General features: G+C 42.1%; 11 protein-coding genes across 17 annotated transcripts; 6 read left to right on the top strand and 5 right to left on the bottom strand.

Annotated features, from left to right (window-relative positions):
• Positions 1–544: 544 nt before the first annotated feature.
• Positions 545–9491, top strand: ccn5 (cellular communication network factor 5). The gene is made up of 5 exons (XM_030119787.1): positions 545–703; positions 2224–2440; positions 3589–3837; positions 5670–5911; positions 7487–9491. Exons 1-5 carry the CDS (start codon positions 641–643, stop codon positions 7772–7774), a joined length of 1059 nt encoding a protein of 352 aa, XP_029975647.1. The 5' UTR covers positions 545–640; the 3' UTR covers positions 7775–9491.
• Positions 9492–9675: 184 nt separating this feature from the next.
• Positions 9676–12021, top strand: LOC115408116 (P2Y purinoceptor 1-like). Its single transcript, XM_030118705.1, has one exon. The coding sequence runs from the start codon at positions 9784–9786 to the stop codon at positions 10774–10776; it is 993 nt and encodes a 330-aa protein (XP_029974565.1). The 5' UTR covers positions 9676–9783; the 3' UTR covers positions 10777–12021.
• A 15163-nt stretch (positions 12022–27184) lies between these two features.
• On the bottom strand, positions 27185–28650 carry LOC115408360 (P2Y purinoceptor 1-like). The gene has a single exon (XM_030119073.1). It carries the CDS (start codon positions 28481–28483, stop codon positions 27530–27532), a length of 954 nt encoding a protein of 317 aa, XP_029974933.1. The 5' UTR covers positions 28484–28650; the 3' UTR covers positions 27185–27529.
• A 3394-nt stretch (positions 28651–32044) lies between these two features.
• Positions 32045–39698, bottom strand: LOC115408790 (UDP-glucuronosyltransferase 2B23-like). 3 transcript variants are annotated; one of them, XM_030119714.1, is made up of 3 exons: positions 39666–39698; positions 38315–38466; positions 32045–34397 (listed from the first exon to the last, which is right to left on the bottom strand). In XM_030119714.1, the coding sequence occupies exon 3, from the start codon at positions 34393–34395 to the stop codon at positions 32797–32799; it is 1599 nt and encodes a 532-aa protein (XP_029975574.1). In that variant the 5' UTR covers positions 34396–34397; positions 38315–38466; positions 39666–39698; the 3' UTR covers positions 32045–32796. The 3 variants fall into 3 exon arrangements, with proteins under 3 accessions (XP_029975574.1, XP_029975576.1, XP_029975575.1); XM_030119716.1 differs by lacking the exon at positions 38315–38466 and having other exon boundaries at positions 39666–39675; XM_030119715.1 differs by lacking the exons at positions 38315–38466; positions 39666–39698 and adding an exon at positions 36741–36831.
• Positions 39699–47035: 7337 nt separating this feature from the next.
• Positions 47036–55568, bottom strand: LOC115408057 (UDP-glucuronosyltransferase 2B23-like). Of its 3 annotated transcripts, XM_030118643.1 has the most exons (3): positions 55536–55568; positions 53259–53410; positions 47036–49388 (listed from the first exon to the last, which is right to left on the bottom strand). In XM_030118643.1, exon 3 carries the CDS (start codon positions 49384–49386, stop codon positions 47788–47790), a length of 1599 nt encoding a protein of 532 aa, XP_029974503.1. In that variant the 5' UTR covers positions 49387–49388; positions 53259–53410; positions 55536–55568; the 3' UTR covers positions 47036–47787. The 3 variants fall into 3 exon arrangements, with proteins under 3 accessions (XP_029974503.1, XP_029974505.1, XP_029974504.1); XM_030118645.1 differs by lacking the exon at positions 53259–53410 and having other exon boundaries at positions 55536–55545; XM_030118644.1 differs by lacking the exons at positions 53259–53410; positions 55536–55568 and adding an exon at positions 51730–51820.
• A 9735-nt stretch (positions 55569–65303) lies between these two features.
• Positions 65304–76344, top strand: pfkfb1 (6-phosphofructo-2-kinase/fructose-2,6-biphosphatase 1). 2 transcript variants are annotated; one of them, XM_030118273.1, is made up of 14 exons: positions 65304–65399; positions 71233–71358; positions 71462–71558; positions 72468–72534; positions 72685–72759; positions 73109–73165; positions 73257–73378; positions 73473–73680; positions 73878–74024; positions 74426–74530; positions 74696–74825; positions 74910–74972; positions 75059–75123; positions 75758–76344. In XM_030118273.1, the coding sequence occupies exons 1-14, from the start codon at positions 65348–65350 to the stop codon at positions 75815–75817; spliced, it is 1374 nt and encodes a 457-aa protein (XP_029974133.1). In that variant the 5' UTR covers positions 65304–65347; the 3' UTR covers positions 75818–76344. The 2 variants fall into 2 exon arrangements, with proteins under 2 accessions (XP_029974133.1, XP_029974132.1); XM_030118272.1 differs by lacking the exon at positions 65304–65399 and adding an exon at positions 70046–70206.
• Positions 76345–77600: 1256 nt separating this feature from the next.
• Positions 77601–96043, top strand: itih6 (inter-alpha-trypsin inhibitor heavy chain family member 6). Its single transcript, XM_030117890.1, has 17 exons — positions 77601–77763; positions 78438–78473; positions 79558–79712; positions 87307–87417; positions 87557–87804; positions 88888–89057; positions 89143–89259; positions 89334–89505; positions 89754–91325; positions 91403–91435; positions 92056–92073; positions 92195–92242; positions 92340–92369; positions 92464–92559; positions 92653–92766; positions 92843–93226; positions 94457–96043. Exons 1-17 carry the CDS (start codon positions 77659–77661, stop codon positions 94717–94719), a joined length of 3672 nt encoding a protein of 1223 aa, XP_029973750.1. The 5' UTR covers positions 77601–77658; the 3' UTR covers positions 94720–96043.
• A 2426-nt stretch (positions 96044–98469) lies between these two features.
• gdi1 (GDP dissociation inhibitor 1) lies at positions 98470–105413 on the bottom strand. 2 transcript variants are annotated; one of them, XM_030117888.1, is made up of 11 exons: positions 105127–105413; positions 103646–103753; positions 103354–103459; positions 102769–102897; positions 102461–102659; positions 101845–101976; positions 101640–101739; positions 100946–101117; positions 100223–100367; positions 99466–99520; positions 98470–98664 (listed from the first exon to the last, which is right to left on the bottom strand). In XM_030117888.1, exons 1-11 carry the CDS (start codon positions 105169–105171, stop codon positions 98512–98514), a joined length of 1344 nt encoding a protein of 447 aa, XP_029973748.1. In that variant the 5' UTR covers positions 105172–105413; the 3' UTR covers positions 98470–98511. The 2 variants fall into 2 exon arrangements, with proteins under 2 accessions (XP_029973748.1, XP_029973746.1); XM_030117886.1 differs by having other exon boundaries at positions 102769–102903; positions 103360–103459.
• A 3082-nt stretch (positions 105414–108495) lies between these two features.
• On the top strand, positions 108496–113871 carry atp6ap1b (ATPase H+ transporting accessory protein 1b). Its single transcript, XM_030117885.1, has 10 exons — positions 108496–108640; positions 110488–110608; positions 110953–111027; positions 111128–111321; positions 111427–111464; positions 111822–111907; positions 112000–112235; positions 112346–112381; positions 112734–112971; positions 113069–113871. The coding sequence occupies exons 1-10, from the start codon at positions 108519–108521 to the stop codon at positions 113279–113281; spliced, it is 1359 nt and encodes a 452-aa protein (XP_029973745.1). The 5' UTR covers positions 108496–108518; the 3' UTR covers positions 113282–113871.
• A 732-nt stretch (positions 113872–114603) lies between these two features.
• On the top strand, positions 114604–116004 carry LOC115407525 (protein pitchfork). Its single transcript, XM_030117891.1, has 5 exons — positions 114604–114832; positions 114917–115015; positions 115152–115276; positions 115354–115471; positions 115820–116004. The coding sequence occupies exons 1-5, from the start codon at positions 114683–114685 to the stop codon at positions 115883–115885; spliced, it is 558 nt and encodes a 185-aa protein (XP_029973751.1). The 5' UTR covers positions 114604–114682; the 3' UTR covers positions 115886–116004.
• Positions 115710–120087, bottom strand: taf8 (TAF8 RNA polymerase II, TATA box binding protein (TBP)-associated factor). The gene is made up of 8 exons (XM_030117889.1): positions 119931–120087; positions 118985–119138; positions 118616–118714; positions 118462–118524; positions 118254–118378; positions 117753–117900; positions 117537–117676; positions 115710–116406 (listed from the first exon to the last, which is right to left on the bottom strand). Exons 1-8 carry the CDS (start codon positions 119976–119978, stop codon positions 116266–116268), a joined length of 918 nt encoding a protein of 305 aa, XP_029973749.1. The 5' UTR covers positions 119979–120087; the 3' UTR covers positions 115710–116265.
• Between the last annotated feature and the right edge of the window lie 1809 nt (positions 120088–121896).

Here is a 121896-nt window from a genome sequence, read left to right as displayed (position 1 = left end):
AAGGAAAGAGAGGGATTTACTTTCTAGTATTTTTAAGGTTTTGCAATAAAACATTGAACAGTGGAACGATCCACTCTGTGTCCATCACCCCTCGGACGTGAAGCAGCTATATCCGACCGACCAGCAGCTTGTGAAAACATCAGCTGGATAAAATCTCTTCTACTTAAATCAGAGTTGTCACCACAGAGGTTCTGGAAGTTATTTGACTTGCAGACAACACAGCTAATGTATTTTTCTCTCCTTAGCTCACATTAAGCTGTGGAACTTGGAACGCCACAAGACTAGAACCAGAGGGAGGAGAGGAAAAGAGCTGGGGGTGGAGGAGGGTGTGTGTGTGTGTGTGTGTGTGTGTGTGTGTGTGTGTGTGTGTGTGTGTGTGTGTGTGTGTGTGTGTGTGTGTGTGTGTGTGTGTGTGTGTGAGTGTGTGTGTTTTTGGAAGTGGAAATGGGCAGCAGGGAGGAGGAATGTGAAACATTTCTAATGCCGGTCCAGTGACTGTTTACACGGTAGTCAGCCCGTGACATCAGAGTCCAGACTTTATAAATGTCAGCAGGCACAAGAATGAGCAGTGAGCAAACAGCTGCACTGGTCGCACCACACCGTCACACAGGTCAGGGAGACGGCGGCAACACAGGCACCCATGGACGGACTGCTGAGTGGCTGTGTGATCGCCTTGGCCGTACTGCTGAACGTGGCTCCACAGGTGAGGCCAGATGTTTCCTATTTACCTCGGAATTTAATAGTTGTTGTTTTGTCTGTGAAACAGTTGAGGTAAGTTTATCTTTGATTTTATGAGCCACTTTTGTGAGGGAAGAGACTATAGAACCAAAGTTCATTCATTCATTCATTCATTGCATTCGTTCTCACCATACCAGTGTTCCTGGAGGAAAAAAAAAAGAGAATGGACATTTTAGCTCATGGTGAGGTTGTAAATATGATTTCATATTACTTTTGCAAGGCAAAATAACATTTGAGAAAAGCAACATAATGATTATTATTATAGCTATTTTAATGATGAATTGAACCATATCAGTGACTGCAGCGACACTATACTGTGGCCGTTATCATCTATTCTCCCAAAAAACTAAACAAAATCCAAGTAAAATAAACAAATCAATAATAATTTCATTAAAAGTAAAGCAAGTAATCAAGAATTTTTTCGAAATTCTTTTCTCTTATTCTTTTAATATCAGATCGTTTTCCTTGATGATTTAAAGTTGATGCTAATGTTTAAAAAAAGATGTGTAATGTCTCAGCTGTGTGTCATAAAACTAGAGTCTGCTGACTTTGTTAAGAAGCACTAACAAGATTCTTTGAGACTTGGCTTCTCTCCATCTCTCCTCCTGTGTTTTGGCTCCATCAGGTAATGGGAAACAGTGATTTGGACGGTGTTGGATTGTAATGCAGCCTCCTTGACATTCACGTGCATGCTCATAATTATAGGATTTGTTTTCCGAGCCTCTCCCAGAGTTTTGTCTCTTCAGTTAAATGCAGAAGTCACAGAGGAACAACAGGGTGAAAGCATGCATCTCTTGGAAAAAATGATAATGACCGTGTTCCACTGTTTCATTTGAGGAAAATGTGTAATAAAATGCATCTCTGGATCAAGCAGTTGTTTTCAGCTGGTGGTCTGGGGGTTATACTTCAACATGTAATTTCTTTTAAGCTGGAATATTTGATTTAACAAAAAAAAAAAAAAAAAAAAAAAAAAAAAAACGGTCAAAAAGTGCATTTTGTACATGGAAAACACAATGTACTGTATGTAATGTAATGTAATGTAAACAATTCACCAACAAATAACTTAAATATGCTAGTCATTTCCTCATGTTAAGGCAGCAAATCTTTGGGACTTTAACTGAGAACTGCTGAGGGTCTTAAAGTCTCTCAGAAAATTATGAGGTTGGCAAAATTAGATTTGTACATGTTAAAAACAAGCTGAAACTCAGACACAAAGAGCTGCCCAGTGGTCTTTAGAATGTTTCTGCTCTGTTGTGTTCATGAGGATGGACGTGTCTGGCTGTGTTTGGCTTCACTGTAATGAGAGAAGAGCGGCTTCAGAGTATTTTGGAGGAAATCTGTTGAGGTTTTGTATGAAAGGTGGTTGGGAACCACTGGGGTCAGTATGTATATAGATCAAGTCCTCAAAGTCTGTAGTCTTGATTGTGAGAAAACTTCCTGTTTCTTGCTGCCCAGTAATGGCGTGGAACGTCTTCTTTCCTCCAGGTGCTGTGCCAGCCGTGTGACAGGCCATGCCACTGCCCCGCTCCGCCCCCCCAGTGCTCCGCAGGCGTCCCCCTGGTGCTGGACGGCTGCCGCTGTTGCCAGGTGTGCGCTCGGCAGCGGGGCGAGTCGTGCACGGAGATGCTTCCCTGTGATGCCCAGAAAGGACTGCAGTGCGACTACAGCGCCAGCTTCCCTGGAGACCCCGGGGAGTGTGTCAGTGAGTGTAAACAAACGCCCCACCCCACCCCACCCCACCCCACCCCACCCAGGGATGAAACACATCTTCTTACCCAGTTCGCATGACTGCGACACACATAGACAGCTTAATGTCTCCTCGGCTGAGTGGGGCGGCCTGTCGGGTGGCGGTCAGCTGCCAGAAGTCCCAGTCCTTTCAACTTTTATTTCCAGGGCTGCTGTTGACACGTTTCCTGTAATGACCGCCCTTTCAGCATGATAGATTGCAGAGACAACACTCATAGATTGAAAAACAACCAGTTTCCCAGGAGAGAGGCCTGCTTTCCCATATAGCTGCGTAACCATTAGCAGGCACAGCGACGCCTGTGTCCTCACACTTCCCTCATTTGACTCCCCCCATGCACACACCCTCACCCCCACCCCGTCCCCTTTAATCCTGCCACTTCCTGGGTAACTTTCCCACATTAATCTGAAGAAACAAGTGAGCAATGTTGTCCAAGCGACCAATACACCAAAATGTGGCTGAAATACTGCATCCAGTTTGAACCACTTGACTATTTTTAACAGCAGTACTTTGATTTAATTTGATTCAGTTAAAGCAACATAATAGCAGTTTACGGTGTTTCCCTTCTTGCAGCCACTAGCTGATTATAGTTATTTCTTTAAAGAGCAGAGAAATTAGCGGAGATTCAGTAATTCATTTAAATACAAGGTAGCTCATAGCTGGAAGAGATATTAAACTTATCAAAATAACTTATATTTAACTCTGTATGGCTTCAAATGAGATACAGGTTTCTGATCACTAGAATGCCACAACTTTTACAGGACACGACTGTCAAAAAACATCAAGCGAATTATGAGAGCAATGTTCCGCTGCTGTGATTCATGAGTTGAACAACAGAAGTACTTCCACGACCACTTGGACTGTGTTTACAGTGTGGCGTCTTAATCTATGCTGAAAGCATGAGTCAGGAACACCACCGGGTTGCAATATAATTGAGTAAATTTCAGAAAACAGCACTGTAGTATGACCTTGATTGAAGTATTCTGTAAATGTCATCCAACAGCAAATAAGTTTGCACTTGCTCAAAGACGTTTTTAACAAAAAATAGTTTAAGTAATGTCTCATGCAGCACTGCAGTAAAGACAAGTTCTGCTCTTCTCTCACAGGTCAGGAGGATCTGGGCTGCGAGGTCAACGGCATCACCTACCAGGAGGGCCAGTCCTTTCAGCCCTCCTGCGACACGTACTGCCGCTGCAGAGGTGGAGGGGTGAGCTGCGTGCCCGCCTGTCCCCTCAACATCCGTTTTCCCTCTCCCGACTGTCCCAAGCCACAGCTGGTCCGGCTGCCGGGGAAGTGCTGCCGGGAGTGGGTGTGCGAAAACCTTGACAATACCGTCATCAAGGATGCCATTACAGGTAAACCTGTAACTTTGATATTTCAAAGGTTTCTGACCCACGGATGCTGTAGAATGTAACAAGGACTTGTGTGACTATGCCCTGATGAGCGTACACCCATCATGATTAAAATACCAAGCCATTATAGTCAAATACAGCTCATTTGTCTGATGTAACAGGCTTGTTTATTTTATGAATAATCACACAAATTGAATCCCTGACGGTGAAAAGCCTCTGAAGGAATTTTCCCCCTGTCAGTCAAAGCAGTGCTGGAGGTTCTGCTTTGTTTCCAGGCGTTAGTCTAACACGAGACGTCGACCGGCTGCGACTTCTCATGTGGTGAAAACTCCAAGAAACTAAATACTTCCCCAAATGTTCCCTCCACATCCACCCTGACATCAGAGCTGGATACTTACAACATTTTTCAATGTCTGGCTGCTCGAGCCAGATGTATTTCCATGTAAAGTATGAATGGATTTCCGAGCTTCGGTCGCTCATTGATGATTAGTCCATATGTAACATCACCCTCTGTTCATTTTTATAAGCTTTGTCAGTGGTGGTCATGTCTGGAAGTTTTTACTGGAGCATTTTTGTATTAAACTGGGGTGTGTCTGGCCAAAGGAAAACTCCCAAAGTCCAAATACAAGCCACGTTTTTTTGAGACTGTGTTTCTTAGTTTCATAACAGCAACCACATCTGTGTGACAATTAAACAAATGAAGCGGTGTAGGGATTACGACGTTACTCTATTAAAGGAGGAGCCAGTGCGTGTGCATGAGACGGGTTTGTTCGGGAAATGAAGCCAGTCGAAAAACATCTGGAAGTTCAAATAGAGTCAAGCCACTTCATGAGAGCAGCAAGGGAACATTTTGTTCTTGAACTGGAATTCTGCGCTGTCATGCCCGAACTTCAGCTGATTATTAAGACTTCGACATGTCGGCTGTGTGGGAGGACACGTCGCTGAAACAATCCAGAGGATCAAGGTTGTAGCTATTTGTGACCACAAGAGACCTTAGAAAGCCTACGAAGAAGCTGAATGACTCCAGAGAGATGTTATTGTTCTAAGAAGAAAGAATTGTACAATCTAGAAATGCACAATATATTCAAAAATGACTTCTACAGTGCTGCCGGGCACATACAATGACAGTGTATTAACCTAAAATTATTGTATTTCCCCTAGTTTCAGAGCAAAAACAACAATATCCCTAAAATATTCACATTTCACTGCACTTTCTACAAACAACATTGTTTAAGAGAAAAAAAATGTGCAATTATAAATTCTTTGCTGCTTTGTTTTCCTTTCAACTAATGTGGAAAAAGTCCAGAAGCACAGGATTTCTGCAGACTCTATTTCTGTTTCACGAGCAATACGGTAGCTAGCTAAGTATCACTCCACAATACGGCGGCAGCTGCTGTCTTGCTTGGTATTTTTACAATTTACAAAGTTCAACTGTAAAAAAATCAGTTGTTGGGTTTTTCCTCTATATCTTAATCTATTTATTTTCATGTGGATTGCCATCAAATGGCTATGCTAATTGGTATTCTATTAAAAATATAAATTGAACTAAATCCGGATATATTGCACTTGACTGTAAAGTTGAAAAGATTTGCATAGACACAATCAGCTAAGTAGGAAATGCAAGTTAAAATGCCGTTGTGTTAGCAATAAGATGTCTTCTTGGCTGCCAGCATCATTGGCTTCTGTTGTTCAGCTCTGGGCCTCAGATAGTGCGACCCTCTGTGGACAGAGCAGGAACTGCATTTTTTCAAGTCATCAATTTTTGAGATTTTCTCGATTTTACAATTTGAATATTTTCTGATATTCTTGTTTCGTTTGCTCTACTTCCCCTTCAGCCATGAGACCAGACCGGCTGTGGCCGACCCTGCCGAGGGGTCACCCTCTGAGGCCGCCGGTCCCACCCGCCGCCCCCTGCACGGAGCAGAGCACCCAGTGGAGCGCCTGCTCCCAGAGCTGCGGCGCCGGGGTCTCCACCAGGGTCTCCAACCAGAACCCGGCCTGCAAGCTGCAGATGGAGACTCGACTTTGCAAAGTGCGGCCCTGCCACGCTGTTCAGCCCACGCCCAGGAAGCCCCTGGTGAGTCCTATCAGCTCAATCCAGAGGTGTGAAGGAACAACTGTACCTCTGTCGCTTATTATAAAAGTGGCGTTTGACTTTACCTCGACGTCCCCTCACGATCGCCCCACAGCTTTGATATAGTCAAACCATTTTCACAGTTTCATGTTAGCCTGAAGTGAAACTGAGCAGTTCAGCTCATGCCGAGAAACGGTCTTGGGGAAAAAAACCACAAAGCAGATGTGAGAACAGATAAAACCACAAGAGCAGAAAAAAACTTTCACTACTGCAAACTAATCCTAGAGGCAGAGCTGCTGGTAGAGTAAATTCAGATTGCTACAGTTCAATAAAAATAACTTAATACCAAGATTTTAATTTTAGAATATCACACTTGCTTCTGGTTTTAAAAGTCCAGTTTAATTTGCAATTACTGGTTTATTCTACACAAAGTAGTCGAGGTGTTTTAGCATTGGACTCCATTCAGAGGTCTCCAATTAAGCTTTAATTAACCCTAAACATACCCTTTATCTTCATTTCAACCTTTATTTTTGTTGCCTAACCATAATCATATGCTATAAAAATCTTTCCCAAACTAAATCTTAGTGGTCACAAGCATCTTAAAAAGAGAATTCATGTTTGTTGGGTTTGTTTTTAGTACAGCAAAGCTTTTTGACAATAACCTTCACCATTGGAAAGCTGGGTTATTTCTGTTTAGTACAAAAGAAAGCATTTGTAGGGTGAATATTATGAAAAATATTTAATGGAAACAACTCATACACTCAGCTCTGCTGCTGGTGTGTCTAATGCATGTTGAGGAATGAAGATAAAGTGTCTTTGTTCTTCAAATGATAAAATGTTTGCAATACAGAATTAATTATTTCACAAAAACATAAAAAAGGAAACATGGGTATAACTTTTCAAGGTATCGTTGCATGTGTGTCGTGTTACTGTCCCATCAGATTTAACATGAATTCAGTGTTAGTCACTGTTTACATTTTGTGTAACCTCACGTGTTCACCCTTTTTGTGAATGCAATACCTCAAAGAAACCTTCAGAATTTCAGGATGAAATATTAACCTGAACATTTGGCCTGGATACCTGTCCAGAGTGTATGAAGATGTGTATCCTGGTTGTTTTAATTTATTTAGTAGGCTGTACAAGTGAGTTTATGTTGTGTTTTATTTAAAATATCTGCTGAAATATCAGCATGTTTATCAGTGAGCATGTTTTCACAAACTCACTCGATGCTTTGATGCTGGTGCGTCTCCAGCAGCAGTAATGTGGCTTTCTGATGCTGCTGCAGTGATTTGTTTTATAAGATACTCTCAGAAAAACTGTGATTGAACCGTGTGGAAGATTCGTCCCACTGGTTAGACGAGGTTCATTGGAGGATTTTTATAGGATTTTGGTATATTTTTAGTATTTGACATTACTGACATAATTATTCGTCCTCCCTGACTCTTGGAAAGAACAATCAGAATATGGTCGACTCATGCAGACAAGTATATCCCATCCCCTGATTAAATAATCATATTGATTTTTGACTTTAGATCTTTAATCACTCTTGTGTTCTTGCCTCTACATGACGTTTCCCAGAGGGGACAGCAGGGCCAGTGCCAGGCCAGTTACACGTCACCCGGGCCCATCCGACTGGTGCACCAGGGCTGCTACAGCACTCGGGCCTACCGCCTGGTGTACTGCGGACAGTGCACCGACTCCCGGTGCTGCACGCCCTATCAGACCACCACCGCTGAGGTGACCTTCCGCTGCCACACCGGCAGACTGCTGCAGCGGCCGGTGATGATGATCCACTCGTGTGTCTGTCACAACAACTGCCCCTACGCACCGTTCACCAACCCCGCCCTGTGGGGGTTCAGACCCTGACCTCAGACCCTGACCACCGACTCAGTGAGACGCTCCAGCCAACTGACCGGATACGGAGAGAAACCTCACGCATCAACAAGAGGATTCATACAAAAGCATGGCAAACTGTGACTGTGCTGGGATGAGCGCTGATCTTCACAAACTCTGACAGACCGTCTGCACTTATGTAGAACTCATTCATACAGCAGCGAGAGAGACTACTGGAAACCAAGAACTGTTTGAGTCTTTTTTTGGGGGGGGCATATTTCGGCCTCAAAATATGGCAGAGGTATGTATCCAAATACAAAGTGGTTAACCTATTATTCTCCCACCTTTTACTGCTCTAGCTGCTGCCACTATCAGTAAAAGGCCCTGATAAACATGGGGAGGTATTCTACCCTTGATAATGGCCAGTTGTTCAGGCCCCAAGGGCACGAAGCACAAAGCAACCCAAAACCATGATGCTCCCTCCACCATACTTTGTCCTCTGAATGGTATTTTTTGTTTTTTGGGTGATGGTTTTTGGGGATATTACCTTAAACACATTGAGTTTGTATTTATAGAGACCAAACCAGGCAATGCAGAAAATGAAGAAATTCAAAGGTTGACATTCTGCTCTTGCTACTGAATTTCTGCCACTGTACTTCTGCTGCTTGGAGAGTATTATCCTCCCAGTTGTTCCATCCAAGAGTAATCATTGCTTTATTTTCAGTACTTAGCAGATTTTACCTCAAATGACAAAAAAGGAGATCAGTGGAGACAGAAATGTCAATGAAAGACCAAAAGTGAAACTATTTTGCACTTATTCGGCTTCTTTAGTTTTTCTTTTCTCCTTCGATTCACCACAAAAAACTTTTTTGTGTGGAGACGCCCTGTGAGTCAACAGTGACAGTTTTCTTTAAATAACTCTATTTTGTTACCTAAAAAAGAAAGATTAACCTCTAGTTTTCATTTGCATTGGGCTGTATGCCTTGAATTAAAAAAAAAAACATTAATATACTCATTTCATTTTTTGTATTTGAACAGTTTGCATAAAACAGAATTTAACCTCAGATTATCACCTGCTGATTGATAAAAAGTGTTAAAGCCTTATTTATGATCAGTATTTATGTCTTTTGGAGCAAAGTTAAGTAGTTATCTCTCTCTTTTTTTAAATGTTCTTTATAAATCTTTGAAATTTGAAATTTTATTGAAAGGATAGCCCCTTGTGATGGACCATTTCCACTGGGTTCTTAAACTCATTTAAAAATCAAACACATACAAAGATACCCCATCTTGTCCTACCACTCTTACATACGGGATTAAAAGTGGAAAACTGCAACCAAAAACCTGTTGCAGACACAGACAGTGTGATGATCAGTAAATAAAGAATCATTTTAGGAAGCAGAGAAAATTAACAATCCTCACTGATGGACATTTAAAAACTAAATCCAATTTCTTTCATTCTTCCTGGGATAAAATGACTCCAACGTTCGTGTTGATAGATGTCTGTTCTGAAAATTTTAACTTGTACAGTTTTGTATGTGTGTTTAATTATGGATAAAATTGCACTTATGCATTTGTCACATTGTAAATAATTTGAAGCGGTTGTGAAAACATGTTTGTATCGTATGTCCTGCAATTGTACGTCAGATGAAATGAACTTTTCTTAATTTCTCTGTTCAGATTTTATATTTGTCTTGTACATATTTGCTCTACAGTTTACTTCATCGTTCATAAAAAAACAGTTTGAAATACACGTCTCACTCTTGTTAATAAGCAATGAATGATCTCTCATCGCTGGTCTGGTATTATCAATGAATCAAAATTAAATTAAGATTAAATTTCACACTATAGGACTGTACATTGACATTTAAAAAAAAAAAGCCATACAAGTATGATTTGAACTCACTCTACTATTTCCTGGAAACTCAGCTGCAGTTTGTAAAACTGACAACAGGAAGCCGTCAAGACACGTGCTACAGTCTGATCATCAGAGACACCCAGGGCGCTCGGCACTTGGAGGATCACTACCTGAAATCAAGAGCAACATGAATAACACCACGTGTATCGATGATCGCTTTCCAGGAAAATTCCTGCCTGCTGTCTATATCTCTGTGCTTATAGTCGGACTCTTCGCGAATGGAATGGGAATGAAGTCTTTGCTTCACAACTGGCAGAAAGTTGGAGATGTCAAAATCTTCATGCTCAACCTCGGACTTGCAGACGTTCTGTATTTGCTCACTCTCCCGTTTCTGATCGTGTACCACTTCAACGACAGCAAATGGATCTTCGGAGAAATCTTCTGCAAGGTTACAAGATTCGGCTTCAACCTGAATTTCTACGGCAGCATTGGATTCCTCACCTGTATCAGCATGTACCGGTACCTGGCCATCGTCCATCCCCTGAGGGTGATGGGGAGAATAACTGTAACCCATTCGGTGCTGGTCTCGCTGGTGGTCTGGCTGTTGGTGAGTGCTCAAAGCGTTCCAGACATGTTCTTTATGAAAACATCCAGAAGCAACACTAATAAGTGTTTTGAGACCACCACCAACGAATATGTGGAAGATTACCTCAACTACAGACTTGGATGGACGCTCACTGGCTTCTGTCTCCCCTTCCTCATAACGGTGGGCTGCTACGGACACGCCATCGCTGTTCTCTTCTCTAAAGACACCCTTGACAAGGTGCTGAAGCAAAGATGCTTGAAATTGTTGTTCGTCTTGATTATTCTCTTCTCTGTTTGCTACATCCCCTTCCATGTGTTGAAGAACCTCAACCTCTGGTCAAGAGTTCTCACCAAACAGAAGATGTGTCCTCAGTGGTCCAACGGAGTCTACATTGCTCATCAAATCAGCCGCGGCCTTGCATGTCTGAACAGTGCTCTCAACCCTTTGGTTTATCTTCACATAAATGAGGATATTTCTTCACAGCTCAGAGAACTGCTGCAGCGAATCCATCTCAAGTTCTCACGAAAACCCACAGCAAACCCTCAAGCAATCGCTGAAAAATACACTCAGACGCTCGGCATGTCTGTGGTTTAAACTCCTTGGATGAATTAAAGTTTGAAACGGTTACCAGGACAAATGAACAATTCAAGAAAATCATGTTCATGATTGTGTTAAAGACTTTCTGTTCACCTCATCAAATGTATTTTGCTTTTCTAAACTGTAAAACTTCTCCAGCAGGCTGTTCATCACTTCTAATGAGGTTCAACTGGTGTAAATTTGCAATGTGTGAATGAGATTCAGTCCAAAGACATGCATATGCATGTGAGGTCAATGGGTGACCTTAAATTTCCCCTGGGTGCATGAGTGCACGAGAAGTGTGGGGGACATGGGAGTCATGTCTGTCTCCTCTGCCCTCCTCACTTTTTCCTTGTTACAATCCATTATTAACGTTCCGTGATGTGTTTTTTCCGAGCCGTCACAAAACGCATCATGAGCTCACAGGTGTGGGTGACTGACTGGAGATGAGCTGAAACCAGACAGGAAGAAGCAAAAGACAAAGTGTGTGTTTTTTTTCACCCCCAAAACAAATCGTGTAAGGTGAGAAATGCTGTTATGCAGATAATGTTCACTAGTCACAGTAATACACGCCAGTATACCATGTTAAGCTAGTTAACTACGATACTAATGTTTTTACCAGTATTACATCCTTTTCTTTATGCTACAGATGAACCCAGTCCTCTTTCATGTCTGTGCGGAACTTGTGCTCACTAAAGCTTTCCACATGGGTAAACTCTTTACTGCCACAATAGAGAGAGAGAGCAGAGTCAGGGAGGAGGCAAACAAGGGACTTCTTTATTCCTACGATTAGAGGATTTGGTTGATATTGACCGACCACAAATACATATGTATATTTCATTCAGTTGTTCATTTCCGTATCTTGACCTCACACAAACATTATCATCAAAGTTATTTATCTGTAGAGATATCAACAACAAAGAGACTGTGTTTCTTTTTAAAACATAACTTATTCTATTTTGGTTATATTATTGCTTCTGCTTAGTTCTTAACAAAACCTAGGACTGATGTTAGTATTTGGTGAGATAATTATTCAAGAGATTAGTTCAAAAGCAAAAACTGACATGAATTTTTAAAGATGTAATTTATATTTTGACATTTTTGTTTATTTCCGGAGATTATTTGACCGCTGCATTGTTTATGTCCTTAAAGCAACAGGTAGAAGTCATGCCATTTTTTCTTAATGTTGATTAGTTTTGCTCATATGGGCTGTCAGAGTTGAGTAAATTGTTAATGTTGTGTCACTTTGTATGTTCATGCCATTAAATTGAATTATGTGACTTTTTGTCATGTTACTGTGTCACTTCCTCTCTGTACTCAGTAATAATTTGTGCATAATATTATTGTTTTACTGAACATTTCATGTTCATTGTTGTCATTTGACTCTCACACCTACTAGTCCGCTAGAGTGGTTCGGTTCGGACATAAATTATTCATAAATGTTGCAGCTGTCAACTAGTTCGGTTCGCATTCACACCAGTTGTTTTTGCAGATGAACTATCCACTATGACCCTCCTGCCCCTTGGTGGCGCTGTTCACATAATAGTGTGTTTTGCGTGGTGGACGTGAACCCTGATTGGCCACATGTGTGACGTGACGCGCCACACGGCTTGCTACGGAAGCCTCCACCGACCAAAAAGCCTTCTCCACAACAGAGCGGACAGGACCGAGGCTGGTCAACGTTCACACCAGCAGCGGACTGCGCCGAGACCGCACCGAGACCGCCTCCTCGAGGAGGTCTCGGTGCGGTTCTTTGTCCCGGACCAAAACTAACTGGTCTACTTTCACACCAGCGCGTACGAACCGAACCTGCAGGAGTTGGGGACGCTAGTCCGCTTCAAGCGGACCAAATGCTGTAGGTCTGAAAGCACCCTTAAAGGTCTAATACACGATTTTCTCGAAAAGACGAAGCCCCACGTCTGTTACTCACTTTTTGAACAACGCGCATGCTCCAGACCATCCGCCCGGCTCTCCTGCTTCTCCCAGGAAACGCGAAGTGTACGAGCGCGATCTCCTCTTCTCCGGCGTGCACGGCTCTGTTTACAGTTTCTGCGATCCGCCTCGCTCATAAATAAAGCTTTTTTTCCGAAACAGTTACAGTTTCATTATGTCGGTAAGTACTAGCTCAGAAGCTCACCGGCTACATAAACACTCTGAATGCGCATGCGCAAAAGGGAGAAGCTGATTGGGCGCAAGCACGTAGAACCGCCTTACGAAAGCAGCTCGTCAGAATGATTGACAAACAGACCCACCAATTATTTAGGTGATCCACCCGGAAATCAAAATGTTGTATTACACCTTTAATGATCTGTCTTCTTATGTAGATCATCCAGGGTCATTTGGCAACTTAATCAGAGATTTCCAGCTAAACTTTAGAATTTGTTAGCATATAGTTTAAAGAACTAAAGTCGCTCTGCTGTTGCTGTACTGTGACTGTAAGTGATTATTTGGTTGTTTGGCCACTAAGGAAAGGTTCAATTGAATGCAAGAGGATGACAAATTGCTGAATAGACCTCTGAAAGATTTGCCCCCCTCACTTCTGAGATGATGGTTCTGCCCCTGCCTGGCTGTGAATGCATAAGCCTAAAAATACTGTAAATACATATCAGACAATGTATCAGTGGTTTCCAGAAATGCTTTCTGGAAACCACTGAAACCAGTCATTGACACAACCACATGCATTACAGTAATACAGCATTTTAATGAAGTGTGTAAATGTAACACCTGCTTGGAGTTTTTTTTTTTTTTCAATTTGTGCACAGATACTGCAGCAATTCAAAACTGGCTGACACCTTCAAAGTCGCTGAATACAGGAATGAATAACCAAACAAATAAGTACATGTATTAAAAAACAAGTTCAGTTTCCAAGTGATTATATCACGCTGATCTAAACGCATTGGTTGATTCTCAGTCTAATGGTTGTTCTCTCCAAAACATTTCAGCATCATTTCATTATATTAGTCATCACCTGCAAAATCATCTGTTTAACTGTCAAAATTGGTCAAAAACACACTTCAATATCATGGATCTGTTTACATGAGGGTGAGGAGGACAGTCAGGAGGGTGAGAATCAGGGGGGCCAGTGAAGAAGTGAGCTGTGAAACTCCAGCTTCATTTACAGCACTGTGGGCTACATACAATTGTCCTTTTTGTTTGTTTGTTTTTTGTTTCTTTGTGTTCATATCATAGTATATTGAACTGAACTCTGATGGATGGAAGTTACTTGTGTGTGACTAAAAATGATAACAGTTTCCTTGAACGCATGAGAGCAGTATGTGAATCAAAAATTGAAGGTTCACCTTACTGTAAAATGCTTTTTTTCCTTCATTTTCTTATACAATATGTATTCTGTTAGCTAAACAACCCAAAGAAGATTTAAAAAAAAAAAAACTATCACAGGAACTCTTGTGAATGAAAGATGGGCTGAAACAGAAAGATAGATGAGGAATATTCTAATGTTTCTCTGCCTTGAAGACAAAACATCTAAGCATTTTGACTGTCAGTGCTCACACAATGCCAAAAAGGCAAAGCATTTTGAGGGCACTGACCATTTGTTTGAGAAAGAAATGTAGTTTTACCACCTGAGTGAACTGTTTAGGAAGACATCTGAGCTTTGACATCATGTGGTTCTGCTGAGCCGTCCAGGTTGTTTTTGACAAGAGAACAGAGAGAATTGAGCACGTCCGGTCTGTTTTGAGAAATAGGCCAAAGTTGCTGAGAACGATCTTTGCATTTTGGTGGCACTGACTGTTTATGATATGGGAAAGAAATGTAGCTTTAAAACATGACCAAACAGTTTTGGGAGAGTGATAAGCTTTCAAAATGAAAACAGTTGGGTTAGAAAATAACCCAATTTTAACCCAACTGCTGGTTCAGGAAAGGACGAACCCCTTTTTTGGGTTATTTTAACCCAACAGGTTGGGTTCTTTTTTGCAACCCAATTCTTGGGTTGAATTATTTAACCCAAAAGTTAGGTTATGCCAACTACAATGTTGGGTTATTCCTAACCCAGGTGCCAGGCCTCGCCCTGACGGCAACAGACCATAGCTTGGCCAGGGGCACCCCCTCCAGGGCGACCCATGGCATGGACAGCGCCCTGGTGGAGTGGCAATGCACACCCTCGGGCAGAGGCCGCCCTGTGGCCTGATAGGAACGGCAAACAGTGTCCACAACCCAGTGGGACAGGCACTACCTGGAAGAGCAGAGCCCCAACTAGGACCATAGACAACAGGCTGGTCAGATGTCCGCACATCTGCCGCAGCAGCCATGCAGCTTCTCAGAGCTCTAACTGGACACAAGAGCTCTTGCCGGCGCGCCGCCCACCCCGTCCGGGTACCACCGGAGGCATGCTGAGCGAATAGACAGTGCGCGTAGTTCCCCCACACGCTACGTCGTGGCAACGGTCAGCATAAACGCCTTCTACGTAACACCTACTGCAGCTCTGCCTGCTGTCAGAGGTTCGAAGGAAGGCTGACACAAGCTCTCCAGCACCAGATGTAGATCCGAGGCGGGTGCCCGCGGGCTTCGGGGGGGTGAACCTCAGCCCCCCTGAGGAAAGCCCACACCAGAGTGTGGTCCCCAATCGCGCCGCCTGCACCGATGCATGGCGGGCTGGTCCACCACTACATACATCCCCGAGTCGGGCCCCTCAGTCGCCAGGCGCAAGACAGAGACGACGAGGACGGGGGTGTCCTTCCCAGCCACCGCGCTGAGACAGCAGAACCCTCCTTTTTTTTTTTTTTTTTAAAAAACAAAAAAAACAAAAAAAAAAACAGCAGAACCCTCCTGCTGAGAAGGCGCCATGGTCTGCCGCGGAACAACCGGCGGAGCAGAGGAAACCAAACCCACGCCGGCCAGTAGGGTGCCACCAGCAGCAGTGTGTGTACCAGTAGCAGCGGTGGAGCGAGGGCAGGTGGCGGGAGCGCTTGTTTTGTTCGCCAACACCGTCAGCGGCGGGCGGTGCGGCATTAATTCACTTCCGCATTGGCAGAAGCGCTCGTTTCCATACCCGCGCATTCCAAGCGGGCAGTGTTGAAGAAACCAGTTTATTAAAAATAATCGTTGCCTACCTGTTGTGTTGTTTGGAATGCGCCTTGAATGCGCGGGTGTGGAAACAAGCGCTCCTGTCAATGCGGAAGTGAATTAACACCGCACCGCCCACGGCTGGCAGTGTGGGTGGACAAAACAAGCTCTCTCACCACATGCGCCCCGCACCACAGGCCGCTACTGGTGTGTACCCCTCTGAAGCACTGTGATGGGCGTCGACCAAGGAGAGGGGCCGGCAGGAACGTCCACCGAAGGACTTGTGGCCAAGAGTGCACGAGCGCCCTGTGCCCAGAGGCTCGCGGCTCTCCGAAGGTCAGGTGAAAAAGGCCACCTCCTCAGCAACCCCCAGCGCACATCTCCCCCATGGAGGCACCACTCCCCTGGTGGAGGATTCCAACAGGAGAGGGAGTCCATCAGCGCGTTGAGGCCCCTGCAAGCACACAACCTGCAGGCCAGCCAGACAGGACGCCAACCGTCCACAACGCCACTGAGAGGCCTGCCATCACCAGACGGGCCTGCCCCCGAAGCCTGGCCCATGCTACGCCCAGTAGGGGAATGGACCCCCCAGCGGGGACCGCAGCCACCTTCCTAAGCCGGCCTTGTACCACCACAAACAGGGTCTGTACAAGCCTGAAAGAAGGCAAAGCATGGCCGCCACCAGCTAGAGGCTCCGGGTCGACACCAAGAGTGCGGCCCGGTAGGACAAGACGGGGCCAGGGAGATAAGCTGTGGGAAGGGGGCGCATGCCACATGCACAGCCGATGCCACATCACCACATCAGCAAGGTAGCGGAGCCACATCCTGGAGAGGGAGCGGCCTCATGGCGGCCCCACTGCCCTCCGTCTCACAAGACAGCACCTGCTGGGAATGAGGCAGGGGAGGATACAGCCGAACCGACACCCACAGTGTCGGTCAGAGGGCCAGGAGTCAAGGTCAGTGCAATACGCTGAAGAAGGGGGCATACGCTGCCTACACAGCCGGCGCATGATGGCAAGGCCAACAGGGGGTAGCTGCACTACACTCAGGGGAGGGAACGGTGGCACAGCAGTGCCCCATCCCTCCAGCCCCCTCGCCAGAGGCGCCCTGCTCCAAAGCAGGCACCAATAAGTCGGAAGAACACAACAGTGCTTCCACTGGCAGTGCCCAACCAACCCTCATCGCGTAGCGACCGCCACCGTGGGGTCCAACAGCAGGGGAAGCAGCACATGCGGCCATAACCCAGAGCTAGCCAATGCCAGTCCTACCGCAATCAGCAAAGATCATGCCGACAAGCCAAGCAAGGCGCGCATGAATAGAGCTCCGTCCAGGAGGGCGAACGGCTGCTCAGCAGCCCCCTCCTCCATCAGCCCCTCCCACCAGCGCGGGGGTTCAGTGCAAATCACCGGGCTAGCAGCTCAGAGAGCCAACCCGGGCGGAGTGCTTAGCAGACTCCTGCACCGTCCGCCCGCCTCGCGGTGCCACCCGCCGGCAGAGGTGTCAAGAAAGTACTTTCCCATGCCATGTTTTTGTTGTGCCCAGTCAGTTAACAAAGGGCTGGGCTGATTTGAATCATCTGCAACAAACAGTTCTAGGCCCAGGTGATCACAATCAGCCCAGCTCTTCGAGAACTGACTGGGTACATGGAAAACATGGCATGGGAAAGTACTTTCTTCACAACTCTGCCCGCCGGAACGGTGGGTGCACGCAACAAGTCGGTACAACGGCAGTGCGACAAGCTGGGGGAGGGGCGGACGCTGCCCACACAGCGGACGCCGTGTGATCAAGCCCATGAAAGCCAGCTGAGGCCATACGTGGGAGAGGGGACAGCTGCGCAGCGGCACCTCCCCAGGCAACATCACTGTGAGAGCCATCCATCGCCAAACATGCGGCTCTCCCACCCCATGTCACAGCCTACACGGATGGTTGAGGGAAGGGGGCACACGCCACCTGCACAACCAAACCAGACACCATCCACGACCAGCAGAGAGAGTGGCCACCAGGTGGCTGCCCTCTCGCCTCCTGCCTGACCGCAGTGCCACGCGCACACAGCCGGTCAGAATAATAGCAGCGCAGAAGCTGAGGGAAGGGGGCGTATGCCGCCTGCACAGCAACTGCAGCCGAGCCCGTCGGAGGACCCGGCGCCCGGAGTAGGAGATGCTAGCGCGGTAAGCCGAGGGAAGGGGGCATATGCCGCCTGCACGGCAAACGCAAAGTGTAAGCTAGCAGCCGGGCAGCACCACAATGGAAAAAACCAGTCAACCAGGGACACCTGCTCCTCACTGCTCCGCAGTGGTGCCATCAGTTAGAGTATCAGGTGCCCGGGACGGTGGGGAAAGGACGTATACGCAGCCTGCACAGCAAACCAAGTGCGCGTGGGGGGAAAACGATCACCTCGCTGCTCCCGCGGGAGCGGCTCCACACACTGAGCAACAGGTGTGGGGAAAAGGACAGGGCGGCAGGCCAGAACGCCGGCCGCACAGCAACGCCCGCTACTTAGCCCCAAGAACAGAAAGCTATGCTGGGTGAGAACGCCAGCGGTGTCCCTGACCCCCAAGTAACACCGACCACGCTGCAACGGCCGCGGTCGTCATGTAAACAAGCCTGGGGAGAGCAGGCGCCCCCCCCCCATCACTCACCATGAGGAATACTAGATTCAGCAACCTTACCGTCTGCCGGAGGTATGAATGAATCTCTCACCACAGGCGACGCACAGCGCCGCCGAGTCAGGTGAACGGGACCGCAACACATCACAGCCTTTGGAGGGCACTTAAGGCCTCAGTATACTCCCCCGTCGCCGCCACGGCGTTCCTACGCCGGCAACCCTACGCCGCTACTGAACATATCTTGCTCCTGCGTCAAGGGAACACCCTCCTCTGCCAAGCCGCTAGCAGTCACAACAACAATGCGGCTTCCGTAGCTCCGGCTTTACCTAGACATAGATCTATAGACATAGATTTCTAGACGTACGTATCTAGACACGAGTGCATTTACCGAATATATATCTGCATATATGACATATCTGGTGACATTGGGCTGTGGTGGAGGAGAGGCTGAGCAGACCGTGATGAAATATTGGTGAAACTAATGAGCTTTTGGACGATTAAAGCCGTTTTCGGAGCGGCTATACACGTAGCCCCGTCTGCTAACAGTGCTAACACTGCTAACAGTATAGGGATGTGCGCCGCTCAATTTTGGATCTCAATTTCTCCCAAAGCACTGTTCGGATCAGAAAAGCATTTCGGGTGAGTTCTACTTTATTCTATAAACAACGCGAAAGCGGACCAATCACAGCCCTCGACGTTCACGTCACCACGCGTCGAAACGACGCAAAGTCACAATTTTCGGGAGGCGCACGTCAAGCCCCGACGTAGCCCGACGTAGCCCGTCGTAGGGCTACGACGTCTACGTCGTAGGAACGACGTAGCGGCGACGGGGAAGTATACTGAGGCCTTTAGGCAGCTCCGACCTCGAAGGTCACAAGGCTCCAAGCGACGGTGCATCATGATGCCATACAGGCTCATCCCTTCAGGTGCACCCGAACTGAACGCGAGAAGAAAATTAGGAGACGATTGTGGGTGGAGCCCTGAACTTATGCAGTTCCTGGGTCACCCAGGGGTCACGAGTGACGATTGTTGCTATACATACTCGAACTACGCACGCGCGAAGGAAACATTCCAGTGCTTTAAGCACCGCCTCTGGCGGTCAGTAGGGATGAAATAGAACATGGCAACAGCACAGAACAACAATAAACAAACACACCCACAACAAAAGGAACTGCAGACAAACCCAAACACACACACAAACTGGCCCGAAACAGCCCAAAACTCAGTCCCGTTTCCCAGGGTCCTTTGCGGCGGAACACAGCCTGCAGGGCAGCGACTCTCTAGCGCCCCTCGCAACCCCCGTGATGCCACAATAATACACTTATGTGCTCTGGCAAAAACAGGTCAAAGGGAGATGATAGAAACTCAAGTTAAATCTGATACTTTTTAAAGAAGTTACCAAAAACTGGAACTCCTTTTAAGTGCCTTATGCAACACAGGTCATCGTGGAGGCCTTTCTACGCTCTACCTCTCCCAAATCCCTCATTTTTCCTTCACCTTTTAATGCCCCTTTCTTGTTGTATCCCTCTCACCACATCTTATTCTAGCTCTTCCCTTGTTGATGGTGCCAGATATGTGTCTACGCTCGGTGGGCCGTCTCAGAATCAGAAATACTTTAGTGGTCCCAGAGGGGAAATTGTTGATTGCATGCAGCAAAGAGCAAAGAAATGGGGAAGAAGCACAGCTGGACTGATGTTGAAGTTAAGGAACTCTACAAGTTCCTTGGGCTCCATACATGCACATCGCTGGTGTCACTGCTGAGTATTGCACATTTCTTGAAACAGAACAGTATTACATCCGTGCCATTTCCAGCTACAGTGATGGCGAGAGACTGTTTCAAGGCTTTTTTCTTTTTGTTTTTTACCTCTTATGTTACATTTGCACTATTTGGAACTCTGGGAACAGTTATTTGAGACTTTGGGTATGCAAAGCACTGGTGTAACTCTCTGCATAATTTTCCACTTATTTTTTTTCAAAGAGTTGCAGCTGACAAGGTAAAAAACGGATATAAATATACATGCTTTTTATTGAAAATATTTGTATGAGTATTACTTTATTTCAGTTTTACATTTATATGTTCCTATTTGCAATCTATATATACCTTTTCAAGTTCCAGAACAGTTGGAATAAATAGTAGATTTTTTTCAAATCAAATTTAATGATTTCTGTGTATTTTTGGGCCCAGTGTGTTAATGAAGTAGGTTAAAATGAAAAAATAGTTATCAGATCATATAGATGAGGTTGTGGTGAAAAAAAACATACCAAGCAACATTTTTTTATGTGGTATAAAGGCAAAATCAAAAGTATTCAAAAACGGCCAAAATAGGCTCAGACTCCAGAGGGTTATTATTACCACCAACATTGCTGTGTATGGTCATAGTAGTCACATACAGCAGTATTTAGTACCTCTTTAAAAGGTAAAGGACCCATTTCATGTCCATAAGATGTGTGATTATAAATAATGTTAATGAGATTACTCCATAATATACCCCCCATCAAGTAAAAAATAGCTTTTTAATTAAAAAAAAAAAAAAGAAAACAAGTCCCTAACCCAAAAATGAGTTATACTCTGAAAAAACAACCTAAAAATGGTACATAACCTTGAAAACCCAGAAATTGGGTTAAAATAATAGCCCTATAACCCAGAAAATGGGTTTTTCTTTATAGAAATAACCTAAAAATTTAACTCAACACGAGCAACACATAAATTGGGTTACCAAAATAACTCAACATTTTTTTGTGTGTTTGCAAGTAAACTATGGTGTTGTGCTGAACTGTTAGACCGTTTTACCAAATTACCTTAGTGTTTTAAAAATGTAGTTTTTGTTTGAAGAAATGAGCCAAACCAATGGAGAAAAACTGTTACATGAAACATTTGCTGACAGACGAGTTTTTTCCCTTGATGGGCTGATCATAAAGAAAAGTGAGAAGTAAAAAAGATTGCAAACAATCCTTGGAGGAATCTAATCAATCAATGTGCCTGTTTTTACTGTATCTGTTTCTCAGACACGTTGTACAGACATTTGTAGGTCATAGTTATGCTTGTGAAAAGAGCAAAATCATTCAGTTTCAACCTCTAGAGACCATCACATCAAACATGAATGTTGACCTATAGAGCCAGAAGAAGCCAGAAATGGTATAAATACAACAGCCTTTACAGTTCATTCTGTCCATATCAATGACAAGAAATGTCAAGTTTAATTGGTATATTGGACTAAAAGTTCTGAAACTATGTTTTACGTGGGCCTCTGTAAAAAGATGCGTCAAACTGATCTTTGACCAATGAGGTCGTCTGCAATTTGAAAACCCCTAAAATGTTGATAACTGTTATAATATGCAAGAAGTGTAGGTGTAAGTTAGTATATGTCAAATAGAGAAGTATGTGTTGAAACTGAGAACAGACAATGGAAATAATGCTGAAGCCATAGCCTTTCACCAGTAATCGATGCTTTACATCCTCTCTGTCGTGGTTTGTGTGTATTGACGTCGCTCTGCATACAAATGGGGTCAAAATATTGTTTGAGCATGGCACAGGATCAGGTTCTTATTTGTCACATTGAGCACCAGATTCTGGTATGTGAACAGATGTCCAAATAAACAGCAGGGAAATGAACACGGTCATCTGTACTTTGCTTAATATGAGACAAGACACCAACCAAATTTGATTTGTATCTGTAGATAGTATTTCTGCATTTGTAAAAGAATATTAAATTAAAGCCACAAGCGGCAATGGACGGGACCGAGCCCTCTGGCAAGGTGGCCTGACTGAGTCCGTCCTCGTACCTTCATGACCGAATTCCAGGTCATTGGGAACCTTGCTCCTCCATAAACATCCATTTTCATGACCTGACCTCATTTTCTGTTTTAAATGGGTTTTTATTTTGAAGGAATTTTGGGCTTGTATTTCGGAAAAGTAGTACATGCTTCCACTAACAGTGTTTAACCCGAAATTATGAACCTGCTTTGTGAAAAAAGTAATTTTTTTTGCAAAAATATTACTTCTCCTATCCACTAACATGAAGTTGTTAGCATCTCCCATCCACTAATATGTAGCTGTTAGCATCTGTCATCCACTAATATGGAGTTGTTAGCATCTCCCATACACTAACATGTAGCTGTTAGCATCTCCCATCCACTAACACGTAGCTGTTAGCATTTCTCACCCACTAATATGGAGTTGCTAGCATCTCCCATCCACGAACATGTAGCTTTTATCATCTGTCATCCACTAACATGGAGTTGTTAGCATCTCCCATCCACTAACATGTAGCTGTTAGCATCTCTCATCCACTCACATGGAGTTGTTAGCATCTCCCATCCACTAACATGTAGCTGTTAGCATCTCTCATCCACTAACATGTAGCTGTTAGCACTGAAGTCCAGGTCATCGGGAACTTTGCTACTCTCTCACCCACTAACATGGAGTTGTTAGCATCTCAGAATCCACTAACATGTAGCTGTTAGCATCTCCCACCCACTAACATGGAGTTGTTAGAATCTCCCATCCACTAACATGTAGCTGTTAGCATCTGTCATCCACTAACATGGAGTTGTTAGCATCTCCCATGCACTAACATGGAGTTGTTAGCATCTCCCATACACTAACATGTAGCTGTTAGCATCTGTTATCCACTAACATGGAGTTTTTAGCATCTCCTATCCACTAACATGTAGCTGTTAGCATCTGTTATCCACTAACATGGAGTTTTTAGCATCTCCTATCCACTAACATGTAGCTGTTAGCATCGCTCATCCACTAACATGGAGTTTTTAGCATTTCTCACCCACTAACATGGAGTTGCTAGCATCTCCCATCCACGAACATGTAGCTGTTAGCACTGAAGTCCAGGTCATCGGGAACCTTGCTACTCCATAAACATTCATTTTCATGACTTGACCTAATTTTCTGTTGTAAACAGGCTTTTCTTTTGAAGGAATTTTGGGCTTTTATTTTGGAAAAGTAGTACATGCTTCCATTAACACTGTTGAACCCGAAATTATCCACGTATTTTGTTAAAAATGTCATATTTTGCAAAAATGTGACTTTTATTTTGAAGGGATCTGAGGCTATTATTTTGATAATCATGTCAGCTCCACTTTAGGAAACACCAATATATCCATTTGAGTGTCAGAGTAGGTTGATTTCATACTTCCAATTGTCTGTCTATCCATCCATCAACCTGCTTAAAACCTGATTTCAGGTGGATGGTGTGTGTCAGGAGATAATTCTGCAGGGTGACATCTGTTTAGATTATTCCAATGTCATTCAAGTGTTGCTTCCTCAGCAGCTTGATATAAATATTCAGAATGGAAGGCACTCATAGGCTGCTGCTGCTGGGGCCTTGTTGCTTCAGTCATGTGTGATTTATGGTCACTGTGCGCCATCTGCTGTGGAAACCAGGTACAACATGCAGAATGTTTGTCAGCTGGTGTGACGCCAGTGAGAGAAGCTCTATGTCCATATATGGTGAAACTTGTCATATGTTGTTAGAGTGGGAGAGCAGAAACACACAGTTTTTCTTTGGTAAAAAACAGCTACTGAATCCATTCGCTTTGGCCAAAGTGAGCAAAAAAAATCTCGTTTGATAGCAAAATTAGTTGTCTTTCACTCCAGAGGTTTTCAGAGCAACGCGACTTGTAGTTCTGACAGGGGAAGCCTGAATTGGTGAAGAAGATTTTTGAGCAAAATTTGACTTTGAAAGTGGATATTAACGGGCTTCCTGTTGGATTTAAGTCATGGTTGTCAGTGAGAAAACTGTAGATCTCGATGAGACGAACGCGGTAATGTGTTGTTTTTTTCTCTGTACGACATTGTGAAGGGACAAACATTCCATATTAGTGGTTTTGGGGTGACGAGTATTTTGAGGCACATTTGATTTGACAGGAAATCGCGGACTTCCTGTTGGATTTAGGACAAGGTTGTCAATTGATGAATTTTAGATCTCGACGAGACGAACGCATCCATGTTGATTTTATTTCTCTATGACATTCGTGCGGGACGCAGTGTCTATTGTAGTGCTTCAAGTGGGTTTTCAGACTTCAAACTTTAAGGGTTAACAGCATCCACTCCGTGAGACTTTTGAAAAAGTTTTTAACAATATTGGAAGAGAAGCTTGTACTCTATTATTTCGCACCACTCTGACGTCTCTACGACAAACGGTCTTGGAGGAGATAATGTTTAAATGAGGAGTCATTTTTTGCAAAATTTTACACTGAAAGGGAAATACCAGACTTCCTGGTGTTTCTCTGGGTGAATTTTAGATCTCGATGAGACGAACACATGAGCATTGCTTTGATCTCTCTACGACATTCCTAATGGTTGCTGCAGCTATTTTACTGTTTCTAGGTGGCACTAGAGAGCGGATGGGCTTATGGGGTAATTTTTTTTCATTTTATCAAATTTTTCGCCGGTCCAGATGTGCCTGCCAAATTTGGTGAGTTTTTGTGCATGTTTAGGGGGTCAAATTAGCGTTTTAATACACGGTCAGTAAAATAGAGAAACAAACGGACGAAAAACAATAGAGGCCTTGCCCTCAGGCAAGGTGGCCTCAGTTGAGGTCACCTCGCCCTCGGGCTCGGTCCCTAAAAACACAATAGATGTATGTACTTCCTTCGAAAAGCTTCCTTTGAATCTCTGTGGCTGTATCTCTGTCACATCACGTGATACACTTTGTATCAATACAGTTCCTTTTTCTGGAAGATGATGTCATTCCTGACTGAGCAGTTGGCAACAATGTATCTGTTTAAAATGATGTCATCATCTAATTTGACCTAGATATGCAAATGAGCAATATTGAATTAGATGATGGTATTGTTTTGAACTTTCCTGAGTGAGGAGTTGGCAACAATATATCAGTTTTAAAGGAAAATTGTTTTGTTTTTGTAACAAAACACAATAAAATGCATCATATTTAATTTAATTAATCAGCATTTAATGTAAATATTATTATTACTATTGCAACAACACATTATTAGTGTGATAAAGTTAATTGGTCTCACAATACCTAAACCCAGCTCACATTCCCTATTTGCAGATGAACAATCCAACGCTTGGTGAATTCTTCACAATGATAGAAAGAGCCGACATCGAAGGATCAAGAAGCAACGTCGTCATGAACGCTTGGCCGCCACAAGCCAGTTATCCCTGTGCTAACTTTTCTGACACCTCTTGCTTAAAACGCAGAAAGTCAGAGGGATCATGAAGTCTCGCTTTCATGGTCTGTATCCATGCTGAAAATCGAGATCAAGCCAGTTTTTGCCCTTCAGCTACCACCTGTGTTACTGTTTGACAGGTCCCCCACCCCAGACTCCCCACCTGCCACTGGCACCAATCACATTTCATTTGCAACTGTAGATAGCATTTCTGCATTCATTGACGTACATCTATTATCATAGACATATGTTAGTAGGTGTCTGTACTTCCATTTAACAGCTGCCTTTGAATAATCAGCTCTCTCTATGGCTGTATCTCTGTCAAGTCAACGTGACGCACTTTGCACCAATACAGTTCCTTCTTTCTGTACACAAACTTCATGCTCTGTTCAGCTGGACTCTGGAAGAGGAAAAAACAAGCTAAAAACGGTGAATTAGAAACAGAAGCACTCCTCATATTCTTGTCAGTAACGGTAACGGCATTGTAACACTGGGATTAGTAGTTAGATTACTCGTTACTGAAAAATAGTAACACCATTTATGTGAATGCAGTTACTCCCATCACCACCTGTTCAGAATTAAAGTTATATCTAAAGTAAGTGACTGGTTTAGTCTGATTTTTTTTAGCCAAATTGATGAATTCCTCGACAGTCTTGACTGTAACACGTTACAAAGAAACATTGTTACTGTAATATGGTTACTGTAACGCGTTGCTTTACTTTTTTGGTTAAGTAAAGTAATTCATTTACCTCACAATCTTTGCTCACAAAAAATATGTCTTTTCACTCAACTGAGCATCAGTGAAATCCTATACAGCGCCTGTGGTTGTTTCTGTAAATCGACACCATTACGTTCTGAGCTAAGTGACATTTTGTTCAAGCAGTTGTCACATGATGCACTTTGCACCAAAAGAGGATACCAATACCTATCAGAAAAATGTGTTTTCAATGTGTTTTAAACCTAAATTTGAAATTACTATTCCCATGCAAACATGAGAGAGGATACTTTAATTAATTCTGATTTATTTAACTCTGAATAATGAATGCCTCATGTTAAAAAAAACAAAAACAAACAAAAAAAAAACATCTTGTAACCACAGCCACTGACCATCCTTTTAGCCACATGCAGCTCCAGAGGACACTGTCAGACAATCAGTGTTCTCAGTTCACTTTTCAGTGCACTTGCATTTTGTGTTACCATGCACAAATAACAGCTCTATATGAAAACAAAGACACGTCACTGGCTGGTTTTCTGCAGTTTCAGTTTTATTTCTTTTTTGTGATCAAACGTTTTTTTATTTAACAATAACAGAAACAGTCAAAGACATGAATTGACAGTACAACCAAAACATTTTTTGTCGTCAGTGACCGACTGTAGCAAGTAATAGAATAAAATCAAATAATAAAATTATTTAAAGGTGCATTGAGAAGTTTGCACGTTTTATGCAAAACAGTGCCCCCTGCAGGCCTTGGGCATAATGCAGCTTAGTGAAAAACTTGTGCCTGTGGCTCGCATGCACGGAAGAGGGGAACTCCTTCCTCGCTCTTTTAGTAGCGACAAGTAGCAAGTGACAATTTAGCGCTGTTAGAGATACTTGTAATGAATATGTCAGGGCACATTGTACACATCATTAAAAATGTGTAACATATTTATGGTGGAAAATAAGTATTTTTAAAGATGAAAAACTCCTTAATGCACCTTTAAGAATAAAAAAATAATAATAATAATGATAATAATCAGTTTCAGTTTTATTTCATGTTCACAAATGTAAACCAGGACCACAAAATGAAAGCAACAAAAGCACGTTACTTATATGTAATACATTTTAATACTTGAGCGGCTTCAATACCTCTCACATGATCAGTCACAGTCACCTATTGTCTCACACACACCACCAACAGCTGTCACGTCATGAAGAGAGGAACAGACAGTTACAGACAAACTGCAGTCACTTTACAGCAAAAGTACACACACACAAACCTCGGGTTTTGTTAATTTTGTTCTTCAGTCTGTGCCACAAACATTCTGCCAGACAGAAACGTCCACGATCTGTTGGCACACCGTGTGAACCGAGACGAAACGCCATGCACATGGAGATAGACCAGCGGGTTGAGCGCACTGTTCAGACACACCAGGCCACGGCTGATCTGATGAGAGATGAAAACTGTGTTGTCCCACGACGGGCTTTTCCTCTTATTTTTCAAAACTCTTGAATAAAGGGAAAGGTTCTTGAAAACGTGGTAGGGGATGTAACACACAGAAAACAGAAGAATCAACGTCAACAGTAGCCTCAAGCTTTTTCCTTTTAGTACCTTATCAATTGTGTCTTTACGGCAGATGAAAACAGCCACGTGTCCATAGCAGCCCAGCGTGACGAGAAGAGGGATAAAAAATCCAGTGATTGTCCAGACAAGACTGTACTTCAGGTAATCCTCAACATAAGCTCCGGAAGTGGTATGAAAGCATTTTAGAGAATTGTTCATTGGTGTCTTTTCGTAGAACATGTCAGGCAGGCTTTGGATGCTCACCAGTGACCATACCACGACTGAGATAGCCACAGAGTGGGTGACGCCGATCCTTCCCTTCACTCTCATCGGATGGACCAAAGCCAGATACCTGTACACACTTATCCAAGTGAGGAACCCAATGCTGCCATACAAGTTGAGGTTGAAGCAGAATCTTGTTATCTTGCAGAAGACGTCCCCGAAAATCCATTCGGCGCGCATCAAGTAGTAGGCAGCCAAAAAAGGCAGAACAGGCAAGTACACAAGGTTGGCAAGTCCGAGGTTGAGAACGAAGATATGAATGTTTCCAAGCTTCTTCCATTTCTGCAGAAAACATTTCAGTCCCCATCCGTTTGTCAACACACCAATGAAAAATACAAAGATATAGATTACAGGTAGCACTTTGTATTCAAAAGATATGCCAGTTCCAGTTTTAGTCATTTTGTCTTCTGAAGAGAAGTCTGCTAACGCTTTCCTGGTTACAGGGCAACTGCAAAAGCATGGCCTACTTACTCAAAAGCAGGGTTCATTTGGTTGTGATGCGTGTGGGTTTTTCAAGTGTTGCTTAATTTATCATCAAGCTACAGGAAACTGTGATAGTCTGCATTAACTTCTGCAGCAGCTTTGGCAACAAAGCGGCTTGCCTGCTGGCGTAGACCACAGAGGCTCAGCTTCCAGCCCCCACCTGTCAGTGAGCCTGTTCCATTTATGGGCATAAACCTAGAGCAATTTTCATGGACACAGTCCACTGCAGACAAGTGATATTCCATGAGAGGTGCAATTTTTGAAATGCTCTGAACCAGACAGCAAGCCATTGCAACTCTGCCCTTGTCAAATTTGCACGAATCATTACATTTGCATATCGGTTTTTTTTTTTTAAGTTTTCACTTCCTGCTATGCACTTACAGACGCTTTGATGGAGAAGTTCTTCTATGTTCTTCTTTTTCCTGTCATAATGTCAAAGCTCATCTGTATAACATAGATATAAAGACAGCTTTTTTTTCTTTTACAAAACATGACAATTATCAACATGAAATATTCTGTTTCTAATGATGTCACATAATTCCTATGTTTTGTTGTGACCCTGGTTTTCTGGCCAAATATACTCTAATTGGGACAGTTTTCTCCCCAGAAAATACCTGAGGACAATAGCCATATAAGTAGCTTTGAATTGTTGATCTTAGGTTGCTTTCACATCAGGATGCACATGTAGCAACACACCACATAAAAATGATCAACGACAACAGAATTGAACACATTCTCATGAAAAAAAGACAAAATGGAATTTATTCATACTTATAAATGAAAAAAAAGAGCATTCCAGAAGAGAGCACATGTTAAAGGGAGTGTGAGTGTGTGTGTGTGTGTGTGTGTGTGTGTGTGAGAGAGAGAGAGAGAGAGAGAGAGAGAGAGAGAGAGAGAGAGAGAGAGAGAGAGTGAGAGAGACAGAGAGAGAGAGAGAGAGAGAGACCATTGTTATATTTGTGGCCCAAGCAGACATCTGCGAGAAGAAAAAAGAGACAGACAAATGCACGCAGATTTGGAAGAAAAAAAAGTTTAATTGCATTGTATACATAGTAATTTTCTGCTTATGCCTTGTTTATTGACGCTGGCATCTCGTTTGACACTACTGCACAATGTGTTGTGTTCATACTGGATTTTGGACTGACTTACTGGAAGAAATCATTCATCAATACTGATTTTTAAACATGAAAAACAAACAAATTTTGATTTTCTCATTGTTGTTGTTTTGTTGTTTTGTTTATTGTGTTTATGTCTTCAGTTTTTAGTGTAAACCTATTGTTCAGAAATGGACTCTGATTTATTCACCTGATGTGCACTATGTTTAAATGTTGTTCATGTTCAAAATAATATTATAGATCATTATAGTCATGTGTGCATTTATACAAAATATCACCAATTAATAATCCAAAATTGTGTAAAAAAGATCATAATTTTAACATTTTGCCATAAAAAAAGCTAATTTGTTTTGTTCTTCAAAGTTTTCTTGTTTGTTTACAGAAATAGACCTTTGACTAAGCAAAACCCCCAGATGCAAACTAACCAATCATTCAACTACCAACTTCCTGGAACTTGGTCATTCTCAGTGTAAAACTACATCAAAAAGCATGAGAGCTGGCCACATTCGTTTTCTGGGAGTCTTTTAAGATGTAAAAATGGTCCAATGAGGTGCCAGGGGCACGTGCACAATATGAGGTATCCTGAAACAATAAGCAACAAGCAACAGGGTTTATTTTATCTAATTTTTTCCCAGATGAGGCAATATCATGTATAATCTCACCAAACTTGTCCTATAATATAAACCACATAACAGAACAAGCCTCCCTAAGCTGGACACCTGGTTTACCTGATGGACATTCGATGAGGCTTCTCCGTCTTGCACTGGGATTTAAAGAAGATGCACATGAGGTCAAATGTTTTGCATCTGCAAATGAAACTCTCTCCCTGTAAAGAGTCTGCAGCAGAGCAGGAGCACAGAAAGCCTTCTGCTCCCTGATTGGACAGTCCCATCTGTCACTATCCAATTGGACAAAGGTGTCCAGACAGTGCCAAAATTCACAATAGTTTTTATACCTTGCAACTCAAAACTGAATGTTTGCAAAGGAACTTCTATTTATTTTCACAAATGTACATCTGATTTTACAACCATGCAAACCCTTTCCTACACATCCCCAAAGTTGTTTTTTTTTTGTCCAACACTATGGCAAAACTTGATTTACAAATACCAACTCCCAAATTACACACACACATTCATTTTCATGTGCAAACATTCATTTGCAGATGCTAAATATTTATGACCCAATATTGAGCCCATAGACATGGTTGTCAAAGCAGTAGCAAAACAAACAGTTTACTTGACAACAATCCTTTGTCTCCTCTGCCATTTGCAAAGGCTGGAACCACAGGTGCACAGGGAAGACCCGTGGGGGTGGGGATTTCTCACGTTAAAATTCACAAACAACCTTGAAACTTATGAAGCCTTAAACACCAATCTAAAGAGAATATAATGAAAATGAGACGGTACAAATATTAGTAAACCACATGTTTGAAGGAGTGCCATCTTACCTCGAGAGTAAATACAAGTTTGAACTAAACTTTGTATGTCATAATAATAATAACTTTTATTTGTAGCGCACTTTACATTTGAATCCAAATCACAAAGTGCTTCAGTGGGCACAGGGTTAAAATAAACAAGCACACTGTTAAAAACAAGCACAGGGTTAAAAACAGCAATAATACAGAAAACTGCAGTACAGCATACAGTGAGAGCAAAATTAGTGTTGGTATGCCTTTCTGAAAAGGAAGGTCTTGAGTTCTTTTTTGAAAGCTTCCACCGTCTGTGGGGCCCTAAGGTGGTCTGGGAGAGCGTTCCACAGACGGAGAGCTGCGGCTTCAAAGGCCCTGTCACCCATCGTTTTGAGCCGTGTCCCGGGCTGAACCAGACGGTGCAGTTGGCCTGACCGGGTCCGGGCAGAGGTATGTGGGGGCCACACCGTGCAGACAGTGATGGGTGTGCAGAAGAATCTTGTGTTCTATACGGGCCTGAATGGGAAGCCAGTGCAAAGTGTGAAGGATGGGAGTGATGTGCTCATGTTTCCGCACCCTCATCAGGACCCTGGCAGCGCTGTTCTGTACATACTGGAGCTTTTGCAAGCTCCTGCCAGAGATCCCAATGAGGAGTGCGTTACAGTAGTACAGCCTGGAGGAAACAAAGCGTGGACAAGCTTCTCTGCAGCAGGGAGGGAGAGGGAGGAACGTAGTCTGGAAATGTTACGGAGGTGGAAGAAGGAGGTTTTGCAAAAGGAGGCGACATGATTGTCAAAAGAGAGGTGGGGGTCAAACTTGACCCCAAGGTTTGTAACAGAGGGAGAGCGGGGAATGGTGTGACCAAAGAATGAAACAGAGGTGAGAGGAGAGGAGCGGAGTTGATGAGGAGTACCGGGTTGAATGGCTTCTGTTTTTGAGCCATTAAGCTGCAGGAAGTTTTGACTCATCCACGCCCCTATATCCTCCAGGCAGGAGCTAAGGGGGGAGACAGAGGGGGCAGGAGAGCTGTTGGATGAAATTTTGATGTAGAGTGTGTGTCGTCAGCATAGCAATGGAAGTAAATTCCATGCTTGCCGACAACACGACAAAGGAGAAGCAAATATATGGTAAAGAGGGAAGGACCAAGTACGGAGCTCTGGGGAACCCCACAAGCGACAGTGTGAGGCCTGGATTTTGTCTCCCCCAGAGCCACGTACTCGGTCCTATCGGTGAGGTAGGAGTGAAACCAGTGAAGGGCAGGATCAGTGAGACCGATGTAATGCTGGAGACGGTGAAGGAGGATGTTGTGGTCAACTGATAAGGAGAGAAATGGAACCAGAATCAGAGGCCATCATCAGGTCGTTTGTAACTCTGATGAGTGCAGTCTCTGTACTGTGGGAGGGGCAGAACCCAGATTGAAATTTTTCATAGAGATTATTGTTTTTGAGATGATGATGTAGCTGGGAGGAAACAACTCACGTCATTTAATTTAATCTGAACTTTAGAACCATTGAAGGCATTGCGATGGCAATACCAACTTTGGTTTTACTTAATCATAATAGTTTCAGATGAAAAGCAATGGTATCGCACAATCAAACAAAGAAGTAGTGCTTTTAACTATCCTCATTTGCTTGTACTTTTTCGTTTCTGAATTGTTGCTGTTAACTTTCAAAATCTCTCAGCAAAACCTCTTAGCAATGTATTGTTTAATCACACTTTGGTTTCCTGCTCTTTATCAAAAATCTGATGATACATCTCCAGAAAAACAAGACTGTCGCAATCAAAAGTAGGCCACATCCTACAAAGAAAGCCAACACATCAAGAGAGTGATAGACATACCATGGTAACTTATGAGACACACCGCGCAAATGTGGGGCACCTCTGTGCCTCATGACATACTCAATCCAAAAAACTGCAGTGTCAACTGGTTTCATCGGTTTGTCGCGATGAACCTGTGATAATTTGAGCATTTTCTGTTGGTACTGCTTCTGTGGGTCGAGAATGTTTTTCAGTGCAGTCATCACAGACTCAACATCCAATTCTGCTATTTCAAGCATCTCAGCCACACCTCGGCTCTTCATGCGCACAATGTTGTCATGCTGGTCAAAAATCAGAGGAATGCCAACAATTGGCACACCGTGATAGATCGCCTGATAAAGTCCATTAGTACCCCCATGTGTGACAAAAGCCTTTGTTTTAGGGTGGCCCAGTAAGTCGTTTTGGGGTAGCCATTCAACCAGCATGGTGTTGTTTCCCAGGGAGGCAGGTCTTTGTCCAATGTACCTCCACACAACCTTCTGAGGGAGGCTGGCAAATGCCGAGGCAAAGATCTCTGTTATTTCAGGTCCAAGGTCGCTCAGTAGAGTCCCCAAAGTCATGATGATCACTCCATGTTCGCCAGAGCTCTGCACAAACGCCTCCAGATCTTGTGAAAGAGGCTTGGGTGTCTTAGCCTGGAAGCCTCCAATGTAGACGACGTTGGGCATGGTGGGACGAGGAAACTCAAACGTAAAGTCAACCCGCATCAGCCAGATATCAGCCTCTAGTATGAGGGACATAGGGGTGACGCCGGGTTCAAAGTAACGGTCGCATAAAGCCTGGTATGGTGGGTTGGCATAGAAGTGGTGCATGTAGATGATCATGCCATGACTGATTACATTTCTGAGTCTTTGAAAAAAGTCCATCTTGTCAGAGAGCTCAGAGAAGAGTTCAGGGATATAGGACAGTGGTGAAGGAGCGAAGGCCATGTGTGCCTCCCCATTGTACAGCCAGCGGACATTGAAAACTAAAGGAAGGTGAAGATAGTGACTCAGCAGCACACCAGCTGGAAAAACAGGATCAGTCAGACAAACGTCATATCCAGTGTCCTCCAATTCCTTCAATAGTGTTTTATTTTCGAAGACTGCTGTGGCTAGATTTGCCGCTGCTTTTTGGGATTCTGTTATCAGTCCAAAAATATGTCGATGAAACTCAAAAAACCTCCAAAGTGAACCTGCATTCTGTCGAATCTCTATTGATCTTTTCAAGAAAGAAGACATCATGTCTTGGCTTTCTATGTGATGAGCTTGGTGCTGGATGACTGTGATGGAGGTATAATACGGAGAGAATTCGGAGATATACCAGCTGGTGGATGAACGAAGCACGGTGATTTCATGGCCCTGAGAATGAAGAGCCTCCACCATGATTTTCATGTTTAGCCAGTGGCTCCCATCTGCAGAGTAAACCAGCACTTTCCCACTCTCACCAGTAGAAGGCAGAGTTGCTGAAAACAGCAGAGTGAGTGCCAGGACAGGAAACGATTCCATTTCTGTGGAAGAGACAGAAAACATAGTGGACATCATTTCCAGTATAATGATCTTTGAGAGTCGTCGTCTGCAGCAAGTGAATTTGAGTTGGTGTGTGTTGCTTGTTGCTCATTGTCTCCATCTTTCCCTTTTCTCTCATTCACGCTCCCCTAATGCTAAGGTGGATGGTGATATTGAAGGTAGAGAGAAATATATATTTTGACTGAATTTTGTGTTTCTGTCACAGATGTCCAAAAATGCTGGCAGATGTTTGCTTAAATAGTTATTGTGCATCAAATACAATAGTCATCTCAAAACACTTTTGTAGTGGAAAACTGAACAATTTCACTTGAGCAAGTGCCGGCGATGGTGGAAAGAAGAACTCCCCTTAAAACAGAAAAAAACCTTCCTGAACCCTCACAGGTGGGGACTTTCTGCTGTTCAGGATGTGGTAAGGTGATAGACATGGCATCAGTTTGGTGCCACAACCTGTGTGCATTAAGACCACTGTGTGCATGCAGTTTCCGTCCATGTGCTCGCTGTAACTTTGGGGCTATTTACGCCTGCGTTTTACAGTGATCAGGTCACAGCCCCAACGCTGACTGTTTCTACCTGTCCATCAGAAGAGACATTACTGATCCTGCCTTATACAGGATATGTAGCGTATCAATTTGGTATATTTTTAAAAGTCTGATAAAGTTGTTAGCAGTGTGTTAACGTAGGGCTGCCAAATCAACAAAGGTGATTTCATTGTTCCTCAGATTATATGGAATGTTTTGGAGTGGGTTGCACCGCCATACATTTACTGGTATCACAACAGTCCTGGTAATGAATCTCTTTCTGGTGCCACACTTTGACCCCGATGATAAAAATTCAACGGGCAGCTATTTTTTTAAAAATTTAGGCCAGAATGTACACATTTTATAGAGCAAACTCATCCCGGGGGTTATTCCAAATTAGCTCAAATTTGGCCAGTTAATAGGGGTTAATGAGCAGAAGGTATTAAAATCTTCCGCAAAAGTCTGAGGGTATCGCCTTGGCCATGCCAAAATGTTGACATTTTACCATGAAAGAGGAAGTATAGTAAATAGCCTGACCATGCTTTTATACATTGCATGAGAGTGTGGATTTGATCACAGCCATGTATCAATAATGACTGTGGTCATAGTGCCACCTGCTGGAAACAGGAGTTCTGCTCCACATGCTTCAGTCTTACTGAAAGTATTACTGCGATGACAGTCCGGTCCTGATGAATTCCATTGGCCAGAATCAGACTCTAAATGTCTTTATTGTGTTTGTATGAAAACAGAATTGAAAGTGAGGTCCTTAAAGTGCATAAATGAAATAGAACAAGTTACACAACATAACACTCAACATGTAAGACAAAAACATTCATAAAATCATTTAAAAAAAAAAAAGTCCATTAAACGCTATACTTATGTGTCCTGAGCTAGAAATGGCCTTTGCAACACAAACTGACTGTGTCTATTTGTTTTTGTTTTGTAAGTTTTGTAATGTCTGCCTAATGACAGAACCTCAAGCAGGTGATGTCCAAGGTGTGAGGTGTCTGATTCTATTTTGTGTCTTCCTGAGGCAGTGAGAGCTGTACAGTTCATCAAGGGAAGGCAGGTGACAGCCGGTGACTTCCTATTGACAAGCTTCTGTTATTGCTAACCATAAAAGAGTAGCCTATCCAATATATCAGTTCCTCATTGTTAAAATCTCCAGCAAACAAAACCATATTTTCGACACTCCATGCCTTTCGTCACCAAATTCCCAAGCAACCAGAGTAAACAACACATGCGATAATGCATATACAATCCAATACAACACTTTGCACTTTGTCCAAAGTCTTGGTATGTTTTCACTCTCCCTCTCTCAACCTAGAAATGTTTAACAAAAGTTAAACTATACTTGAGTAAAATGACATGTCACCACATTCCATGTTTCCATGGTTTTCAAACTGTGGGTGCCAGTTTAATGTATATAAACTTTTGAAAAATTAACAATAGTAAGAAAATATCTTGTTTGTTGTTTTTAACTACTTGGCACCATCAGCAAAATCTTTATCACCAATACAAATCATCAGTTTTTCATTAGTTGTAATTCATGGCACCTACACTCACAAAGATAATGACTTTTTTTTCTAAAGAAACATGGATTTCATGAAAGTTTATCTCGTCATTTCAACTCAATTTTTCAGGAAGATGCTTTTTTACTAGAAAGGGAAATAATGGAACAGTGTTTTACAGGGAAATAAACAAGGCAGTTAAGAATCTAAATCTTAAGATAATGAAATGCATTCAAAGAAAGCAAAATTGTTTTTTTTTCCAAGAAAAAAAGAGACATGTTGAATCAGTCCTCACCTCAAAACTCAGCAGAGCCCAACACTGTGACTTTCCATCCAAATCCAGAAGAAACCAGAATCTGAGCTTGTCTGCAGTCTTCCGTTTGAAACCCTGCAAATGTTTTATTCTATCTGACTGAAACTTGTCTGATTCCTCTCTACCAGAGCAAATCTAACATATTAGACGACTCCTTTCAGCCTTTCTCCCTCTCTCTCTCTTTCTCTCTCTCCCTCCCTCCCTCCCTCTTGGTTTTACTTTAAACATTCACTGTAATTTTTAGTTACTCTTTTACCAAGTTTCAACATGCAGAATCTGTCAAAGATCATTGAACTATGCTGTAGAATCCCAAGTTGAAACATTCGCAGTTATGAGAACGCTTGGAATCTGATTCAAGTTAAATTAAAACCAGACATTGCTGTACGGTGGCCCTGCAGGACAAGCTACACTGATAAATCACAAAGCACACAGGAAAATGAAAAACAAACAAGAAACACACACACGCACACAGGAAAATGAAAAACCACACACACACACACACACACACACACACACACACACACACACACACACACACACACACACACACACACACACACACACACACACACACACACACACACACACACACACACACACACACACACACACACACACGTTTGTACCTCTGTAGTTGTGAGGACAATCACTGACATCATGCATTTCCTTGCCCCTTACCCTAACCATCAAAAATAAATGCCTAACCTAAGAGGTCTGTTGAAAAGTGAGGACCGGCAAAAATGTCCTCACTCTGTTGGTTGAAAACTGGAGGTTTGCTTCAAGTCACGGCCACCACTGAAGAAATTATCAGGGATTTTTTAGATGCAGAACATACCTACAATATGGCAAAATGGCACTGAACTGTTGTGTGTGTGTGTGTCACCCAAGCGCATAAAGGGGTCCTGGCCAGTCGGAGACTCTTCATAGTGAAGAGGTAGCAATGCCCGCATCAACCGGGGGCCTCGATAGCCTGCGGGTCGCTTTGCAGCCCGAGACAGAACAAGTAGACCTGCTGTGAGTCATGACTCGATGTGTTGTTGCCCCAGACACAGAGCTGGGCCCTGGAGTCTCCATCTCCTCTGGTGTGAGAAGCGTGGGCGTCCATAATGGTTAAAGGTGCTGTAGGCAGGATTCCGCATCTCCGCCATCTTTCTTAGGGTTACCTAAGCAAGATGGCGATTTGAAACCCAGCACAGGCAATCCTGTCCTGTTTTCTCTGACATCACGCCCTTACGCAAGTTAAGCCCCTCCCACAAGAACGTGCGACGAACGCCCCTCGACCAATCACGGTTAGAGCCTCAGGGGCTCTTCTGATTGGTCAAAGATACCTGGAGCTGTCGAGATTCCTTTTCAGCTCAGAACAGAGACAGATGGAAACGCTGCACCCTCGCGGTAGTGCAGTGCTACACTCCTAAAGGATTATCAATGGATACTCTAACATTTAATCCAAAGAAAACATAGAAAAATTAGCATTGACTAGCAAAATCCTGCCTACAGCACCTTTAACTGGGAAGCTGAATCTGAGGCGTTGTAAATTAGCTGGCGTGATAACTGACCAGGACTGTGTTAGCCAGTGAGCTACACCGTGTAAGACACCCTCCCTTGGTATGGTCAGACGGTGAAGTCTCCAGGCTGTGGTGAAGGCTGGAGGGTCACAGGTGTGGCAGCTGGCGTTTGGCAATGGAGCAGTAGCTGAGTTAGCTCCAATCTGTCAACAGTGAAAGGAACATGAATGACGTCAAGTGTCTGATCTTGGTGCTGCTGGTACCATCAATTTAGCTTTATCAGGATTCTTTCTCCTGCAGAGAGGCAGAAGAAATGTTAGGTACGTGTCTGAACACTTAAAATATACAGTACCGTATTTTATTCTGACAAATTACTCTCAGTAAGATTGAAAAAAAAAACGTCCACAGACTACTCGAAAGACTAATCTGTTATCCAACCACAGTGAAAGAGAAATATACACTGACTTCATTAAGTACACCTTGCAAGTACCGGGTTGGACCCCCTTATGCCTTCAGAACTGCCTTTATCCCTTTGTGGCATGGATTAAATAAGGTACTGGAAACATTCCTCATAGAGTTTGGACATGGTCAAGAACCATACTCAGGTAGGCTGTGACGTTGCAACGATGCTCATTTGGTACTAAGGGGCCCAAAGAGTGCCAGGAAAATATCCCCCACACCATTACACCACCACCAGCAGCCTGAACCGTTGATACAAGGCAGGATGGATCCATGCTTTCATGTTGTTGACTCAAATTCTGACCCTATCTGAATGTCACAGCAGAAATCGAGACTCATCAGGCCAGGCAACGTTTTTCCAATATTCTGTTGTCTAATTTCGGTGAGCCTGTGCAAATTGTAGCCTCAGTTTCCTGTTCTTAGCCGACAGGAGAGGCACCCGGTGTGGTCTTCTGCTGCTGTAGCTCATCTGCCTCAAGGTTCGACGTGTTGTGCGTTCAGAGATGCTCTTCGGCATACCTTGGTTGCAACGAGTGGTTATTTGAGTTACTGTTGCCTTTCTATCAGCTCGAACCAGTCTGGCCACTCAAGGCACTTTGGTCTACAGAACTGCTGCTCACTGTATATTTTCTCTTTTTTTGGACCATTCTCTGTAAATCTTAGAGATGGTTGTGTGTGAATTTCTCAGTAGATCAGCAGTTCCTGAAACACTCAGACCAGCCCGTCTGACACCAACAACCATGCCACGTTCAAAGTCACTTAAATCACCTCTGTGAGAAGGTAGCAGCCCCTTCTCATTCAAAACTGAGACTCTCTCACATGTGTGACAGTGGGGAGTGTGGCGGAAGTGAGGAGTGGCGTGGCTGCGGCTGGAGCGCGGGTAGTGAGGAACCCACTACCCCCTGAGGACACATATAAGCAGAAACGCCACCAAACTACTCACCATGCACACTTCCTTCTCCTCTCTCTGCCCAGCTGAAACTAGCTGGAGAAGCTGCATTTCACCTGGCTGATGTAGGGAGGAGCAGTCCATTGTGTGAGGGGGAGCACAATTGTGTATTTATGGTAAATATATATGTTCTGGGGAATGGATTTATGGGGAAGGTCATCTGTGGTGTGCAATTGAAGTAATATTTTCATTTGTGTTAATATATCACTGGGGGTTTTGTAGAAATCTTTTTGTAAACATTAACAAGAGGACCAGACACTCCCTCTTAGAATTGTGGTTTAATCCTGCCCAGGGATTGGATAATTAGGTCTGGGCTGGATGTATTTAAGGAGGACCATTGTTAAGGAGGGGGGACAGCACCTGTGAGGCTGTCAGTCTGGTAAAGCCTCTGGCAACAGCCTGTTGTAAGTGTGAGTGACTTTCAAACTGCAAATAAATGGAAGAATTTGCAAAGACCCTCCGAACCGCCACCTCATTTTTCCACCAATCCTCTTCCGACGTGATCCAGGCGAGCTGGTCCCGAGTTGGGGTGACCACTCGGTCCCTCACAACCTCTCTTCCCCATTCTGATGCTCGGTTTCAACTGCAGCAGATCGTCTTGACCATGTCTACATGCCTAAATGCATTGAGTTGCTGCCATGCGATTGGCTGATTTTAAATTTGCGTTAACGAGCAGTTGGACAGGTGTGTCTAATAAAGTGGCTGGTGAGTAAATTGTTATTGACCATGAGCATTCATAAATGTAGTAATGATATGATTCATTGAGACTTGATGTCGGTCAAAAAAAGACAAAAATCCACCAGTGTGTTAGTGCATTGTAACAGATTTGTGAATGAACTGCTTCTTATCGTCACACTCTATTATCCTGCCTTTTGTTACAAGTCTCCACTAGAGTACAATAGTTCATCTGACACTTATGTTGCAAGTCACAAATGTTTGTGTGTATTGGAGTGATGGATATTTTTCAGGGCCTCATCCTACAACAGAGGTAGAACTTATACTTTGCATTTTTTCCATCTGTGCATGTCTTTTTCTGGAACTAATTTCATCTGGTAATGCACTCAAATTCAGTTATCAAGAGCTTCATAGAATTATTGAAACTGACCGATATGAGCTTGAGGTCACCTGAAGAAGATTATTGTATTTAATCATTGTGCGAAAACAAACACTGCTCAAATCATTAGGTATGCCTGGCTAAGAGAATTCCTAATTTTTACCAAAGGCTAAACCCTCTTTAACCAACAGCTCAGCCTTCAGACATATAATAGTTATTTCTGTTGGACTGAAATCTTGTGTGTAAGGCAGCTTTTTTGGTTTAGTGTCAAAAAATAACTTGAGATGACTGAAGCATTTTGACATGGTGTTAACCATCAGAAGAGTTCTACACTGTGTTCACAAGGACACGACCATGGCTGAAACAATAGTCATTTAAGCTGTTTAGTTTAAAGGTGCATTAAGGAGTTTTTCAACCTTAAAAATACTTACTTTCCACCATAAATATGTTACACATTTTTAATGATGTGTACAATGTGCCCTGACATATTCATTGCAAGTACCTCTAACAGCGCTAAATTGTCACTTGAAAGTTGCAGTGCCAGTCAGGCACCAGAATTTTTTTGGGTAGAATTTGAAATGACGTAATGCATGTTCCGCCTGGCCTGATTTGTTTTGTCCGCCATTACTCCACCAGATGCTTAGTGAGCAACAACTGAGCAGGATCTTCCAGAAAGTAAGAAAAGACTGGCTTCTAGCACTGCCACAGCTCCAGCACAGACTCCACCAGGTAAAAGAAACTTAAATTTAACTCGAGCGCTACTAAAAGAGCGAGGAAGGAGTTCCCCTCTTCCGTGCAGGCAAGCAACAGGCACGAGTTTTTCACGAAGCTGCATTACGCCCAAGGCCTGCAGGGGGCGCTGTTTCCCATAAAACGTGCAAAGTCCTCAATGCACCTTTAAACAGTTGAAAGACCTAAAATTGCACCAAAAATATCCCCAATACTATTACACTACCAACAGCAGCCCAATCTGTTGATGCAAGGCAGTAAGAGTATTAGATTGTTTGTTATGATGCAGTGTTACAACAAAGAAAAAAACCTACCAAATCAATTTTTTATGTATTCACTTTGACTTGACAATTTAAGAAAACTCAAAGGATTTGGGAAATTTTCAAAATGAAGGAACATGCATGCTGACAACGAAAATTTATATCTTTCCGTGTGAGATTTCATGTAAAATTTTAAATTTTGCTATGGTAAGAAGCTGACTTCAGTACGCTATGTTAAATTTTAAATTTACCATAGCTTACTGACCAATATAGGTCAGCTGCTAGCAACCATTAGCACAAGATTTTAAGTTTTATACACTTGAACTCCTGGTGAAATTACACGTCATAGTTCAATAGAAGTATTCTACATGAATACATGAATAGTTATTGTTTCTAAAGTACTTACCATGCCTTTTTTACTAGAGTGATAGATCTGTCCTCCACCTCAGATGGCGTTTCATTGGCTGCCTCTGGGATTATACTGGTTTTCTGCAGTATATTCTGCAATATATTCCAGATTTACAGAGTTTAGAATGGTTTGGTTTTGTTTAGTTTGGATATTTTTCAGACGTTAAAACCAGGTTTAGAATATTTTTCTCTGGTTTATACCAGCTGTAGAAAACTGACAGTAGTTTTGGATGGCGTTTGGACTGCTTTAGCTTCGACCAGGACTGGACTGGTGTCTGTTGTTTTAGGATTAAGTGTTCTTTTGGATTGATTTGTGTGATTTAGACCATGTTTGAAATGGTTTCTTTAGTTTTGAATACATTTATGAATGGTTCTCTATTCATGAAAGGTGTAGAAAGTTTTCTGTGGTTTTAAATTGGGTTTATACTGCTTTCTATAGTTTCTTCCAGGTTTAGATTAATTTTCTGCAGTTCGCTTTACTTTGACTTTAGTTATGTGTTCAGACATGGATACTGTTGTCTTTCCATTACAGTTATGACTGTAACTTGTGTTTGTTGGCCTTGAACATGATTTTCAAAGTAACTCTTTTCAGGGGAAAATTGCTTGAATGTTATGCTCTAGTGAAGCGTTACATATTTGATATGAAAATAGCAACAATAAAGGACAGAGTGCAGATCACAGGACAAGAGTGAGTATTTTGTTATGCTTAATCCGGAGATAGACACGCAACTCTCCACACATGCACATTATTTTGTAACAGCCCTTTAAACGCACATGCACATTGTTAACAAAATCAGTCCAAAGTTCTTGTAAATTGACAGGCTGCTAATTTTCAGTAATTATCTCAACATAGATTCACACAGATATAACCAACAAATACTCCAGATTTGCAAAGTGTTCATTGAACATTGTATAAAGTCTGTAAAATTTCACTGAAAGTTTTTTTTAGATTTTTTTTTTTTTTTTTTTTTTTTTTTTACCTGACACAAAGCAATCCACTTTCAATAGTTTACATCTGTGGCACAGTTTCCTGCTAGAAATATAACATAATGAGCAGCCTGGCTGAAGCTTGTTCTCCTGTTGTCGGACTGTAATGATATTTTGGAAGCTTGTGTGCTTAGTTTGGAGAGTTTTGTTACTGTACTGAAAAAACTGTGGAATGTTTGTATTTTCCCGGTGTCATGACTGACTGAAGTGTATCAGGGGGAAAATCAGAGGTTTGTTGCAATCAGAGTTTTGTACATTACCAGGAAAATAACTACAATAGTATAGTGTGTCTTTAGTATGTCGATAGTATGTCTCAACCTTGGCATTTGATGTCAAATGTCACTCCCCCTCCATACCCCCAGCTGTTGAGTACTGCATGACAGCTTTAACATACCACTCAGATGACAATACCCTCCATGTGGTCTGTTTGTATGAACATGTGACTTTTTGCAGTGTTTTTGTGAGCATATATACGTCATTACGTTTCCGTGAACAACAACTGTCCCCTCCCTGTGACCTTTGTACTTTCGTTGAGTGCTTCTTCTGCTTCGCCATGTGTGTACGTTGTGAACTCTAGCCCTGGCAAACACTAAAGGACAAGCTCAGTCTGCTGCTATCATATATCCATGTGTCGTGAAAAGAGAGGGCTCACGAGGGTGGGGGTGGGTTGAGAGAACCCGCCACAGGGGGTTCAGCTTCTTAAAAAGAACTTGGGATCTGGTGCCGCCTGCCACATAGTGTCCTGTGTCGATTGTGCCCGAGGTCTGCCGGCGGCGCTCCTGGAGCTTTGCAGAGAATGGAGTTTCCTCAGTATGAACGTGTGCGGCTCCGCAGATGTGACAGCGCAGGTGAGAGCACGTGAAACTCCCAGGAGCATGCCGTATCGCAATGCACAGTACAATCTCTACTGCAAAGTTTCCTTTAACATAAAACTCATTAACGTGCACACTTACTAAGCAGTGTTGGTTAAGTCACGTGTAACATGCAGTGGTGCAATGCAAAGTGCAGTCAATGGCTGCACAGCGTTGACCAGTGCAAGTAATATATTACTTTCCCAACGCTGAGTGTAACGTACGTAGATGTTGAATGGAGTATGAAGAAACTCCATCTGTGGTCATGCTTGAAAGAGTAACAGAGCAACTTTCCTTTACAAAATAACAGCACTGCTCATTAGTAAACACTGAGAAGGAGAAAGTCTAGTCCTCTGCTGCTATTTCCATGTGATCACATGCTGGAATATTTTCAAAGAAGCAGCTTTTAGATGATGAAGAAGAAGAAACAAAACTGAGAAAAAGTACTAACATGCACACACCTTAAGTTATTTCTTATCGTGAAGCTAACATTTGCTTAAGCTCACTAACGTTGATGCAGGCTGATATTCATGTTACTCACAGTCGCATGGTTCACGTTACCACCACGAGGACTAATGAGGCACTCCTCCTTCAGTAAACACGGTTTAGGTAAACAGCAAGACGACAGCTTTGAGTAAAGCTAACAATGAATTTATGAGCAGGAAACAGAGACAGCAGCTCTGTGTGTTAGACACGATAAAGCGAGTGACATAAGCACAATAAAGTGTCAGTGATTGCAACTTTACTCATTTTAATCAGTTACTAATGCAGAAGCAGTGACTTGGTTTGTTTCCCCCAACGCAGCCAGATGAAAATAAGAGTTCTGCATGGGTACTCGGGGATCCGGGGATCTCATGACTGAGATATTAAACAAGGAATTCAAGTTATTTAGGGTATCACTGTCTGGTAGTCTGGATGAGAAAAATGACTCTCTGAATTGCCACGTGGAGATGACCCTCTCGTGTGAACCTAGGGTCTCGCCATTCTTTGTGTACATTTGTTTATCGTATTGATTGAAGGACTGAGTTCATGAAATCAGTCTAAAAAGTGAGTGTACACAAGTTTTTTAAATTTTTTTTTATTGAACCTTTACTCATACAAGGTTTTATTTTCAAGCGCGACCTGTTGAGTGCTGCACATAAAAAGTACATTCAGTGTAAAACTACATCAAAAAGCATGAGAGCTGGCCACATTCGTTTTCTGGGAGTCTTTTAAGATGTAAAAATGGTCCAATGAGGTGCCAGGGGCACGTGCACAATATGAGGTATCCTGAAACAATAAGCAACAAGCAACAGGGTTTATTTTATCTAATTTTTTCCCAGATGAGGCAATATCATGTATAATCTCACCAAACTTGTCCTATAATATAAACCACATAACAGAACAAGCCTCCCTAAGCTGGACACCTGGTTTACCTGATGGACATTCGATGAGGCTTCTCCATCTTGCACTGGGATTTAAAGAAGATGCACATGAGGTCAAATGTTTTGCATCTGCAAATGAAACTCTCTCCCTGTAAAGAGTCTGCAGCAGAGCAGGAGCACAGAAAGCCTTCTGCTCCCTGATTGGACAGTCCCATCTGTCACTATCCAATTGGACAAAGGTGTCCAGACAGTGCCAAAATTCACAATAGTTTTTATACCTTGCAACTCAAAACTGAATGTTTGCAAAGGAACTTCTATTTATTTTCACAAATGTACATCTGATTTTACAACCATGCAAACCCTTTCCTACACATCCCCAAAGTTGTTTTTTTTTTTGTCCAACACTATGGCAAAACTTGATTTACAAATACCAACTCCCAAATTACACACAAACATTCATTTTCATGTGCAAACATTCATTTGCAGATGCTAAATATTTATGACCCAATATTGAGCCCATAGACATGGTTGTCAAAGCAGTAGCAAAACAAACAGTTTACTTGACAACAATCCTTTGTCTCCTCTGCCATTTGCAAAGGCTGGAACCACAGGTGCACAGGGAAGACCCGTGGGGGTGGGGATTTCTCACGTTAAAATTCACAAACAACCTTGAAACTTATGAAGCCTTAAACACCAATCTAAAGAGAATATAATGAAAATGAGACGGTACAAATATTAGTAAACCACATGTTTGAAGGAGTGCCATCTTACCTCGAGAGTAAATACAAGTTTGAACTAAACTTTGTATGTCATAATAATAATAACTTTTATTTGTAGCGCACTTTACATTTGAATCCAAATCACAAAGTGCTTCAGTGGGCACAGGGTTAAAATAAACAAGCACACTGTTAAAAACAAGCACAGGGTTAAAAACAGCAATAATACAGAAAACTGCAGTACAGCATACAGTGAGAGCAAAATTAGTGTTGGTATGCCTTTCTGAAAAGGAAGGTCTTGAGTTCTTTTTTGAAAGCTTCCACCGTCTGTGGGGCCCTAAGGTGGTCTGGGAGAGCGTTCCACAGACGGAGAGCTGCGGCTTCAAAGGCCCTGTCACCCATCGTTTTGAGCCGTGTCCCGGGCTGAACCAGACGGTGCAGTTGGCCTGCCGGGTCCGGGCAGAGGTGTGTGGTGTGAGCAGTTCAGTGAGGTATGTGGGGGCCACACCGTGCAGACAGTGATGGGTGTGCAGAAGAATCTTGTGTTCTATACGGGCCTGAATGGGAAGCCAGTGCAAAGTGTGAAGGATGGGAGTGATGTGCTCACGTTTCCGCACCCTCATCAGGACCCTGGCAGCGCTGTTCTGTACATACTGGAGCTTTTGCAAGCTCCTGCCAGAGATCCCAATGAGGAGTGCGTTACAGTAGTACAGCCTGGAGGAAACAAAGCGTGGACAAGCTTCTCTGCAGCAGGGAGGGAGAGGGAGGAACGTAGTCTGGAAATGTTACGGAGGTGGAAGAAGGAGGTTTTGCAAAAGGAGGCGACATGATTGTCAAAAGAGAGGTGGGGGTCAAACTTGACCCCAAGGTTTGTAACAGAGGGAGAGCGGGGAATGGTGTGACCAAAGAATGAAACAGAGGTGAGAGGAGAGGAGCGGAGTTGATGAGGAGTACCGGGTTGAATGGCTTCTGTTTTTGAGCCATTAAGCTGCAGGAAGTTTTGACTCATCCACGCCCCTATATCCTCCAGGCAGGAGCTAAGGGGGGAGACAGAGGGGGCAGGAGAGCTGTTGGATGAAATTTTGATGTAGAGTGTGTGTCGTCAGCATAGCAATGGAAGTAAATTCCATGCTTGCCGACAACACGACAAAGGAGAAGCAAATATATGGTAAAGAGGGAAGGACCAAGTACGGAGCTCTGGGGAACCCCACAAGCGACAGTGTGAGGCCTGGATTTTGTCTCCCCCAGAGCCACGTACTCGGTCCTATCGGTGAGGTAGGAGTGAAACCAGTGAAGGGCAGGATCAGTGAGACCGATGTAATGCTGGAGACGGTGAAGGAGGATGTTGTGGTCAACTGATAAGGAGAGAAATGGAACCAGAATCAGAGGCCATCATCAGGTCGTTTGTAACTCTGATGAGTGCAGTCTCTGTACTGTGGGAGGGGCAGAACCCAGATTGAAATTTTTCATAGAGATTATTGTTTTTGAGATGATGATGTAGCTGGGAGGAAACAACTCACGTCATTTAATTTAATCTGAACTTTAGAACCATTGAAGGCATTGTGATGGCGATACCAACTTTGGTTTTACTTAATCATAATAGTTTCAGATGAAAAGCAATGGTATCGCACAATCAAACAAAGAAGTAGTGCTTTTAACTATCCTCATTTGCTTGTACTTTTTCGTTTCTGAATTGTTGCTGTTAACTTTCAAAATCTCTCAGCAAAACCTCTTAGCAATGTATTGTTTAATCACACTTTGGTTTCCTGCTCTTTATCAAAAATCTGATGATACATCTCCAGAAAAACAAGACTGTCGCAATCAAAAGTAGGCCACATCCTACAAAGAAAGCCAACACATCAAGAGAGTGATAGACATACCATGGTAACTTATGAGACACACCGCGCAAATGTGGGGCACCTCTGTGCCTCATGACATACTCAATCCAAAAAACTGCAGTGTCAACTGGTTTCATCGGTTTGTCGCGATGAACCTGTGATAATTTGAGCATTTTCTGTTGGTACTGCTTCTGTGGGTCGAGAATGTTTTTCAGTGCAGTCATCACAGACTCAACATCCAATTCTGCTATTTCAAGCATCTCAGCCACACCTCGGCTCTTCATGCGCACAATGTTGTCATGCTGGTCAAAAATCAGAGGAATGCCAACAATTGGCACACCGTGATAGATCGCCTGATAAAGTCCATTAGTACCCCCATGTGTGACAAAAGCCTTTGTTTTAGGGTGGCCCAGTAAGTCGTTTTGGGGTAGCCATTCAACCAGCATGGTGTTGTTTCCCAGGGAGGCAGGTCTTTGTCCAATGTACCTCCACACAACCTTCTGAGGGAGGCTGGCAAATGCCGAGGCAAAGATCTCTGTTATTTCAGGTCCAAGGTCGCTCAGTAGAGTCCCCAAAGTCATGATGATCACTCCATGTTCGCCAGAGCTCTGCACAAACGCCTCCAGATCTTGTGAAAGAGGCTTGGGTGTCTTAGCCTGGAAGCCTCCAATGTAGACGACGTTGGGCATGGTGGGACGAGGAAACTCAAACGTAAAGTCAACCCGCATCAGCCAGATATCAGCCTCTAGTATGAGGGACATAGGGGTGACGCCGGGTTCAAAGTAACGGTCGCATAAAGCCTGGTATGGTGGGTTGGCATAGAAGTGGTGCATGTAGATGATCATGCCATGACTGATTACATTTCTGAGTCTTTGAAAAAAGTCCATCTTGTCAGAGAGCTCAGAGAAGAGTTCAGGGATATAGGACAGTGGTGAAGGAGCGAAGGCCATGTGTGCCTCCCCATTGTACAGCCAGCGGACATTGAAAACTAAAGGAAGGTGAAGATAGTGACTCAGCAGCACACCAGCTGGAAAAACAGGATCAGTCAGACAAACGTCATATCCAGTGTCCTCCAATTCCTTCAATAGTGTTTTATTTTCGAAGACTGCTGTGGCTAGATTTGCCGCTGCTTTTTGGGATTCTGTTATCAGTCCAAAAATATGTCGATGAAACTCAAAAAACCTCCAAAGTGAACCTGCATTCTGTCGAATCTCTATTGATCTTTTCAAGAAAGAAGACATCATGTCTTGGCTTTCTATGTGATGAGCTTGGTGCTGGATGACTGTGATGGAGGTATAATACGGAGAGAATTCGGAGATATACCAGCTGGTGGATGAACGAAGCACGGTGATTTCATGGCCCTGAGAATGAAGAGCCTCCACCATGATTTTCATGTTTAGCCAGTGGCTCCCATCTGCAGAGTAAACCAGCACTTTCCCACTCTCACCAGTAGAAGGCAGAGTTGCTGAAAACAGCAGAGTGAGTGCCAGGACAGGAAACGATTCCATTTCTGTGGAAGAGACAGAAAACATAGTGGACATCATTTCCAGTATAATGATCTTTGAGAGTCGTCGTCTGCAGCAAGTGAATTTGAGTTGGTGTGTGTTGCTTGTTGCTCATTGTCTCCATCTTTCCCTTTTCTCTCATTCACGCTCCCCTAATGCTAAGGTGGATGGTGATATTGAAGGTAGAGAGAAATATATATTTTGACTGAATTTTGTGTTTCTGTCACAGATGTCCAAAAATGCTGGCAGATGTTTGCTTAAATAGTTATTGTGCATCAAATACAATAGTCATCTCAAAACACTTTTGTAGTGGAAAACTGAACAATTTCACTTGAGCAAGTGCCGGCGATGGTGGAAAGAAGAACTCCCCTTAAAACAGAAAAAAACCTTCCTGAACCCTCACAGGTGGGGACTTTCTGCTGTTCAGGATGTGGTAAGGTGATAGACATGGCATCAGTTTGGTGCCACAACCTGTGTGCATTAAGACCACTGTGTGCATGCAGTTTCCGTCCATGTGCTCGCTGTAACTTTGGGGCTATTTACGCCTGCGTTTTACAGTGATCAGGTCACAGCCCCAACGCTGACTGTTTCTACCTGTCCATCAGAAGAGACATTACTGATCCTGCCTTATACAGGATATGTAGCGTATCAATTTGGTATATTTTTAAAAGTCTGATAAAGTTGTTAGCAGTGTGTTAACGTAGGGCTGCCAAATCAACAAAGGTGATTTCATTGTTCCTCAGATTATATGGAATGTTTTGGAGTGGGTTGCACCGCCATACATTTACTGGTATCACAACAGTCCTGGTAATGAATCTCTTTCTGGTGCCACACTTTGACCCCGATGATAAAAATTCAACGGGCAGCTATTTTTTTAAAAATTTAGGCCAGAATGTACACATTTTATAGAGCAAACTCATCCCGGGGGTTATTCCAAATTAGCTCAAATTTGGCCAGTTAATAGGGGTTAATGAGCAGAAGGTATTAAAATCTTCCGCAAAAGTCTGAGGGTATCGCCTTGGCCATGCCAAAATGTTGACATTTTACCATGAAAGAGGAAGTATAGTAAATAGCCTGACCATGCTTTTATACATTGCATGAGAGTGTGGATTTGATCACAGCCATGTATCAATAATGACTGTGGTCATAGTGCCACCTGCTGGAAACAGGAGTTCTGCTCCACATGCTTCAGTCTTACTGAAAGTATTACTGCGATGACAGTCCGGTCCTGATGAATTCCATTGGCCAGAATCAGACTCTAAATGTCTTTATTGTGTTTGTATGAAAACAGAATTGAAAGTGAGGTCCTTAAAGTGCATAAATGAAATAGAACAAGTTACACAACATAACACTCAACATGTAAGACAAAAACATTCATAAAATCATTTAAAAAAAAAAAAGTCCATTAAACGCTATACTTATGTGTCCTGAGCTAGAAATGGCCTTTGCAACACAAACTGACTGTGTCTATTTGTTTTTGTTTTGTAAGTTTTGTAATGTCTGCCTAATGACAGAACCTCAAGCAGGTGATGTCCAAGGTGTGAGGTGTCTGATTCTATTTTGTGTCTTCCTGAGGCAGTGAGAGCTGTACAGTTCATCAAGGGAAGGCAGGTGACAGCCGGTGACTTCCTATTGACAAGCTTCTGTTATTGCTAACCATAAAAGAGTAGCCTATCCAATATATCAGTTCCTCATTGTTAAAATCTCCAGCAAACAAAACCATATTTTCGACACTCCATGCCTTTCGTCACCAAATTCCCAAGCAACCAGAGTAAACAACACATGCGATAATGCATATACAATCCAATACAACACTTTGCACTTTGTCCAAAGTCTTGGTATGTTTTCACTCTCCCTCTCTCAACCTAGAAATGTTTAACAAAAGTTAAACTATACTTGAGTAAAATGACATGTCACCACATTCCATGTTTCCATGGTTTTCAAACTGTGGGTGCCAGTTTAATGTATATAAACTTTTGAAAAATTAACAATAGTAAGAAAATATCTTGTTTGTTGTTTTTAACTACTTGGCACCATCAGCAAAATCTTTATCACCAATACAAATCATCAGTTTTTCATTAGTTGTAATTCATGGCACCTACACTCACAAAGATAATGACTTTTTTTTCTAAAGAAACATGGATTTCATGAAAGTTTATCTCGTCATTTCAACTCAATTTTTCAGGAAGATGCTTTTTTACTAGAAAGGGAAATAATGGAACAGTGTTTTACAGGGAAATAAACAAGGCAGTTAAGAATCTAAATCTTAAGATAATGAAATGCATTCAAAGAAAGCAAAATTGTTTTTTTCCAAGAAAAAAAGAGACATGTTGAATCAGTCCTCACCTCAAAACTCAGCAGAGCCCAACACTGTGACTTTCCATCCAAATCCAGAAGAAACCAGAATCTGAGCTTGTCTGCAGTCTTCCGTTTGAAACCCTGCAAATGTTTTATTCTATCTGACTGAAACTTGTCTGATTCCTCTCTACCAGAGCAAATCTAACATATTAGACGACTCCTTTCAGCCTTTCTCCCTCTCTCTCCCTCCCTCCCTCCCTCTTGGTTTTACTTTAAACATTCACTGTAATTTTTTGTTACTCTTTTACCAAGTTTCAACATGCAGAATCTGTCAAAGATCATTGAACTATACTGTAGAGTCCCAAGTTGAAACATTCGCAGTTATGAGAACGCTTGGAATCTGATTCAAGTTAAATTAAAACCAGACATTGCTGTACGGTGGCCCTGCAGGACAAGCTACACTGATAAATCACAAAGCACACAGGAAAATGACACACACACACACACACACACACACACACACACACACACACACACACACACACACACACACACACACACACACACACACACACACACACACACACACACACACACACACACACACACACACACACACACACACACACACACACACACACACACACACACACACACACGTTTGTACCTCTGTAGTTGTGAGGACAATCACTGACATCATGCATTTCCTTGCCCCTTACCCTAACCATCAAAAATAAATGCCTAACCTAAGAGGTCTGTTGAAAAGTGAGGACCGGCAAAAATGTCCTCACTCTGTTGGTTGAAAACTGGAGGTTTGCTTCAAGTCACGGCCACCACTGAAGAAATTATCAGGGATTTTTTAGATGCAGAACATACCTACAATATGGCAAAATGGCACTGAACTGTTGTGTGTGTGTGTGTCACCCAAGCGCATAAAGGGGTCCTGGCCAGTCGGAGACTCTTCATAGTGAAGAGGTAGCAATGCCCGCATCAACCGGGGGCCTCGATAGCCTGCGGGTCGCTTTGCAGCCCGAGACAGAACAAGTAGACCTGCTGTGAGTCATGACTCGATGTGTTGTTGCCCCAGACACAGAGCTGGGCCCTGGAGTCTCCATCTCCTCTGGTGTGAGAAGCGTGGGCGTCCATAATGGTTAAAGGTGCTGTAGGCAGGATTCCGCATCTCCGCCATCTTTCTTAGGGTTACCTAAGCAAGATGGCGATTTGAAACCCAGCACAGGCAATCCTGTCCTGTTTTCTCTGACATCACGCCCTTACGCAAGTTAAGCCCCTCCCACAAGAACGTGCGACGAACGCCCCTCGACCAATCACGGTTGATTGGTCAAAGATACCTGGAATTGTCGAGATTCCTTTTCAGCTCAGAACAGAGACAGATGGAAACGCTGCACCCTCGCGGTAGTGCAGTGCTACACTCCTAAAGGATTATCAATGGATACTCTAACATTTAATCCAAAGAAAACATAGGAAAATTAGCATTGACTAACAAAATCCTGCCTACAGCACCTTTAACTGGGAAGCTGAATCTGAGGCGTTGTAAATTAGCTGGCGTGATAACTGACCAGGACTGTGTTAGCCAGTGAGCTACACCGTGTAAGACACCCTCCCTTGGTATGGTCAGACGGTGAAGTCTCCAGGCTGTGGTGAAGGCTGGAGGGTCACAGGTGTGGCAGCTGGCGTTTGGCAATGGAGCAGTAGCTGAGTTAGCTCCAATCTGTCAACAGTGAAAGGAACATGAATGACGTCAAGTGTCTGATCTTGGTGCTGCTGGTACCATCAATTTAGCTTTATCAGGATTCTTTCTCCTGCAGAGAGGCAGAAGAAATGTTAGGTACGTGTCTGAACACTTAAAATATACAGTACCGTATTTTATTCTGACAAATTACTCTCAGTAAGATTGAAAAAAAAAACGTCCACAGACTACTCGAAAGACTAATCTGTTATCCAACCACAGTGAAAGAAATATACACTGACTTCATTAAGTACACCTTGCAAGTACCGGGTTGGACCCCCTTATGCCTTCAGAACTGCCTTTATCCCTTTGTGGCATGGATTAAATAAGGTACTGGAAACATTCCTCATAGAGTTTGGACATGGTCAAGAACCATACTCAGGTAGGCTGTGACGTTGCAACGATGCTCATTTGGTACTAAGGGGCCCAAAGAGTGCCAGGAAAATATCCCCCACACCATTACACCACCACCAGCAGCCTGAACCGTTGATACAAGGCAGGATGGATCCATGCTTTCATGTTGTTGACTCAAATTCTGACCCTATCTGAATGTCACAGCAGAAATCGAGACTCATCAGACCAGGCAACGTTTTTCCAATATTCTGTTGTCTAATTTCGGTGAGCCTGTGCAAATTGTAGCCTCAGTTTCCTGTTCTTAGCCGACAGGAGAGGCACCCGGTGTGGTCTTCTGCTGCTGTAGCTCATCTGCCTCAAGGTTCGACGTGTTGTGCGTTCAGAGATGCTCTTCGGCATACCTTGGTTGCAACGAGTGGTTATTTGAGTTACTGTTGCCTTTCTATCAGCTCAAACCAGTCTGGCCACTCAAGGCACTTTGGTCTACAGAACTGCTGCTCACTGTATATTTTCTCTTTTTTTGGACCATTCTCTGTAAATCTTAGAGATGGTTGTGTGTGAATCTCTCAGTAGATCAGCAGTTTCTGAAACACTCAGACCAGCCCGTCTGACACCAACAACCATGCCACGTTCAAAGTCACTTAAATCACCTCTGTGGGAAGGTAGCAGCCCCTTCTCATTCAAAACTGAGACTCTCTCACATGTGTGACAGTGGGGAGTGTGGCGGAAGTGAGGAGTGGCGTGGCTGCGGCTGGAGCGCGGGTAGTGAGGTACCCACTACCCCCTGAGGACCAGTGTTGGGCAAGTTACTTTAAAAAAGTAATTAGTTAGAATTACAAATTACTTCTCCCAAAAAGTAATTGAGTTAGTAACTCAGTTACCTCACTGAAAAAGTAATTAGTTACTCAGCAAAGTAACTGACGTTATTTTTCATGTTCTACACATTACCACATTCTATAACATCTATAACATCAAAGATGTTTATATCAACTGATTGAAGAATAAAAACACTTTATACACTATTTTAGAACATTTAGTATTTATTTGAACTAAATTGCAGCCTGTTAAGAAAACACAAATGTAAACTTATGGCCATTAAGTAGTGCAAATCTCTGTAACTGTACATTAGGCCTACTGTGTTCCAGTGGACCTGCAGTCAGTGTTCAGCTCGGCTCTGGTCGCCTGCTGGCTGCTTGTTGCAGAGCGGCCCCTCTCCCTCCTGCTGCGTTTGGACTCGGGGTCGGGTTAGCAGCAGCAGCAACAAGTGTCATGCTAGCATGTGGCAGACGTGGATAAAGTCTTCCAGTGAGGCTTCCAGTTTCAGAACGCTACCTTTCTATGTCCTGGGCTCGAGCTCCACGCCATTGTCTCTGTCTTGTGTTTACCGGTCAGCGCGTGCAGCGAGTGAGACACGTGGGCAGGGCATGCCCGCCCACCAACCAATCAGCATCGCGTCTTCATCACCCCCCCCCCCCCCGCCCCCCCCCCATTCCCCTCTCCCCCGTCCTCCCTGCTCTCTCCTGCAGCTGATGTGTGCGGCAGCAGCGGACAGTCGCGCTTCATTCAGTCAGTAGTAACGCGCCACTTCATATTTTTAGTAACGGTAACGGCGTTGCAACGATGGGAAAAGTAACTAATTAGATTATTCGTTACTGAAAAAAATAACGCCGTTACTAACGCCGTTTATTCTAACGCCGTTATTCCCAACACCGCTGAGGACACATATAAGCAGAAACGCCACCAAACTACTCACCATGCACACTTCCTTCTCCTCTCTCTGCCCAGCTGAAACTAGCGGAGCGCACCTGCTGGAGAAGCTGCATTTCACCTGGCTGATGCAGGGAGGAGCAGTCCATTGTGTGAGGGGGAGCACAATTGTGTATTTATGGTAAATATATATGTTCTGGGGAATGGATTTATGGGGAAGGTCATCTGTGGTGTGCAATTGAAGTAATATTTTCATTTGTGTTAATATATCACTGGGGGTTTTGTAGAAATCTTTTTGTAAACATTAACAAGAGGACCAGACACTCCCTCTTAGAATTGTGGTTTAATCCTGCCCAGGGATTGGATAATTAGGTCTGGGCTGGATGTATTTAAGGAGGGACAAGGTACCTTTTGTTAGTTTGATTTCCTGTCAAATTGACATCATCAGATACCAATAAACGGGTCATTTTCTCGTTTTTTCGTTTTTGCCCAAAAAGGAAAAAACGACAATTCAACTCGTTTTCTCGTTTTTCCGTTCTGACTGACAAAACGAATTTTCCACCCATTATTCCCTTTTAGACAGGTGGGCGGGGCTTAGGCCGCTCTCGTCAAAGTAAAAGTCTTCTCAACACAGCGGTAAATGTCTGTCTGCTGGAGGAGGGTCCAGCCTCCTGTCAGGACTGTAAATATCTCATAGCAGTAATGCTACTACTACACACACATGATTACTCTGTGCTTCACTGCTCTTTGGTTGGGGTATTTTCACAGCTCCACTACTTCCTGAAATTAACTGTGCACATTCATTTCCTGTCTTGCATTATTGGCCAAAATGATTAATCCAGGTGTGTCTTGTTGCAGCAGTCTAAACCAGACAGACCTGGATTAATCAGTTTGGCCAATAATGCAAGACAGGAAATGAATGTGCACAGTTATTTTCAGGAAGTAGTGAAGCTGTGAAAATACCCCATTGTCGGACAAAAAAAAACTGAATTTTTTTCGATTCACGACTTCATGAAAGTAGTTTAAAAAAATGACCAGCAGGGGTCGCCCTGTATTGATCGCCTCATCACACCGAATTTATAAACTTGATATCTTAATAATCAATAGACATGCTGATATGCTGAAAAATAAAAAGATCTCCTGTGGTTATTTCTAATTAATCCAGCCTCACTGGACTGTAGCCTTCATTTGTGATCAGTGGAGTAACACAGTTTATTGTCATATTTCATGTTTTTACCATGTAAATATCATAAAACCAGGACAACAGCTCGCTTCCATACATATTTCAAACAGTACTTCTGACAGAGAAGCATCATAATTCATTTCCACATATGACATGAACTCTGAAACTGGAGCCATTACAGTCAGAATGGTCTCTTTGTTGTCACAGTGTACAATGAGATTGGAGAATTTCTCCTTGCAGGCACAGCAAATATTACAAATGTAAAAAATCTACAACATAAATGTCACAAAGGATTAATATTCTTTTTTTAAATGTGAAAGAATTTTGAATAACAATGTAAAAAGGTGAATTGTACACTTTAGTGTTACTGTATTGCAGGAATTGAGTGGATATGACTTAGTGAACAGCAGCAGAGACACAGCTGCATTATATTGTTGAGCAGTTGTTTCATGGGAGAGGATGGCGGTGGCTCTTGGAAAGAGTCTTCACTTTAATGCATCTGTAAAGCCTCTCAAAGGGCAACAGGTCAACAAGCTGATAACTGGATGTAATCTGTCCTTGATGAGGTCCTGAGTTCTGCTGAGGCACCAGGTACAGTCGATATGAGGGAGGGGAGGGGACAGCCAGCAGGCCAGTTTTACTGATATATGCCATAGAGGTTTTAGAATATACAATCATGTTAACCCAGATTAACAGTATTTTTGCTTAGAAATTAATAAATCAGAGACCCCATGTGGCCAAAGACCAAAACCAACCATGAACCCAGCCTGGATGAGCAGCTCCTCAAATCCTCACCAGGTCAAATTGTCTCTTTTAACCAAGTCGAAATTAAGAAAAGGCCGGTTGTTTGCAGTGCTGTCAACAAAGCAAATGGTGCAAACTTTGAGAAAAGGAAAATATAAAACATGCTTTGTCTTATTTCACACTCCATGTGTATTCATTCAAAGCTTTGATACCTACACTGAACTCCTATCATGTAGACAGTCATGAAAATTAAGAAAAGAAAAAAAATTGGACGAGAAAGTGTGTCCAAACTTTAGACTGGTCGTGCTCCTCAATGTCAAACAACCACTGCAGCTTCCTGTCTTTGTTGTCACTACTGGAAATATCCTTATTAGTTATATATCAAAGTTTCAGACTTTGCACATGGCAATTTCTACATTTAGACAAACTCCATAACTCCTGTTAGAGCTTAAACTCTTTTTGCAGGCAACTGACACTCCAAAGGAGTGAGATAAAAGATAGAATTTATTAATTTATTGAATGTTCATGTGATTAGAAATATGCAAAAGATAAATAAACACATGCAAATTGGTAGGGGGAGAGTTTGTGATTGAGTCTTTCACTTTAGAAAGACTCCATCTACATAAATCCATACCACCACCCTACACACCACCAGTATGACAACAATCTGAGAGCATGGGTTCACACTGCTGACATGAGACGACCATCAGAATGGATTCTGACCATTCCCAAGCACATTAAGAGGATTAATACTGACTCCTCCCAGATATTATTATTATAGTCCGGAACAAGGGAAATGTAGTTCTGTAATATTTGTTGTGCCTGCACTGGTAAGAAGAAATTCTCCAATCTCATTGTACACTGTACAACCACAAAAACGAATATTGTGATTCTGATGGCTCCAGTTTCATGTTCATATCTGTGGAAATGAAGTATTCTACTAGAAGTTCTGTTTGAAATATATATTGGAGACAGATTTTGTACTAGTTTAATGATATTTATGTGGTGAAACATGAAAATAAAAATATAACAATAATCTTTTTTTTATTTATTTATCGTGTATCTATCCACATTTCTATTGATTAAGATATTGATCACGGAACACGGAGTGATGAGGAGATCCACGCAGGGCGACTCCTGCTGGTCATTTTTTTTTAACAACTTTCCTGAAGTCGGGTGTAAAAAAAATGCAGTTTAGCGTCTAACAATCAGGACAAAAGAGCAGTACAGCACAGAGTGAGCTTGTGTGTTTAACACTAATGCAACGGCTATGATATTTGCAGTACTGACAGGAGGCTGGAGCGTCAGTCAGACAGTCATACATCGTTTTAAGACAGACCTTTACTCTGAAGAGCACGGTGCAAACATGAGCCAATCAGGAGCGAGAAGTGTTAAGCCCCGCCTATCTGTCAAAAATGAAAAAAAACAGTGGAAAATCCGTTTTGTCAGTCAGAACCGAAAAACGAGAAAACGAGTTGAAATCTCGTTTTTTCGTTTTTGCCCAAAAACGAAAAAACGAGAAAACGACCTGTTTATTGGAATCTGATGATGTCAATTTAACAGGAAATCAAACTAACAAAAGGTACCTTGTCCAAGGAGGACCATTGTTAAGGAGGGGGGAAAAAGATGGTACAAAGCCAGATAGTTATAGACCTATAGCTTTGACATCAAATGTTTGTAAAACTATGGAAAGGATGGTTAATGATAGGTTAATGTATTACATGGAGAAGAATGGCTTTTTAGCAAATTATCAGAGCGGTTTTAGAAGAGGGAGAAATACAATGGACCCTGTAGTCGCCTTGGAACATGAAATAAGGAAAGCACAAGTAAACAAAGAGACAGTGGTTGCAGTTTTCTTCGACATTGAAAAAGCATATGATATGCTGTGGGTGCAGGGGTTACTCATTCGTTTACGCAAATTAGGTGTGAATGGAAGGATGTATAAGTGGATAAAGAATTTTTTAGAAGAGAGGATGATACAAGCGAAGATAGGAAATGCATGTTCTGAGAGTTATATGGTTGAAAATGGAACGCCTCAAGGGAGTATAGTCAGTCCATTATTATTTTCGGTTATGATTAATGATGTTTTTAAAGAGTTGGATGATAACTTTGGGTTTGCACTTTTTGCTGATGATGGGGCTATATGGAGAAGGGGAAGGAATGTTCCATTTATCGTGGAAAAGTTGCAAGGAGCCATTAATAGAGTAGAGCAGTGGTCTTATAGATGGGGGTTTAAATTCTCAGTCACTAAGACAAAGGTTATGTTTTTTACACGAAAACGGATTGGAAGTGAGGTGAAAATAAAATTGTATGGACAGGATTTAGAAAGAGTGAGGTTTTTTAAGTATCTGGGAGTTTGGTTTGATGAAAGGTTAACATGGGCAATTCACATTCAGAAAACTATTGATAAATGCAAAAAGGTACTAAATATTTTAAGATGTCTGGTTGGAAAAGAATGGGGGGCGGACAGGCGTGCTCTAATGTCAATTTATACTGGCTTGATTAGATCCTGCTTAGATTATGGGTGCATAGTATATGCATCTGCAGCTGAAACTTCCCTGAAAAAACTTGACGTTATTCAGTATCAGGCCTTGAGGTTATGTGCAGGAGCTTTTAGATCTTCACCTACAGCAGCACTGTAAATTGAACTGAACCAGATGCCACTAGCCTTGAGAAGGGTACAGATGTCGCTAACATATTTGATTAATCTCAAGGGTCAAAGGTTGGACCATCCAGTGTTAAAAACATTGACACCATGCTGGGAGATAGGGGGAAAGTCAGGTAGAAGTTTTGGGTGGACTATAAATACATCTGCAAAAGAATTTCAGGTGGATACACTGGAAATTAGTCAAACTGTGGCCTTGCCAGCCTTTCCTCCGTGGATTCTTCCAGATGCTATAGTAGATCAGACTTTACTTCACAAGAAGCACAAAAATAAGGAGTTCATTTTAAATAGGCAGACGGCTCAAATGTTTATCAATGAATATTTTGGTTATGTTAAAATTTTTACAGATGCTTCGAAAGGTCAAAACGGGAGAGTAGGAGTGGCTTTTACAGTTCCAGAGTTTGGAGTTAAAGTTGGGAAAAGAGTAAATGAAGAAGTGTCCGTTTATACGGGGGAAATGCTGGCAATCCTCCTTGCCCTTCACTGGGTGGAAGAGGTCAGGCCTTTAAAAGCGGTGATTTGCACAGACTCCAACTCGTCTATAGTCAGCCTTCAAAACAGTCACTCAGACAGTAGGGAGGACATTTTATATGAGATTCAACAAGGACTGTTCAGGATTCAAATGATGGGGCTGAGTGTTGTGTTTATATGGGTACCAGCACATGTGGGGCTGCAAGGGAATGAGGAGGCAGATCGCATTGCTAAGATAGCAGTCCATAAGTTAGATATAGATATTCAAGTACGGGTGAGCAAGGCAGAAGCAAAGAGTATAATAAAACAAAATCTGAAGCTAAAGTGGCAGAAAGACTGGGATCAAGGCACAACGGGGCGGTGGTTTTATAAAATAAAGAAACGAATTGGAGGGATGCTCGAGGAAACAGGTAATAAAAAGCGAGATGTAATCATGACAAGATTAAGGATTGGGCACACTGGACTGAATGAATCACTTTTCAAAATAGGAAGACACTTGACGGGAAATTGTGATTTTTGTAGTCAGAAGGAATCAATAGAACATGTGATTTGCGTATGTCAAGAATATAATATACATCGAAACAAGTTAGTACAGAGACTGGCTAGACTGAAACAAAAACTGGACCTGGTTAGTCTTTTACAAGAATCTGCCAACAGTGCAGGGAGGACAGCTTTATGGACATTTTTGATGGAGACTGAATTGTGCAATCGTATTTAGTTATTAGTATTGTTATTATTATTCTAATTTTTCTTTTTCTTTTTTTCTTTTTTTTTTTTTTTTTTTTTATTTTATTACAATCTTGGTTACGCTTCATCCTTGTCTAATCATACCAGTTGGTGGCGGTAATGCACCACTTTAGTTTGCCAACCGCCATTAAACCCAAAAGAAGAAGAAGAAGAAGAAGGAGGAGGGGGGACAGCACCTGTGAGGCTGTCAGTCTGGAAAAGCATCTGGCAACAGCCTGTTGTAAGTGTGAGTGACTTTCAAACTGCAAATAAATGGAAGAATTTGCAAAGACCCTCCGAACCGCCACCTCATTTTTCCACCAATCCTCTTCCGACGTGATCCAGGCGAGCTGGTCCCGAGTTGGGGTGACCACTCGGTCCCTCACAACCTCTCTTCCCCATTCTGATGCTCGGTTTCAACTGCAGCAGATCGTCTTGACCATGTCTACATGCCTAAATGCATTGAGTTGCTGCCATGCGATTGGCTGATTTTAAATTTGCGTTAACGAGCAGTTGGACAGGTGTGTCTAATAAAGTGGCTGGTGAGTAAATTGTTATTGACCATGAGCATTCATAAATGCAGTAATGATATGATTCATTGAGACTTGATGTCTGTCAAAAAAAGACAAAAATCCACCAGTGTGTTAGTGCATTGTAACAGATTTGTGAATGAACTGCTTCTTATCGTCACACTCTATTATCCTGCCTTTTGTTACAAGTCTCCACTAGAGTACAATAGTTCATCTGACACTTATGTTGCAAGTCACAAATGTTTGTGTGTATTGGAGTGATGGATATTTTTCAGGGCCTCATCCTACAACAGAGGTAGAACTTATACTTTGCATTTTTTCCATCTGTGCATGTCTTTTTCTGGAACTAATTTCATCTGGTAATGCACTCAAATTCAGTTATCAAGATCTTCATAGAATTATTGAAACTGACCGATATGAGCTTGAGGTCACCTGAAGAAGATTATTGTATTTAATCATTGTGCGAAAACAAACACTGCTCAAATCATTAGGTATGCCTGGCTAAGAGAATTCCTAATTTTTACCAAAGGCTAAACCCTCTTTAACCAACAGCTCAGCCTTCAGACATATAATAGTTATTTCTGTTGGACTGAAATCTTATGTGTAAGGCAGCTTTTTTGGTTTAGTGTCAAAAAATAACTTGAGATGACTGAAGCATTTTGACATGGTGTTAACCATCAGAAGAGTTCTACACTGTGTTCACAAGGACACGACCATGGCTGAAACAATAGTCATTTAAGCTGTTTAGTTTAAAGGTGCATTAAGGAGTTTTTCAACCTTAAAAATACTTACTTTCCACCATAAATATGTTACACATTTTTAATGATGTGTACAATGTGCCCTGACATATTCATTGCAAGTACCTCTAACAGCGCTAAATTGTCACTTGAAAGTTGCAGTGCCAGTCAGGCACCAGAATTTTTTTGGGTAGAATTTGAAATGACGTAATGCATGTTCCGCCTGGCCTGATTTGTTTTGTCCGCCATTACTCCGCCAGATGCTTAGTGAGCAACAACTGAGCAGGATCTTCCAGAAAGTAAGAAAAGACTGGCTTCTAGCACTGCCACAGCTCCAGCACAGACTCCACCAGGTAAAAGAAACTTAAATTTAACTCGAGCGCTACTAAACAAGCGAGGAAGGAGTTCCCCTCTTCCGTGCAGGCAAGCAACAGGCACGAGTTTTTCACGAAGCTGCATTACGCCCAAGGCCTGCAGGGGGCGCTGTTTCCCATAAAACGTGCAAAGTCCTTAATGCACCTTTAAACAGTTAAAAGACCTAAAATTGCACCAAAAATATCCCCAATACTATTACACTACCAACAGCAGCCCAATCTGTTGATGCAAGGCAGTAAGAGTATTAGATTGTTTGTTATGATGCAGTGTTACAACAAAGAAAAAAACCTACCAAATCAATTTTTTATGTATTCACTTTGACTTGACAATTTAAGAAAACTCAAAGGATTTGGGAAATTTTCAAAATGAAGGAACATGCATGCTGACAACGAAAATTTATATCTTTCCGTGTGAGATTTCATGTAAAATTTTAAATTTTGCTATGGTAAGAAGCTGACTTCAGTACGCTATGTTAAATTTTAAATTTACCATAGCTTACTGACCAATATAGGTCAGCTGCTAGCAACCATTAGCACAAGATTTTAAGTTTTATACACTTGAACTCCTGGTGAAATTACACGTCATAGTTCAATAGAAGTATTCTACATGAATACATGAATAGTTATTGTTTCTAAAGTACTTACCATGCCTTTTTTACTAGAGTGATAGATCTGTCCTCCACCTCAGATGGCGTTTCATTGGCTGCCTCTGGGATTATACTGGTTTTCTGCAGTATATTCTGCAATATATTCCAGATTTACAGAGTTTAGAATGGTTTGGTTTTGTTTAGTTTGGATATTTTTCAGACGTTAAAACCAGGTTTAGAATATTTTTCTCTGGTTTATACCAGCTGTAGAAAACTGACAGTAGTTTTGGATGGCGTTTGGACTGCTTTAGCTTCGACCAGGACTGGACTGGTGTCTGTTGTTTTAGGATTAAGTGTTCTTTTGGATTGATTTGTGTGATTTAGACCATGTTTGAAATGGTTTCTTTAGTTTTGAATACATTTATGAATGGTTCTCTATTCATGAAAGGTGTAGAAAGTTTTCTGTGGTTTTAAATTGGGTTTATACTGCTTTCTGTAGTTTCTTCCAGGTTTAGATTAATTTTCTGCAGTTCGCTTTACTTTGACTTTAGTTATGTGTTCAGACATGGATACTGTTGTCTTTCCATTACAGTTATGACTGTAACTTGTGTTTGTTGGCCTTGAACATGATTTTCAAAGTAACTCTTTTCAGGGGAAAATTGCTTGAATGTTATGCTCTAGTGAAGCGTTACATATTTGATATGAAAATAGCAACAATAAAGGACAGAGTGCAGATCACAGGACAAGAGTGAGTATTTTGTTATGCTTAATCCGGAGATAGACACGCAACTCTCCACACATGCACATTATTTTGTAACAGCCCTTTAAACGCACATGCACATTGTTAACAAAATCAGTCCAAAGTTCTTGTAAATTGACAGGCTGCTAATTTTCAGTAATTATCTCAACATAGATTCACACAGATATAACCAACAAATACTCCAGATTTGCAAAGTGTTCATTGAACATTGTATAAAGTCTGTAAAATTTCACTGAAAGTTTTTTTTAGATTTTTTTTTTTTCTTTTTTTTTTTTTACCTGACACAAAGCAATCCACTTTCAATAGTTTACATCTGTGGCACAGTTTCCTGCTAGAAATATAACATAATGAGCAGCCTGGCTGAAGCTTGTTCTCCTGTTGTCGGACTGTAATGATATTTTGGAAGCTTGTGTGCTTAGTTTGGAGAGTTTTGTTACTGTACTGAAAAAACTGTGGAATGTTTGTATTTTCCCGGTGTCATGACTGACTGAAGTGTATCAGGGGGAAAATCAGAGGTTTGTTGCAATCAGAGTTTTGTACATTACCAGGAAAATAACTACAATAGTATAGTGTGTCTTTAGTATGTCGATAGTATGTCTCAACCTTGGCATTTGATGTCAAATGTCACTCCCCCTCCCAACCCCCAGCTGTTGAGTACTGCATGACAGCTTTAACATACCACTCAGATGACAATACCCTCCATGTGGTCTGTTTGTATGAACATGTGACTTTTTGCAGTGTTTTTGTGAGCATATATACGTCATTACGTTTCCGTGAACAACAACTGTCCCCTCCCTGTGACCTTTGTACTTTCGTTGAGTGCTTCTTCTGCTTCGCCATGTGTGTACGTTGTGAACTCTGGCCCTGGCAAACACTAAAGGACAAGCTCAGTCTGCTGCTATCATATATCCATGTGTCGTGAAAAGAGAGGGCTCACGAGGGTGGGGGTGGGTTGAGAGAACCCGCCACAGGGGGTTCAGCTTCTTAAAAAGAACTTGGGATCTGGTGCCGCCTGCCACATAGTGTCCTGTGTCGATTGTGCCCGAGGTCTGCCGGCGGCGTTCCTGGAGCTTTGCAGAGAATGGAGTTTCCTCAGTATGAACGTGTGCGGCTCCGCAGATGTGACAGCGCAGGTGAGAGCACGTGAAACTCCCAGGAGCATGCCGTATCGCAATGCACAGTACAATCTCTACTGCAAAGTTTCCTTTAACATAAAACTCATTAACGTGCACACTTACTAAGCAGTGTTGGTTAAGTCACGTGTAACATGCAGTGGTGCAATGCAAAGTGCAGTCAATGGCTGCACAGCGTTGACCAGTGCAAGTAATATATTACTTTCCCAACGCTGAGTGTAATGTACGTAGATGTTGAATGGAGTATGAAGAAACTCCATCTGTGGTCATGCTTGAAAGAGTAACAGAGCAACTTTCCTTTACAAAATAACAGCACTGCTCATTAGTAAACACTGAGAAGGAGAAAGTCTAGTCCTCTGCTGCTATTTCCATGTGATCACATGCTGGAATATTTTCAAAGAAGCAGCTTTTAGATGATGAAGAAGAAGAAACAAAACTGAGAAAAAGTACTAACATGCACACACCTTAAGTTATTTCTTATCGTGAAGCTAACATTTGCTTAAGCTCACTAACGTTGATGCAGGCTGATATTCATGTTACTCACAGTCGCATGGTTCACGTTACCACCACGAGGACTAATGAGGCACTCCTCCTTCAGTAAACACGGTTTAGGTAAACAGCAAGACGACAGCTTTGAGTAAAGCTAACAATGAATTTATGAGCAGGAAACAGAGACAGCAGCTCTGTGTGTTAGACACGATAAAGCGAGTGACATAAGCACAATAAAGTGTCAGTGATTGCAACTTTACTCATTTTAATCAGTTACTAATGCAGAAGCAGTGACTTGGTTTGTTTCCCCCAACGCAGCCAGATGAAAATAAGAGTTCTGCATGGGTACTCGGGGATCCGGGGATCTCATGACTGAGATATTAAACAAGGAATTCAAGTTATTTAGGGTATCACTGTCTGGTAGTCTGGATGAGAAAAATGACTCTCTGAATTGCCACGTGGAGATGACCCTCTCGTGTGAACCTAGGGTCTCGCCATTCTTTGTGTACATTTGTTTATCGTATTGATTGAAGGACTGAGTTCATGAAATCAGTCTAAAAAGTGAGTGTACACAAGTTTTTTAAAATTTTTTTTATTGAACCTTTACTCATACAAGGTTTTATTTTCAAGCGCGACCTTTTGAGTGCTGCACATAAAAAGTACATTTTGCCATTTTGGCAAAAGTGGCTTTATTTTTTTTTTTGGGGGGGGGGGGTCAATGTACAACCGGTGTTTTTAAAAAAATCTTAAAGACATTGTTCTGATGAGCTGCATTGTGTATTCAGCATGTCCAGAGTTTCTAATGTCAAATTAGCCGCGATGTTACCAGCTAGCATCGCTGGCAGCAACAGCAGTCCTTCCATCGGGACTAATATCCAAATTATTTTAGATGATGAAGAAGAAGAAACAAAACTGAGAAAAAGTACTAACATGCACACACCTTAAGTTATTTCTTATCGTGAAGCTAACATTTGCTTAAGCTCACTAACGTTGATGCAGGCTGATATTCATGTTACTCACAGTCGCATGGTTCACGTTACCACCACGAGGACTAATGAGGCACTCCTCCTTCAGTAAACACGGTTTAGGTAAACAGCAAGACGACAGCTTTGAGTAAAGCTAACAATGAATTTATGAGCAGGAAACAGAGACAGCAGCTCTGTGTGTTTTTTTTTTGGGGGGGGGGGGGGGGTCAATGTACAACCGGTGTTTTTAAAAAAATCTTAAAGACATTGTTCTGATGAGCTGCATTGTGTATTCAGCATGTCCAGAGTTTCTAATGTCAAATTAGCCGCGATGTTACCAGCTAGCATCGCTGGCAGCAACAGCAGTCCTTCCATCGGGACTAATATCCAAATTATCCAAATGTTTCAGTTGAATGTGATTGTAACTAGCTCCAGCAGAGTTCATATGCCACTTCTCTCTGAGACAGCCTACTATGGGCTACCCTTTTTTTTTATTTTCAAAATGAAAGTACTGACAGTCAATGCCATTTCCATGCCAGGGGGGAGTCTGACGGCTCCGTAGCCCCGACTAATGGCAGCAGTCAACAGTCCACGTGTTGAACCGGTTGAACTGACGTATTTCTGGTGCTGAAGCTTCAGTTGGCGCTTTATAGATGTAATGGGCAGTTGGAGGTGTTTCGAGTGACATACAGTACCTCCTGAAGCTCTACCAGGTCAGACTGACAGGTGGAAAACACCTGCATGTTAATCTGACAGATTAAGGTTGTTGAAGGTAAAAGGAACAACAACGAGGACAGAAAACACCTGGCAACCAATTAATTTTCTTTTAATTTAACTCTACCGCTGGCAGGTTGGCAGGTGTTACACTGTTGGCTATTATTACCTTATTGGTTGCAACATGGCTGAGAGCAAAAGATCTGCCAATACCGCAATGATTTTAGCCATGATAAATCTAATAAATAAAAATAATGTAATATCTTGGCAAGTTATTACATCATTGGCTGGTTATTGCATTATTGAAATGCCATTCAAAAAGTCATTTTAAAATAAAATAACCTTATTTTTGGGAAGTTTTTTTTTCTGGTTTTATGGTAATTTGCTGTCAACAATGGCATAGTGAGTGACATTGCTATCCTGTTCATTCAATTTATTTTTTTCCTATTTCATCACATCATTGATACGTTCTTATGTTATTGCAATGTTACATCTAAAAAGACTGTTTGGGCATTTTGTTGGTCATTATTGGTTGTAACAAGGTGTGGTAACTATGCTACCTTTCTGCCATTGGTTTCATTCGTTTGACTAATTTGTCCCTGTCAGAATCAAAATAAAGCCTCAATATTAAAAATATTAGAACTGAATGAAGAGTTGCATTGTGAGTCGGCATGGATGTTTCAATTCTGCAGCAAAATCACAAATTTCCAAGTGATGTGACAATCACCACTTGATTTAACAAAGAGACTTCAAAATGTCTTCAAAATATCTGTAAGCATGTTAGAGTCTGTTCTGGGAAGCAGATGCCGGAAAGCTTTGTAGGGCAAAGAGTGATTTAATCGCCGAGCTGAAGAGGGGGAGCGCATATTCCAACATAGCTGAACTCTGGATCATGTGCAGCTGTTGCTGTTTGCCCCTCTGTGTTCTCAGTGTCACTTTATTATTTAGTGTCACAACCAGAAATAACTGTCTGTTCGCTTTCATCTTCCAAAGTTTTGAGAAAGATAAGAGATACTGTCCTCTTCTACTCGCTGGTACTGGTTTCGGTAGTTTAGAGGAACTTCACATCAGCTTTTTGTCTTCAGCATATCTGGAGTGGGGTGTATTTTATCATGAGCTCCGGTTCACACTTTAGCCTCACAGTGAGAAGATCCCTGCTTTCACACTCTCTGTGTGGAGTGTGCATCTTCTCTTTGTGCATGCATGTTTTTGTTTTTCTGGCTACTCCTGTTTCTTTCCACAGTCTGATAGCATTTAAGGTTAATTGTGGCTCTAAACTGCTGTTGTGAATTTCAGTGAGTCTATTAAGCTAAATTCAACAAAGCAGTGTAAGAAATGGATGAATGGACTTTACTGCAGTTTCCATGGACTATATGTCGTTTGAGTATTTCATTACACAGACTTGTTTTAGAACTAGAATTATTGCCATCAGGACACGAGGATGAAGTGGAATAGAAGATGGGGGAATGGTAGAAGATATACTAACACTTTGTTAAAGTAGTCAGTAAGTTTACAAAATGCAAAACTGACTAAAACCCTTCTTAATTCATAATTTCAAGCTTTGTGAAAATAGATATGTTTACACAAGTTCCATCTGCACACTGCGGAGTGTGTGAGCAGCATTCAGACGGCAGAGGAGCAGCTAGTCGGCAGTAAACTAAACTAAAGCCATCAAGTTCATGGAGGGAAACATTGAATTAATTTGGTCTATAATAGAATACAGTTTCTGGTTTTGTGTTCTTTTACTATCTTAACACTGGCAAAGATATCCTGCTTAGGGCCGTCAGATGTTTGCAGTTATTTTCTTTATAAAAAAAAAAAAAGTATTTTGCAGTTCCAGTGCTTGAGTGAGATGTTCTGCCCCTTTTTCCAATAAAACAACATCTGTTCCTCAATATGTGTTTTTGACACGACTGAGGAGCACATGATGTCTGACACTCTGGCGAATCTCTTCGGGGACTGAATGTTCTACCATCTGCTTGTTCCATGACTGGCAGCATGGTCAGGAGTCTGGGAGAAATGCATCTTCAATCAGTAAAGTTTATGACCGCTTTGAGTTTAACAGTGGCTTCGAGGAGCAAAACTTTTATCAAAGGTTTAGATCGCCCTCCAGTGGTTAAAAGTAAAAAATGCCCAAGTTTGTGCTTGGTTGACCGGTAAACGAGCAACTGGCCTGATCTGAATTCACCAGACAGTCCTTGCTTCTGCTGCACTTGCCCCCCTTGACCGTGTTGTGTTTACTCTAACAAAGAAAGCAGCCATGTGTCCACAACACGTACCGCACAACGGATCTGAACGCCTCCCCTGCTGTCAGATTCTGGCATCGGTCCTCTTGAAACAAATGGCGTGACAGATAAGCACCCTGGCCTCAGGTGCTCCCCCCTCCCTCCTCTCTCCTGCCCTCCAAGTCCTTCTCCTTAGCAACAGTCAGCTGACCTGCGGTAGTGCTCAGTGAAGCAGACACATGCGCAGGGGTTCACAGAACTGAGCGCCTGAGTCCTCCTCTCGTCCAAACAGCCTCACGGGCCTCATGGCTCTGACCATTAGCATGTCCACCGAGCAGAAGAAACTCACACAGACTCCTCTGCTCAAGATCTGGGTGCCAGGGATGGGATGCAACTTGAACCGGAGGAGAGGATGTAAGTGGAGTGAAAAGCTGTCTTAGCACCAGTAGGAGGTTTAGGTTTTGATGCACACGCTGGCGAGAGGAGTCAGCCGCGGGACGGCAGCCAGGCGGGACCAGACCAGGTCCCAGCTGGCCCTCTGTTCAGTGTCTGACGTGGTCCTCTGAGCATTTTGCTGATGCAGCATATTCCATTCATAATCGAACAGCCTGGAGGCTCACTCTCACCCCGTCTCTGTAATGACTCACACACAGGCCATTTGGGGACTTGTTGGGGTGACGGCCACCTGGCAAGCAACCCCGCAGTCTGCCGTATAACTTGGCCGTTTTTGCACCCAGGCACAGACAGACAGAGAGACAGGGGTGGAACTACTGGGTCATGGCCAGGTAAGACTCACAGAGACCATCTAAAAGCACAAGAGAAGAAGTTGTTTTGTTTGTTTGTTTGTTTTTAAATGCAGTGACGGCTGGATAGCTCAGTTTAATGAGTTGTTGCACAGATTGAAACAAAGTCTTGGTTTAGTCCAGTGTGAGATAGGTAACTTTGTCAAGTTGTAAGAAGCAACACTGTGACACTCCCAGAGATCACCAGTGTTTCATGCCTGTGATGGTCTGCTGAGCAACTGTGGTTCTTGAGGAATGAGAAGAGAAAAGTTGATGCAGCAGCGAACGTCTTCAAGGGTGTATTTGACTATTTAAAAGCCGAGTTACACTTTTCAGGCTCACTTTCTTATTGTCTTTTTTTTATGCTGTTATCTGTGTTGTCTGAAGAGTTTTCTGTGATGAAACATGCTGCCAACAGCCAGCAGATACTCCTCACTCTGGTTTGCAGACATTTGAGCTGCAGCCTGCAGCTCTTATCCTCTGCATTAAAGATTCCTTTGGCAGCAACGACATACACCCTACAACACAGAGCAACGCCGAGAGCTTTCACCTAATCAAGCAGGGTTGAATAATAGATCGCACATGCAACTTTCACCCTTCGTTTTCAGCTTGAGCAGAATCTACAAAGTAATCTTTCTGCATGCTCGTGTGTTTCCAGCTTCTGTGCCTCAGTTCTGTAACTCCCCTACACTGATTGTTATGGTGGGACTGCCTGCCAGAGGGAAGACCTACATCTCCAAGAAGCTCACTCGCTACCTGAACTGGATCGGCGTTCCGACAAAAAGTCAGTTTTCAATGGAAATCCTGATTGTGTGAATTTCAGTTAATTACACTCTTACTGGGTTCCCTCTCAGTGCAGTGATCTTCTTTCTCTTTTTGTAAACCAGTGTTCAATGTGGGACAGTACCGCAGGGAGGCCGTCAAGATCTACAAGAACTTTGAATTCTTCAAACCTGACAACGAGGAAGCCATGAGGATACGCAAGTATGTACAAATAATATTGTGAAAAGACAATTATAAAGCTTGCCATCACTATAAAGCCAGTGCTTTTGACACAAACTCACTGGGAAGTGATTTCTAATTTGCAATCTGTAATTTAATTACAATTACTAAATAAAATAAAAATTTTGTTGGAGAGCTGCAGAGCTGCTGTCTCTCTGTCCTGCTCACTGAGTCAGCTGTTACCGTCAGCATTAGGGGATAATTAGTAATTTAATCACTATTGTTCTCGGGGCTGCTCTGTTTAACTTGCTTTCTTGTTTGACTCTCTCCTGTTTAGAAGTAGCGCGACAGGTGCTTCATGCCTGAAATAATCTTTATTACTTTACAGCAGTTTTCAAGTCCTTTTGAATATATAAATGAACAAAAATTTAATAATGATTTGATATGATTTGATAGCAGCCTCAAATAAATATGAGTGTCTTTTTCTCAGAGCTGCCTGTATCTGTCTGGTAATTGACTTTGGCTTTTTTACAGCAATTTGTTTAAAAGTCACTAACCAACAGATTTTAGAGCATCTTCCTCAAACTGACGTTAGCTCGGCTGAACTGAATGAACCGACTTTTGACCCGCTCAGTGCTGACAGTTCAGCTACTGTCTGACAACAAACTATAAACACAACAACATAACAGACTTAACAGATATTTCTCAGATATTTAAGTTGTTTTTATAATTTGTAGTTATAAAGGCACTCCAGTGTTTTTTTTTTTTTAAAGATGCAACCACCAATTGGAACCAGTTCCTCATGCTCAGCAAAATGTTGCCACAACTTTGCTACTAGTTCACTTGGCAATGAGTAACAACAGCACTTTAAATGTTATTTACATATGAGTGATCTGAGCTGTCATTTTTACATTACTCTTGTTTAGTTTTGGTCTATACCTTCTGTCGCAGGGCCTGCGCTTCAGCTGCACTCAAAGATGTGGCTTCATACTTCACAAAGGAGCAAGGACAAGTAGCCGTGAGTAAGAGGACAACTGAACCTGTCCCTTTAACTACAGTCAGTCGTGCTAGTTGGTCCTGTTTTATCAGTCCAATCATTACAAATGACAAGGATGTATATCTTTTTAATAAGGTTTTGTTGAAAAGAGCTGTGTCTGGTTTCATCCAGGTATTTGATGCTACCAACACCACCAGGGAGAGGAGGGCGGTCATCAATAGTTTTGCCAAAGAAAAAGGCTACAAGGCAAGTTATCTGATTGATCCATTCATCTTTCAGACTACTTTATTGTTTGCTGGGGTGAATCCCTATTCATTTAGGCAGGATAAACCCTGGACAGACAGTTACACACACTCACACATTGCTTTCTGATTCATAAACTATGTTTCGAGGCTGTGGGGGGAAAACATGCATATATTTGTGATAAACACTGTTAGAATGATTTCACTTCATTTGAAAATATTAATATGAAAATCTGAAGGTATACGTTAGTCTCGCTTTTAAAAAATGTGTCTGAAAAACAAAAGCAAATAATAATAAAGTAAGAGAAAGCTACCAACAGCATGAATAATGTTTGTGATTGATATTCACTCAGGTGTTTTTTGTGGAATCCATCTGTGATGACCCTGAAATCATTGCAGAAAATATCAAGGTGAGTTCAAGGTCACTTTTCATTTCTTTGTAGAGTAATTATGAAGTTTAGTTCTCAAACTAATCCTTTTTTTAAAAACTTTTCCTTCAAGCAAGTAAAATTTGGAAGTCCTGACTACGTCGACCGTGACATCGATGAAGCCAAGGAGGACTTCATCCAGCGCATCGAGTGCTACCGAGCAAGCTACAAGCCCATAGATGATGAGAAAGACAGGTTTGACCCCCGAAGCAGAATGGATGAAAAAGTCAGATTTATTTGCTAACTGTAATTTTCTTTGTTTTGTCTCTGATCACATGACATGGATCAGAAACCTCTCCTACATAAAGATCTTTGACGTGGGCAGTCGATACATGGTGAACCGGGTCCGGGACCACATCCAGAGCCGGATCGTCTACTACCTGATGAACATCCACGTCACGCCCAGATCCATTTTCCTGAGCCGCCACGGGGAGAGCGAGCTCAATCTGGCAGGTCGCATCGGAGGAGATGCAGGTTTATCCTCCAGAGGACACCAGGTGAGGAGAACGAATGAAAACCGACCAACAGTACAGTGAGAATGTACAGAAACATGCAAAAACTTTCTATTAATGCTGGCATGAAGTGAAGATCTCAAGTCCAGCTGTGAACTACAGATATTCTCACTGTGAGACAGGAGTACAACCATTAACTACCGGAAGCATTAAGGGCGTTTCTTCACCCTTGTTCTCCTCAGTACGCCAGTGCCTTGGCGACGTTCATCAGGGGTCAGAACATCAGCAACCTGAAGGTGTGGACGAGCCACATGAAGAGGACCATCCAGACGGCGGAGGCTCTGGGAGTCCAGTACGAGCAGTGGAAGGCTCTCAATGAGATCGACGCTGTAAGCATAGATGTCACTGATGTAGCATCTGCTTCTTTTGATATTTTCTAATTTGGTTGGAAATGAAATGTGTTTTTCTCCATTTTGAGCGTTATTTCTCTGAAAACAATTTTTAAAAAATCATGTGGACACAGCACCATGTTGGTAGAGTTTTAGTGTTGATTTCAGTCTGTAACAAGAAATTAAAAGGAAACACTAGAAAGTGTTTGAAGCTACACATTATAACTTCATGCATTAGTACATGTTTTCATCACCACTAACATTTCTGCAAGTTTGTTTCTCTCTACTGTCCATGTGAAAACAGCTAATAGTGTGTACACAAATTAAACAAGCCATTTTATTTCAACTCTATATCTTTTTTTTTCTGTTTTAAGTGGTGATCATAACGTTTCTTCTCTCAGGGTGTGTGTGAGGAGATGACATATGAAGAGATCCAGGAGAATTTTCCAGAGGAGTTTGCGCTGAGAGACCAGGACAAGTATCGTTACCGTTACCCGAAGGGTGAGGTCAGTACCTGAAAACAACAGAAAGACTGCAAACCATCTCTACAGTCTGACTGGCCAAAACATGATACTTTAGTGTAGTTTCTTTATTCTCTCTTCATGATTCTCATACATGGTTGTTTCATGTTCAGTAACTGATAAACACGAGTGATTTTCCGTCCTGTTCAGTCCTATGAGGACCTCGTCCATCGTCTGGAGCCGGTCATCATGGAGCTGGAGAGGCAGGAAAACGTGCTGGTTGTCTGCCACCAAGCCGTGATGCGCTGCCTGCTGGCCTACTTCCTGGATAAACCAGCAGGTACGACACAGGCCTAATGGACTCCTGTCACATTTTATCCTGGATAAACACTCCTCACAAATCTCCTTTTGCTTTCTTGTGAAGATGAACTGCCTTATCTGAGATGCCCCCTTCACACGGTGCTCAAACTCACACCGATAGCTTATGGTAAGAGCGATCAGCGTGTGTGTGTTATACGTCGAACCTCTGCACATCTCCACCTGACCCTGCTGCTTTTCTCTTCAACTGTGCAGGATGTAAAGTCGAGCCTTTTTACCTCAATATCGAAGCCGTCAACACACACAGAGAGAGACCAGCAGTAAGTTTCCTCAAGTCATACTCAGTACTGTCAGATGTTAGTGTTTCAGACATTTTAAGTGTCTGAAGTCATGTAATAATGACACACATGTTGTTTGGTTCTTTCAGTCTCAGATCTGAAAAGAACTAGATTCTTACTTTAGTATCATTAAATGGCAAATAAAAGTAAAAATGCATGTTATTGTCCGTCTTTTGAAAACAGAACTCACAGTAATTGTTCTAATAGCTGAAAATCTGCTTCATAAAAAATGGAAAAAATCTGAACCACATACCCTGAGTCCCTGTTATATGACCTCACTCAGTCTGTAACTGATTATTTAGTCTTTAAATTATAAGCTGTGCAGTGTGAGAGCTTTATTTTTCCCTCTTGTGAAAGTAATAATTGTGTACTTCTGTTTGTGAGTGTGAATGTGTTTGATTATGTCAGGAATTTATAAATGCTGTAGTGCTTTGTAGTGTGAATTAAAAAAAAGCAATAGCAAATTCTTATTTTAATTGAATTTTAATTTTAATTATTTTAATTTGTTAAAGGTGGAAGGAAGTGAGGGGAACATTTCTCGTTTTGTAATTAAATCTTATTAAATCAAATGTAGATTACACACCGAAACCTCCTCTTTGTGTTTGAATCTTCACAGAACGTCAACATCAGCAGAAACCCAGAGGAAGCCCTGCAGACTGTTCCTGATCACATATAACCACCACAGATTCAGGGAAAAGTGGACTTTCGTCGTTTAGAAGCGGATGCAATGCTAATAATCTGCTGCGGTTAATATTTAAGATGCACTTAAGGATAAAACGTTTATGTGAGAAGAGAAAATGAGAAGGCCTCAGAACAAGATGGGACAAAGCAATATGGAAACATGAACTGCCTCTGCCGTGAAAAGGACGCCACCTATTGGCGGTTCAGTGTTTAACACGTCTCAAATGTTTATTATCTTTTTTCTGATTACATGTACTTGACTTATCTTGAACATTGTTTACAACAAGATTTTTAGATGAAGACTAACCCCAGTTTGTCCTTACGGTGAAAGAAACAAGTATTTTTAAAAAAGCAGTACAGAGGTTATTTTTATAACCTTTGACCTTTGCACTATTTGTATTTGTTGTACAGGTAACAAATGTAGTTTAAAGAATTAGAAATCAGCATCTGCGCAAGTTAAACACCTGGCTGTGACATTTGTAATGTAGATCAGATTATATTATCCAGACAGGTTGTAATAAATAAAACATGTCAATAAATAACTGAACCAAAAGAGAATTCACATCACTGTGTGAGAAATGGACTTTATTGCCTTGTAATGACATCTTTCCACAGGTACATCAGCAAGTTACAGACACATCTGATTGGAAAATTATAAGACTGCTTTAAAAAATTAACTCTGCATTTTGAGAAAACAGACAGAATTTGTCAGGTTGAGAGAACAGCACTATGTGGGACAAAAAGTGCAAAAAAAACTTGAATGTGACCATGAAACAGAATGAATGAAAAAGAAGGAAGTCCTCACAACAACGTTTTAATGTGAGGATGTGTTTCCCACTTCATTTTAGAGTCATTACCATCAATCAACAAATCAGTCCGTTTGGAATATTTGGAAATATGTAATGTATTTGTCATGATGCTTCAACTCTTGACTGAAAATTCACATGAATTAACTGAATGAAATTAAACTCTACATTTAGCTTTGACTGTAATCTTTACACAACAACAGAATAATTTAGTTGTAAATTTGATTGAACTATTTCATTTTGCTGTATTTTTTCATTTAAATTTCTAAATATGAATGAAACAAATAAATGTAATAATCAATTTGGAATTATTTTAACTCAAAATTTGAAATGCAAGTAGATTACTTTGTGATTCGATTAATAGATCGTAAAACAAAAAGTAAATATCAATTGATCGATCAATTGATTTTATATTGACTGGATCCCCACTTGTGTTCTTTAATCTGTAAATGTTACATGAATAAATATCTAAACCGTATAACCTCTGCAGCTCTGCAGACTGATGCAGTTTATTCAGACAATAAAGGCGCTTTGTGTAAAAGCGATCAAGGGAAACGGGGACCGTTTCAGCCACATTTGGGAGTAATTTAGGATTATTTCTTCTTTTTTTTTTCACCTCCACTCTTGCATCGGTGGGAAGGAGGTGGAGGTATTTCGGTATTTCCCCTCCAAACCGGGGCTAATAATCCCTCGCTTGGGTTTCTGGAGCGCCTCTGTGGCAGCAGAGTGCGAAGTTTCCAGTGTGCGTGAAAACAGGCCACGAGCTCCTTTTCTGACTCTCTTTTAGTTTTTTTTTTTTTTTTTTTTTTTGCCCCCTCACACACCAGGCTGCGGATATTTACCTCCGATCGCAGCGCTGCTTGCAGGTTAGGAGGGAGGGAGGGGGCCGGACTGCCTGCCTGCCCCCTTTCTACAAAAACACAACGTCGTGCGTAAAATGTGAGCAGCGCGCGCGTCCCGCTCCAGTCACCTCCAGACCGCTGGACACTCTTTATTCTGAAGGCCCGTCATTTAATTTATAGTGAACACAATGTTTCTCAGTGTCCAGTGCTTTCTGGTTTTCTTCTCTTTGTATTTCCAAGAAGGATTATCTGCGGACTATGAGGCGCATCTCGGAACAAATCTTCATTTACAGGTAAGTTTGTTTGTTTTTTCCTTTGAATACATATTTTATGTGAATTTGTTAAGCACGCCACTATTGTCAAGACGAGCATAGCTCTAGTGACATTAAAATAGAGTAGAAATAAAGCTTTAATATCACACACATACAAGCATGTACTTCATTCATACCTCTGTATTTAACATTATTTGTAAAATCATTAAAATATCTTGAATAAGCTAACCAATGCAAAGCCCCAAACGTGTATTAATTGCAGTTTAAGGTCACATTTCTTCACATAAATTAAATGAATCTTTTCTGAATGGTTAAAAACATACCTATATGAAATTCTCAAGCAGTGCATGGAATATTGGGTAATGTATTGACACAGCAATGACTTGTGTGCAGAATTAACATTGGAGACCAAACCGTGCAAACCCCTGGCCTGCCCTGTGTACAGTGAGAGCATTTATTTCCAGTTCCACTTCCCTTCCATTCATGAATGGCTTTGATTCAGACTATTTTGTCACTAAAATTTTGACCCTGGCCCTCCTCACATGTGTGGATTGCATCGAAAAAAGACCTCATTCTGGGAAAACTGTGATTATATTAAAAAAAAACTGCATCATTTAAAAGAAATATATTTTAACACACAGTTCATAAAAGTCCCTCTGTTGTTGCTTTGACTCAATGTGTCGTTTCTTTTCTAGAGAATGAAGCGACAAAGCAAGTCAACAAAACCAGTGGTGAGTTCCTGCATGAATACTGTCTGAATGCTGGATATGAAACGGTCGATCCAGGTACAAGATGACTATTTAACCACCAAACTGTAACAACACAAACTGACAAGCGCCTCCAGTAAACAGGGAAACAGGCTGCTCCATCTTACCCATCATTTGTAGCAGATTTATACAGAAAGGGCATTTTGACACATTGGATCTATTGGTTCCATAATTAAGATTAACTTGAGTTTGATACTCATTTTTTCATTGACAATAAAAAGATCTGGTAATAATCTGACTGGAATTCATCCCACATTTTTATTGTTGAGATGAAAACAGGAAGTCTTTCCATTCTACCACTGCTGTTGTAAGTAAAGTAAAGATATTTGAAAAATCTGATGAAGATACTTTGCTTGCCATCTCTATCATTTGCATGATCATGAGTGCAGAAAAGCACCTTCAGGCTTTCTGGTTTCTGTCTATTCTGCTCTACCTATAAAAAGATAAGAGGCTCCAAAGATGGGAAACAACCTTTACGGCCTCATAAGATACTTTCAGTAACTCCACTGTGGTTTGTTTCAATGTCAACTGTGAAGCAATTCCCCGAGAACTTACAGTAATTCTGTCTGTGCTGCTGAAACCGCAGTTTTCCTAAATACCAGCAGCGAGCCAGAGGCCTGATGTGGCTCTCTTCCTCCTGCCTGTCGCCCGGTCCTTCAGTAATGCGGCCAGCGCCGGCCAGATTGGTCTCAGCAGGCGCCGGCGGGCCTGGAGTAAACAAGAGGAGGGTTCGGACACCCAGCGGGGGGCTGCCCTGCGTCGTTTCGTTAACTCTTCAGGGCCATGCAGGGAGAAAAAATACCCACACAAAAAAAACATAAAAACTGATGTGTGAAGTTTGTGATTTGTTTTGCCTCCATCTCAGTGTGGTGCACCAGGTTCAGGTTGGCGTCCATGGTTGTCTGATCGGATCTACACCTTGCTGTAAAAATGTAAATTGTGGCGGCTGGGCCTTGAGAGTCATTGTGGTGGTGAAGCTACCCATCCTGTGTAATGCAACCTGTGGTTTTCTTTCTCAGCTCATGACCACTGTGTGTTTCGCCACCAGTTGAAAGTGACAGACTACCACGTGACGTGCTCGGTGGTGTCGCGCTATGCCGTCACCACGGTGGAGAGTTCGGTTTGGAACCAGCTCCCCATCATCAAGGAAGCCGCTTTCGAGGTGGATCTGCCGTCCTCTGCGTTCATCTCCAACTTCACCATGTGAGTCAGCTCTTTCATTTCCTTTAAAGTTTAAATATGCATATTTACTTCAACAATGCAACAAAATGTTGAACTTAAGTGTTTCGGCTCTGTTTAAGCTTGATTTTTAACAAGTGACATCCACTTGGCTTCTTATTTGTGTTGATGTATTTTTGACCTTGTTGGGCCCGCAATGCACAGAAACACAATTTAAAATGGCAGATGGATTTCAATTCCAGTATATACAGTACAGTTGCACTTTTCCACTGCTTGAGCAGCATTTATCACATTCACCCATTCACGCTCCGATTGGGAGCAATTTGGAGTTCAGGGTCTTGCTCAAAGACGTGTGAACAGAGGGAGATCAGGAATCGATCTTGCAAACTTCCGATTTAGAGATGACCGATCCAGCAACCGAACCACAGCTTTTTGGTATATTTACTGGTAAATATGTGCAAAACTATGGATAATTTCATTGAAACACACTTTTATGTGATTTCTGAAATAGAAAATTATTCAATTTGTAAAACATGCCTCAAAAACCATGAATATAATTACAGTAGCAGACTATAAATAGCAAGATATTTCAAACTGAAAGCTTCTTGGTAGAATGAGACGAGTTACACTTTTTATTATTGATTAATGATCACAATCATCAGTAATTTTAATATCTTATACTGTGACAATAATGAGGAGCTCCATCATACTTTCATTCCTCTCTTGGTGACTCCAGCGCTGCACGACACTGCTGGGGCCCGGCTAATATTATGAGATTCAAGATTCACTGTGACACTAGATTTTACATTTTCAGGTTTGAAGACCAAGGATTCAGTTAGAGGGAAATGGTATGATGAAATAAACATTAGACACATAGCTGTGAAGGTTAAACTCAGGATAAAGGACAAAGAAATGCATTATTACAACGGAACGGTTCTACAGAGGTTGCGTCTGGTTTAAAAATGTTTATATGATCTGATGTAGGGCCTTTGTGGGTACAGAACTCAAGTTCCCATGAAGAAAAGCATTAAAACCTCAGGTGAAAATCTAAGGCTGGGGTCAGGAAAGGCATAGTTCTGACTGAGTTTAGAGTAAGTCTGCAGGAAATGAATGTAAGTCAATGTAAAGTCCCTGAAGGCAGGAGTGTTTCATGTTCGACTTCTTCCATTCTTAATCTTCAATTATCAATAAAAGGTCGATATAAAAATATCTTTATACATTCATTCTAAGTGTAACGGGAGCAAATTAAATTTCTTAAACAAAACTATAAATATGTTAATTATGTCAGTTACAGTCTAGAAATAAGAAAATATTTCATCTAAAAACCAAGCGGTGCACTCTCTGGAATGTGGCAGTTCATCTTCTCATTTCATGTCTTGTATCTAAAAATTCTCAAAATGCAGGTTTCTAAGGAAGAGAGCATTTATTATGTTGTATGTATTGCATGGTGAAAACATCCTCATGTCGTAATACATTGTTTCATAATACTGTATATTGGATCATATTGTAATATAATGCTGTAATACATCTTATCATGGTTAATTGTACTTTATAGTACTTATAGCGTAATATATGCTAATTTATTGCACTGTATATAACTACATCATATCATAGCTCTCTCTCTCACACACACATACACACACAGATTCATATCACGACTGTAATAATCCAGAAATAATAACCCACTCCTCTTTCAGCTGTTTTTGATCACTCTTCACAGGTAGAGTTGAGTTTCAGTTTAATAATTCATCACCGAGTGGATCAAATGTGCTCAAGTTGGCAGAGAAATGCTATCCCCTGCCTGCCAGCAGGAATAATATTTCTCTAATACATACTGATAAACTAAAGTGAGTAAATGCAACGTTCTCATTGAGGATCCAGAAATATAACTTCAGAGGAATTATGTAAGGAGCTTGGATTCCAGTGCGGAGGAGATGCATACTTTGATTACTAAGAAGTCTGGAAACCACTTTCCTTTAAAAATGCTAAATATAAACAAAACAAATAAGTCAACATCGCTGGCCAAAAAGCAATCGTGGAGCTGGATTTGGGAGCGGAAGCAGGTCAGGAGGAGGGGGAACCTGAGGCTGGATGAATACCAGGCTTTGTAAATGGAAGTCAGGAAGGTGATAGAGAAAATGACAGGAGTTTGCCCACCCTTCCCTTTTCTCCTGCACACCGTTTACTGAGGCATCCTGCCAGTTTAGATACGCTACATACACACCTACATCGGCAAAGGTGCATGCAGATTTTTATAGTTTGTGCAAGTTTTGGACCACAATTCTCCAGATCTCTTCCTTCACGTCTTTCTCTGGCACATATTTGCACGCACGCACGCTGAGAGCATACACAAACCGTCTGCATATCGCCAAATACCCAGAGGAAAAAACTTGTGGCACACGTATTGCGTTAGTTCTTTGGCATTTCTGTGTCTGGAACTAAGAGCTCTGTGTTCAGAGCGGAGGTCACTGATGTACAGTCATTCCTTCTCAGGCTGCCACACATAGAAATACAAGCGCCTCCATTTTCCACTCTGCTCTCTCGTGCCATTCTGCTCTGTGTCTCAAACAAGACTCGCTTCAAGTCCGCGGGTTTATTTTGGTTAGCCCTTGATGTTTTTTTTTCTCTTCTCGCTCTTTGGATATATTTGTTCAAAGAACTTGACCTTAATTTAGCACCTTGTCACATGACAGCGGTGGTCGCGGGCGAGGAAGTGCACCGCGTGGATGGGAGACTGTTTTTTAAGCCGGCCATGGCGGGGATTTAGTTGGGTGTAGTAGCACATGGTGGCACTCCTCGAGCAGCATTGGCCTGGAAGATCCCTCTTCATTAATGCTGTTTTTAGATGGAAATGACTCCTTTTCATTACTTCATTGAACTTTTGTTTATGGGAGGAGGAGCGCCTCAGTAATCCTGAGGTAGCTCAACCCTCCTGAAAACACATTTAAAATATAGAGAAACTTTCTAAAATGTCGTTTCTGTTGATCTTATTGAGCGAATCCTTCATTAGACTGATCCACGCAGCTCCGACATTGTACTGTGAAAATACTACTCTGAAGTTGTAGAGCTGCTGTCTCTCTCTTCCCTGCTCACAGGCTGACTGTTAGATTCAGCATTAGTGTTATCCAAAGCATTTTCCCCTATAGAAATGGTACCTCTGCTACCATTTTTCTAAACACCTGTTTCCTGGAGAGAAGTTGTCTTTAGTCTCGACCAAACCCTGTGATCCCTGTGATAAGAGGGATTGTTAGCAACATTAACTTTAGACTGCCCTTTCCTCTAATAAGCACTCATTTTCCTAACTGAACGAATCACCTGTTTGTTGATGTCCTCATCTTCTGTCATCGGTTTTGTTACTTCCAGTGTTCATAGACTGTGTTTCTGAAATCGCATGCTAACACTGAGGTTAAAGTTTGTCTTCCTCCCACTATCACAATTGTGACACTGTGTCTCAGTTGGCAGCTGTTAGAATTAAATTAACAAAACTGTTGGATTTACTGAGGTTTTGATGGGTTTTGTATGAAAACTTCTGCAAAACTTTCTCTAAACTACGGAGCCCCTAAAGGGACATCAAAAAAATTATTTTTTTAAGTGAGTTCTACGTGCTCGCGTAAAGTTGTTTACGTGAGCCCGTAGAACTTTTACGTGCTCGCGTAAAGTTGTTTACGTGAGCACGTAGAACTTTTACGCGCTCGCGTAAAGTTGTTTACGTGGTTTGACATCAGCTCCCGTCCGTACGCTCCCGTCCGCGCAGATTCCTCCGGGGACATCTGCGCACAGCATTGGGTGTACACCTGTCGCACCTATGCGCATGCTCCGGAGCGCTACATCAAACAAACCAGTACCGAAAAGTGAACTGAAAACTGAAAAAGTGAGTCTGTGAAGCCATCGCTTAGTAGCTTAGTCAATAAAAGACACCCAGGCCAGCCTCTCATTTATTAATCAATCATAAAACGGCACAAGGGTGCACTGCCATATGAAAGATGAGATCGGCATTTGTGCATAGCTCCTTTTATATTTTCATGTTATATATAAAGTTAGATCTTGGATTTCTGCTATTATTCTTAAGATTCAAAATTATTCTTACTCTTTATTTGCACATTTCAATCGCTTTGTTGCACCCCCATGTGTGTTCTAGCCTCTGTAACTTGAAATTTCTCCGTGGTGAGATAAATAAAGTCTATTCTATTCTATTATGATATTTATCAATATGATAATGGTATGGAAAGATGAAATCAGGTCTGACATCATGTGCATAAGTTTGAGTCAGTGTGGATTTGCGGTGCAGCACAGAAAAACCTGGCGGAGCGTAATTATAAAGCGAACCTCCAACATGTCGTAAAACACAAGCAGCACAGATTCAGTACAGATTCAAAAGTGAATGTATATTAAAAAAAACTAATGCTCTTAAAGAATATCTAATAAAATTTCCTCTTGTGGGATTAATAAAGGATTTTTAACTTTCAACAACTGATGGATCCTGCCACGGAGAGCGCAGTTTTAACAGTGCGCACGCGCTGCTGCAGAGCGCATTTCAGACGCTCAGATCCAGCAGGGAAAGGTGCTGTTTAGCTCCGAAATGGTGTGTGACCTTATTTTGTCCTGTGTAGTTTTAGAAAATAGTGTACTGGCTGATGGAGTTACTTTAGATGCACTGGTGCCATGAGAGGACTTGATGTAGGAACCAGGAGAGGCTCGGACTGCAGGCTGGACGGAGGAGACGGACCTGAAGAACCATGACTGAAATGTAAATATACTATAAGTTTAGCAAATGATTTATCTAATCAGTGATTTTATTCAGGAAAATAATTTAAAGGAGGTAGTAGAAGTAGTTAATGTAGAACTCAACAAGATAAAATAGTGGTTTGACAGCAACAAATTAGTTTTAAATGTTAAAAAAACTAATTTTATATTGTTTAATGATAGAGAAAATAATATACATATATCAATTAAAATAGATGGGATTCAAAGGGTACATAAAACAAGATTTTTAGGTGTTATTATTGATAAAGACCTTAGCTGAAAGTCACATGTAAATTATATTAGAAATAAAATAGCTAAATCGATTGAAGTATTACATAAAGTAAAAGCAGTTTTAAATCAGTCAGCATTACTTAACTTGTATAAATCACTAATTATTCCATACTTAACTTATTGTGTGGAAATTTAGGGGACGACCTGTAAACTTATACACAACCAATGTTCATTTTGAAAAAAAAAGGCCCTGAAAATTATAAGTAATAATAGAAATAGAGACCTATCAAACCCACTATTCATTAAGTATAATTCTTTAAAATTTGATGATATAGTTGAATATAAAATACTTCAGATATTATATAAAGCTAATAGGAACATGTTACCAGGAAAAATTCAAGAAAGATTCAAAAAAGAACTTTTTTATAATCTAAGGGATTGACATTTTTAAAAACCCCAGATTCAGAACAAAAATAATGGAACTCACTGTGACTGTTAAGGGAACCAATCTGTGCAATGCCCTTCAGAAAGAAGTGAAAGAAATGCGAATAATCACAGCATTTAAAAGAAATGTAAAGAGGCAGACATGTTATTCTTCTTTCTGCTCTGTTTTCATTCATGTATGTATTACTTTCTTTTTTGTATATTTTTTGTGTCAACTTTTGAATGAAAATAAATCTATAAATAAAATAAATAAAATGTGATGCCAGTAGCCCAGATATAATATATTAGCTGACGGAAGATTACATACAGACAGTGGACGTTTAGTCAAACATTTTATTCAGACTTCGACAAACTGTCATTAATTTTGTTCAGTGTATTATTGCTTATTGGTTCCCCAGCCTGGTCACTATTGCGGTCAATGAACGGCAGATTTCTGTTTATCTTTCCAGGATCTCTGCCATGATGACGGCTGCTCTCGGTCCAGCAGCACCGCTCGGTCCCGTGTCCTGCTCAGCACCGGTCCGGTACTGGGTGTGTGTGTGTTGGGGGGGCGGGGACCTGGCCATGGTGCAGCTGCTGTATGAGACATAAATAAACGAAACAATCAAAATATGAGCTGTGTAAGTGTGTCAGCCTCATTATTTGCTATATCAGGGTTACATGAACGGACCTATTTAAACCTCCGCCGGTGTCCGTTCGTCCTCGGTGACGCTGCTCATTGCAGCGTGATCTTCCTCCAGACAAAGTGTTTCTGTCCTCCTTTAATTCCAGTTTTTAGTCATCCACTGAGCCCCTCCTTATTTACCTCCACCTCAGACCTGAGAGGATCGATATCCAGAATCCGGAAAAGTTTCTTTTTTGCCAAAATTGCGGGACTTCTGAACCATGAATATAGCCGTGCCATCCGCTGCCGGTGCAGCTGAATCAAGACCAGCAATCATGTTTGCTGTAGCGCTCCGGAGCATGCGTATAGGTGAGACCGGTGTACACCCAATGCTGTGCGCAGATGTCCCCGGAGGGATCCGCGCGGACGGGAGCTTATGGACTGGAGCTGAGTTTTACGTGCTCCCTTAAAAGTTATAAGTGCTCACATAAACAACTTTACGCGAGCGCGTAAAAGTTCTACGTGCTCACGTAAACAACTTTACGCGAGCACGTAAAAGTTCTACGTGCTCACGTAAACAACTTTACGCGAGCACGTAAAAGTTCTACGTGCGCACGTAAAAGCTTTACGTGAGCACGTAGAACTCACTTAAAAAAATAATTTTTTTGATGTCCCTTTAGGGGCTCCGTACTAAACTTCTGTTTCCTTGATAATCTAGAAGAAACATAGTGCTCCTTACAACAACAGGAAAGATGTCTGTCTGGAAGTAAAATCAAACTTAGCCCATATCCGCACTTCCTGTAAGCAGTCTTAACATTATAAATTAAAGGATCCATCTACTACCGTTATCTCTCTGTGGGTAATTTATCTGACCTGTATAGTTGCTCCTTCTTCTCCAGATCATCGGACATCTTCCTCCCACTAACTGATGCAACCTGAGCTGAACTTAACGAGTGAACCTTTCTAATAGCGATGAACATTAAGAACCAGCAGTTTGAAAGGCTGCACTTTCAGTGGGCATGCCGCTTCTGTTTTTTTCCATTCCATTGAATCTATGTTACTTTTTCTCATTAGTTTTTAAAGATGTCACTCCCCCTTTAAAGTGACAGGAAATATAGTTTCTTACACTTTTAGTAACATTCACATCAGCTTGCATCCAAAGTCCTCGTAAATAACATTAGCAGTCTTCACTGAACATTAGCTTCAATTTAAAGGGCCTGTCCACAAGTCGTGGTTGAGGGGTGTGAGTTTGTTTTGTTGGGATTTTGTTGGGTGAACTGCGCTGCGGCGGCATCAACCAACGAGATCCCCCCCCCCCCCTTCATTAATCCTGTTTTCAGAGGGAAATTACTCTTTTCCACTCACCCTGTTTATGACCTCCACCTCCACTTCACGTGGTACGAACGCCATGCGCAAACAAGCACGATGCTTGTTTCTGAAGCAACTTTGTGGAAATACAAGGAGAAAAATAAAGTCAAATATAGGAAAGGAGTCAATGCGGGCCAGGCGTGTTTCTGAATGTAACATAATCTGGCTACTGTGAGTCACACAAGAGAGCTACAGTGTTTCTTCTTCCTCTCTCCTCCATCCCATCAGCACCTCCAGCGGCAAGGTGTACGTGGCCCAGGTGAAGGAGAGAGCGGCCGCCAGGAAAATTTACGACGCCGCGAAGAAGCAAGGAAAAACAGCCGGACTCGTCGCCACCAAGTCAGTCTTCCTACAAATATGGACGTTTCGCAAAAAAGATTCCAGTTGCTTCAGATTGTGAATTTCCGTGTTCCCACTGGCAGTCCCAGTGGCAGTCTGTGTGCTTTCTGACACTTATTCCTGTGTTTCCTTGTCGCAGAGAGAGGGAGATCGAGAAGTTTCGTGTGGCGGTCAGCGTGCCGTCAGGAGCTCGGATGTCCTTCCTCCTGACCTACGAGGAGCTGCTGCCCCGCCGCCTCGGCCGCTACGAGCTCAGCCTGGGCCTCAGGCTGGGACAGCTTGTGCAGAACCTGACGTTGGACGTGAGCATAACAGAGAGGACGGGAATCAGCTTTATTAAGGTCTTTCCGCTCAAGACAAGCCGGCTGCTCTCCAACACTGCTCAAGGTAAGATCTCTCTACTGAGATGTGCCAATGAATCTTCAGCTGAGATGCTTTCACCCAGTCACATGCAAACACATCATCCTGCCTGTCCATTGTCCTCTGTATAGCAAATTTCATGTCTAATATGATGTTAAATAAGCGTCACGGATCTTTACGAACTTCACAAAAGTCATGGATCGTCTGCAATGGTGGTAGTCAACTCGCATTATATATAATGTTTTATCACAGCTTAGATTTAATGAGTGTGAACGGACCAAGGAACTTAGGAAATAAAGAGATTTTGGGGCTAGATGAAATCTTTTTGACATAATATAATCAAGCCTTGCCAATGAGTGCTTCAAAGTGTGATTTTGCTCTTGTTCTTGACTTGACACCAGAAATGAGGTTAATAATAATGGTCACACATGCCACCACAGTGAGGAATTAATATTCCAACTCAAACTGAACTCACACAGGGAAGCTTAATGGAAGAATAAACTAAATGAACTCGAAAACATTTGTAGTGCCACTGTCTCTCAGTCCAGTCATCCTCATAAAGTGATATGATCTTTTATTGTCGTGAAGAGCATAAAATGTGTGTAACAACCAATAACATAATAATAAAAAAAAATACAATATAGATTTAAATAGTACACTGTTATGAAACACTGTTTATTTAAATAGTAGTGGTTTGTGTCCTCAATAAGTAAATACAATGACTAAGCTAAACATTGTACTTTTTTGTACAAATTGCACAAAATCTAGAAAAAAAATGTTTTTACAAACATAATTATTCCACAGACCTACAGGACGATGTATAAAAAGGGTGTAACAAGAGTTTCTGTATGAAAAAAAGAAAAAGGACGGAGTTTAGGGAGGAAAGAAGCACTGACAGTATGGAAGCCTTTTTCAAAATAAAACTCAATGCAAACTGACAGAAATTCAAATGTACACTTTCAAAATAAAACTTTTTATCCTCTCTTTGCCACCCGGTACTACTAAACTATTAATAAATAATAATCAGAAATCTTGAGTTTGTGACTGTAGACCACCACTGTATTATTAATAACCACTGCATGGATTTAACCACCTCCCGCCTTCCTCCAGGAGATGCAGACGCCCCGGCATCCACTCGTGTTGAGCGGAGCTCAACCTGCGCTCGAATCCACTACAGCCCGACTCTGCAGCAGCAGAGCAGCGTCTCCGCCAAGGGCCTCAATGCAGACTTCATCGTGCAGTACGACGTAGACCTCCGAGACCTCATGGGAGACGTTCAGGTCAGCAACATCTGCTCAACTTGAGCTTGTCAACTTGAGCTGCAAAAGAAAACACAGCATTCACTTGTTTCTGTTGTCTCGTCAGGTCTATGATGGCTACTTTGTGCATTACTTTGCACCCAGAGGTCTTCCAGTGGTTCCTAAGGACGTCATATTCGTAATTGATGTCAGTGGCTCAATGATTGGAACCAAGATAAAGCAGGTAAAGTGGATAAAGACCCTGAACGCCTGACTTTTAACCTCTCTGTTAATAATTAGAAGGATTTCTGTCAGTAGACCAAGCAGGCCATGAACACCATCCTCGGGGACCTTAGAGAAGGAGACCACTTCAACATCATCACCTTCTCAGACAAAGTTCACACTTGGAAGAAAGGTCGGACGGTGCGAGCGACTCGGCAGAACGTACGAGACGCCAAAGAGTTCATCAGGAGGATTATTGCAGAAGGATGTGAGTAGAAATGAGACATTATCTGAGCTGTTACGCTGGAAATTTAGACCCAATTTGACCCAATCTGTGAGTGAAGATGACTGACATACAGAACATGACAGTAATCTGGCCCTAAGCCGGTGAAACTGAACATTGAATCGCCTTTGCTGTATCATCTAGATTCAGGAATGCCAATTTTGCAACTGATGAAAAAAATTTCAATCCAGTTTCAAAGGAATGTCAACTTACTCCAGTTTTGTTTGTTCCAGGGACCAACATCAACGCAGCTCTGCTGTCAGCTGCTCAGCTCGTCAACCCTCCGTCCTCCGGCCGCCTCTCGTCCCATCGTGTCCCTCTTGTAATTTTCCTCACTGACGGAGAGGCGACCATCGGCATAACGTCCGGCGACACCATCCTCACCAACGCCAAGAAGTCTTTGGGCTCGGCCTCTCTCTTCGGCCTCGCCTTCGGAGACGACGCGGACTTCCTCCTTCTCAAACGCCTGGCTCTGGATAACCGGGGCGTGGCCAGGATGGTGTACGAGGATGCGGATGCAGCGTTACAGCTGAAGGGCTTCTATGATGAAGTAGCTAGCCCTCTGCTATCAGACATCCAGCTTTCCTATTTGGATGATCAAGCGTTCGACATCACCCGATCTCTTTTCCCCAACTACTTCCAAGGATCTGAGCTGGTTGTGACCGGGAAAGTCAAACCAGGCGTCAAAGATTTCAAGGTTTCAATGTCAGCGACTGACTCGAAGCAGCGTGTGAAGCTGGAGAACGATGTGCTGACGTCTCACGTAGAGGGGAATGGAAGTACAGACTCACTCAGCTGTTCAGGAGATTTAGAAGGGATCTCCAGCTTTGTGCACCGACTCTGGGCGTACTTCACTATCAAAGAGCTGCTTCTGGCTAAACTGAACGCCTCTGACCCAGCAACCCAAAGGCTACTGGCAGAAAAAGCTACCAATCTCTCCCTCAAATACAACTTCGTAACACCGGTCACCTCTTTAGTTGTAGTTAAGCCGGATGCAGACGAAGCAGCTCAAACTCCGACTACTGCAAAGCCGACTGCTGCAGCCACCACAGCATCAACAGTGACCACCGCTAAAGTATCGGCCAGCAGGAAGTCCAGCCCCTCATCCAACCCCAGGCCCAACAAGGCCAAACCAGAGCCGCCGCAGCCCCCTCCAAACAAACAGCAACCAAAAAAACCCTCACCACCAACTCCCATTGCAAAGACGGTGGTTTCTGCAACCAAGAAAACAGCTCCAACCACCACCCCCACCTCGGTGAGAACTGCCCCAGCACCACTCTCTGGTAAAAAGCCAGCTCCTTCCCAAAACACGTCCAAGCCTGCTTCTCCTCCTCCTGCTGGAAAGATTTCCACGTCTCTGCTGAACGCTCTGAAAACAGCGTCTCCCCCTGCACCTGGAAGAGTCTCCACTCCTCTGCCCACAAAGACAGTCGCTCCCTCAACAACCGCCGCAGCACCGACTCTGACCACCAGTCCCTCGCCGCCCAGCACCTCTCCCAGAACCGAGCCCACCACCCCGAAGACAGCCGGCCCCCCTGCAGCCAGAGCCACCGGGCCGCCCCCGACGGCAGAGAGCAGCAGCAGCTCCGCTCCAGATGCTCACCGGCCTGCGGTCACCACCGCCCAGCCCGGGCCCACGTCCGCCCCCCCCACTCCGGCCCCGGCTCCCGCCGTGGAGTTCAACTCCAGCACGAACTCGGAGGCTGACCCCGAGCTGAGCATCGCCACCCTGCTGTCTGCCACCTTTGCCCCCATGCCTGGGGTGACCGAAGGGCCTCGGCTGTGGGAGGCAGCAGGGCTTCTGGGTGAGAGATCGTCTCACACTTCGTCTCACACGCGCTGAATGTTACTGTGCTTTGAATGTTTTCTCTTTTGCCACTAGATGTCTCTACTTCCATTCAGATTCAGAGAAAAGGTAAGACTGAACATTTGTTATGTATTTAATTTGATATTTAAAAGCAGTGGTGAGATAGTTTTATTGTTCTTTTTATGCACTTTTATTTAAGATATTATTTGATTTGTAGCTGCTGACTTCATAGAAACGTTTTGCTGATCCTCTGTTCAGCAAATTCAAACATCCAGTTCAGTCTCCGACTCAATGAAGCCAGGCGGATATGATCAAAGAAAGATTTGAAGTGGAATAGTAGATATGAACTGGGTTTTTTTTTTTCTTTATTAAAGTGAGGGGAAAATCATTTAACTGTATAAATGCAGTCAGGTCTGCCCTCATAAAGCAAACAAAAAGGATTCTGACCCACTGATTCAATCTTGAAATGTGTTTTTTTTTTATCTCAAGAGTTGCTGTAAGATATGAATGCATCTTTAAAAATATCTGCTATTAGTTTTGAAATTTAATTATTCTGCCAATAGAATTCTCCAAAGCAGTCTGTTCTAAGTGCAGGGCTCCATTGTGGGGGCGCCGCAGATCAAGAATTGTCTAGAATATTTCAATCCTTTGAAGTTGTCAGAGTCTGATTTCGGGCATGATAACAGACATAGGAACACATCATTAAACTGATTTTTTTTTTTCAACAGATATTGACCTCGTGAAAGGTGAGTTCATACTGTTATTGCTAAATTAACAAATCATATTCTTCTGTTTCCTCCTGAAATCAGAACTCCATTCTGACCAACAATGGTTTTGAAATCAGTTTTATTCAATCCTTTTCTTTAGACTATGATGCAACCTATGACTACGACTACGACCTCAACTTTGACGCCTGTAAGTTTCCATCGCCAACTAACAGGAATTACTTCAATCAACTCATTTGTCAAACTTTAAGATCTTCCTAATGAATGCATATCTGATTTATTTTCAGGGGACGACACTGCAGACACGGGGTCCTTTGGTAAGTATTCAGTGAACAGCCAGACTTAAACATCCCATAATTCCCTGTAGATATGCAGTTTGCAATACATATTCAGTCCTGTCATTGGTTTCAGTGCTTGGGAGTGAGGCGGACTGTCCTTTAGTTGAATGTCTTGTGCTTTTAGAGCCTTCGTCTAGACTGAGCACCGTCAGGGTCTTCTCCTCATCAGGTCAAGAGTCACATTTTCATCTGTTTTGCTTGCAATCATTCCTTCAGAGTCATTTGAGCCATTCTTATGTGACTCTGACATTGTCTGTTATAGTTGACGGAGATCCTCATTTTGTGGTCCAACTCCCAAAGCTGCAGCAGAACCTGTGTTTCACCGTGGATGGAAAAGCGAATGACGTGCTCAGACTGTTGGAAGACCCGGACAGAGGTAACGCAGAGCTGTGACATCTAAAAATGAGCAAAAATGGGTGTTGTTGATGTACATGTCTGTTGTTCTCAACAAGGGATCATCGTGGATGGTCGTCTAATGGGCGCGCCATCCAAACACGGCGTGGAAGACCGGTCCCGGACTTACTTTGACCAGCTCACCGTCTCTGCAGCCACGGGCCTCTCCGGTGACATTATGATCACGCTGTCGCTGGACGCCGTGGTGGTGGACGGGGAAGCGAGGGAAACCCTTCCCATCAACCAGCAGGGTTCGGTGACCCGGCAGGGCGTGACGGTCACTGTGGACCACCACCGGAGCTGCTGGATCGAGCTGGCGAGGGGCGTGCAGTTCCTGGTCCTGTTTCACTACTACAAACATCCCAGCTACCTGCAGATGGCCCACCTGGGGTTCTATATCTCGGATGGACGGGGGCTCTCCGCCTCCACTCAAGGCCTGCTGGGTGAGTATAAACCTGTCCTTAAGTGTCCTCAGCTTAGTTTGGGTTTAGGATTTAAGTCAGGATAATAGCTAATCAGCATTTCGCATCAACACTGTAACATCTCTTTAAAGGCTTTAAATATGTCCAACCTGAAGGAATAATGATAGTGTAATTTAAATACAGGTATCCTCCTTGTCATTCCAATGCTTGAATAGTTAGTTTCAATTCCGATGCATATTATTTTTATCATAAAGTGACAGAATCACAGAATGAATCTCTCATTTTATTCTGCTACAGTGTTTCATAACAGTGTGTATCTAATAATAAATGCATGTTTCTAGACTCAAGAAATCCTTAATGAACAAATAATCTGATGTGATTCTCCCAAAGGAACAGATTTATACTTGTTGCATAATCAAACCGTGGCTATGATTTTAAAAGACATACATGTTTGTTATTCATATCTTAAATTAAAGCCCAATTAGAAAACAGATGCATATTTTATAGTTTTTTTTTCTTGAAGTTTTTTTCTTTCTGGCAACTTTTTGACCATTTTTCACATTCAGATACATCAGTAATGGAGGTTTTTCAGCTGTAGCAGCATCCTGTTGTCAAACAGGGACATCTGTTGGACTCAGATGGTGTGCACCAATATATATTATTATAGTCCATAAGTTTCTTATTGATTATGAGTCGCATGATAACTTGACCAAAAGTGAAAGGAAAATGCAACATGCAGTTCCTTTTTTCAGTTGACCCTGGCAGCACGATTGTGAAGCATTATGCACAAATGGTATAGTGTGTCAATCAAAGCCTTTTCTCTGTGCCTCGCGTTCCACTGTTTTATGTAAAAAAAAAAGCATTACGCATTATCTCAAGAAGGCAGAGCTTGCTCATCTATGGTTAGTCTGTAACACTTCTGAATAACTATTTGAACTCTCATCAGATGTTAAAAGACTTTTTATTTGCATGATTTTTTTAAAATGATGTCATCTGGGGCTGTTAAACCCTCGGGCGTGTTCACATGATCAAATTTGATCATCACCGCAAAAATAAGAATGCATGTCCCTGCTTTAAAACATCAAGAAACAGACTTTTTCTTTTTGTATGTTGAGGTTTGAATATCTTACAAAAAACAACACTGCCAGCTTGACCTACTCAATACATCTTAATATTTCTTAAAAACATGACAACAACTTCTGCTCGGATTCGGATTTAGCCGTTAAATTCAGATCGCTGCTGTTGTTTCAGGTCAGTTTCAGCACGCTGACATGAGCGTGACGGCGGTGACGGACCATCCGGACAGAGGCGCTCACAGAGGACACAAGGAGGAGGTTTTAGCCAGCGGGGTCCTGAGGTGGGGGTCGGAGCACATGCGGGTCAACCTGCAGGACAAGACGCTGAAGGACTCGTTCCGGAAACGCCACCTGGGGAAGTGCTGGGTGGTGCCCAAGGCGGAGATCGAGAGACTACTGGGTCATCCGTACAAGAGCTACGTGGTGAATCGTGTGTAATTCAAGCCGAGTCAGCTCCACCTCGCTGCATGTGTGTCTCTCTCTCTCTCTCTCTGCTCCACAGCTCAGGTCACAGCAGTAGTGAAAGGCACGGCGATATCAAACAAAGGATGAACCAAAAACTGTTCAAAGAACCGTCACACAGAGGCTCAGGGACATTTTCTAAGGAGTACAGGTGTAGAAGAGGAAAGAGGAGGAGGGCGTGGCCGCAGTGAGAAAGAAAGTTGCATGTGAGAGAGAAAATGACAATTTACAGTTGCACGGACAGAGTGAAGGACTGAATGCCGCCTTTGTGCCTTTTTCCTCCATCGCTGAATTTGAACGGGATTCAAGCTCTGTGTTCTGTATCTATGACAAGAGACGCAATGTTCTCCCAGTCGCATGGCAACGACAAGACGTCCATTTGTGCTGCAGCACTTTGCGCTTGCTCCGAAAAGTCTTACACAACGACTTAAGTTATCAGATCAAGGGGAGAGAGATTCTTAATAATCGACGCCAGTTTTGTTTCTCGGCATCATTCTCTAAGTTGTATTTTTAGTACGAGTGTATATAAAATATTGCTGTATACTTGCAGTGTGAGATTTTTGACGGTGTGAAAATAGTATAAATTTTGTAAATTAAAACAAGAGGCTTTACATTACCATGCTTTAGTAAAACAGAATGTGATGAATATCTCGATGTAATGCTGATCAATAAGTAGCTCAGGGGCATCAGGGTTTTTTTCTTTGCATGCATGGATTTTTCTCCATGTCACCCGGTTTCCTCAAAAAAACCTGCATTTGAGGCTATTTGATGTCCTTATAGTCCCCCAGAAGTGTGAATGTGTGACCAGTGCATCAGCTGGGATCACCTCCAGCCCCCACAGGTTGAAGCTCTGTAGGACATGGATCCAATGCATTTCATGTGTTTTGTCATCTGCTGGTGAAACTGCTTCATTCAGTCTGCAGGGGAGATAAAATATAAATAGAAAATGATTAAAACAGAATGTTAGGTGGGCCGATGTGTGCACCACCATACATGTTTATTTGTAGTCAACCGTGCTTCCTCAAAAAGAGACACAAATCAGGGTTTTCCATGTGCTTTTTTTTATTTTTCTATCATTTCATTCATAGTTTAATTCATTTTATTTGTTACACAAGACGTTAGGCATTGTTCACATACTAGTGATCAAACAAGGACAGTAAGTTTTCTACTACTCAGCCTGAACTATTTCTTCTTGTCAATTTCAAGGGATGTTGTCAATAGTGGTTTTCAAAAGGCCATACTGGATGGAAATTAAAACAGTACAACCACACATGAGGCTTTTGTTTTCAATAAATAAAAATAAAAGAGAGAGGGACAGTATCTGATGTGGAGGCGGAGGGGTGGGGGTAGGATTCCAGTTTTAATCAGATTACATGTTTTCCAGGATGAAAAGACCACACACAATGTCGAACGATGCACAGCTGCTTCTCTCCTTTTATCCAAACCTGCTTCCTCAGGAATGCTAATAAGTCGTAATGAAAAACGCAACACTGGAATGATCACAAAAAGAAGGTAAACACGTGACACTGCAAATAAACCGAAAACAAACGAATCCCGCGCGCATCGCTCTCAAAGATCCGCTTCTTCATAGGAACATAAACGAGTAGCATAGCATATTCAGCATGTAGACGTAAACCTTTCCACAAAAACGTCGGCGAGATTCAAATAAATAATAAAGAGCATAAGACACATCGACACCCCAAACACAAGATAACTGTTGTTTAGAGCTGTTAATAGGGTCAGGGAGGGTGGAGTGAAAAGGTAAAAAAAAAAAAAATTAAACTAAGTGCCCCTCATCTGTTTTCGAGACGCGCCACAGATCAATCCAGCTGCAGAGATATGAGGACGACGACGAGCCTGATTTGTTTGATAGTAAACAGCGGTAGCACTCCCCTCAGCTCCACAACACACACCGCCTTTTAATGTAGTCAGCAAGCTTTGCCAATAACAGAAAACACTATTTTGGCACAAGACTGACCCTGCAACTACCTACTATTCAAAACAAATCAGCATTTTTCTTTTTTTTTTGTTGTAACATTTCAAATGAATCATGAATCATAATTAAGGCTACAATCAAATAAGAGCATCTGGATTCATTCTCACAGGGCGGCACTTTGCAACTTGTGGCATCTTTCTTTCGCTATGCTACAAATTGTTCTACGTTTATGGGAGTTTCCTGCTGTTCTTTTAACCTCTAAATTCTCATTTCTTCTAGCAGGATTAGTCTGAAGGGTAACTGACTAACCTCCAATGACAAACACAAGGGTTGAAACAACCGAGACACAAGCTTAGCACTTTCACTGATGAGCTGAAATTTCAGTCTTCGCTCTATTCACTCAAAAGTGAAACCTTCCAAAACTTTTTTTCTTAAAATCCACAACAGTCCCACCCTCAACATACATTCTACTCTCTCTCTTTCCTCACAACTCCTGCACAGGTTCTTCTCACCAACGGTTGCAAACACTCCAGGGGAAGCACGGCCCGACGTCCCTCTGTGCCTCTCTGTCCACAACGCAGCGTTTCGACTTGAAGACCACAGTTTTCAACAAACTCCTCTGTAAACTTCATAACTTCAGCCAGTGAAATACGCTCCAGATATATAGAAATAAAACTCTTCAATAATTTAAAATGTTAGAAAGTGAAACTATTCAAATTCTCATCACACAACAGATAAAAACAAAAGAGGAGTGTCTCTTTCTGGGTAGTGGGGGGGGGGGGGGTGGTGGAGGGAGGGGGTGACAGTTAATAATAGCCACTGGTTAGCTTGCCTGCTAGCACAGGGAACACAACAGCATTTGCAAAGAAGTGAGCACTATCAGTTGACAGAACAGCCCATTTATATGTAACTCTTCATCACATCATGTCGTTTTTTTTATTTTGTTGTTTTTTTTTTTTTTTTTGCCCGACCAACAGATTTTTTTTCTCTTTTTTTTTTTTTCTTTTTTGGTTGCCAAAAGGAGCGGCGTCTATTGAAGTAACACAGGTAAAAGACCGAGTAAGAGAGAAGTGAAAGCAGGGTTGACAGGAGTGATGCGTGGGATGGTCCAGCCTTCATACCGCCGTGTCACTTGAGTCTATGTACAATACTACAGTGTGTAAAAGATGCATGCATGTCGACTGGAGGCGACCCGTCCAGTGGGTTCTCTACACTAAGCCGTTAACTGAGATCTCTCATGTCAGAGCTCGCCGCTTCAGATCCCCCTCGCTGTCGCCCGCCTTCCGGGCCCCCGCCCCCCGCCCCAAATCCCCCGCCGACCAACCTCTGATATGAGAAGAGAGACGCGACAGAAAGAATGAAATGCTGTTTGAAAATCGCCGACCACAAGTAATAAATTCACCTCTAATGATAATAGTTAAGACATGATTATACTGTAAAGTCTACAATGGAATGAAAGACCGTATCAACCCTGCTTTTCAGTGACGGAAAGGGAGTGTGAGCATTCTGTGTGTGTGTGTGTTTGTGTGTGTGTGTGTGTGAGCATTTAGGTTTGAATGTGTGTCACATAGAGAGAGAAAGCGAGAGAGAGAGAGAGAGAGAGAGAGAGAGAGAGAAGACGTGAGGGAAAGGAGGCAGAGGACGGCTGAAGACAGGCAGAGCCCACGCTCGCACCCCTCCCTCCCTCCCCCCTTTTGTTTTTCCGTCTATTGTTTAAAGCGCTGCTCCGTCAGCCCCGGCCCACCTGCCTCCTCTCAGCCTCCTTCAGATCCTCCTCCCCCCACCACTCCGGCCCCCTCCCTCTCTCGGAAGCCCCCCCCCCACTCTACCGCTCACTGCTCATCCTCCCCAAACACGTCGTTCTGTTTGCGCTTCATGTTCTCAAAGTCAAAGTCGCTCCCGGTCATGCGTTTGTAGATGTCCTTGATGTCGTTGCAGGTGGTCTCGAAGTGAGTGGTGGCATCGTAGGACCTCGAGGCGAAGACCTGCGGACGAAAAGACACACAGACTGACAATCTGCACCGGCAGCTCTGCGGCCTCTTCTTGCTTCTTAAAATAGAATGAATTTTTTTAAAAATAGCATGGGAAAAAGCGTTCTCAAAAAGGAAAGTTTCTTCAAGTTGATTAGTTAATTCAGTGTTTTTTTGTTGCTACACAGCTGTTTCAGTTGTATATTCTGACTGCTTGTGCTGTTTTGTGCTGTTAACTTTTACTTTCATAACAACATTTAAATCTATTTTATTATGCTGAAGTTTTAAAAAATATTTCCCAGTAGAATTTATTGGCTTATTTATCATCCCTATTCCGAGCCACCACTTTCATTGTTGACCAACTTTGAAAAAAGTTCATTTTTATGATGGTTTTGATTTGAAGCTTGTGGAAGAATCAAATATTTCATTTATTGTGTTGATTTATATGTATATTAAAAATAAAACAAAGATGTGAGAGCTTTCCAAAAGTTAGGTCAAAACCTCTTGACTGCCCCCTGCTGGTTGGCTGTAGTACTGAAGGTAAACTTGAAGATAAAATATATGTGAAAACATTTTTCAAAAAGATTACTGCCATGTTTTCAGGTAGTTCCTCATATTCACATGAAGACATTTTATTTTCAAACTGAAATTTATCCGTCAGGCTGGAGGTAAAAGTAAAATCAGTTATCATCAAGGACCTTAAGATTCACCGTCTTTCAGAATGTTGTTCCCAACATGGTCCAGGATCATGTTTGTGGGGCAGCAGAGGTCACATTAAAGAAAATTATATTTAAAATATAGAAAAAATAGTCTTACCTGGCTCTCAGTACCGTCATCTGTAGGCTCATAAAGGTCGCTAATGGCCACAAACCTGTTGGAGAAAGTACAAAAAATGAACATTAATGACTAAAGATTAGAGCAGAAAGTAATGGACGGAGGGTCTGGCTCACTCAGATCCTGCACAGCGCCTTATAAACACATGCTCATATAAATGGACTGTACTTTCAGTTTGGGCGTGATCAACTCAGAATAAATAACACCGTGAGTGACATCAGGTACGACCAGGAGTGTTCCAGTGATTTATGCTGCAGACTGTTTACATGGCAACAAGCTGCTGAAAACTGTATTGCTTCTGTGTTTGTTTGCTTGTGTTTATCATGGAGTCATAAAATAGAGCTCTGAGCCCGACCAGCACAAAAACGCGGCACTGAGCGAGCTGCTGGAGGAAGTTATCAAATATAAAGGATATTTGCAGTAAACAGTTTTTTTTTTTTTAAACAAATGTAATCACAAAGTAAAAATTTGAGCTTTAACACATAAAATATCACATAATAAAGTCCATAAACAAAATCCACTATTTTGCCCAATTTGGAATATGTCCAATACGACACATCCACAAAGAGGAAGTTTCACATTCAAAGTGTTGTTTTCCTCGTCTGTCAGATGCAATCGTCAGTTCACGCCTCATTATAGATCAACTTCCACATGAGCCCAAGCACATCGTGTTTGCTCTCTTTTGTCTAAACTCAGATCTCAGGTCGATCAGGCCCGTGGCTGTAAAAACGTGGCTTACTTTTGGTCGATGGGCTCCAGCAGCTCCAGGGCAGGCTCGATCTCGGCTTCGGGCTCACTGGTTTCCACTGTGGTGCTGACGATGGCGATGTATTTCCCCTGGGCCGCCACGTTGTGAGCATAGGAGATCATGCACACGTAGATGTCTGGAGGGTGTTTTTTTATTTATTTTTTTACATCAGGGGAAAAACAGGAGACACTTTTAAAGCAGAGTTCAAATAAATCTGCATTTACAGAAATATTAGCTTAGAAATAAGCTGTGAAAACACAACGCCGATATGCCATTCCCTCTGCTTGTGCAAACAGGTTTGTATGCACAGGAGTCATATTAGCATTCATGTGGAGTCAGGTTTCTGGCCACCTGTTGTACTTCCTGTATTCACTCTCTGTGAGGAAGGCATTCGGCTCTATAGCTGCTAACTTCTGTGCACCATTCACCCATTTGTTCGGGCTAAGTCCATTTTCTTAAAGAGAAAGTACACACAGGGGGTATTTAACTGCTGCATGTTGCCACTATGAGAGTTCTGGGTGTGAATCAAAGCAGAAAGCAGAAGTCAGAATTGTTCAGTGACGTTTTTCTTCATACAGAAGAATACTGATTGTTTAAGAATTTAAAACAAGTAGTATTGTATTGCTCTTCATCGTGAAACCTCGGTGCAGGTATGAAAAACACGACATGCGCAGCATTTTTCTGTTTTCTTTACAGAGACAGAAAGAAGCTCACCTGAGTTGCGGTTAACCTGATTCTGAGGAATGATGATCTGGCAGGAGTTGGCGTCGTTGGTGTTTTTGATGGGGTGGCTGAGGATGCAGATCACGCGGATCACCTGGCCCGCCTTGCGGACGCGGTCCGGGATGTAACTGGGGTCACAGATGAGCTGCTTGCAGCGGGCCACCTGCAGGCAGAGCCAGCAGCAGGTCAGAGGGCTTCTGTTCCTGCCTCCTGTTCTGCAGGTGATTGGAGTCGTCGTCCAACCACTCAGAGTATTGCATTTTTGCAGTAGAGCATTGCATCCAATAATAAAGTTTTGGTATTTATGCATGAGTTTCTACGGTCTTCACTGCCTGCAACAACGTTTTCTTTATTTCTGAGGTTCTGGTTTGATCTGAATACAAACCAGTCTTTGTTTCCTGTAAATCAATGTTAGGAAGTGGAGTCCATGTCCCATTACCAGTATTTCAAAATGTTAGCAGCAGCTGTTTAATTCCATGGGTTTTATTATCGTTGTTAGAGAAAATAACATACATTTCTTCATTAGAGATTCTCTAATATTCAGACTACTATAGAAAAAAATACTGTGCTGGCATGGCTACAGTAAAAAAAGAAAATGAAATGAAATGTCACGCATTTTAATAAAAAGCCAGCCATCCTTGTTAGATTTGCATAACCTGGGATGGCTGAATGAGTAGAGTTTTACCTCGCCCTCAGACTTCACTCCGATCACATGGCCTCCTTCCATCACAATCTCATCCACCGGTTTGTTCAGCATGTACGTTCCTCCATAGATCGCACTCAACCTGAGGAAAGTGGTAAATAAGAGATTAGGAAAGCCGAATTACCCAGTGTCTCAGAAGAGAAAACATGTTGTTGAGTCTCAGACATAAGTAAAAGTGTGTCAATACCTGGCAAATCCCTGTGGCAGTTCCCCCAGACCATACAGGGGGTAGAGGTAGGGGCTCTTTCCATATCGTGCCAGCGATTCACTGTAGAGTTTGATACGATTGATCGTCTCCAAACAGGGAACGTCCAGATAGCTGAAAGTCAAGACAGAGAACAGGATGCTCCAGAGTTTATCGGAGTCCATACAAAGATACATGTGTTTGGAAAAGAATAATTTACACATCAGCATGAAGACTGGTTTAACCTCCAAAAAGGCAAAAGAAATGGGAAAAAGGCAGAGGCTTAAGAAAGGCACAACATGAAGCTAAATAAAGCTGTCAAATACTTCAGACCTGGACGCCACGTGGACCCTAACCAGCCTGTCAGGGGTCAATGAGAAATCCTGAATAAATAATAATTTTAATTTTTTATAACAAACATTAATTATGTAATTATTATTATTTTAATATTTAAAAATATGATTAATAAATATAAATAGAAGTGAAAAGAGTAGCTTAACTTAAGTATTTCACAGACTGCTTTTTAAGAAAAGACTCATATTGATCAGAAATCAGAAGTTAGGGATCCAGACTAGTTCCACCCCGGGGACGGAGGAAAGCTGGCGGCGGCTGCCCTTACTCGTCTGTCCTGTAGAGGGCCAGGGCGTGGCCGGTGAAGTCAATGACATCCTGGCCAAGGTCAAACTTCTTGTAAACGTCCCTCATCGTTGTGGTTTTGGGATCCACACCCTCAAAGGTCTTCGGGTCGTTTTCATCAAAATTGGCCACAAAGACTAGAAACTTCCGGAACCTTCGCTTCTCAAACATTCCCATCAGATCTGGAAAACAAAACAAGAGTGTCACGTTGAGAAGTCTATTCAAATCCACCAACTGAAATCTCCACTTCTGACATCTTCACTTTAGCGAGGCGTTCTCTGAGGTCCTTACTTGAAGCTAGCGCCTCGGTCTCGGTTGACGGCACCTTGTAGATCTTTCCTCCTTTGTAGACGAAGCTTCCCTCGACTACTTTAAAGTCCAGATACCGTGTCACTTCTGTGTATAGCAGCATCTTCACAAGTTGGCCTGAAATCACACAAAACCTTGAACGGGAACTCTAACTGAAGTGTTTTTCATTCCTCATTACTTAGACCTTGGCTAAGAAACTTGACCTATGTGGAAACACAAATACTGGTTAAAGTGTACTTACTTAGGTAAAGGATTTTTTTTCCCTTCGTTTATACGCTTCTTTTGAAATGGCTACATCTCCTAATTGGTCCGTATGTGAAGCCTCAACAGATTTATCTGTTATTGAAAGCTGTTTTGATCCTGTCACTGTCTGAATAGTCATCATAGAATTTAAAACAAAGAGCCAGTCAGTTCAAATAATGGAAGGAAGAAAAACGACAGATATTTTTGTTTAAATGTATAAAGGAAAAGTTAAAATGTGTTAGAAAAGTATGAATACAGATGCTTAACTAAACTTCATGTGTCTAAAATGCATTTTATTGTAATAATGACTTAAGGTGATCTAATGCTGACCGTTAGCCATGAGAAACTTGGGGATGAGGTCCACATTCCAGTCCCTTCCTCTGCCCATTGACTCGGGCGGGCTATCTGGGAGGGTGAAGCGCTTGTACAGCTGAGGGAAACAAGAGAGACAGAGCAACGTGCGCATCAAACCTACGAGGCTCGTGCCATCTGAAGCATTAATGAGGAAAGGGCAGTTCGCAAATGACGACAACAAAAGAGCTGCTGATGGCACTGGGTACATCAGAAGGCATAATAAAATCATTGATTAGGTTTACGGCCCCCTCGGGGAAATTACCTCCTCCAGGGGTGTAATGGAAGAACTCTCGCCACCGTAGTAGGGGTTCCTGTCCATGTGCAGAACCTTTTTTCCATTCACGGACATGATCCCCGACAGAATGCATTCCTGTGTGCACGAGATAAAACACCCATCGTCAGTAACCTGATATGAAATTAATTTTAAATGCGCAGCAAGTCAGAGTGGCCAAAAAGAAATGTGGAAAGATAGTAAAACGAAGACAGGCATTTAATAAACACCCTCAGCAAATGTTTACAACGGTGGCCTTGCAACATGATGATCCGTGGTTTGAGCCAGTCTGGTCAGTCCAAAAACACGCATCTGAGGTTGAGTGAAAGCTCTAAACAGTATATAGGTGTGGATGTGATTATACATGTGAACTGTGTTTTCTCTGTGTCCAGGGGTGTAACCTGCCCTCAACCACAGCTGGGATCAGCTCCAAACCCCCCGCCCCCCTGCGACCCTGAACTGGACCGAGCAGAGTGGAAGATGGATGGCTGGACAGATACACCTCGACATGCCTAGTCACACCTTATTGCACTACACAAGCAGTCTGAGGATACAAGGGAACCCAGATGAAGGCTGCACTGTTCAAACTTTGTTGAAATTCGAGCGTAGTCATGATGGAGGCTGCAGTTTCGTCATTTTGCTTTGCTGTACTTCTACATCAAAACATGCGTGAGACGTGATTAATTTTGGACCAGAAATGCTGCTTGGGAGGTTTTGACAGAAGGCTGCAGGGGACGAATTAACGGTGTGCGCATGCGTCAATGGATCGCGTTATCCCTCTAGCTACTTTCATAATAATAATAATAATAATAATAATAATAATAATGGTGATGATAATGACTCTGTGATACCATAAACAGAAGACACCCATTGTGTAATGACTCCAGGGTATTTGATATCTTCATTAAAACTACTAAAATGTCCGCTTTTACGCACGCAAAAAAAGCTCATAAAGCTGTGAAATAAAGTGCACCGGTTCTGCTTCTGCGGCACTGGGCGTGACAAGGGAAGGTAAGCGCGGAGAGAGTAGCGGCAGTGAAAGGCTCAGTCAGTCATATAATAAACCCATGCTCAGGCCTGCGCCAGCCAACCACAGGATGAAGGCCTGTCTGTGCACAGAGGACCATGACACACTGTAGGGTTACGCCTAAAAGATGCTACAGGGTGTAACTCAACACTGAGCCGGCTGTGAGACTGGGGGAAAAAAAGACATGAGCGCGTCCAGGAACGCCTGGCCGCTTCTTGCAATTGCGCAGTCAGCTCCATTTAATAAAATTAATCCAAATTATTAAAGCGCATTTTTCTTATAATTTCCCAATTCCACCCAGGCGCACTGGGATGCGGGAGGCTTTCACTTCTGGGCTTGGATGGAGGGTTGCGGGGCCTGTGGCGAGGCTACAACTATCATTTCTGACTCCGCGCGACAAATTTGCTCCATTTCTGCGCGCAGCAAAACAAGCTTGACTACTTACTGTGAGTCCAGTGCCCAAAACGATCACATCATATTCCTCATCCATGTTGTATCACCGCCTCTCCCGTCTCGCCCTCTTTTTTTCTGCCTTGAGAAATGAAGGGTATTGAAGGAAATTATGCCAGTGGGTTCACACACCGGGGGTTTAATCTCCTTTTCTCGGCCCGAGTGCTCTTCAAAGTTAAGTGTTATTTATTAATCATTAGACATTAAAGGCCAGTGGAATAAACTGTCCACACTGTCACCGGCGAGGACGACCAAAGATGGCCCTGATCGCGCAGCGCCCTAGAACAGTGCCACTGCGCGTCGGGAAATAGTGCGCCTCCTCCTCCTCGTCTTCTCTTCCCATCTCGTGGCACACAATAGAGCTCAAACTGAGCGCGAGCGCAGGAGGCGCCGCGCCGCGCCGGCTTCAACGAGCCGCCCATGTGCACAGCGCTCAGGTTTATTTAACAGCGCGACGGGGGGTTTCATCCCTCTTTTTTCACCATTTTGGGAACATTTCATGCCAGTGTTTGCATGTTTTTCTCTTCTTTCCTTCCTTCCTTCCCAGTTGTAGGCGCAGCGCGGCGTTGCGTGGATGCGGGCTGTGGTATCCCTCCGCCGCCACAGCTGTGTGATGGGAGTTGCTTTCACTGAGGGCACGCAGGCCTCCGCCAGGGACTCCAACAATACAACTCATCTTACTCTGTTTCACTCTGTTTATTGGATCATTTCGTATTATTTACGAGAGGACCTTATTCTAAAAAAGTCAAATATTCCAGAGGATGTTAAGAAGTTAACACTGTGTCATATTGTTAATATTCAAATTACAATTTTATAGTAATTGATCATCCTTACTCAGCAATTACATTAAATGCAGATAAACTGAAGACAATTAGTGTTTTCAAATGACTGTATTATGGTTAAACATCAGTATAACAGGGAGGTAAAGCTTCATTTTATTTTAATCAGCGATGGAAAAACTGTACTCAAGTAAAAGAATTGTTTAAAAAAAAAAAAAAGCTCAGCTGACAGTTACAAAAAGCTTCACAATATATTAGTTACTATTACAGGCTTTTAAATTTCATTGTCCATGGCAGGATTTTGATTAAGTTTAGCTATTTAAATATTTACAACTTTTTTTTTATTTTTGGAAAATATTCAAGTAAAAGTCCTCTTTTGAAAAGGTCTTGTTTATTAAATGTCATTAGCCATATGTTTCCACAACAAACATAAACAAACATAAAGGTTCCTGTGCGTCACATGGGGAGAGAGGACAGAAAGCAATTGTGCTCTAATACAAGTACAGTTAGTCTAAATGGTAATTATTAGTAAAAGGGAACTTTGAGGTGATGGTTAGTGTTTCCTGTACTATTTGCTGCAGTCACTGCAACTGTGGTTCTAATTTGATTCAGTTCACTTCCTCCTAGTTCTTCTTTTCATCAGGTCGAGAGAGTACTGACAGTGTGTACCAAACAGGACATTTGATTCAACTCCCTGTATCAAAAAATGCATAGTTATTATCATATGAAACCACACAAGGGTGAACACATTGGATAGTTATTTGTTAAAAGAATAAACCTGCTGTAGATCAAATGTTTTGAATATTAGTTGTATATGCAAAGTGAATGATGGTTTATGATGATAAAAGTATAATAAACTGTACAACATTGTGTAATGGTCCTTTAGCATCAAATACTACAGAATGATATTAATGTGAGGATTAATGCCGCTCATGATTTATTTTTCATTTGCCTGGTGAAGTTTTCCTCAACTGTTTTCAAAAACATGCCTGAAAAACTACTTAAATAGTGTTTCACAAATGTTTTCCACTCTATATATTCATTGTTTATGTCTCAGTTATAACACCATAAACACAATATTAGGAACTCTTGTAAACACAAGTTTATTTTTAAAGAGTTTAATGTTCTTCAAACTTTCCAGGAAAGTAGCATAATTCAAAATGAAATACTCTGTAGGACATGAAGAAAGAAAATATAAGGCAATGACGATGCATTTAAGTGAATAACAGCAATAATTATTCAAATTGCAAAAGTGGAAACACGGTGAAAGCAGAAGTGAAAACAGACAGTGAAAATAGGCTGAATGGCCAAAAAATTGGAAAATGAAAGTAACACATGCTTGAAAACAAATTTAAATACAATATAGCATTGATATTTTTGTTTTGCGTACAAATAGCTTATTAAATGTAACACATTTTTTATGCTGTCCTTATAAATTGAGGGCTTGCTGTAGCATTGTAAAAGACAATGCTGCTGTGTGGATCATAAAAAAAACCTGTTCGAGTTTATGATTGTCCAAGAATTTGTCAAGTATGATATTGTTGAGGTTTTTTTTTTTAACCGTTTTACGATTACATCGAGCTGTTTCTCGTTTCTTTAAAGAATGGCAGCTATATGTTTTGCATAAAGCACATTTTTCATGACACTACCAAAAAGGATGAGACAGCTGGACTGAAGAAAATGAATTAAAAATGTTTTTATTGAGACTATTAGCCTATAAAGAAATTTTTACAAAATGTAATTTACTTCACAACTAATGCTTATTACTATGATACTTGTGTTTTTTTAGAGTGACTCTGAAAAGTTTATGCATCCATCTTCTACACAGGCAGCTTTATTCTGTTCAGAGTTGCTGGACTGTGGGAGAGGTCAGGGTCACCCTGGACAAGTCTCCAGTCCATCACAGGGCAAACAGAGAGACAGGCAACCACACACACGCTCACATTCACACCAAGGGGCAATTTACATTTACCAATTAATCTCACATGCATGTTTGTGGACTATGGGAGGAAACCGGAGTAGGCTACTTGGAGGAAATGCATGCACACAGAGGAAGAACATGCAAATTCCACAAGAAAAATCCAGCTAGTTTTTGAACCCATGACTGTGCAAAAAAAAAAAAAAAAACTATCTTCATATATATACTCATGATATACCAAAGTGTTGAAATGATCCATTTTGAAATTCTTCATTGAGTGCCTAGGTGAAGTGATAATATTGTGCAAATAAATAGATTTAAAGTACATCAGCACCAGGGACAGCTGCCAGGTCGCTCAAAGAGAAGCCAGATATTTGTTGTTTTGCTATCAATTGCTGAGGTAGGAGCTGAGATAAATTAGATTTCAGCCAACAGGAGGGGTCAGAAAGGGGTGTGTTGAGACCATATTGAGAGAAATGTAATTATCCGCGGGTGTTTCACTAAATCAAGGACATAAGAGTGGAGCAGGGGAGGTAAACACGCAGCCTGTGGGCTTTTCGTGTGCACCCATGAGCAGGACAGCAGCAGGGAAAGAACCAGGAAGTGTTTTTTTTTCTCACGAGCTCCACGCACCTGACAGTCAGCTGCTCTGCGTCACGTGGTCAAACAAGGCGGAAGTCAGAAGTGAAAATGGCAGCATCTAGCCACTGGAGTCCGCGACGAACTGCGGCTTTTATCGCCTTTTTCCTCTCATTACTAACTTCAGGAAATGCCACAGCTCAAGTGCCTCTTCTCATGTGGTCCAGCGACGGGTAATACCTCATTTTAAACTTTATTAATCCAGCGAGACACACTTTATAAAACAACGCAGGCTAGCTGCCGTGCATGCTAAAGCTAGCTGCTAACCCAGCTAAAATTGACATTTGCCCTGAGAATTGTCTTCATATTTTCACTCCTGGCTTTGTTAACCTTATCTTACACAATTTAAAAAAGCGGTGTTATTTCAAACTATGCTAGACCTCATTACAAATCACCTGCGCATGTATCTGAAAACGAAGTACAAAGAGCTTGGTTGTGATTTCATTTCGAGTCATAAAACTTCTCTGATTCTGATAATTATGGTCTCCATTTGAAAAAAATAAGGAAACATGATCCGAGGACATCATCTAATATCCAAGATACTGTCTATAAACTGAAATGAGTAACAATATTTCATTGTACGTGTAGTAAATCTGGAAGAATCACCCTTGGAACTAAACTCGTTGAAATATAACTTTTCTATTGTATACTTATAGTCGATTGTAGATGAGTATTTCTAGGAAAGATGGTCATGTCAGTTAAATGATGTACCTCATTCAAAAGCTCTTTCTAGGAAGCCTTACTACATTTTGATTTTTATGACATTGGCATTTATATAGTTTAGTTCTGAAATTATTTAACTTTTCCATTACATATATTTTTGGGGGATACACCTTTTCATCTTTTATTAATTTAAGTTTTCAGTTATTTGTAGTTTGTTTACCCGAGTGTGCACCAGTTGCTAGAATTTCATTGTAGCTGATAATTCTGAGAATTAAAGTTGCAACTTTTTTCCAAAATATCTTTGCACTGCAGAAAGCAAAACTGAGCATCAAAGAGGCGCAGCAAGTTTCTTATCATCTTATATAGATGGACAAAATGTCAGTCAAATCAATCTGTTTAAATGTTTTGTTAAAATTAAAATTAAATGTCTTAAGCTATTCTCAGAAAGGCAGATTCAGAATCACAATTTCCCTTTAAGGAGCTCAGTTTTCTATCTTTTTTTTTAAATCACCTCCATTATACAGGATGTCTGAGTCTTTGAGATGCAGTGTGATCACATAAAATAACTGAGAAGGCAGAGTAACAACAGTTTGCTCATATGGGAAAAAAAGTGGTTTTCTGACTGATGATAGTAGCAAAACAAGGTCAGAGGAAGTGTTGAGGATTACTCTGAGACGGAATCTGTCTATGTGCTGTTAATGTGATATCAAATAGATGAGAAGTTGTTGCCAGATATGAGTAACCACAATGTATTTCCTGTATGGGGAATTTCCATCTGACAGAATATTTTCCAACTGCCTGACAGGACGAAGCTGAGCCAAGTTTTTGGCCTTTATCTCTTTATCTCTGTTAGTGTAAAAGTGAATTCACTGCTAATGCATGAAGCTTACTAATCTGGGAAAAATCAATTTTATTCTTAAAAAGTAGCTTTTGGATTGGTACATAATTTCACAGGGACCTGACCTGCTGTCAGTCATCAACATTTGCATGTTACATATCATCATCCTCCTATATATAAATTGAAATGTGTGAAGCCTGTTTGATTTATTTAGAATTTTAACATGCAAGTCCTCAAACTCATTAATAGTTTCTCTAAATATTATATCTCACATGGTCACTTTTTTAATTCACAGCCCATAAATGATCTCAGTTTAAAATACATAAGGTCTTTTAGTTTTTAAGTTATGAATGTAGAATTTATTTGTCAAAACAAGACAGGAGCAGATTCTCTTAGATAAAATGGGAGCGAGACGAGCTTTGGAAGTACAAATTATTTATTTGTATTCATATTTTGAATGCAGCACTGTCTGGAAAATGGATCTGAAGTGTTTTTTTTTATACTTCTTGTATTTTTAAGGTTACCACCGCTGGCCTCGCCCACTGCTGGCCACATAACCTCCATTGACCAGTTGACAGCCTACCTCACCTCCGCCTTCAGCGCTGGTTCACACACTGTGCTGCTTTTTCTGCAGGACAAGGTCAGTGTCTGGCACATGAAAGCATTTCCTGCTCTGCTGTACACACACCCACTCCTCCAAACTTCTTTTTCCACTGTTGATCTGATAGAAAAGCTAGTCCTTGGACAGAATGGGGTAGTAATGAATCATGTGTCGTCGCACTGCAGCCCCATGTGACACTGTAACTGTCTTCTCATTGGGGTGTGACAGTGAGCCTTTGCATTACTTCTCATTTCGCAGTTCCTTGGTAACACATTGTTCTGGTGCCAACTGTGTGTTAAATACAAATTATTGTGTGTGTGATCCGAGGAGTTCATTAATGCTTTTAATGGCCTCATGTTGTGAAACATTTTTCTTTTGTTCAGTTAAGCAAAGAGGACTTCACGGTCTTTGGTGGCGTGTTTGGAAACAAGCAGGAAAGCGCTTTTAGAAACCTGGAGGTGAGTGCTTACATGTTGCACAGAACTCCTGAAATGAAGGTGATTTTTTTTTTTTTTGCCAGATAAATGAGGGGAGTGTTTTCTTTGTTGGCCCATCCAGGCTGCATTGCAGTCCTCCTCCTCATCTGTGACACTCCCTGCACTGGAGTGGTCAGGCTCCTCCGCCGTCCTGGCTCTGCTGCAGGAGAAGCTCGGCGTTTCTCCTCTGCTTGTAGACGCAGACACTCTGCCACACCTGAGCATCAACGCATCCGCCAGCAATCTGCTGCTCATCAACCTTCCTTATTGTTCAGGGTGAGATTGGTTTGTCTTTTCTAAATATCTGAAGTATTCTGCAGTCTGCTTTCAACTCGTCATGCAGACTTCATCTAAATTTTCTTTGTTTTGATTGTTTCATAGATTGCAGAAGTCATGCAAAGAAACTCTGCAGAATAATGGTATGTTTCAACTCGGCTCAGAGAAATGATAACAATTGTTTTTAACTGAACCCTAAAGATTTCATTCAATATCATTAATCAATATCATATCAATGTTTATTTTTGTAGCACCTAACAGTGAATGCAACTCAAACTGGTAGCTGAGCTAATCATAAGATATTTTCACTTGGGTAATGACGAGACTAAGTTAACCAGTTTGATACTTCAGTCTGTCCACATGCTTTGAACACTTCCCCTATCAAATCCTTATGTTTTGTCAGGATTTCTTTGTTTCTTTTGAAGACTGAATTAAGTGAACCTTACAGCCCTAAAAACTTATGTATGCTTGAATATTTTTGATTTTTTTAATTCCCACAGATGAGATAATTGGAAAAGTTCAGACTATCATGAAAGACAAAGGTGTGCGATACACTGCGATATATACAGGACTCCAGCCATCACGAGTAAGACAGTTTAATTATGAAATTCACCAAACCACGTTCATATAGCGCAGTTTTCTTGTTTTTAAGAGGATCATTTGGGTTTCTCCTTGCAGGTGATTTCAGAGACACTTGAGATGCCTCAGCCGGCAGGCCGGTCCTTGTTGCAATCAACCCCAGCGCCAGTGAAGCCCCCCGTCATTTTTTATAATGCCAGCACTCCGTGCATCATGCTGTGGGCTGAGAAACTCTCCGTCAGCTTCTCCAGCCCGACCGAGTGGATCGACCTCCCTACAGAGGACCTTCCTACATCCGCTTTGACGGGATCTGTGTGTAACGGCACAAACTCACTGTGAGACAACTGATGGTTATATTGCTGAAGAACCTGTTTTGGGCCTTTAGATAAAACTTGGTGGAAAATGAATAATTTTAATTTTTTTTTTTCTTCTCTTTACCCTTCAGGCTTGTCATCAGTTTCACAAGAGGCATCACGCTACGGTAATTCAGTGATCAGTTCATTTAAACTGTAGACTGCTTTAAGACTCATCACTGTATTCGTACACTTTCTTCCTCGGACGTCTCTCTGTCTGCTTTAACTTATTATCTGGTTGTAACTTTAACCATGTGTCCAGCAAATTTTATATTGGGTAGAAAAAGTGTAAAGATTATTGTCTTCCTCTCTTTTCCTTTTTGTTTTAATGCTACCAGTTGAAGCACCCAAGTTGATTATGTAAATTTACACTCACAGGTTTGTAATTACACCAGAGAAACAGCTGTGGTTTTCACCATTACATTTCCAGCTGTGCGGTAATGAGTACTAATCAGGTACGGTTTCTTTGCTGATCTCCAGTTTTGCCATGAGTCAGAGGTTCTACTCGGTGTCGGCACGGAACTGGTTCACCCTGGACTCAGTGCAGCTGGAAGCAAACGGAACCACGGCCACGTTCTTCGGGAACCGCTCCATCTACGCCCCTGCTGAGTATTCCTTCCGCTGTCAGTCTGTCAGCAGCTTCCAAGATGCGCTGCTCATCCCGAGCACAACGGAGTCGGCCCAGTCCGACTGGAGACTCAACTTTGTCGACTTCCAGGTCCGGAGCTCGCCTGCCACTCCTGCGCTTTTCAAAGTTTGAATTATTTGCCACTTTGCAATTATTCATGCAAATGTTCTGTGCTTTGTTTATACAGATCCAGGGCTTTGGTCTGTCCAATGGGACGAACTTCTCCTACGCCAGTGACTGTGCAGGCTTCTTCACTGCAGGCGTCTGGATGGGTCTGCTCACCTCTCTGCTCATGCTGCTCATCCTGGTGTACGGCTTACACATGATCATGCAGGTGAACACCATGGATCGGTTCGATGACCCCAAGGGCCCATCCATTTCTGTGCCTCAAACGGAGTGAAGAACACACACACACACACACACACACGCTCGCACACACTCCTCAGTCATTCAGTGCCTTTTGATGGATCATCGCCACATGTATGCTTATCTTTCCTCACCTTCATAACTACAAGTGCCAGAAATTGATGCAATTTGTATTTTGCATGAGCTCAAAGATTTTTTTTTTGTGCCACTAGCTGGCTGTGCACAGTCGATACTTTGAAAAAAAAGTCATTTGCACTCTTCTCAAAATTCCTTTTTCTCCAACATGAATGTGATCACTGAATGCTGTAGGACCTTTCGAAACCTCAATTCTTACTGTTTTTATTTCCTCCCTGACTTGACTGTAAAGAAAGAAGTGCCTTTATGTCATACTTCCTGTGTGGATTTAGTTCTGCTGTCGCTTACTGTGATTTAATCGTGTCTGCCACTGAAAAGCTTCCTTAGCAAGTAATTTATTGATGTAAAAAATATATTATGCCTTCCCTGTCTTCAAACATTTGCTTTTTGATTCACAGTCCTCGGTTTTGTATTTGTCCAATTGTGCTGTTGCTATTACATGTACAGGATGTTGTCTGTAACTGAAAATAAAGAAATCTTTAAATTACAGTATGTGTTGTCTAAGCACCATGTGTTTGGGGGAAAATGTGCTACTCCTCTGCTCGTATGTTTCTATATATCTTGTTGGAAATAGAAGCGCTTGCTTCATCTCGGATGTTCAAGCTTCAGTTTCCTTTCTGTTTTAAGCGATGATAAAAGTAACAGCTTTTAAATCAATTCACTAAGATAACCAGCTATTTAGGAACGTTTTAAACATTTCTTTCAGGACACAGGAGGAGTTACCATTTTCTTTAAAACATCCCCAACAGGGTTGATTATTAGTGTATTTGTACATAGTTGAAGTTCTTACAGGAAATAATACTTCCTCATATTGTGTGGCCTGTGGAATGGTGAAATCTGTCATTACAAAGTTAGGAATGTTCACTGTTGGCATTATTTAAAACATACTAGTTAGCCCCTACAGAGTAAAAACAACATAGACATCACAACTATGTTATAAATTATATGAACTTAGTAAGTAGCTGCACTACACTCACATACAAACAGTAGGATCCCCATAGGTGTGAAAAATATTGGTTTTAACTTCGTAAATGATCATTTATTTTCGGTTAGCTTATGTTAGTGATGACAGCTTAGTTTTTTTTCTTTTTAATCACAGATTAAAAGTTGTTATATTGTCACGTTGATGGTTGTGCAATCGGAGGTCCCAATTCCCAGCTGCAGTGAACGCAGCACGAGTTAGCGTCTTGGTTGCCATAGCAACAAGAGGGCGACGTTCACCGATGGAAAGGAAGCTAAGTGGCTAAGCTAGGACTTCGTAGTTAACATTTTTTTTTCGTGCCAAAAAGTAACTTCTGGAATGTCCGCGGCTCCCGTTCATAAAGTAGCTTTCGGCAGCTCTAAGGAGAGGAAATTATTCCCTCTCTATTACGGCTCAGACCGGCTGGGAATTAAAATGCAGCGACAGGACGCGCCGCACCTCGGCCCCGGTTGCTATGACAACCACGAGGTTTGGTCAAGTTCCTTGTTTTACATCCAGAACCACAATATTTATGCTGAATATTTCCTGATATGTTTCTTGTGTTGCTCACAGTATGGAACCATACTTGACACCATAAAGAAGAAACCACAGAGTAAGAGAGGATATGCTCTCTCTGCAAGAACTGCCGCTCGATTTCCACCTTTAAATAAGGTATGCATTACAAATCGACCAACCAGGCTTTGTATTAAATTCTTAACTATTAACACATCATAGTCAATCCACTTCTGCCACTGAGAGTGCAGACAGAAATATCCACCACAAACAAAACACATTTTCTAATCGTCAGACAGCGACTCCCTCGCCACAGCAGTACCAGAAGGATCAAAGCAAGTCCGAAGTCCTCTCTCCTGGAAAAACACCTTTCAACTCAACCACGAGCAGGTTCAAAAGCTCAACTGACAGCAACCCAGGGTGAGATAAACACGCATGTAGCTGAAGTCCACCCGTGCTTTCACTGGGCTCACAGACACTGTTGCTGTGTGGCGCAGGCCTGGTATGTACACTCTGGACGGAGACACAAACAGGAAAGTGAGCTGGCCGATGTGCTTCGGAAGGCCGGACTGGACCGCGCTGCCTCAGCCGGAGAACAAGTCTCTCCGGGTGATGGTGAGTGAGGAGGGCTGGGTTTGTGTGAGTTCCAGCCAACCCAAAATGGTTTGACATTTACTTCACTGAAGTTTCCATCAAATATTTTTTTCAAATCTGCACTTCAAAATTGACACGTCTTTTATTTCACTTTAAGTTTTCTTTTATTATGAACAAAAGCTTCAAAAATGCTTGATTTTCACATTTTGAATGGGCAAGATTTAAACTGTAAATACTGTCAACCCTTTATACTTTAGCCAGGAAAGTCAAACTTTGTTTGCAAGAAAATTAGATTTTTTTCAGATGAATCAATCGTTATTGCATTTTGCAGGCTGTAACTCCTAATGGTCTTTTTTTTTTTTTCCTCAGCTAACCAGTGAAAAAGAGTTCATCAAACAAAGAAACAGGGTGGCTTACCTGAGTCTGTACTATTAACTCTGAAGACAAGCTCAGTGGATGTCAAGAAAAGATGAATTTGTTAAAGTAAAAAAAAAAAAAAAATACATGTGTTTTTCTTCATAAAATGACTTGATTCTCATCTGGACAGAAATTCCATCAAACAGAGGTTTTACAAAAAAAACGAGTGCTTTGCTGGGTACGGAAAAGTGAACACAACAACAACAACAAAACTGAAATCTTCAACAGTCAGTTGGTGAAAGTCAGCCCATCTCCTGGTCCCAGTGATGAGGAGCAGCTCCCGTGGTCCTGGACGGGCGCCGAGTTTCAGCTCTGCAGAGGGAGTCGCTGACCGCCAGCTGAATGCACCAACCAATGAGGGTTCAAGTGTGAGTCTGTCCGTTCAGGCCGGGCCAGACTCATTTCTTCCTCCTCACTTTGGGCTTCTTGACCGGCCGGAGGTACGGGTTGTCAATCACATTGTCCTCGCTGGTCTTGGCGGACGGAACGACGCCGCTGGGAGGAAGCATGGAGTTCTCTTTGTCGGCTCCTGGATCATCCTGGACGGTGGAAATAAACAGTGGAAACTAGTGAAACTAGTGGCGTCCCACGACACTGCACTGCTGCTACGAGCAACGAATGGAAACTAAAGTCCAGGACCAGGAGATGAGAACACTCATCTTTAACGTCACTCTTACATAGATCTGCCCTAAAAGGTGAAACGAGTGCTTCAGTTCCATGTTGCAAAATAACTTCAACTTTCAATATCCGACAGTTCTTCCATGATAATTTGTTTTAGATGATAAAGATACGCTCATTTTACAGCTAGTAGCAGGCAATTTTACAATTTTCTACAAATCATAAACAGTCAAGAATCTATGGTTATGTAAAGTAAACACACCAAATCCTGCCAGCAGCGACATGATGGCAGTGGAGGAGAGAAATAACAGATGATACTGACTTTGTTAACCAACTATCAGAAACAAACGAAACTGAAAGAATTCATATATTTTATTTGAATTTAGGAACAACAACAAAGTGAACTTTGATTAAAAAAATGTAAATTAACTGATGATTCTGTGCATTTTGTGCTGTTGATCAAATCTTCATGGAAACACAGCGGTAACTTTGTTGAGTTTTCAAGCAAATCCGCTTATAAGCCTTGGTTTAAAAGAAAAAAAAAGGAAAGAAATGATCTTTGAAAGATCACTGTTATGGATATTTACTGCCCAGAACAGAGCATTTGGTTTTGGAAAAACCCACCATCAGGAAACCAGAACTTAATGCGTGGTGTCTCCACATAGAGATGTTTCTGTCTTGAGAGCGGTCACATGCACCGACGAAAAGATCTCCCTTAAAAAGCTCACTCATAATCCACAGCAAATACAAAACGCCTTCCCTTCAAACACTTGTTATCATGATTATCATTTAGGGTGACCTTTCTACAGTGGTTCATCTTAATTTGCGTCACACTTTCTACCACAAATTGAGAGTATGTGTGAAAGAAAAGAGGGATCGGATGATTTCTGTACTTGTTTTCAGTTTGTGCCTTTCACTTTTAGGTTTACTAAAAAAATCAAGTGGTGCTATGATCTTAGAAACTCACAGAAAACCCACTAAACTTACCAACCCACAAATTTAGTAACACTCTTTGGAATCTGTGACGGAGTGTGGAGCTGTGAAGACGCACCGTGATGTTTCCTGTCGTGTTCTCGCTGTCTGTCTGGTCGTCCTGCTCGGAGGAGTCCGTCTCCTCCAGGGTCTGCAGTTCCAGCTCAGACGGCAGGAGGGCGCTGAGATACGGGATGGTGCTCGGCCGGGCCGCAATCACTGACGGCCAGAGTCACGGGTCACTCAAATGTGCACACATCTGAATCCACCCGTGTCATGTTGAAGCGTCACTCACATGGGAAGGCGGAGATGTCGTCTTTGAAGAGGCTCTGAGTTTCTCCCGTTTTGGCCATGAAGCGAGTGAGCGCTCGCTCCACGTCTCTCCTCTGGGTGGCCGCCTTCTCTCTCACCACCTGGTAGTCTGACACCGGTTCTCTGAACGTCTGCGGAGCAGCAAAGAAAACACAGCTTTGACATCACCTGAGAATTAACACAACTGACTGTGTTTCAAAACATGTAGAGGCAAACTTCATATATCTATCAAAATGTTTTTATGGAAACCACTTATAGCTGTGAAAAGAAGTGCATATTAACTATATTAAGTTCCAAAGAAAAACTTGTAAATACTTTCAGTCCAATCAAAATTTGAATTAAATTTTTCGGTCGTTTTACACTTGGAGCTGCAGTAAATCACACTCTCACCTCCCAGCATGAACGTACTCATTCCGAAATGTTTCTAAATGAAACTAAAACACAGTCCTGATGAATGCTCAGGAGTGGAAAGCTTCAGACTCACTGGTGTTTTGATGTAGCTGTGGGGATCGGGGAACTCTGGGAAGTGTGCTGGGATGTGAGGTGGATGTGTGCGCTTCTGTCCAGCTGACAACGATTTGGGAGTCACGGGTGCGTTCGTCACCGGAGCTGAAATTCACAAACACCAAAAAAATCAATAAACAGCAATCTGTCATCTTCTGGGTCTCATCTCTTTTCTCTTGTTTACTTACGGGCAGTTATCACCATCCTCTGTGATCTTTTGGCATAAACGGGCAGAGTGTCAACATTGAAGCCTTCAGAAACAAAAACAGGATCAACAGTCTGTTAGGCTTTAAATTCTTTTAGCTGCAAGGTTTGTAACGTGGGCGATCACTGAAGTCTTACCCATTTCAATGAGTGTGACCACTGTGTCTGGCAGGGTGGGGACGCTCCTGGCTGTGTGTTCACAGTATGCTTTAGCACATCGTCCGATTTCTGTGATATCTAAAGGAAGAAGAAAGGAACAAAACACAAGTGTGTAATAAAGCTCTCAAACTGATCGGTGGACTTCCCTTCTAGATCATATGTCCCTCATCGTCTGCACCAATTCAGAGCTAATGGGATAGATATTATTCCTTGTATATAACATAGTTACACTTAAGTGTGCTGCCGCTTTTCTTATCCAAAAAATACTCAGTGAGATTCTCTTACATAAGAATTACTGAAGGGCTAAATTGAAACAAAAAATAGGAGGACTTTAAGATTTTTACATACAGCTCTGCATCATCTCAGTGAGTGTTTCCACTGCCGCCTTCTCTGCGCTCTCGAAGCCACACTCAGTCAGCAGGGCGCTGACCACAACCTGCAGCGTGCGGCGCCGGGCCAGGTAGTAATTCTCTGCAGGGCTGGTTGCTGCTTTACTGCCACGCTGAGAGAAAGCAAGCAAGAACAGATGTAGTGAATATATGCATCAGTAAAAACATCAGGAAACAAAATGTGCAACATCAGGTTATTCACCTATACGACGGAGAAAGAGGCAAGATGAAAAAACATAAAAACAACACATCATCTGAGTTGTTGTTAAAAAGCTGGAGAGCATTGTGTATTTCAGCTAGTTCAACATTGGAGGTCCCAAACAGTTTGATCACTACACAATAACAGAAAGCCATCCTCATCTAGAAATTGTTTCCCAAAGATGTACACAATGTAGTACAGAAAATGCATAACAATTAATCAAATACCAAACATATGGAGCTTTGTATCATATAATCTGTAGCCGTATAAAAGGTTAAGTAAAGAATGTTTCTCTAACAATGAAATATCTGGATGATATTATTTGAAAGCAAATAAGAACACAATCAATTGTGTGAACAAAACAGTCTTATGTGTATATTGTGTTGTGGCAGTGTAAACTGTGAGTATTCATATTGTTCGTGGCAGAAGTGGTGATTTAGCCACAGGAATGATACTGATGCTAATTATTTAAACGACTACTGGCCACCGGGCAGATGCAATAAAACACCGATTTCGGTTAAACGGCTAGAGGCTTAACATTGGCTTATTTGAATAAAGATGACTAATGAGTAACCGAAGAAAAACAAAGGTTTTAATTAGAGCATGTAGCAGTAATCTGAAGCTTGTTTTGACATGTTCAGCTACATGGAGCGTCGCTGCTCTGTTAGCTAAACATGGTGAATCTACGATAAAGACACTTTCTCACCCCTCCTGCATTCAGCGACGCCCCCGACGAAACGGCGGGGTCCGCCATCGCTGATTCTCTGGATTCGTTCTGTTTTATGAACGTGAATTATAAAAAGAAACACTTTGCAAAGACAGAAAGCATTTAGCCGCCATCAGTAAACACGAAGCGAGTGTGTGACGTCATTTCCGCTGCCTGACAGTGTCGATGGATGAGACACTATATTTCACAGCGCTCCCTGGTGGATGCATGTGAAATTACACCTAATGCATTCTCCACATTGACTCCGGTTGTCTGCCTTTTTTCAACCCTTGTACGGTAACATGGATAATGCCCATAGATATCGTGTATTTTATATTCGGTAATAGGATTATCGATGCAATATTGATTTTTGACAGGGAAAAATGTTTGACCTTAGTAACGTTACCTTGTGACATAAAATAGAATTCATGGAGCTCATGACTTGAACAATTTATGATTACAACATGAATTAATGTACTTCTAAAAATGGATAAAAGTGGGTAATATGCATGGCATATATAGGGTTTAAGTGGGGTTTATGTTATAAAACGTCTTGGCTGCCAGGAAAAATTAATTAAACCACTTGATTTCTTAAAAAAAAACCTCTTATATTAAAAGTCAATTTCTCTCAGTACCTATTGTTGCAAAGTGTTGTGTCATGTTATACATATACTTTCACTCTTATCTGTTTAACTGTATTGCACTGTTGCTGTTGTTTAATGCATGTTGTTCTCAGGTTTTCCATTGTATCTTTTGTAATATTCAATACTCTTAGCAGTGGTCCCAATTATCTGTGCCATTTTTGTGCTTGTTGAGAAAGAACCCATATATTTACACCAGGGCGGTTGTTTTTTGTGTTGAACTGTTTGAAAATCTGAAAATGTTGGTGGTTGATTTCCACATTAAAATTTTAGAGCAAAATGAACACATCCACCAGTCTCTATATTATGTTTGAGCTGGTACACATCAATTCTTTTTTTTTTTTTTTACATTACCTGTCAAAGAAGAATCAGACTGCAGTCAGTAGGGCAAAATGCCAACAAACATGCTTCATTTTACCAACAAGCTGTTGCATTTTTTTTTTTTTTGACATTATCTGTCAAAGAAGAAGCAGACTGCAGTCAGTAGTGCAAAAATGTAAACAAATGTGCTTTGTTTCAGGTAATGCACATCATTTAAGTAACCCCAGAAGATTATTTGCCAGAAAAAGAAGTCTATCCACAGCATCTGGCTTCAGAGTTGCCTTGTGGCAGGATACAATATTGCCACTGGGGCTAAAATCCCACTCTGATGGTGAGCTGGTAGCAGGACTGCATAGGTAACACTAAGTAGGCTTAGTCTTGGATATGTTTGGATGGAGGAGTTTCCACCGTGCCAGGGGATCTGTCTCACTAGCTATGTTTCCATTACCCTTTGTTGTAAAATCAAAGCAATATATTACAATTGTGATTTGTGGCCATTTCCATTGAACAGTCAGTCCCACCTGCCTGACCATCAATCCTCTGGTCCGGTCATCCTCTGCATCTCACATCAAAAAAGAAGTTCCCTTTTCAGAAATGAAGCTGCTCAGACTGAGCTGGGGATGTGCTTCCTAAAGAAATGTATGCTTAGCAGATTCATTTCTTTCTTTGGGACCATGCCTCTGAGCGTTGTGCACACAAGGGCGTCTGACCGTAATTTGAATTTTGCCATGTCTGAAGGATAATATTTACCAGCATTTGAATGGATTTTATAAAGAACTCCCTTGTGCTGTTATGAACTTTCTCCCTGCTGTGGCAACTTTTGTGAAGTTTGGGTTCAGGAATTTTTCTGTCTTAAGTCAGAAGAACCATGTGCCCAATGAAACAGCTGAGGAAGGGATTGAAAGATGTGATGCTTTGACCCCTGCTGGTTTCCAGGCCAGATGTTGACCAACTTCTTTTCCCCAAAATGGCTGAAATGCAACTCTCGATCATTAAATTGATCA

Source organism: Salarias fasciatus, chromosome 20, assembly GCF_902148845.1.
Source record: "Salarias fasciatus chromosome 20, fSalaFa1.1, whole genome shotgun sequence".
Taxonomy (NCBI): Eukaryota; Metazoa; Chordata; class Actinopteri; order Blenniiformes; family Blenniidae; genus Salarias; species Salarias fasciatus.
Note: the sequence above shows the minus strand (reverse complement) of the source record. Positions and strands in the feature narration are given on the sequence as shown.

Excerpts from the sequence above, each read along its gene's own strand:
- ccn5 (XM_030119787.1), top strand. The coding sequence starts at position 641 with ATGGACGGACTGCTGAGTGGCTGTGTGATCGCCTTGGCCGTACTGCTG. Across the intron at positions 704-2,223 it reads TGCTGAACGTGGCTCCACAG|GTGCTGTGCCAGCCGTGTGA; the intron begins GTGAGGCCAGAT and ends TCTTTCCTCCAG. Across the intron at positions 5,912-7,486 it reads CCACGCCCAGGAAGCCCCTG|AGGGGACAGCAGGGCCAGTG; the intron begins GTGAGTCCTATC and ends GACGTTTCCCAG.
- LOC115408116 (XM_030118705.1), top strand. The coding sequence starts at position 9,784 with ATGAATAACACCACGTGTATCGATGATCGCTTTCCAGGAAAATTCCTG.
- LOC115408360 (XM_030119073.1), bottom strand. The coding sequence starts at position 28,483 with ATGACTAAAACTGGAACTGGCATATCTTTTGAATACAAAGTGCTACCT.
- LOC115408790 (XM_030119714.1), bottom strand. The coding sequence starts at position 34,395 with ATGGAATCGTTTCCTGTCCTGGCACTCACTCTGCTGTTTTCAGCAACT.
- LOC115408057 (XM_030118643.1), bottom strand. The coding sequence starts at position 49,386 with ATGGAATCGTTTCCTGTCCTGGCACTCACTCTGCTGTTTTCAGCAACT.
- pfkfb1 (XM_030118272.1), top strand. The coding sequence starts at position 70,098 with ATGGCTCTGACCATTAGCATGTCCACCGAGCAGAAGAAACTCACACAG. Across the intron at positions 73,681-73,877 it reads TATCCTCCAGAGGACACCAG|TACGCCAGTGCCTTGGCGAC; the intron begins GTGAGGAGAACG and ends TGTTCTCCTCAG. Across the intron at positions 74,973-75,058 it reads ACTCACACCGATAGCTTATG|GATGTAAAGTCGAGCCTTTT; the intron begins GTAAGAGCGATC and ends TCAACTGTGCAG.
- itih6 (XM_030117890.1), top strand. The coding sequence starts at position 77,659 with ATGTTTCTCAGTGTCCAGTGCTTTCTGGTTTTCTTCTCTTTGTATTTC. Across the intron at positions 78,474-79,557 it reads GCAAGTCAACAAAACCAGTG|TTGAAAGTGACAGACTACCA; the intron begins GTGAGTTCCTGC and ends TTTCGCCACCAG. Across the intron at positions 87,805-88,887 it reads GCTCTCCAACACTGCTCAAG|GAGATGCAGACGCCCCGGCA; the intron begins GTAAGATCTCTC and ends GCCTTCCTCCAG.
- gdi1 (XM_030117888.1), bottom strand. The coding sequence starts at position 105,171 with ATGGATGAGGAATATGATGTGATCGTTTTGGGCACTGGACTCACA. Across the intron at positions 102,660-102,768 it reads GACCGAGGCGCTAGCTTCAA|ATCTGATGGGAATGTTTGAG; the intron begins GTAAGGACCTCA and ends TTTGTTTTCCAG. Across the intron at positions 99,521-100,222 it reads CTGGAGCCCATCGACCAAAA|GTTTGTGGCCATTAGCGACC; the intron begins GTAAGCCACGTT and ends TTTCTCCAACAG.
- atp6ap1b (XM_030117885.1), top strand. The coding sequence starts at position 108,519 with ATGGCAGCATCTAGCCACTGGAGTCCGCGACGAACTGCGGCTTTTATC. Across the intron at positions 110,609-110,952 it reads TGCTTTTTCTGCAGGACAAG|TTAAGCAAAGAGGACTTCAC; the intron begins GTCAGTGTCTGG and ends TCTTTTGTTCAG. Across the intron at positions 111,322-111,426 it reads AACCTTCCTTATTGTTCAGG|ATTGCAGAAGTCATGCAAAG; the intron begins GTGAGATTGGTT and ends ATTGTTTCATAG.
- LOC115407525 (XM_030117891.1), top strand. The coding sequence starts at position 114,683 with ATGTCCGCGGCTCCCGTTCATAAAGTAGCTTTCGGCAGCTCTAAGGAG. Across the intron at positions 114,833-114,916 it reads GTTGCTATGACAACCACGAG|TATGGAACCATACTTGACAC; the intron begins GTTTGGTCAAGT and ends TGTTGCTCACAG. Across the intron at positions 115,277-115,353 it reads TCAACTGACAGCAACCCAGG|GCCTGGTATGTACACTCTGG; the intron begins GTGAGATAAACA and ends TGTGTGGCGCAG.
- taf8 (XM_030117889.1), bottom strand. The coding sequence starts at position 119,978 with ATGGCGGACCCCGCCGTTTCGTCGGGGGCGTCGCTGAATGCAGGAGGG. Across the intron at positions 119,139-119,930 it reads CGTCGCTGAATGCAGGAGGG|CGTGGCAGTAAAGCAGCAAC; the intron begins GTGAGAAAGTGT and ends GCTTTCTCTCAG. Across the intron at positions 118,715-118,984 it reads CACTGAGATGATGCAGAGCT|ATATCACAGAAATCGGACGA; the intron begins GTATGTAAAAAT and ends TTCTTCCTTTAG.